Source organism: Centropristis striata, chromosome 1, assembly GCF_030273125.1.
Source record: "Centropristis striata isolate RG_2023a ecotype Rhode Island chromosome 1, C.striata_1.0, whole genome shotgun sequence".
Lineage (NCBI taxonomy): Eukaryota > Metazoa > Chordata > Actinopteri > Perciformes > Serranidae > Centropristis > Centropristis striata.
The window spans coordinates 29,884,971-30,013,044 of record NC_081517.1 but is presented as its reverse complement, the minus strand read 5'-3'; the positions used below and the strand labels follow the sequence as shown (position 1 = coordinate 30,013,044).

At 40.6% G+C, this 128,074-nt stretch overlaps 2 protein-coding genes across 3 annotated transcripts; one reads left to right on the top strand and one right to left on the bottom strand.

Annotated features, from left to right (window-relative positions):
* Nucleotides 1-9,667: 9,667 nt before the first annotated feature.
* Nucleotides 9,668-104,716, bottom strand: dlc1 (DLC1 Rho GTPase activating protein). 2 transcript variants are annotated; one of them, XM_059337575.1, is made up of 19 exons: nt 104,567-104,716; nt 103,921-104,100; nt 92,281-94,306; nt 87,944-88,078; nt 87,269-87,379; nt 72,377-72,410; nt 28,762-28,833; nt 26,806-26,887; nt 24,821-24,884; nt 20,798-22,476; nt 19,735-19,914; nt 17,841-18,000; nt 16,562-16,769; nt 15,801-16,017; nt 15,235-15,349; nt 13,299-13,514; nt 11,861-12,078; nt 11,551-11,724; nt 9,668-11,203 (listed from the first exon to the last, which is right to left on the bottom strand). In XM_059337575.1, exons 3-19 carry the CDS (start codon nt 94,237-94,239, stop codon nt 11,104-11,106), a joined length of 5,724 nt encoding a protein of 1,907 aa, XP_059193558.1. In that variant the 5' UTR covers nt 94,240-94,306; nt 103,921-104,100; nt 104,567-104,716; the 3' UTR covers nt 9,668-11,103. The 2 variants fall into 2 exon arrangements, with proteins under 2 accessions (XP_059193558.1, XP_059193564.1); XM_059337581.1 differs by lacking the exons at nt 72,377-72,410; nt 87,269-87,379; nt 87,944-88,078; ... (1 more) ...; nt 103,921-104,100; nt 104,567-104,716 and adding an exon at nt 36,170-36,453.
* A 1,880-nt stretch (nt 104,717-106,596) lies between these two features.
* Nucleotides 106,597-124,000, top strand: LOC131975058 (choline transporter-like protein 1). Its single transcript, XM_059337593.1, has 16 exons — nt 106,597-106,825; nt 107,120-107,206; nt 108,082-108,224; nt 109,294-109,430; nt 109,645-109,738; nt 110,482-110,651; nt 111,140-111,229; nt 111,382-111,524; nt 112,990-113,176; nt 114,818-114,986; nt 115,104-115,260; nt 121,892-121,975; nt 122,071-122,208; nt 122,298-122,534; nt 122,898-122,972; nt 123,446-124,000. The coding sequence occupies exons 1-16, from the start codon at nt 106,802-106,804 to the stop codon at nt 123,467-123,469; spliced, it is 1,959 nt and encodes a 652-aa protein (XP_059193576.1). The 5' UTR covers nt 106,597-106,801; the 3' UTR covers nt 123,470-124,000.
* Nucleotides 124,001-128,074: the final 4,074 nt, after the last annotated feature.

Below are 128,074 nucleotides of genomic sequence, written 5' to 3'. Positions count from 1 at the left end.
TTTACATAATTCATTTTCTTCCCTTGAGGTGTCAACAATGTTTTGCATTTCTTCCACTCTTTTTTTTCTCGTGTACTTGCAGTACTCCCATAAACTCACTGGACAACTTAGAATGAATGTGTCTAGAACAGGGATGGGCAACTTAAATGCTGGAGTGGGCCACAATTTTTCATCGACACTACCACAGGGCCACATATAGGATCGTGCACTTAACCAGATATGATGAAACTGCAATTTTAAATATGTTTACAGTGCAGTAACTTAACATATTTCATGCTCAAATGCATGTTTAACAGCATAAATAGGAATACAAAAGGTTTGAAGCAAATAAAAAATGTATTTTTGTGCATTTTACACTGTGCTTTTAAGATTTCATGCTCATATACATGTAGTTGTACTGAGGGCCACTTCAAGTGAGGGTGCGGCCATACGCAGCCCATCCCTGGTCTAAAATTATGCTTGAATGAGTTTATGCATTTTAATACATGTTTTGCATTAATTAATCTGATACTTGCTAAGGAAAATATTATTAAATGTATACAAATTCAGGAAAGCTAATTATTGTATAGGTTCAGATCAATAAGGAAGCTGGTTAATAATCAATTAGTAACTCATAGAGAAGGAGTGAGAATGAATAAGTTTGTACTTCTTCTCACTCCTTTTCAAACAGGTAAACCAGAGCACCTAGTTGTTGGCAATTTATTTTACCTTAAGCTTTTTATTTTCTGTAAATAATACTTGTTTGTATGATCATCTCCCTTTTTTCTCTGTATGTATATGTTCAAAATACATTTCAAAACAAAAGAGAGGTGAAATGAAAAACTCTTGCATGCTATTTCGTTTTTAATTCTTTCTTTTTTACCTGAACCCTGCATAGCACACAAACCCAAGCCATAAGCACTTAGAGTCATTTTCACTTTTTACCTTTGGATAAAAAAATAAAAAAAACTTGTAGTAGTAAAAGTAACAATACAGCAAGTGTAAAAATACGCAGCTACAAGTAAAAGCTCTGTATTCAAAATTTTATTGAGTAAAATTACATTTGCAGTTTGTAGCAAAATGGCAAATTTCAGAATAATATGTATGAATTTTAACTACTGATGCATTAATGCCTTCATTATATGTTGCAGCTGATAAAGGCAGAGCTTATTTTAATTACTTTGTATACCACTAGGAAGTTAATCTGTGGTAATGCATTATCATTTATTAGTTTATTTACATTTTATATTAATAAATAGAATCTGCAGAGAAATGAGAATTATCATGTAAATGAAGTGGAGTGAAGTACAACATTTGCCTATGAGATATAGTGGATTTTAAAGTATAAAGTAGTTTAAGTGGGTATTTTGTAAACTTTGTTGTTGTCTTTGCAGTATCTTGTTGCCAAATTTATTGCACATGTTTTATATGTTTTGTGTTTTCAGGCTGCTTTAATGTGAGCCAAAGATAACAAATATGTTCTCTTTTTTAGTCGTAGTTCCTTGAAATTTGTGAATATATTTGATGTAAATGTCTAAAATCACAGACTGGTCCTTCATCTTTAACATTATTTTAGTGCCTCTTTGCAGAAGATCGCCCAATGTGAAGACATGTTGCACTGTCTGTCACCTCCCATCATCACCTGTCAGCTCCTGCAGTCATGAGCTGCTGCTGGCCTGTCACCACTGTGTTGCTTTGTGCAGCGCGGACGCTAAAATTGGTAACTCATCAAACAGAAAAGGAAAATTGCAAAAACAGATGACCTTACAAGAATATGATGGTGTCTTGGTGCTGTTGCAGAGCTTTTAAAGGAGGCCCCACAGGTCAAGGATGTAAATAAATTCATGAAATTTCACCTGGGATAAATCTTATTTATTTAACTTTGACTTGAATTAAACAGTCCCTGACTTGAGGTCATAAAAACAACTCTCGGCTGAAGGAAACACATGACGTGATGTGTGTCACATTTTGTAATAATGATCAGAGAAAAAAGCATGGAATGTATTACTTTACCGCAACAACAATCTAAACAGTAATGATCAGTATTTATACCACTGCTAATGCTCATTCATCTTTTTATTATTACTTGTAGTGTTACAATGGTTGGAAAGACAATAATGTAGTAAGGATTGTATGCAGATACTAACTCCTTTATAAACTGTTGAGTAATTTAATCTATAGCCATGCACGGAATTCTTTAAGATAATCATACCATGTTTCTCTAAAAGTTCACTTTTTACAGTGTCAACAAAATCCCCACACACTCTTGTTTTTCAGCTTTGTGATAATGCATTTTCCAGCTCATGCAAGAGGTTTGCAAGAATGCAAGAATTTACAATTTGCAGAATCTATCTAATGATGTGGAAAAATCGCTCAGCCCACAAAGGAACACTTCATTCTTCAGTTCATCACAAACATTCAAAATCAAATTTGGAGATACATGGTTTTCACAGAATGTGAAGTGTTCAATTACTGTAGTACTGTCAGATAAATTAAGTGGATTAAAAAGTACAATATTTACCTCTGAACTGTTGTGGAGTAGAATTATTACGTAGGCTTGCATAATTACAAGTACCTTGAATTTGTACTTAAATTCAGTACTTGAGTAAATGTAATCAGTTAAATTCCACCACTGGTTATATGAGGCCAAACAGGGCGTGGACCTGCTGCAGCTCTGTACACTGTGGAGAGACCCTGTCCTCTAGTGGTCACATTGCTCCATTACTGTAATAACACAGGCAGGTAGTTTTTGAATAATATGTTTCTTGAGGAACAGTGTGACATAAAAAAAGTCTAAAAGAGTGGAAACGACTTGGAAAAATATAGGCAGTAAAATGCACAGGGAAAAAAAATCATGAAACGAATTGTAATAACTAAACAATCTTTAAGACAGACTTTACCTAACTGAAGAACTGAAGCCCCATAAAGATAAGATAAGATAAGATAAGATATTCCTTTACTGATCCCCCATGGGGGAAATTCAGGTGTTGCAGCAGCACAAGTACAGAGTAAAAACAGATTAAGGTAATAAAAATAGAATAATAAAAATGAAACAGATTTAAAAAAAAAAAAAACAATAATAATAATAATAATAATAATAATAATAATAAAACAGTATAAAATGAAAATACAAACAAACAAACAAGACCAAACTAAAAAATAAAAAAAACTAGGAGTGCAAATATGTTAAAGTGGCAGTGAATTGGAGAACATATGTGCAATGAGTTGTGCGTTTCAGTCCAGTGCCGGTTTAAATGTTATTGTGAAGTGGGGCAGGGGAAGACAAACTGTGGTCTCCACTGCTGTTATACAGTCTGATGGCAGTGGTCACAAAGGAGCGTCTGAAGCGACCTGCTCTTTGGTGGTGAACTATGTTGTTGTGAGGAGATTGTAGCCCATTGGTTCCCTGAACTTTGAGGATCTTCACTTTAACATAAATTAAAATAAAAATGCTTATTCACCAAAAATATATTTAAAAGCTTAGTTTCAAGAGGAATTTTTATTTTATTTTAATCATACAAAATTGCCAAGCCTTAGTGATTTTATGCCACCAATAAATTGCTAATTTAAATAAGATAAATAATTACAGAATTTAATATATATATCTTCAGACAGATTAATTTTTGGTGCATTAGTACATTATTGTAATGTTTTAGGTAGTGGTGAGCTAGTGTATGGGATGATAAATGTGATGTTGCTGAGCATGATAATCGTATTCCACTCAACCAGCAGAGGGCAGTGTTGGACTGTAAAACAAACATTAAATTGTGACTTGTAGGATATCAGTGACCTCTTGTGTTTGCCCTGAGAGATTTCAACGAGGCACCAGCTGGACATGTTCAATGCCACACAGGTTAAATAGGAACATATTTGAAGGATAGGAACTAAACATCCTGAATCCCAGGGAGAGAAGGATGTTTGTGCTGGTACATCCTCGTTTTGCTTCTTTAGTAGTCACTATCATGCCACTTTATTTCCCTCCCTCCGTCACACTCACACATATAAATGTGTCACACTGTGTCACCACATCAGTGGGATTTGGATTTGACCCTGTTATATTTTTGATTAGGTCATTAAAACAATTAGACTGTGTGTGTATAGGTGTATGTACACCAACATGTTTTTTTTTTTGCAGGACTGACAAACAGATCTGTTTTCCATTGCTCAAAAGCTTTACTTCCAGCCTTTGGAATTTCTGGAATATGGAGATATGATGAGGAATGATGTGAGGTCAGCTGTAGAAACACTGGGTGACTAAATTCTGTCGTTCTTTTCCATGTTGACTCTCAAAACACGGTGTTATCAATGATGACATACCGTTTCTGTTGCCACAACAATACCAAGTAATCCATCAGAGCATTCCAGTCCACATGAAGACGTGTGACCCAGAGTTCCTCTCACAAATCTGGCACGTCGGACATGCTACTCACTGCTGGTGTTGTTGTGTACGACAGAGGAAACTAACGGCATGACATGATGTGATAAATGAAACAATCTGTAATAAGCATGATAGCTGGGTGGTGACCACTGTTATGTAAGGAAATTTTGCAATGAAAACTAAGCATATGCAAGCAGATGCAGAAAAATGTGATTGTTTGCAAAATGTCATTAGTTTTTTTGAGAATGCTTGACATGTAGGTGCCAAGTCTACTTATAAATGTGATTTTGAAAGAAGAAAGTTTGTTACATTTTCCTTTATTTCTCTCCTTCCTGTTAAATACCATCACAAAGCATAATTTTGTTGTTTGTAGCACAATAACCTTTAATTTCATGTAATGCAGAAGTGTAATAATCAGTATCTGTATGTATTGTGTAATTTTCCGCAGCTGTAGCGTACCGTAAAAGCTTGAAAATGCACCTTGAAATGCTTAAAAAGTGCTTGAATTTGACTTTGGAAAAGGTGTCAGAACCTTGCTAATCTCTTGGTGCAAGAGGAAAATAGAATGGGACGTACAAGACTATAAAAATAAAACTTTAAATAAGAATGACACCTGGCATAGATCCAGCATAACCTTCACACTGTTCTGTTGCAAACCGAGTACAACATTTTTGATAAATGTAGATGCATGCACTTGCACGCTTGCATTCATTTATCAATGTGGGAAACGTTCTGCGGCTGATTCTCAAACAGCGGTGCAGGAATGCAGCCCTGCTGCTGACTCTTGGTCAGCCTTATCTGGCCCTGCATAATCTCCCAGAGGTGTTTGGGTTCCCAGCAGAAATACATACACATGTGCATGCAAAAACATACCGCCATTTGGTGTGAGTGTGCACAGACACAGACGAAAAGAGATAGAAAAAAAAGGAACAGACAAAAAGAAAAACAAACAGCAAAGACAAATCTGTCGAATGAATATGACAAATTCAAAATCAAGAACAAGCACACTTCTGCGGTTTCATGTGTCTCTTGGAGGCTCTGGTTAATCTCTAGTTCCTGAGTACATGAAGTGCTCATGGCCCAACAGAAAAAAGTGAGTGCGTATGCCAGCACAAAATGTAAATGCATTGTCTTGGCTCCAGCGAGCTGTGGGCTGACACAGTCAAGTTAACACTTGTGGAACATGTGTGGAAAGTACCTGTCCTTGAGTTATGTAAATACACAGTCCAGCTTTATAGATCATAATAGTTCCAGTGTACAGATAAGAGAAGAGTGTGAGCAAAACAACTGACACCTTCGTACAGTATGCAGTGGTGGAATGTAACTGAGTACATTTACTCGAAGACCATACTTAAAGGGAAATATTGTACTTTTTACTTCACTTCATTTGTCTAACAACTGAAGTTACTTTACAAATTACAGTTTTTCATTCTCTTCCTGTCGAGTAAAAACCGCACATCTTCACATGTGCTGATTTTTTTATCTGTTATTTTATGTGTTGAGAAAATTCTCCTACTCAGCTAAATACTATGCTATAGCTAAAACTATTTAAAAGTGTCTTGGATCAGCTGGAAAATTCATCATCACAAATGAGAAAACAGGGCTTTTTCTCATGAAAACATGACTTTTAAGAGAAATACTGTTGTCAGAGGACAAGCGTGATACAAATGTTTATATAATACATTTACATTTATTACATTTAAATTTATTAGGGCCCGAGGAGGCAACAACCTGCGAGGTCCCTATTGTATTTCGCAGGGACCAAACTGTTTTTGTGTCTTTTTGTTCTACACCTAGGGATTGTAAACCTACGCCCAGAGGGGAGGAGCTGAAACTCTGTGTGCAATGGATGGGAACTGTCATTTAAAATTGAACCAGTAATGCGCTGTAATTGTTTTGTGTACAAGGTCTCCACGTTGAGCTGTGGCTCACCAATCAGTCTGCTAGACCACTTTACTATTTGGTTGACTGAGTTTTTATTTTTCAATGAGAGGTTGCCGTCGGGGTGCGTGCGTTACAGGGGCCAGTCTATACCACCCCTATGAATTTCATTGCCTTAAGTGTTGTAGTGTGGCCACGGTACCAAACATGAAATTAGACTGCCACCACAGTGCCACCTAGGGGCAGATCAATAAAAACTTAAAGGGTTATCCTCAGGAGGGCATTGACAATAGTTGTACCAAGTTTTGTATAATAATGCACAAACTATCCCTTTAATCCTCATACAGTGTCTGAAGGAGGACTCTTAACTGATATGTATAAGTTAGAAGAGGCAGGTAGCAATGGTGGAAAGTAACTATGTACATTTACTCAAGTACTGGACTTTAAAATTTAAAATTTTGAGGTACTTTTATGTACATTTTATGTAACTTTATACTTCTACTCCACTACATTTTGAGACATATATTGTACTTTTTATTCCTCTATATTTAGCTGACAGCTTTAGTTACTTTTCAGGTCAAGATTTAAAATGAAAAACATGATACATTTAAAATGATTACCCATTTTTATAAATTAAACCACTTAAAAGTTTATTAGGTAGTTAAAATGAGCGGAGTGGAGTCATTTCACAGTGTGGTATTAGTACTTTTACTGAAGTAAAGGATCTGAACACTTCTTCCACCACTGTCTTTTTTACTTCTTTACTTTTTTTTTAACATTTATTTTTCTTTCTTTATTTTATTTTATTTTTTAATTATTTTTTTATATAATTATTATTATTATTATTATTATTATTATTTTTTTTAATTTAATTTAATTTAATTTTTTTAATTTAATTTAATTTTTTAATTGTATTATTATTTTTTAATTATTATTTTTTCTGCGTTTCTGCGCTTTTTTCTCCTTCTGCGCATGCGCGGCTTTTCTGCACTTCTGCGCATGCGCGGCTTTTTCCACTTCTGCGCAGAACCGCAAAAAGCCGCGAATGCGCAGAAGCAAAGAAAAGACGCGCATGCGCAGAAGCGAAGAAAGGCCGCGCATGCGCAAAAGCTCATGCGCAGAAACGCAGAAAAAATAATAATTAAAAAATAATAATTAAAAAATAAAAATTAAATTAAAAAAAATTAAATTAAATTAAAAAGAAAAAAAGAAAAAAAAGAAAAAAAAGAAAATTACAAAATTAAAATAAAATAAAGAAAGAAAAATAAATGTAAAAAAAAAAAGTAAAGAAGTAAAAAAGACAGTGGTGGAAGAAGTGTTCAGATCCTTTACTTCAGTAAAAGAATACCACACTGTGAAATGACTCCACTCCGCTCATTTTAACTACCTAATAAACTTTTAAGTGGTTTAATTTATAAAAATGGGTAATCATTTTAAATGCATCATGTTTTTCATTTTAAATCTTGACCTGAAAAGTAACTAAAGCTGTCAGCTAAATGTAGAGGAATAAAAAGTACAATATATGTCTCAAAATGTAGTGGAGTAGAAGTATAAAGTTACATAAAATGTACATAAAAGTACCTCAAAATTTTACTTTAAGTCCAGTACTTGAGTAAATGTACATAGTTACTTTCCATACAAAACTTGGTACAATTATTGTCAATGCCCTCCTGAGGATAACCCTTTAAGGTTTTATTGATCGGCCCCTAGGTTGCACTGTGGTGGTAGTCTAATTTCATATTTGGTACCGTGTCCACACTATAACACTTAAGGCAATGAAATTCATAGGGGTGGTATAGACTGGCCCCTGTAACGCACACACCCCGACGTCAGCATGCCCCGACACGCGTGTACTGCGAGGGCCCGTTCAGTACTGCTTGTTACTCTTTGGTTTTTATACTCATGTTGTAATTTTTAAGCAACCTCTGGCACAACAATTTCTGTTGGAATAAATTAAATTCTATCTCATCTTAAACATCTACATCAATAAAACAAATGTACATATTAATGTAGCAGTAAAACGAATCAAGAAACATAATATATAATAGTATAACACTGACAGGTAACATTTCACTCTACAGTAATAATTAAGTACATTTTGCTGACAATACTAATATTTTTGAATGTAGAGCAGAGTATTTTCACAGTGTGCTATGATTACTTTTAGTGAAGTAAAGTAAATGTTCTGAATACTTCTCCCACCGCTGACAGTACATGCATGGAAAAGATGTCTCTCCTCCTTCATGTGGCTACTCGTTTTGTCGAGTGATTCAAATCATAAAGGCTACATTAGCCCCCACTGTGACCCTGGGACCCCCCTTTCTTTGCTGCATGACTGACCCCCCTCCTTGCTGAGTCTGCCAGGTCCAGACCAGGCCAGCTGTGGTACAACAGAGTCCATTGTCTTCTGCTTTATGAAACTGTTATGTAAGAAACAAGACAAGGAGTGAGATCATCCTCTACCAAGCTCACGCCTCTCTGCCCCAATCACAGATTTATTGGTGTGGAATGAGGAGGTGGATGTGGCGGTGAGGACAATCCAGAGTTAGTCTGGATCTGAGAGGGTGTAAGCTCCCAGAACAAACCAAGAGTTCTTTTTTTTTTTTTGATATCTCACTTTTTAAGAGAAAATTCAAGCACTTATCAAGCACATTCATGGTGCCTAAATCAGAAATTTCCAGACCCTCAAAGCCTTTCTTATCACATTACAATTGTGAATATTAAAGTTTACATAATCCACTCATTCCGACAGTAATCAATGCTTACTGTCACTTTATTTTACCAGGTGTTCATACTGATTTTGATCGGATGTTTTGATCATCATTTTAATTTCTGGATTAAGGGATCAACATTAGTATTTTTAGTCTTCTTTATATTTGCACTTTGGTCTGTAGAGAAATGTTTTTTTCCAATTCCAATGTTTGTCTAGTAAATACAGTAGAATAGACAATAAAGTTTACCTTTGCCCTTGAACATACTATAATAACAGATGAACACAAGAACAGAAAGCCTTTAAAATCATTTAGTGATTCAAGGGATATATTCAAGTTCAAGAATATTCTTAACCTTGAAAACAGTCAAAAGAAGCATTTAAAAAAAATGTACAAACCCTGTTTTTATTTTTTCCATAAATCGTCTTTTTTATGGTGCAATTAGGGGGAAAAAAATTCAAAAATGTTGGTGTGACCATTTTAAGAATAACTTGTATCAGTTTTTGCAAATTAAATCTTCAAACATTGGTGCAAATAAAGACAAATTAAACATTTTTTTTTATTTTAATACATTTAATAGTGCACTTTGATTAACCTGTACAGAAATAATATTAATAAAAAAGATAAAACATTTGTTCATTTCTGTAACACAAAGCTTAACATTTACAATAAAATAAAATAAAATGGTATGATACAAAACAAACATATATCTGAGGTATAAATATATTTGTTTTAAATTAACTGTAATTGTCATGCGTTATTATTTGGCGGGGACACAGTTAAAAGGTACGATATGAACAATGGCTTAGCGAATTAATCATACAACTCAACAAGACAAATACGCGCCCTCAGATTGAAGCGTGAGTGTTACGAATCAAGAAGGTTACGAGGACCTAAATCTCTTACTTCTTTTTAAACACTGACGAGACAGCACAGAGAAAGAAGCTTACACTAAGATTGCTTTCCTTCCTTTGAAATCACACAAACATTCAATCTGCCCTCTTCTTTACAGTAAAACCTGTAAAATCTCCACCTTTATAAAAGGACCATTTTTTCTCTGTTTACTTCTCATCTCTCATGGCCAGAGGTTTCTGTTGCAAGTTAGAACATTGCGTTGTACATGAAAATTATTGTGAAAGGAATACTTTGTTTTTTTTTAAACGTATACAAGTGAATTGACTGTGCTCTATCTCTAACATTTTTTAAGGGGAGGAAAAGCTAAATATGGGAAATCTACTTGTTTTAGCTTTTTTCTTAATTTGGTCCATTATGTTGGATCTGTTGGTCTAGCTTTGTTGGTGTGATCCTGTGAAATATGCAACATTCTGTCATTCTGTCTCAGTTCCTTATACCTTGTTACTAGCTTATACCACCCATGTATCTTCTACAAAAAAAAGAGGAGACACCTATTTGTTTTATTAGTAAATGAGGCCATTTTTCTTTGATCGTTCCTTCTGTTTTTGGTGAGCCAGCCACCGACTGTTATCTGTTTGCCTTCCTCTACTGAAACACTTAAACTCTCTACGCATCGCACTAAATCCCGTCTATTGTCTCTTCTCACTCTGCATATAACCAGCACATTCACATCTTTCCTCACCCATGAATTCATCAATCAGCTGACCATAATATTGTCTATTATTCCTCCTGCTGTAACAGAAAAGGGACAGAGGTAACACAAGACACACAAACCATTACTGTGAACAGAATACTGTATGTACACGTTATGCTGCCACTGGAAACCAGTGTGAGGAATATGTAGTTATTAACCGTTTGCTGTTTTGAACACTCATGCACACACACTCACTCACTCAACCCCCTTTGCTTCTCAGAAGCAATAGCACCCTTTGGATAAAGTCTAACATCCTGTATCAGCGACATCATGTCCTTTGGCCCAGATAAATGTTTGTATGCCACGAGTCTTTTTGGCAGCACACTGAGAGCCCCGACAGAACAGCTTTATACAATAACATCAGTACGTTGTAACAAAATCAGAGCAAGAAAAGTCCTTCAATCCAGGATCCGTCTTTTAGATGTGAGTGTTAAGAGGCCTGGACCTCTCTGTTGGAATGGGTGGAATGAGTCATTCTGAGTCCTCTGTTGGATCCAAATTATGGTCTGTTGAGTCTGTTGTTGCCCAAATTGCAAACAGATTTCTCATTTGTCCATGGGCACGGTGAATGAGTCACGTATCCGCGCCACCTCAGCAGCGCACAAGTGTCCATACAGTTTATTGTACCACTCTGGGAAACGACCCCTGAAAAAAATTAAACACACATGTTGTCAGATCAATGCGCCAACAGCTAAAATACACTAAATGACCACAAAACTAGGATAAAATGAGTACTTCACCCCGAAAATGACCATTTGTATATAAACTGAGTCCAAGAGCATCCAAAAACGGATAGAAATTTCTTAATGAATTGAAGTAAAAGGGGGCTGCATATTTAGATTCTTCATTCAGCGTGGAGGCAAGTGAGAAAAACGTCTTTATTAAGAACTCAAGAAACATGAGGAGAGTCATTGATATTCAGATGGTCATTTTTCAAGTTTCCGTTGAACTGAACCCCCGTTTTTCTTTGCTCCTGTCAGTCATTTACTCACCTGCAGTCGTTCCTGGAAATATGTGTGAGTCTGGATTTGTTGGTTCCACAGGGCTCGATGAAGTAGCGTGAGGTGAGGACATTGGCCCGAACGCCTACAACAGGTGCGCCTTCATGCTCCACAGATGTGCACACAAGTGCACACGCTCCCTTTGGCAGGTCTGTTAGCCAAGTTCTGGTAGAGAGGGAGAGAGAGTTTGGATTAAATTACAACATTAAATCAGAGCAGAACATTGGAAAACAAACATTGAAGCCAGAGAGAAGTGAGACAGACAGGGAGGAAAAGAAAAGGAAAATGGGCTAATTTCTACCTGAGCACTACGTGGTCTCTGGTGGGATGTGGAGCCATGGTGTTCCTGACATACTGGTAGACCTCCGTCCTCTCATCCAGGGTCTCCACCACCCGGCTCTCGAGCAGGTCCTCGTCCCAGTAGCCCTGCTCCCGCAGCACTCGGGTCAGAACCTCCTCAGGACTTGCAGGCACCTCCACGGTCACCTTCCACAGTCGCAGAGGAAAGCCATCATGCACCTGAAAAACACATGAAAAAAACAAAAACTTAACATGCAGTTTTTTGTTTGAATGTTATATATTGGTATAATATTTTGCTTTTACATGACAGCAGAGAGAGGACAGGAAATTAAAGTGGAGAGAAATTTGGAATGATCTGCAAAAAATGTCTGCGCCTCACCGCCTCCTGCAAAGCCAAGTCTGCTCTGATTAGTCAATGTTTCAGAGACTTCTGCATCTGCACTCTTTGTCTCTGCACCATCATTGCAGCCGGGGAATGACTCACTGTAGTGGCACTTTCTACCTATATATGTGACAGCTTGCTTGTTTGAATACATACCTTTGAATAGAGGATCTGTGAATTTCTCTGTGTACTGAGCATTTTAATTCTTCCACACCTAGGCCTTTTTTAGAATCTAAAAATAAATCTTATTCTTTATGATATGGGACCTTTAATGTAATTACTGTAATTATTTATCTCCAAATAAGTGTATTGTGATCATCATTAACAGTCGTCATGGCTAAGTGAATAACAAGATAAATTTGATCTTAATCTGTCACAGTATTAGATGTTAAATACTTGGGATCACAATCATGATTTTTGTCTCTAATCTCATCAGTCATATTTACAGAAATTAGCAGTGCTATTCCAGCCATCATTTAATGCACAACAGCCAGGCTGTTTCAAACCCTCCCGATGCCTTTCAGCCAAGTCAGCTGCTCCGTTCTACCGTCAGATGATAAAGAACACTCTGCGCCTTGTGACTCTCAAACTGCAGAAAAGATAACCTCATACAGCGCCCTAGCACACGAGACACAGGAAATGTAGGCCTGGGATAATTGTGAGGTTGTGTATGTTTGTGTGTGTGTGTGTGTGTGTGTGTCTGTGTCAAGCTGATGTCATTCTGGGACGGAGTCCAGTACTGGGATGGGAATGAGAAGCCAAGGGCCAGGCCGGTTTCACACGGATGTGTTTCTATACAGGAAACCCTAACTGCTGGTTTTCCACTCGACATTTAGAGGTGCAGGAGAGAGGGAGAGGCAGACGCAGAGAGGAAAAGAGAAGACAGGAAGCACAGATAGTTGAAAAGACACTGCATGCTTTGTGAATGGTGGCTTGTTTACACACTAAAGATGGATTGGCAGATGATAATCCATCTTCCGTGAATCCGTCTGCCGCAAGCAAACAGCCATAAGGACTGAACATAATGTGTAAGAAATGTCATCACAAATGGGCTTACCTTCCTACAGGCCAGCTCGGCGTGCTCGGGTGTGGAGCAGCTGTCGTAACCTTTAAACTTGTCCTTGGCGTCTTTGAGGAGGGCGTCCAGGCTGTCCTGGAGACAGGCCCTGTAACCACCCTGCCCGGCCTCTTCCTCTGTGAGGTCCTCCAGCCGGCGTGGCAGCAGCGCCTGCTCCACATAGGAGTTCCTGCAGCGATTCATCTCCTCTGGGATCTGTGGGAAAAGAGGAGGAGGACAATGAGGGCCCAGTCTTATCTTTCAACAAATTCTAAATTAACATTAGAATAATGTTTAAAGATGGAAACACACCACTCTTTCCTTTTCTCTCTCTGTCTGTTTGTGCGTGTCATCTTTCAGGTTTAATTGAACACTAACAATATTACCGTCTAAGAAAAGGATTTTCATTAGATTTAGTAAATGCTTGTTTAAATGGAGGCGAATTACAGTCAGATATTTCATAGGTCATCCTTCTTTTATGAGCCTCCACAAGCAAATAAAGATCCAATTAAAAGAAAATAATTTGGGAGGTAATTGGGTTTACTCGCTGTGTGATGTGACCATGACAGGAAGCCAGGAAGCAATCTAATTAACTCAACACTAATGACCCACAGTGTGCAGCCTCTTAGCTTTGGCCGTGACATGTCAGAGAGGACCGCACTGGGCAGAGCGGCATTTTAGGCTGAGTGGGATTGAAATTGGATTAGTAATAGTGTAATTTGCTGATTATTTCCTGTTTATCCATTCAAGTGCTCTCCTTGTGGAGGCACAGAACCACACTGGATGGGGTGGATTTGTGGGTTTTGGGACTTGAGTTCATGCTTGAGTTTGGTTTATATGAGCAGAGACGGGAAGTTAAGTCCAGTTCTGCCCAACAGGGGCATTTGAAACAGAAGGGCGGTTGGCACATTTACTTTATGTAATCATAACATTGTTTGACCAAATGACAGCATGAATTGGATCACTGAGTTATGTAACTGGGACTATGTTTGTTTACGGGGCAAACACGGGGACACGAGGTATTTGGCAATGACACGGTACAGTTAGCTGGAGGTGACATTATTCTGTCAGCAAACACACCTTCATCCACTTAAGTGGCAGGTTGTCACTGATATCACAGTCAGTAAAGCAATCTGACTTTATCTTTGACTTTATCTTTGAATGTGACCTCTTAAAGGGACAGTCCACCCCATAATAAAAAATACTTTTTTTTCCTCTTTTTTTATCAATTTAGATTGTTTTTTGTTACGTAGATGTCTGCCTTCTCTCTTATATATAATGGAACTGGGTGGCACTATACTAGAAAGAAAATAGTTCCTATGTGAAACTGCTCTTAGAAAAGTCTGTGGATTATCTTGAATAAAAGGATCATGATTTATGGAAGGGCAGTGCAGTTTAAAAAAAAATCATTTTATGCCCATTTTAACACCACAACACTCGGCAACTCACACCAAAACAGTCTAGATTGACAAACTGAACTACAGGTAAAAGTATAAATATACATTGTTTAATTTTGTGAACTTTCCCCTTTAAGCTTTTAATTACTGTACGAACTTTAACTTTAAAAGTGAGCATTCATCCACTGGATAAGAGAGACGTCTAAAGCTAGAAAAAATGAGATACTCTCTCCAAGGGTCTGTTGGCTCTTGGCTTTTGTGGATTAAAAGGAAGCAGAAAATATAACCCTGTAATACATGTGAACCCCTTACTTGTATTGTCACATGTATTTTCTCTGTCTCTGCTATATTTGTTTACGTGACTCACTTTATCAACAAGTACATAAAATGACTATCTTTGATTTAGTGGTATAGGTCTGGTGGGTGGGAGGGTGGGGTGGTGACCAGGTAGTTATTGTCTGTATTATGTTTGTATTTTGTATATAGTAAAAATCTCAAACAAAAAGACCTTGTTCATGAGAGTGTTGTTAAGTACTGACCCGGAAGAGTTTGCTGCACTCCTGAATCATGTGTGCCAGGCCGTGAGTAGCAGCCAGGTTTTCATTCAGGTCTCTCTGGTCCGGCTTTCCCAGTGTCTGCTTTCTGTTCATCACCCTTAGACCAAGACAGAGGGCAAAAGAGGACGACAAGATTAGTAACAGAATCTATCATGGAGACAGTGGGTGTGGGAGATGGTGGAGGAAGCTCCGGGGGTTGAGGGAAGAAAAAAAAAAACTGTTTTACATTAGACACCTGATGAAACCTCTTCTGGCTAAACAAAATATGTTTTTTTATTAGATAAAGATGTTTATGTAACCTTGCTATTTCCTCTGTCTCTCTCGCTTCCTCTCCTCTCTCCCTTTTTCTTCTCTCTCCTCCATCTACAGTATCCTGTTCTTTTGTTTCTTTAGATTGACACTTTCCTGTTTTGAGAATGAACAGCATATTGCATGTTATATAAGCTGCTAATACAATAACTGTGTCAGTTGTGGCAATCAAAATAAAGGCAATGATATAATTACAATTAGCTGATTACGGCAGCCTAGAGGGACTTGAGGACACACACCTTGGGGAGGAGCTCTCCTTGCGGCGCAGGGTGTTGAGGTGGAAGAGGGAAGGGGCGAGACAAACAGCCAAGTTGGTGGGAGTCATCTGGTTCTCGGACACGCTGGCCGTCACGTCGCTGAGCAGACAGAGCAGCGTCCGCAGCGCCTCGCGGTTCTCGTCGGGCAGCAGCAGCACGGCAGCACGCGCTGCCTGCAGACGGAGCTCTTTAGGCATGTCTGGAGAGGAAGAGGGAGAATGTCATGGCTCGTCCTTTAATATTATATGAAAAGAAATGACTAATAACCACTGGCATGCGACATTATGTCATCTTTGAGTCCGCTGGTTAACTTAGGAAGGAGTTTGTGTTTGCCTGCCAAGATTGAGCTATGATGGGATCTGTGTGGACCTAAGTGTGTTATATAAGCCTGCATGTGTGTGTACACTGTATGCTTCATGCTTCATGTGCAGGACTGGTTCTGTTTCCCCTTATATAAACAGTTCCTAATGCAGCCATTGCAATCATAGAGGACTTGAGGGGATGTCCATATTAGCAATGAGCCACAGAAGGATGAACCAATCACATTTATCACCTCATCCCACAGGTATTTCCTGCACTCATCTTCTTTGTTTTCTTTTTACGGTTACACAATTTTCTTGCTTCATGGCAGGCAAACATCTACAGCTCTAAAACAATACACTGTGCGGCTGTGAATGTGAACTGAAGGAATGTATTGTCTCGACAGGATTTTGTTTATACTTTGAATGTGAGTGTATCCTTACACTGATAAATCTGCAGGAAGGTCTCAGACAGTTTGCTGGTGAGCAGAGGTTCTGGCAAGTCTCTAAAGTACTGCTTCAGCATGTCTGCGACGTCATATGCCGATTGGCCCTCATAGTTGACGCCTCCCCCGTCTGCGCCGCTCGCCTCGTTCATCTGACGAAGAGCTTGGATGCGAGACTTTACGCCTGATTTTCTGAACAGACCAACCTGGAGAAAAAGTGAGGGACACAGAGAGAAAGAGTTACATCATCAGACGTACACAGAAATCTGATAAAGTCAGCTTTGAACTATAATTCCTCTCTTAGTCTCAGAGTACAGTGTTTGATCCTATCATTAAGGCGTATCAAAATGATTCAGGTCCCAAAAGCGCATATGAAAAACATCCTTTAAAGCCACAGACTGTTATCGTTGAAAAATAATATTCTGACTGATCCCCAAATCCAGAGCTTACAGTCAATACGGTTACATCACAGTAGATCCTGTTGACTGTATTTACTAGAAGCTCCCATGACACGCTGTCGGCATTCTTGTACTGAATGTTGTGAAGGACCTCATCAGCGGCCTTTTAAGGCCGTATGAAATGGCAATGTTGGGGAGGAAAATAGAAAAAGGCCTTTGGCTTGTCCAGCCTGAATATTTTCCATGAGCTTTCACCACTTCCAAACAGAGGCGCCTTGTCCGGCTTTGAAAAGAACACCATCACTCTGTTTTCTGTTTTGCCCTCCGTTATTAGCTATTTTCCCCTTATGCCCCCCTTTCTTTCCTTTATGAATACACACACACACACACACACACACACACACACTAATGTAAATCTGTCATAATGTCTCTGGATTAAACAGAGAGACACAGGTGACTTAACAGCTGCATACTTTGACTCTCTCCAGACCTCCACGCTTCAGCGTATGTGTGACAGAGAAGGAGAAAAAGGGGGAGAGAGAGAAACTGTATATACACACACTGACTAAGTGGGTATCAGGCTTTTTTTCCGATTCACTTAATCTTTGCTGCATCTTATGTAACAACCAGTGAAAAAAAAATCATGGATGAATATTTCACTGATTGCAGATGTCTTAAATTGAAATATTATGTAACTCCAGCCCCTTAAAGAAGAAGCCTTTTCTGTGTGTAACTGTGTAAACTAAAGGCCGTACTTAAAGCTAAACGACAGTCTGGCAGGAACTTTGGCGTTATATGTACACTGCAATTACAGTATATGTACATGTTTATATATACCTCTGAGCATATATGTGTGTTTATTTGCGTATTTTATGTTACCTGGTCGAGACACTGGCTGCGTAAATAGCGCATGGCCTGCTGAATCCCCTGGGGGAGGGGCTGGCCTGTCCGCTGGACGATGACTTGTAGTGGCACACCGAACACATTCCTGTCTTTGTAGTCACGCACCTTGATCCGCTTCATAAACTTTGGCACAGCCCTGCAAAATACACACACAGGAAAAGAAAACTCTTAAATATCTGCTACATATTGACGTGAATTTTGATACAAATTCAGTGATAAAAAACAACAGGTCAACAAAGTTATGACATGCCTTTGCTTTAACTAGGTCTTATATAAAGAACCTACTTTGTAATCAACACATCTTACAATAATTCTGGTTTGACAGCTTTGCAATGGAAAAAACCCAATGATGGTTTCATCACACATGCTTTAAATAACTGTAGTTCAGATTTAATGTAAAACCATCCAAGACTAGATCACATCGCTAGAGCTAGCCTGGCTACCAAAATGTGTGTGTGTGTTTATGTGTTTTATGTGTATGCAAGGAGGAAACCACGCGGCTATAGATGCCTGTCTCCAGGTTTATGAGAGGGGTGTCAAAAGGGGAGGATCCCACTGCTTTATACATCCGCACAAAGTGTCTGTCTCACTGTGTGTCTGTGTGTGCAAGTGACAACCAAGTCTATAACCACAAACCCTAGAGTCCAAACGTGCGACTCTGACCGTTTCACAAGAATGCACAGATCCAGGCTGTGTGTTCATCTGCATGGGTGTGAGTATGTTTAGCACAGAGATGCAATGCGTGACTCGGTACAAGCTCGTCTTTGTTTTAGCGGCCGTTCACAAGACTCAATGTGCTTCTCAGAACCACAGTTTGGGAAAAATGGAAAAGGAGTATATTATGATCACGGCCCGGAATTCTGAACATGTACGGACCTCCAGCGGCCAACAAGTGGCCTCTGTCTTTCAGTGAGCCCCAGCCTGTCATAAGACTGTCGTAATGCCTTCTATTCCTGTCCAAGAAAGCCCTCGGGTAGAAGAAGCAGGGCAAGTGGCGATTTATCACTTTATTTTTGTCATGGAGCTTGTTTTTTGTTAAAAAAAACTGTAATTTTTAGGGTTACTGACAAACAGACAACTAAAGCAAAAATAAACTTTTGTGGAAGTAGTAAAGCAATCCCTTCAAGTAATCCATTTTAAAGACAGTAACTTTATACAGAATACTTCAAATTTAAACTGTAACTTTAGCGGAAGATATTTTCTCATATGCGTTTCAAATACGCAATTCTTTTGCTTGTACTCTGTTACTCCCAACCCTGCAAATAACCTCTCTAATGGAGGTGTCTTGAGTTTTTATCTTTTAGAAAAAAAAGAGCAAAATGCAAAGATATGGACAAAAAGAAAAGAAGTACAGTGTAAAAATCTTTAAGCAAATGCAGCTACAAGGAGGATATTAGATGCCACTTGCTAATCATGATCAGCATATGTGGGATATGATGTGGGTAGTGGTGGAGGGGCAATTGTTGACGACAGACCTTTCCAGCCTCCAGCTCTCGTAACACCATGCGTGTGAACTGCCATGATTGCCCCGTTGAGAAAAAGACAATGTACACCCCTTCCCAGCAATTACGGGCCTGGGAAAAGAATGTGAAACCCAACCTCTGTGGACAGCCGTCACCACACTATACAGCAACCTGCAGATGGAGGGGATTGGGAGACGGGTGGGATGGAGGGGTAGCAGTCGGATGGCTGGCTGGATGAATGTGAAGGCATCGCTTACGAGGAACAATTAGCCAGACGCAGAAGGGTTTTTGGGTGAAAAACAAGCTTTATAATATCAGTGTGTGTGTCGAACAATCGCCACAGGAAATGCCCTTCTGCTCAGTGCTCCATGTGTCTCTTACACAAGCATTTCCTCCAGTCCACTCACCAGCTGAAGCCGTGTTTGTTTGTCGGGGTGTGTCTCTCCAGCAGAGCAGTGAGCTGCAGCAGGGAGAGCTTCTGGAGCAGATTCATCTGGAGCACAGACTGGCAGCTAATCTGGAGCTGGGCGGAGGCCAGGCTGGGCCGATGGGAGTTCTGGAAGCTCGGCCAGCGAAGTTTCTGTGGTCTGGAGCACATACAGGGAAAGAGAAGGAGAGGATTGAGATGTGAGGAATGATTAAAAAAGAGCGGTTTAAGTAAATAAGTAATTCTGCTTCATGCTTTTGTGTACACATACACTTAGAAAATAACACAAAGCCACACACAGTATTAGTAGCCTTCTGTGCCAAGTGATCAGTTAAGGGATAAAGGGGATTTATGTACACATCAATCAGGAGAGACTGTCTTAAAGCGTAAAGACTCGTACGTCCCCCAAATGTAATTCTGCCTGTGAAATCCTAAAGGAACCACAACGGTCCCCATGGAGACCAAGCTGCATTCCTGAGTATCCAGCATCATTACGTAAGGAGAGAAGTCTCAGCGTGTCCCCTACTTTATCCTTTGCTGTCACTTTCTATGGAAAACTTTTCTTGTTGGTGCCCCAGTGTTTGTCTTTCAATTGTTTTGTTGTCCCTGAGCTTTCCATGCTCTTAGGTAATGTTTGGCAGGAGTTTTACACAAGATGACTAAAAGCATGAGCCTGTTTGTTTGAATTAGTTTCCTATGTTAAAGGATCGGCTCAAACAGCAAAATGTAACAAAAGTTATACAAAATAGGAACTTTTTTCTACAGAAAATACAGGGTTTTTAAAAATAATTTTATGTTGGTAAACCAAACGGCATCATGCATCAGGCATTACTACAGCAGCGTGAACTCAAAATAAGCAGATATTGCAGTGATTTAATTAATAAGCAGCTCAAAAGTATGCTGTATATCATATATTTGTACAGTGAGAAGTTCTATGTCTACTTAACTCTTTGCATTGACTTTATATGTAGCTATCCCGCATGAAAAATTTGCTTCGCATCCAGTGTGAACACACAATAAGAAGAGAATTTAGACTGACTGACCTGCTGGTTCTGGTTAGAGATGCCCCGACACCAGAATCTCTTCTCTCTCTCATCACTTCCTCTCCCTCTCCCAGCGGGTTTCCTGTGCTGTCTTGGTCACTTCCGTTCTCCGTCTCCTCCAGCCTGTTCTGCAGAGGAGAGGATGGGCACGGGGAGGCCGAGTCCAGTGCTGAATCTGAGTCTCCTTCTTCCTCTTCGTCCTCCTCTTCTTCATCTTCTTCTCCGGCCACAGCCTCTGACCAGGCGTTAACAAACCGCTGTAGGCCGCTGACATGCTGTAGCACTTGCTCCAGTTTGTTTTCATCCCCGTCTTCTTCCTCTCCGTCCTCCTCCCTCTCAGTGTGGGGCACGTTATCATAAAAACTGAGCCGGCTGTCAACGGAGCCTGAAGAGCAGCGGCGCTGGTGTCGACTCGGCCGCCCCCTGAGGATCACTGAGTTCCCGTTATCATTCCCATTGTTGTTGCGTGAACTCCCGTCTCGCAGGGCTTTGGGGAACGTTCCTGGCTTGTGACCTTCTGGTAAGTAGAAGAAAATCATGCCCTCATCTCCCTCCTCCTCCTCTTCTTCTTCTTCTGCTTGCCTGCTGTTGTCTCGAACGCTGCAGTTGTTCCTGCGGTTCTGCTCATCAACTGTCATCCCATTGCTGGCTTGGCAGGGGATGGGTGGAGCAGACTTGGGTGGGGGTGTTGGCTGTCGATCTGAAGCTTGTTGGGGAATGCTGAAGGGATCAAAACCCTCTAAATACATCCCTCCTCTCTTACTGGAGCCTGCTGCTGTGCTGTGGCTGCGAGCCCGTGTCACTGGGCTCGGCGTGCTCACTGCGCTTCCGCTGCTCGCCTCTGACTGGCTGCTCCCAGTACTTCCAGTGCTGCCATTGCTTGTCTGAGTGGAGTAGGATACAGAGCGATTCCGGTTAAGTGTCATAGTCTGAGTGGGATTGCGGTGGTGATTGAGGTTCTGGTTGAGGTTGATACTGGAGATGTCCACACAGTTGAGCCTCCGCAGCTTGTCATCATCCAGACCTTCTTTGATGACAGGACCGCTGATTTCTATCTTCCCCCCACTGGTGCTCCCCTTCTTCTTTCTCTTGGAGGAGGTGCCGCTGCGCAGCCGCAGACTCTCCATCCTCTTGAGGAAGCTCTTAGCTCTTGAGCGTGTGCTCTTGCCGCTGCCACCTCCTCTGTCCAGACTTCCTCCTAGACCTCCCATTCCTGTTTTCACATCAAAGGTGAACTGTCCGAGCGTCTCCAGTGGTGACGGGGGCATCCCATCAGACAGAGAGTCCTCATTAGCGCATCCTGACCCGCCTGTTCCCGAGGAGGAGCACATGCTAGCTACAGAGCTGGCGCGAGTGGCACCAGCAGGTACAGCCTCATTTGTCAAGGTGGCGGCATGGCTCTTCTCCTCTCCTCTTCCTCCACTCCCGCTGCTGTGGATGGAGCCCACTTCAGGCTGCTCGCTGAGGTCGGTCAGCACACTCTCTGAACTGTTAGCTTCACGCAGGGCGAGCTTGCCTTTCTGGCACACTTGGTCCTTAGGGAACTGGGTTGGAGCGGCATCTGTGGACAACGAGGAAAAAACCTCCAGCTCCTCCATTCGGGACCAGCGCTTGCTGTCCCTCTGGAAGGTCCAACGGCCACTGATGGCACAAGGCTCGTCCTCATCGGAGTCCTCGCTCTGGATAGGGGAGAAGGAGGGGATAAGGGACAGGGAGAAAGAAACAGAAAGAAGAGATGGAAAAAGAAGAGGGAGGGAGAGGAACAGTTAGAGGACATTAGACACCGCTACGTTTTCAATTTCTTTTCCAACATTCCTCACCTTGGTCCAGGAAACTTTTTGAAGTTATGGAATTTATTGTATAATTGTTGCACTTGCACTCTGCTTTGTGTGCATTCACATTCTGCTCCCATGTATCTATCTAATTGTAAAGTATACTAAATATACACTAGAGCCTTCGCTACACAAGAACCTTTACATTAAAACATCTCACAAGGAATTCTTCATGTAGGAGATATCCCATGCCTATAATATAATAAGACAATGATTCGATATAACATCATTTTGAACTGAGGGGCTGTTGTTACGACCTGCTAAAGCAATGATAACCATGGTTAGCCAGTATTCAGCCACTTCCTTATTTCCTGGACACAAGTGACCATGACTGGGTTACACGTATAATGCACATGCACCTTCCCAAAATGCACACACCTCCCCCAGTTTGGTTAATCTATCTCAGGCCCTGGAGGGAGTTCAGGAAATTCCATTATGACCCCCATAGCTCACAGAGCAGCCGGCTAGACTGGGGTCGCTCCCCCCTACAGTCTTTATCCCCTCTGTCTGTGCATATGCAGCGTCACTGAAACACTGCTACTGTCTTATTCCTTACCCATGACAGAGATATACACCCTCTTACACACAAGGCAAGCTGGGAGAATCCAAAAGAGACTTTCTTCCCAGTTCCCAATCACAGTGGAGGACCAGAGCTAATAAAACCTAAGCACACGCCACAATATAACCACCTCCTTCCTCTCACCTTTCTCGAGCCTTATCTATAATCTGAACTCAGCGAAACACAAAAAGGTTTAGAAAGCAATTCACTTGAGAGGTTTTTAAGCTCAGAAACCCTTTTCTTTAAAAAGGTGCCAGGAAATTAGCAGTTTAGAACAAAAAATTCCAGTAGAAAAATGATCAAATCCACAAAATCCATGTTCCACTAGTTGAGTGCCAGTGTTCTTTTTCACTGCTCACATGGGCTCCACATACAGGCATCATTATTGAATATGTTTTGCAGTGGAAACATGATGTCATTTAAAATTAAAACAAGACAAAGAATAAAGACTGATCTAGCCCTGCTTCGTACATTTTTAAAATCAAAGTCAATGATTTTAAAGGGGACAATACAGACTTTCGTGACATTTTCGGATTCCTTTGTGGCTTTTTTTTTCTAAAGTTATGTTGTTTGGAATGTGTGATAGCTGCATAGAGAGCGGTGATTGGCCAACAGAGCATCAACCATTTATCAACATTCTGGAGATATCTTATCCTCAAACCATCAAACCATCTCACTGCAAAGGTGAGAGCTTTGAACGTCACAAGGAGTCCGCAGAATGAAAACTATTTATTATAACAATTGGACAGACAGAAAGAACAAACCAACCAACAACTAGGAACAGGAGATGGAGATTTAAGAGAGGGGGAATGTTAAGACACGAGGAGATCAATGCATTCCTAAGCTGTCTGAGGGGGGGTTGTCATCCCACAAAGATGGCAAATAACCTCTTTGACTCCTCTACTCTTGTTGACTCCTGAAATGAAAGGTGACACAGAAAGGGTCATCCTAATGAATACCACCACACACAGAACAAGGATGTTACTATGTACCACTTAAGGCCGTTTGGGAATTTAGGTTGATTTGTATCAAAGGGAGCAATTCTTGTCACAAAGTCACAGTGTAAGTCTGACTAGACTAGTTTACGTGAAACACGCAAACTGTGATAAGCACAGAATAATCCTCCTTTCTTCCAGGAGGCCTTGTTTCCTTGAAAGTGAAATCTAAGAATGTGGTGTTTGAAGGAGTTAAATTTATCTTTAAAGCTACTTTAAAACATACCATAATGTACTCAATCACCAGCAAGATCACGCAAAGAATATGTGTGATGGTTCGTTCTACAAGAGTGCCACAAAAGAAGCATACTGATTCCTTTTAAGGTGAGCCTGAAGTATGAGGAAGTATTTGAGAAAGAAGGGGAGCATGCCTTGAGTAGGGGGAGGTCCTGGTCAATTCAACCCCTTCATTTAGACATTAAAGCTATCCTCCTTCCCCCTAGGGTCCCTCACAGCCTACTTGATATAGAAATAAACCCAACAGGTGCCTTCTCATTAAACAAGATGAGAGAAAACACAGCTTCGCCCTGTGGCCAAGACTGAACTGATGGTTGAGGTGAGGGAAAGCAATTGTGGTTGAGGAGACTTGCAAAGGGGCTTTTCAGAAAGGCGTGGAGTTAAAAATGTGTGCACTTACTCTTTTCCTTTGCGGGGATATCTCCAGTCTCATGAGAGCACACTTGTTGAGGGTGTTCAGTCTCCTGCAAAGAAAACATGCAACATTGGTTACATTTAAAGTGGGAGTTAAGGGGGACCTATCTCCAATTTTCAGATTAATACTTGTAATTTTAGGTTTCTGCAAGAACATGTTTCCATATTTTAATGTTCCAAAAACACATTCATTTGCTGAATATATCTGTATTCATCCTCTGTCAATAAAGTTTAAGCATTTTAGTGCCTGCTTCTTTAAACCCCCCTGCAGAAAAAGCCCAGTCTGCTCTGATTGGTCTTCCAGATCTGTGCTCTGAGTGTCTTTGCACCATCATTGCAGCCAGAGAATAACTGTAACAGCACTTTCTACCTACATATATTATAGTGGTGACACCACAATCTTACAGAAGTCCTGACACCTCATTTAAATGCAGTTTCTGAAAGAAGGCTGTCTACATTTCTTTTCATATTTTCACAGGATTTATATGCCACCTAAAACTGCTTTATTATCAAAACGGGATATGGAAAAATTCACTTTTTACCATATGGGACCTGTAAAAAATTCCAACTGCCTGATATTTTCCTAAAATACAAACCACTCATCACCAGGAGGGTGTATGATGGAAGAAAGGATGAAACAGGATGAAAAACAGCAGAGGGGAAAAGAAAGACAGAAGGGGGGACTTTGGTGTACTCCGGCTGGCTAATGAGCTGCTGAAGGATAATCTCCACATGAGCGGGAAGAGAATGAGAGGGAGGCAGAAAAGAGAGAGAGAGAGAGGGGAGAATGAAATCTGCTGGAGTGGTGACGAAAACTTGGGGAGGGGACAGAAAGCTTATCCTCCCAGCCACCTGGAGAAGGGGAGTGGGAGGGTGGTGGTGGTGGGGTCCACCCCTCTAGAGAGCTCTTAGAGCAGATCATGTAACAATGGAGAGATGAAGGGATGGGAACTGGGGGATAGTTGGGGTTGTGGGGAGGGAGGGGGGGAGTGAAAGGCTGCCAAGAGAGGAGACATTGAGATGATAGCTTCCAGATGTATGGAGGGACACCTGCTGTGGTTTATTACTGAGATTCGGAATTTGATGAAGGAGGCGACTTCATTAAAGAGCCATTAACCTCCTCCTCATATGCTAATCAATATTGCACGGTAGGATGCAAATCCACTCCTTTCCAGTGATACTCAATGCTATTTAGCCCTCTCACATATATGAAGATGTGTGAAACTTCATACAAACAAAGCTTTAAAAAACATTTATTCCCCAATTGCTGGTAGCAAATCATACAGTGTTATACAGTCATCGAAAAAATGATTAGACCACCCTTGTTTTCTTCAATGTATTGTTCATTTTAATGCCTGGTACAACTTAAGGTACATTTGTTTGGACAAATATAATGACAACAACAAAAATAGCTCATAAGAGCTTAATTTAGGAGCTGATATTTTCCATGGTTTTCTTTATAATGATTTTGGTTATTTAAAAAAAAACATGGAAAATAGCTAGATATCAGCTCTTAAATTAAACTCTTATTGTTGTTATCATTATAATTGTCCAAACAAATGTACCAAATAAACAAGAAATTGAAGAAAAGGGGTGGTCTAAAAATTACAAGATGAAAAGACAGATTGACTGTAGTGAACACTGCGTGACTGTAGCATCCAGCAGCAAAACGTAGGAGTAAGATATGTGCTTGCCAGAATGATTCAAAATCCAGTAAACACTATCTGAGAAACGAAAGAGTGAGATATGGTCATAGAAGCAAAACTTGAGAGAGGGAAAGGTACAGTGCATAGCTCCAATGTGGTTATCGTGTCATTCTTTCATCTCACGGGCAACTTTCCAAAGCCTCCTTTTCGAGTCATGCCCTCATGGTTTCGTTTGGGGGAGATTGGAGAAGGAGAAGAATGGCGCGTAACATCAAAAGAAAGAGAAAAAGATGTATGAAAGGTCCAGTATGACTTGTAATCTCACCTGCAGAGAGCCTCAATAGCATCCCGATCGAGGAAGTCATGGTCTCTGGTGACTGAAGAGATGTCGATGGGAAACTGGGCGTCTAAAGAGAGAGAGTCTGATTAGTGTGGCCATCTCACTGCCGCTGATTGGATCAATGTGTTCAGATAAGACTAAAGATATAACCCCTAGCCTCAAAAACACCCACCCACTCAAACACCCACCGGGGCCTTCCGTCCCACCTTCTCGCCCCCCCATACAGCCTTGATGAAAAGCTAAAAGAGGAAGTAGCGTCTTAGCCGACCAAACAAACACAGCTGCAGCTTTCAGACCCGGCAGGCAGGGGGGATGTGGAGCACAGAGGGAGAAAACAGGGGATTGATTGAAGAATGACAATAGGTACTCCACTGCTGCTCAGAGGTCCCACTTCCTTCTTTCTCCCTAGTCTACCTCATTAACAGGATCACTCATTCGCTGAGTTGGGGCAATGGTAATGGCACACAGTTAAGGTGTGCCTTAAATCATAAAGAATATTTAAGCAGTCTGGTAGAGGGGTGGATGGATGGGCTTTAAGATGTCCTCTGGAATGTGTTGGCCCAACCCAAAATGGGAATCTTTGCATCTAAACCCCCGGGGGTGGTGTTGATAAGAAAAAAGCTGTTCAAGGGAGGCTAGCACCTTTAGCCTACTGTACTGAATCTGGCCTATCAGTCTGCTTATCTTTAGTGGGGCAATAGTCTTGACAGCACAGACAATAGAAATTGTCCCACGGATACAAGGGAAGGAAAAATGTGTCATGCATCGGCCTAAATTCCTGCATGTTTGGAGACGGCTGCAAGACAGGGTGCAAAAATCTGCACGGCGATTGATTGTGGTTTGCACTTTTGTGTTTGTGCATATATAAAAACAGTCTCATCACCTGTGCAGAAACACAATGAGCTTTCCGTTTAAATAGGAAACCTTTCACGGTTAAGTAGCAACAAGCAATGACCCGTTGACAATGGCAGCTTGGTTCTGCTGTCATCGTCCTTTAGTTACATAAGGGCAACTGGTATGCCCATGGCATGCCATAATATCGTTGGAGTAGCTAAATGGAGTGTAGAGAATGTTTGATGTATTTCGGCGAGCGTGTATTTAAAACTCAAGGGTCGGGAAAAGCATTCTTTCTCAGCCACATGTCATTGTATGAGTAACTTTAGAGGGTACAGAAGACGTGTTTTGGGTTTATTTTAACAAGGTAAGAAAGACCTTTGGTCCTCAAAGAGATACTCGGTAGGGTAAATTATAGTTAATGTTTGGAAAATAGTGTTCTATGGTTTGTGTGGCTTTTCCTGCACAGGCACAGCAAAACACTGGTGCTAAGGAAAAACACACCCCTTACTCCTCAGGAATGTTCGGCTGTGCGTGGTATGTGTGCTGCACAGACGCAAGTGTGCATGTTGGTTTTTGTGCGCTTGACAAAGGACAACAGTTGCAAATTACCAAAGTTGTGTGTGTCACTATCACAATTTGGTTGTATGACTACTACTGTTATTCACAGGAAAAAGTGAAAAAGGTTCTACCTTCATGTGATCTCAATTTAATTTTATCAGATCTATATTTTTGCAGACATCGGTGTTGTAAAATAGCAGCCTTTAAAAAAACAAAACCCTCACTCCTCACAACAACATCCATAGAAAAATCTGTCTGATTATGCCACAATTCCCAGTATACGTAACTGTAGCTTTAGTATCAATTATGTGTGTCTTATTTTATCAATAGAAGTAAAATAGGTCAAATACTGCCTACATTTTATACTGATATTGATTACATTCTGTACTTCTTACAACTGAATATTTCGTGATCTCTTTGTAAATATGGGTGTAATCTTTATACAATTCATAAAGTAATATCCATTGTATTAAGACCATTTAGTTCTCGAATCTTGAATTATTGCCACATGAGGAGAGGGCGGGGATGTCTCACAGGGGTCCTTACCTTCATAAAGCTGGGCGTACTGTGGGAACCCTGCTGCTCGGAGCCAGGTACACGCCTCTTTGGCTTCGATCTCTGCAGAGGAGAAATAGTAGAAGAAAACAAAGGCATGTTAGGTTCTGTGGGAGACACTTCAACCCACCTGAAAAGAAAATATAATCAATGTTAATCATGAGATCCTCTCACAAAAATGCCTTTAATTGCCACTTATGCATCAACTGAAACATAATTTGGAAAAAGGCTATCCTGTCAACAATTCAAAGTGAGAAAAAAACAGTGGAACTGAGCACTCCAACATGCTAGCAGCTTATCAAATGTGAACCCCTTGACCTTATTAGCTATCTCACGCCCAGTCACTCTCCTCTCACATGCTTCTAAAGCTAAAGCTCAAAGCATCATTCGTGCAAATTGTGTTAACCCCCTGACACGCCAAGTGTGTGCCACTTAAGCTCCTTATCCAGGTGAGGCAGTGGTATTTGTGGTTCACACAGAGATCTATAACGTCTGTTAAGAGTCTTTTCCCAAAGGACACACTCGATCGATGGATATAAATGTGCCATTATATGATATTTTAGTGTTCTAAAATGCCTTTGCTTGTTTTTTGGGTCTGTTTTTTCAACATATGGCATCTTGTGAATGCAGCTACTATGGAATATTTTAATTATTTTGTTGATTAAGATGCATGAAGTAAAGGTTTTACATACACATCAGATGCACATTTCTCAAGTGTCCATCAATGCCATTACTTAAGTTGAACATGTTCACAACACTGCTCCAATACAGCCAGACAACCTCTTCCATAACTCTCTTTAAACACAAAGTGTGACATTTGAGCTTGTTGTGCTAAGTACCAACTGAACGTTGAGGTCCACTGTGTTAGAGGAGCCATGGTGATGTCTCCCAATTATCTGTGAAAGCCCTTTAGTCGACATATGCCAAATGGCTGCCCAAACCCCAGCCTCCTCAATTGCTGCATCACCCCCACAGCCAGCAGTTTGTAGAAGGAAGATAGACAGAAACATGTCTCCAGGCTTGAAGGAGCTGACTTTACAATGTCCCCTTTAGAGGACTGACAGCGAGGACAAATGTAGCACAACCTTGAGAAAAACTTGTAAACAAAACCAGTAGAACAAAGACAGGAAAAGACACTGGTACACCATGGATGAAAGTGACAACATGTAGAAAGACATCAGAACATGAAAGCTAAACATGTGATAATCCCGTTATAAATGTGAGAACTGTATGTCAGAAATTCAGGCGAGAGGGTTCAAAGTTTACATTTCTATTCATTCAGTTCTTGCATTTAGACATTATAGTGATGCCCTTTACACTTTTAGTAGGGGTGCTATGTTTGGCTGAGCGTGACTGAGCTAATAGTAACCACCGGTAAAGACATGTAGAGTAGTTTATTTTATCTTTGAAACGCCAGCAGTTCCACCTCATTTCGAGGCTAAATTACACCAAGGAATTGTTAGATTTTTTTTTAGCTCAAGCCCAAGAACAGGAGAGTAAAATGAAAACAGACTGTGCCTGAAGAGAGGCTGAAGACATTTCAGTATTTCTGTGGAGAGCTTCAGAGATAATGCAAAGATAAAATGTGCGATAGATAATGTCAACAAAGTGAGACGTTAACACGCAGGAATTGACCTGACTTGGACAAAAGAAAGGAGATCATAAAGTACTGTCAGACAGACAGATAGGTCAGAAGAAGACTACTGCTGCAAAGGGTCTGGGCTCAACTGTATACGAGCATTTGCATACCAACAACAAGCCTAGACGGCAGACAAACCCACTAACAACAAGGTGTGACACGACCAAGACAGGGTCTCCCCTCTGCCACTACAGGGGCCAGCACTCCTGGAGTAACCTCTGTGACACCAGCACAAGTGTCAAATAACACATTAGCAACTATGTTTTAACACTGACTTATTTGACAGACGAGCTCTATTTTTCCTTGTGGATGTGAACTGTCTCAGAAGCCGTGTGTCTGGTGGGTGTGTGGAGCCTAGTATTTTTGGAGCGTAGTGAACCCAGAGGAACGTACCAACAAACCAAGGGGTAATTATACCAACATTGTTGAAAGCAAGCACTGCATGGAGCTCGAGATTCTTGTGTTTGCTTGTGTATCTGTGTGTGATTGTGTGCACATGCGAGTCTGTGTGTGTTTGCAAAGAGCGACCTCATGTTTAAAGACAAACCACTCAAAAGACAGTAAAGCTATTGAAATGCAAATTAGACATACAAACACGTGGTTAGCTTTCCACCCCCAAACCCCGAAAAGAAGGCTATGGGATCCATTAAGTGCCTTTGGAGGGAAGCTATCCAGTGACACACCCCATTGGGCTAGAATGTGTGTCAAATCTACTTTACAGTGACATAATGTGGACTTGGAAACAAAATAATGACAACCGTATTCACCATGCAGATGGATAAAACAGAATAATATTCGCCACTGCGCCGCATTGTGTCTCTATTCATTCAGAGAGTGAAGCAAGAATATTTTTCTATCTTTTGTTTGGCTGCAGGAAGTGGACAGGGGCATGGGGCATCTGGCACAAACAACCTATAACAATAGAGCCGCACACACATACAGTCTTACGTATCTGGAATCTAAAAACGTTGGAGCCATAAAAGAGGTTTACAAGAATATCCAAGGCTCATAAAAATGTCACCCTACAACACCCCGCCCTCTCCTACACAGTTCTCTTTGCTTCAAGGGTGTATTTGGTTTTTTCACGTTCCTCCACTGTCCACCCCAATTCCTTAGCCCTCGCCAGGGAACTACCTCACTTCCTCTTCCTGCTTCCCTCACAGGAAGAGAGCCGAGCGGCGCTGCAGTGGCCGCCGACCACCCGGCTGTAAGGCCCTGCCTTCGTTTGTTCCTGGCCAGATAATAGGCGGGGAGTCAGCCAAGACAAACACTGGCTCCGGTGATTGTGTGCTTACCAAGCGCCCTCATGGCTAAAGACAGCTACAAAGCCACACTGGACAAATGTATGTCTAACTGCACGCACTTGACTCAAATATACTTGTGAGAAATGTTAAGTCACACTGAAATAGAAAACTGAAAAACACTTCACTTCAGTTTCAAGCCCTAAAGTACTCAAAATACTCCATGTCCTGGCAAACTATTCATGCATGCTGTTCTCACTCACTGTTTGTACTCATACGTACAAAGGTACTGTACTAGAATTTGTCTATAACCCACGTCATTTTGAGACAAGAGGTGCAGCTTATTACAATCTATAATGATGTTTACTGTTCGGCAGGGACCTCTAGTGGTCTCAATTATTGTGACGTACAATAAAGAGCAAGGAAGTCCACAAACCAAGGAGGATGGGACAAAAAACACTTTCACCAAAAAGACCAGTTTCCGTGTCTCCTGTGTGAAACCAAAAGCCAAATTTGTTATTTTAGGTTTAGAATGCAAGTTAAGAAGTAGTTAAACCCAACCATGATATTTTTTTCTATTCTTACTGCCAACAGTTACATCTTTAAAACAGGGACTGGGCAACCGTTACAGCATTAAATACAATGGTCATAAGATATCAAACAAACTCTTCATGAGGAGACATTGAATTATGTTACAAGTATAATTTCTGCAGCAGCACATTCAGGACACAGTCTTTGCTATGTCTGGATTTTGTTTTTTTATATGTAGTAACAACTGTTTGGGATGGAAGCAAGTTCAGATGAATGTAGTTCTTCCAAAAAAGACACTAGACCACAAGAACTTAAAGTCTTCTGTCATTTTGACCCCAGTGACTTCAGGCTGGAGCTACAGGAGCAACATAAGGGATCAGCAGCATGTCATTTCCTGACCTTCTGCTAAACCCAGTCTTTCTCCTGTTTGGTCACCTTATCACCATCTCTGGTTGCGGCCTGGTTGGCTTGGAGTCAGACAGCTGGACAAAGAAACAGCTGGACAGGTTAGTATGTGAAGCTGAGACCAGAAGTTGTGGTCCTGCTGAGGGAGGCCACACAGGATATCTGAAACATGTCCGTCAGGTGGGACAGAGAGGCAGATGGATATGTGGCTAAAACTGAACTAGTCCCAAAAGGATAAAAATTACATTTTGGATAATTTAGACAGTTTAAATCCAATGTATTACTTTGTGGACAGAAATCAGACAAATCCTCTCAGCTGGACATTACTTCTGGCTGATGTGAATGAGCAGAAACAACAAAGCGGGACACACTTCCTCTCAGTGGGAACGAAAGATGAGAGCGATTATCAGCAGATAACATGACTAATAAGAGCCAAACCGATGCTAATAGAGATTTCATATGGATGACAAGTGGATTTTCTCCTGGAATTTGTCCAAAGCTGAACTGGTGAGCTGCCAGTCAGGGTTAAGCTTCACTCGCTGCCCAGCGGTATCGACTTCTAAAATTATCCATCATAGTCTTTGCTTTCCTTTTCCCTGCTCTCACCCTCGTCTCCTCTGCTCTCTCTGCTTATTCCAATTCTGCTCGCCCCTTCTCTTCTCTCCTTTCCTGTGGCAGGAAATTCTCACAATTGCCGGCCAAAGTTCCCCTCCATCGCAGGAGGCAGCGGGATCTGGCTTGGCCGAGCCTGAATGCTCAGCTCCAGTGGGAGTTTGTCAGCAGCTCGCAAACAAAGGATGCTGCTCCCCACCTCAAAGGCTCTGCTGCATACATGGCAAACTGGAGGTCAAGAGTCTGAATACAGTTATCACGACTGGGGCAGGGGCTTTGAAGTTGGCAGATTAAGAAGAATGCTTGACTAACAACTGTTGTGAATTGAGGTGGCTTATCTGGACTTACCCGATCATCGCTGCGTCTCAAAGTGCCGACTGTAAAACGACCAAGAAGGCAGGCAGAGGGTTCTTATCAACTTCAGGTCTGAGTGGCTCATTTCTGAAGGAGCTGCAAAGTGGGTCTAGACAGGTGATGTGATAAACCAGGCCAGACTCAGCGGCTCAGCAGTAATCTACAACAAGCAAAGCCAGGAGCCTGGATGCTGCTAGTGTTTGTCCCCAACAGTGACAAGGACAAACTCCCGATGTCCATGAACTTGAAGTGTGTTTCATGTTTCTGACATGCTGTGAGACCATTTCATGACCAATTCGATGTACTTAACAGCTTGAATCGGTTTAATACATCAGGACAACTGGAGACAACAGCTTTTTTTTAATGTGACCAGTGTAAAATTCCTTTCAGTGCTCTACTGGAATGCAAAGATGGGTGATAACAGATTTTCCTCCTGATGGGTATCATGTTTTGTGATTCCACGGTTGAGACAGCTGGCGTTCGCTGAGAAGGTCTGGCTGTTAGCAAAGTGAGACCATGCCAGGAATATCGCCATCTGGCTGGCCTCAAGCTATGCCCCGTTGACACACACACACACACACACACACACACACACACACAAGAATAATGAGATTTACTAGCAATGGTCCATTCCAGTTACAGGGACGGGCACGGATGCACGGACACATACGCATGCAAACACACAGCTGGCCCAGATGGATCATCGCAGCGCTAACCCCGAAGGCCCCTGTGCTCCCTGATGACAGATTTATGCTCACATTGGAGGGCCCTAGCCATGGATCAGGTGACCAGGCACATTCAAAACCTCTGATAAGCTTTCCCCAGCCTACCTGCCCCCCCTCGATAGCCATCCATTCATAAACAGATCCCAGGAAAGCCTGATACCTTCAGCAGAGAGGGAAGGTAATGGCAGAAATGAACATGTGTCTCCTCGGAGACTTGAACAAACACTGTGCCAGCTGGATGTAAATCTTTCAGATAAGGCCCCAGCTCACTTCCTGTTTCACAAAGAATGCAATGAAGTGTGCTTCCTTCATTTGCTCTTCTCCCAACACAACCACCAACTAAACTGTGAATCCATCTAGTCCCATCTCTAATTAAAGAAATAAAGAGACACAGGGCTTGACAGTAATGACTGCCAAGTTGCCAAACATTTTGATAAATCTTGGCAACCAGTTCTTTAGCTTTTTATTGTCAGTGGCACCCACTTTTTAGCATTAAAATAGGGACAGCAAACCATTGACCCCAAAATAAATACATTTAAAAAAATGTTTGTATCATTGATCTTTAAATATTGTTGGCTTAACTCGTATTCTATGTACCAGGTGTTGAAGCTGGATACTTTCACTGATAATAATTAAGTTACAAATGCTGTTGAGTTCTGAGTTTGTTCAGTTATTGCTATAGATCTTTTATTACATATGTTCACAATTTAACATATGACTGCATACTATCTTAATTACTCAAAATGTAAGGTGATTAAAAATGGCCGCCATATTTTCAGTTTGAGCGAACAAAAGCTGATGCCTGACCACTTTCAAAACTTAACATTTAGACATGAAGTATGAGAAAGAGTGGGACTAAAAAAAAGTGGTTACTATTTTTTTTTTCTTTCTGTTACAGAGTCACTCATTAAGAGAGTGGTAGGAGTATGCTGTCAGTGTCATACAGTGTTCAGTGTTCATTCACCTCTCATGGTGATGACTGGGTGTCTGTGAGTGTCTCTGAGCACGTTCTTAATGGTTATATGGCTCAACTGAACCTGCTGTGCTCATATCTGTTCCAGACCTGAGGTAGCTGATAAGGAGCCATGTGTTGGAACCAACAGTTAAAACAGTTGAGACAAAGGGCCAAAAGCCCACAAATCAAGTTGAGCCTGCCAGCACAGGACTGAGAACGGGGGATTTTTATACAAGCACAACACATCCACCAACCCAAATTCCCCCAATCTTAGCAAAAGGTCAGCAGGCAAGCTGGCAAAAGGCACGGGCTGTTAAACAAACTGGGGAAATGACAGAAGTGTCGCGGGCTGGTACAATACATTTCTGATATTCCTTAAAGACGCAAAACAAGATTTATAAGCTCAACATTCCAGTTCGCGACCCCGTTTCCCCACATAAGTTTCATTTAATCCAATTCAAAGCGTCAAAGAGTGAGTGCTGGGAGCTCCCCTGGACTCAGGCTTTGTGCGTAAGAGGGGAAAGATTTTGGGCAAAGATGTTTCTTAAAGATAGGGAACCTCACAGGGTCGTGCGTGACTTGGGGAAAGTTACAGGTAAAAGAAAACCTGAGGGTGTTTAGTTAGTTGTGAACTGGAGTGGGGACACTGGAGACGCGGAGTTATGCGCAAAGCGGGGAGATTTCTTATCTGACAGCCCGCAGCGCCGCGCCGTAAAGACGACTTAGAGAGCGATTTTACGTGAACATTCAGTGATTTAAATCTTAAAAGTAACTAAAAAAATAAGCCCACAATGGACCACTCCTTATCCCTACAGTTGAGTTATAACGTTAAATATCTTGGATAGACAGGAAACAGCTTGGATGCATGGTCACATTTTGTTTTAAATAGAAAACTTTTAATAAAGTATTTAGTACAATGAATATGGAATTGACTTACGTGTTAATATCATGTTTTATTGTCTTGACCAGTCTCAGCATAAAAGTAAACTCCCGGCTGCGCCCCGGCAGTGTGACTGCCCTCGGTCAGGTCTACTCCACTGTTAGGACGAAGCCCGCATGATAGATCCAGCGTAAAGAAAAAACTCACTATACAGTCAGTTGCAAAAGTCCTATGACCGTTGCGCGAGACAGTAGATCCATGGTTATAATTTGATTTAGGCTGCGACACACAGAATTCCACAATTTCTTCAAATCCTTTTCAACACTGCGAGTCCCTGAATGAAGCGGTCCCCAGTAGGAATGTGAATGGAGAGAGTAGAGTGATTCAAGCTTTAGGAATGGGCAACTCTGCCGTGGCTCCGCCCCCCTCCTGCTCCGCTGCTCCCCACCTGATAAGGAGCTGGAGGACACACGGATCCACTCGGGACGACCTCAGCAGAACATCATGTGTGGAGAAGTTTATTGCTATTACGATATTATGGCAAAACAGTGCGTCAAAGCGCGCTGTTTATGACACCAAATCATCTATTTTGATGCCTGGGCTGTACTTAGTCTCTTCGCTTGTCTAAATCGTAATATTTTGTATTTTTTAGTAATTTAAATTTCTTCAATATATGCCTAAACAAACGCTACCCGTATAAAATCGAAAGTGATTAACTGTACTCCCCAGGACTCCCCTCTATTCATTTCAGCTCCTGCCTCGTCTGAGCCCCAGCCGCCTCCCCTAATAGGCAGCAATTGACTCGGAGGTTGGTGCCCAGTTTGCATATCATTAGAAAATACTGGAGACAACTGGGAGACGCTCTTTTGTGACGATGAGATTAGTCTGAAAAGCGCAAGTGGCGCAGTGAATAGAGAACTGTTGCAGGTATGGTAATGCATTTGGCCCTGCCCCTGTCCTGTCCTGTCCTGTCCATGGCGCACGGACACCACGCACAGGCTGACCCAACAATAACAGCACATTGAGTCATGGATGCAGTTTTTAGGAAGTCTTGCTGATGTTGACACTTTGATAGCACTACACTTTAATCACACTTTGTAAGCAGAGAAAGGCAACACAATTATTATAATTAGCAATTACTATAACAAGGATACGTGTGAAAATAACAGGGGTAGTTTACATACATTATATTTCTACATCTGAATTTCTTTATTTCCTGCGATAATAAACGTTGTGCCTTTAGGGAGCTGTATCATTTACAATCCATGCTTCATTTGGACAGAAAACGTGTTGACACCTTGCTGATATTTCTCAGGTTTAAATGTGTGTCTGTGTGTGTAGGGGGGATCACGCATTGCTCATTTATCACTGGTTCTATTTCAAAACAGCCCGTCCAGTTTCCCCCTCTTCTCCTCAGGAACTTTTTATCCACATTTTTCCAAGAACTCCTCAACGACGTCAGCGTTAGGCATCCGCCAGCTTTGTGTTATTGCCATGGTAACACCCAGGAGTTGAGGTGGTGCAAAAAGGGAAAGCCAGACGAGTCACCATGTGGCAGGGAAATACATGTAATCCAAAGCTTGGACTGCGAAAGGGGGGAAAGGATGATGCAGAAAATCCTGGCTAACTGTACAGTCTGTTGTTGGCTGCCACAGCCGCCCCAGCTGACTGACGAGTCACAAGTGATTCACCAAAAAGGGATCCTGCCAGCTATTAAAACCAACAGAATCATCAGTCTATAGGCTTTCATAAAAACGTCCCCCCGGTGGGATCATTTGGAATGTTTGCCCAGAGGCCCCAGCTGTAAGATCTGGTGAAATATAATGGATTTTGATATGCTTTGTGTCTGAAATTGGTGTTGACAGCCCTTTTTATGCAGCACCACATCTCCCAAATCCCAAGCAAGTTTATTTGGCTTTCTGTTACTGGAGTTTGTCCAACAGGGAGAGTGACCTCTGGTTAACTGATTCCAGATATAAGTAACCTCACGATGTAGGATGACAAACTGTACTATTTATTTGTCTGTGGGTGACTTTTGGCAAAAACTATCTACTTTGCTTTTCTTTACACACCCCAACTTGTCAGCAGGGGCGTGTCTAGAACAGGGGCTTGGGGTCAGTGATGCCAACTTAGCAATTTTTTTGGTAGATTTAAGAACTTTTCTGACTACCCAAGCACATTTTTTTGTAAAAGCACCTAGCAACACATTTAGCAACTTTTACAATTTATTTTAAAACTTTTAGCAGCTTTTGAAAAGTGCCTCAAATGCTAAAACCCATGCATTTTTCCCTCTAAATGATACAAAAATGATTTTTCCCACTTTGTCACCACATTGCAAAAGTCCATTGAGAGTGACGTCTCAGCTCAATAGGAGGCACAGGCAGTAGCAGGTAGCAATCATAGGCAACTACAATTGTTCATGTGTGGGCCGTAGGCTTTACTATGTAATGAGAAAAATATGAATAAAACAAAGCTATGATGTGTTGTGTTTCAAAATAAAAAATCTGATCATAAAAGTGTGTAAAAGTGTACTTCTGCAAAAAAAGTGTGATAATAACAAAAAAATCAACAAACAAAGTCATTGTGTAATTTACGTAATGTTCATGTCATCACGCAGTGACATCACAATGTAATTTAGCATCTTTTGGCAACAAATGGACATGCCTGTAGCCTCTTCCCCTTCGCCCCAGTGCATGGGGCGGCACTGGCCTCCACTGAAGTATGACTGGCCCTTCTTAGTAGCCCTCAATACACCTAGGTGAGAGGCAGGAGTTATTCCAGGTCATCTTGTGCAGTGTCCAGTAGATCAGTACGGAAGTAATTGTCTTTAACGCCACTCCTGTTCTGTTTTCCTAACCTTAACAAAGTAGTTTTGTTGCCTTAACTGAACCGTTTTGTGTGAACACAGACTTATTTTGAAAATCCACTATGCATGTATCAGGCTGAAATTGAAACTTTGTAATGAAATAATGAAATTCAAAAACTGATGTCAGAGGGGGAACCTACAACATCTGTATCTGACACTGAGGAGGGTCACTGAGTTAGGACTGGTATTTGATAAGTTGAAGAGATAAGAGAATGTTTTTGTTATTTGTGAAAGAAATTGGTTGATTTGGCAGTTATTATTATTTCTACACATACAACATTATGGTCTGTTGGAGCCAAGACAGAAGTAAAGCAAATGTCAATGAACATGCAACAGCTTTACAAAAACAAAGTGCAGTCTAAAAACATAGAAAAGTTCCCTGATTCTGATTCTGATTAGGAAATATTCCATCAAAGAATAAATAAACAGTACTGTGAATCTGGCAAAGCATTCAGTATCAACATTCGATACCTGACAGTTGATACAATAACACATTTTGGCCAGAACTCAAAATTTGAGGTTCGTTGCGCATACGTTTATCCAGCTTTAGCATAAGCAGTATATTATATATCAAATAATACGTCAACGGAAAATGTGATCTTATGAGCTCACACAACAGTGTGTTTTCATCCTAAATCTGTAACCTTAAGGGAGAAGAAAGATAATTATGGTCTGTTAGTGTGTGTGTGTGTGTGTGTGTGTGAGAAAGAGAGAGAGGGATAGGGGAAGGATAGAGAGAACGAGAAAGCAAAGAGAGGAAGGAGAGATGAAGACAGATTACCAAACAAGGCCAAATCCCAAAGCCAGAAAACCCGACCACCCAGAGGCTGCACCCAAAACCCCAACCCAAAGCTACCCTCGATTGCGATGGGTCAACAACCCCGCGTAGAGTTGAGGGGGTTTGCGCTCTCAAGTTATTTTGCGGTGATAAATACACAATAATGCCAACGATTGTTGTTGAATGTGTGTGGTAAAGTGTGAGAGATCAGACAAGCAGACTGCCGCTGCTGCCAGTTGCTCTGGGGCAAATGAGTGTATCTCTTTAGAGTGTCTACAATTTTCATTCATCAAAGCTTGTCAGAGTCAGGCGCTTGTTTGGCTTATGATTCAGATACAGATCAAATACACACGGGTATAATGAGGGCTTTGGACAAAAGAGAGGAAATGAGGAGATGCATCAGTGTTGCGGCAGGCAGACACGAGGGATTAAGCCTGCATTAAATGCAACTTTTCCCTGGAAAGGGGAAAACACTTTTACCTTAAAGGCATCATAAGGGACGTTTAAGTGGATTATCTTGTGATTGGCTGGAAATATTACTCATGTCTAGCTGTTCTCAAGTATCATTTCTATTATGAAACAAAAAAAACAAAGTGAGAAAACAAAACAAACCACAGGCATTTGATTTTTTTTTATAAAATTGGCCTTGTTGCTGCTGGGTTGTTGGGTGAAGCTACTGTTGTAGGTTGTAAACTTTACAGTGTCACCTCTGACCCCGAGACACAGAGGGAGGGGTCGGAAAGGGAAAATAAAGGAAGCAAGGATAATTAAAGACATCATAAAAAAAAGACTTTAATCAAACAGAGATATATGTAAACAAAAAACACAATGGCAAGATTAAACAAACAAAAAAGAAAGAAAAAGAGTGAGAGAAAGATGAAAGACGTCCCCTGCCATAGAGAGCCCTCCTCTGGGCTTGCCTTGGGGTTTACGCTCCTCTCTTCTACAAGCTTCAACCCCAAACAGTGGGGCCAGGTGAGGGTCAGTGGACGGATGTGTCAGTCCGACACACACATAAACACCCAAGGCCGTGTCAACAAAGACTCACAAAAGAGATAACCAAATTATGGGTCTGCAAAGGTCAGAGCGGCCGTCCCGAAATAGAGATGAACATGTAAGGTGTGTGTGTTTAAGTGTCTGGACGGCTGTAATCTGATTTAAGTTTTGTGGTTATAAATTTCAGATACAGTCATAAAGATATTTCAGAAACAGATGTGTAAGGCCATAAAGTAATAAAAAATGGGGCATTTATGTTTTTATTACATTGCTAATATGGTCAGCTTAGTGGAGGCAGTAACAGAACCAAATCAATGTCTTTGTGAAAGTGACAGGTGGCAACATTATGGCACTGGCAGCAAAGCATGGTGTAATGGTGGCTCCTTTTTTTACAGCAATATTGCAGAATCTCTGTGTGAAAGCTGCCTGAGTTCTATTCAGAGGCGAGATACTGCCACTGTCCTTGAAACCTGAATCTCAATGGCTGCAATGACAAGCGTGTGTCCTCTGCCTTTTACTGATGCAGTCTGAGATAATGAGTGTGACTGCTGTGTCTGTGTGTGTGTGTGTGTGTGTGTGTGTGTGTGTGTGTGTGTGTGTGTGTGTGTGTGTGATTGAGTGAGGGAGTGAGAGAGAAGGGTGAGGGAGACAGACAGAGGAGGGAGGAGAATAATCTTTTCATAACAGGAATCTCCAGAAATAGCTCATCCATGGTCTTGGGGATCAGCCCAATAAGACACTGATTAGAGAGAGAGAAAGAGAGAGAGAGCATATGCTTCCATACACACAATGGTGAGGAGGAAGTGCAGGGAGACAGAGGCTTGGACCAGCACACACACAAACACACACACAAACAAAGGAAGTGTGAAGCAGACAGCGGACCAAATGCTTCGCCGACACCCTCTCCGGGCTTTGATGGACTGACTACGATCACAATAGAGGCAGGAGGCTGACACACACACTTACACAAACAATGGATTGGTGTTGGACTGCTATGTCATTTTCATCAAGGTGGTTGGTTAAAAAAACCCAAACACTTTACGTAGGATCATCCAATTATCATTGAGTTTTTACTTGTGCAGCAGTAAAAGTTTATAAAGAAGGCTGCTGAAGAGGATAGAGGGCTTTTAAGTGATAGAGTCATGTGTGTGTGTGTGTGTGTGTGTGTGTGTACTTGCATGTACACTTGTATGCACGCACAGACACACACATGCATGCATTATTTCAGGGTGGACAGGATGTCACGTTTTAAACAAAACAGACTGTTATCATGTTTCAAATTCAGTGAAGCTAAGCTATGGAGGCCATTCCTCCTTCTCTTCAAAACAACAGTCATCATAAATAATCTTTATACCACAGACCCTTTCCTGATAAAACACCAAAGAACTCCAATAAAATGGAAATTAAAATTATGTGTGGTGTGAATGCATATGCACATTGATGAGTTAGTTTACAACAAAGTGAACATGTGCCTGACACCTGACAGCAAAATAATGTCCTGCAAGTGTGAAGTACGAAAGACTGTTCCATCCTCTTTATGAAAGGTTTCTATAGGAAGTTTATTTTTTATGTTTATTTGGGTCTCCACTAGCTGCTGCCTTGGCAACTAGTATTCTTCCTGTCCTAATAGATCATCCACATAGTATCTAAACTGCAGCCAGGACCTGAATCCAATTGGATCCAAATGATATTCAGTCTCATCGGTTTGAGTAGCAGCTGCACTGCATTGCATTGGGTCTTTGGCTTGTGTCTCAATATGTCTAATACAGAGTTATCAGCTCCGAACATGTGGTAGGTCACAATCGTTTTTTTAAGCGATGAAGAAAGTAAACCTTAAAGTTAAAATAACATGGATTACTAAATATTCTTGTTGGCTTTAAGACTCTGGTGTGGTTGAATACATTTTGGATTGGGTCCAATTATACTGGGGTCTATTCGGATCAGCTACACAGTTGTCTGTTGAGACAAACAGTTTGATATTCATCTCTGCTCAGCTCAGGTTTGAGATCAGATCCGGCAAAGGTTGGGTGTTTAGAATCTGGTCTGTGTCCAACACTATCAAACACATCAGAAAGCAGTCCTTTCAATGTAGGTGCAAACATTTTGAACTTCTTATCAACTCTAATAATTGGGAGAACCATTATTAGCCAGAATCTGCTAGATTTCTTGGTAAGTTGATGGTAAATCTTTGAGCATGACGGACCTGTTAAAGCAATTCAATCACTGTTTCCCTGTAAAGCACTAACACATGTGGCTTCTGCTCAACCTTGGCTTTCAGACAATGCCAGACAGAATCACTGGCCAACACTGATGTGTAAAGGCTAAAGCAAACAGTGTGCAAGTTAAAACACACAAACACAAAGAAACACACACAATGTTCAATACACATGTGCAAGGATAGTTACTTTTAGATGCTTAGTTTGGGCTATTCTCTAATATGTATATCAGTCTGCTGTGTTTCCACTGCGTGGTACAGCTCTGCTCCACTCGATTTGACTCACTTTGGATACCAGATTTTTTTTTTCAGCACTAGTGGTCGTTCTCTCTGACTAACCAAACAGTGGTTTGGTACTGAGGTGATACCAAAAAAAAGTACCAGGTTAGCCATGTTTTTTGCTAGTTGAAAACCAAAAAAGGACGAGTTGAGCAGTACAGCTATGCTAATTAATGCAGTGATAATGCAGAATATGCCATAATTTGCATACATAAAATATCTGGTGGTGGACATACCATTCTTTATTATATTAATACTGTATATTACATGTGTTAATAAAAACATTTCTTTTCTCATATATTTAAAGTTTAGCAAAAGAAAAAAAATGAAACAAAGCCACTTGTATTTTGAAGACATTGTCCATAAAGGAAGCTCTGGATCTCCAAGAAATCCACCGGTCAGCTGCCCTCTTTTATGTCGTGATCAAGATAAAGAAGCACACATACACATTCACACAAGCACACTCGTATTTTTCTTATTAGTCATGCATGGGGAAAGCAGATTAGGGATGGTCTGCTTCAGGGTGAGAGAGGGATGTCAGAGGAAGAGCAGAACCAGAGGGCAAAAGAAAGCGAGGTATAAAGGAGAGAAAAGGTGACATTAAAAGTTAAATTTTGGATAAAAAAGAAAAGAATAAAAGAGGATGGGAGTGAACATCATACACGTCGAATAAAGTTGATGAGGAAGAGATTGTTCAAACAGTAGAAGCTTGTATTTATCATTCAGTGTGTTACATGTCACATGCCAGGTAGATGGAAACATATATTCCAACTAAAATGTTGTAAAAACCGCTGTGGTTTTTCCGCAACTCTGTTGATTAATCTCATTAATCTCCCCGCTAAGACTCAAAAACAACATTTTATGGTAAAGTGTAGTTGTTACTGGCCGAGAGTGAATGAATCAAGCTGGTTTGATTTATTTCAACAGGCTTTAACACTGGAGCAATCACATTTCAACAGTGAAAGACTTAGTGTGAGTGTGACCACATTTTCTTAGAATTACAAGAGGTGGAGGTCTGCTTGGGAAACCAACTAAATACTTGGGGAGTGGTTAATGATGCCAACCATATGGCTGTGAAATGAGCACACAGCAACATTTTGAGCGGTGCTGGAAATTTCCAGAATTCCTATTCCAAACCAAGTGAGGTAGAATAATCACTGTTTGGAATAACTTTGTGTTCCACAGTGCCCGATTTCCCAAATAGAACGTGTTGGTTCATCAACTCCATCGAAATAAATCAAACAAGATCATGCAATAATATGACTTTAATGATCACAGAACTAACACAAAGTACTGCTCCTTGTAAATGAGGGTTTAAGTTGTTCTGCCTGCCAAACTTTCACTGCCTAAGCCATTGCTTTCCATGTCAGCTCTCCCTCTCTTGCCTCTTAGAGATTCAATATGAAATATTTTGCAAATGCAAGTGCTGAAAAACATGGAAATGGATACCACATATGAATCCCAATGGGCTCTACATGAGCCCAAAGTCCAGATTTTACCTTACTAAAGCGACAACAGGCTTAAAACAATCATTATCTGACAAAAAAGCTAATGACAGCAGCCTCTAAGAATGTAATGTCTCTTCTGACATCATGATTAATTGCTCTGAATTAAGACAGACTTGGCGAACAGTTGGAGGAATTGGCACGAGTGTCGAATGTATGTCAGCTACCTTTCAGCAGCAATGAATCATGGAGCCTTGGGTGCAAGTTGCAATGAGATGACAAGCCCTGCAGCAATACTGTGGAGGGTTAAGTGTGTATGAATGAGGTACAAGGTGGGAGTGTTGGGACGTCGGATATGCCAAGTAGATTTTTGACATCAGGATGAAATAATTGGTGCACAATTGTTGTGTTTTCGTGGATGCATCTTTCTGTTTGGGTGAGTGGTATGTTATTATCTTTTAAATACATGCTTGTGTGTCCTGCATGTGCACGTCCACACTGAGGTTTCCAATAGCAGCTCTGACAATAGATTGTGTAGAGCTCTCTTCCCTTTTCTAGTTTCTTTCCTGTTTTTAACTTTTCTTAGACACATGGAGGGAAGACCAAATTCCAAAGTACCATATGTGTGTTCTTTCTCTGTGCAGAATCAGCCGGTGGGTAACGCAGGAAGTTGATGCTTTAGTCTTCCCTGCCCTGACCCGTGACCTCCTTTGAACCCCGACCTCTGGCGAGCCACGTGACAAACCGTGCAGACATCCAGGCTGTCATGACAAACACAAACCAGGTTCAGCTGGGAGATTACCGCTGATCCGGAGGCTCCTTTGCAAAAGTGCACTGAGCAGGTTTGAATTTCAGAGTGATTTCTTCCAGCTCCGAACTTCATACAGCTCCTGTGTCTTGTGTCGTTTTTCAGAAGATAAGATGAGAGATAATGCTACTGCTGATCAAAGAGAGGTGGGATAAAGGACAGACACACACCCTGTGACAAATCCCATACCAAAACCAAAAAACATGACAAGTGCCTTCAATCAGTTTCTCTCGATATTATGATCTTGATAAAACTCATGTTTTGCCACTCCATGAAGATGAAAATTATTGTCATTTAAAATCTACTTACGATCATTTAAAACTTATTTTATTAATTAAATTTCTGATTGGTCACTGACTGCTGGTATACCTTATTAAACATTTCCCAATATAGAAAGGATTGCTGAACAAAACAGGATACATTTCGTAGCTGTGGCTCCTGTTGACTAAACATCAATTTTATTAATGACTATTTCATTTATTTAACAGTGATGCTGTAGCTGTAAATCATAGAGCCAGCTTTTACTGCATCCGTGTGTTGGCCTAATTTTATATACCTCACAAAATAAGAGAAATTCTAGGTTTACAGAAATATGCATGTTGTACCTCGGGTGACTGCTTGTCTTCTCTTTCTCCAGGTAAAACACTTAAGATAAAAGTACTTTTTTCGTCTTTCATTTGGCTTTGGTTGCAAGTAATTTTCCGCCCTCCAGCTCTGGGCTGACAAATATCAGCAGGAAGACGGACATTTACTCATTCTTCATGTGACAACCTTGACCTACTAAACTAAAAGATGAGCGTGAGACTGACAAGACAAATGCCTCTCACATGGAGGAATTAAGGAGATTTGGACAGAGATAGCTTTCACTGTGCGCCTGAGCCAAGCTACGTATGTACATACGTTTATTTACATGCTTGACATTTTTTTAAGGTAGCCTTCTGTAAGCACTGACCAACAAGGGAGGTTTTTGATATGATTATGAAGGGGCTTACTTCAGTTGGAAAATCTAAATGTTTGTCTTTATGCATAGCTGACCTAAATCCACTGCACAGGAATCTAAGGAATCTGGTGTATTAAGCCAAATAAAAATAAACAGAAGGAAGTTAGTGTTTATATTTAGCTGTGTGTGGAAAAGGCAGCATCCCTGTGGGTTTGCAGTGGACAGAAACTTGAAAAGAATAGACTGTGACCCGTTAATGATAACTCGAACATAGGGTCAAACACGTTAATGGCCAAATAAAATTACTGACTCTATTTGAGGCATTTATTTGTATTGTGAATTAATCCTATTTTGGATGTAAATTCTTCAGATTTTGGTTTCCTTCTTAATCAATGACAAAAGCAAATAACCTTAAATTTCTGCATCTCGTTTTCTCTATTCATTCAAACAAACTTTAACACTTTATGGGATTAGCCCTGATGCCCTGAACCCTCATTTACCCACTCTTTCACTCTCTGTCCTACACATAGACACAGTTGGTTTATTTACTTAAGGAGCTAATGGACAGCACTGATGTGTTTGAGGGTGGGGACTCTGGGTGATGAACAGGAGCCGCAGTCAGACCTGTGACTCCCCCCTCGTCCCTCCGCTCCTCATCGGCCCCTGGGGGATGATAGCTCAACTCCTGAGTAACAAGGGGGACTAATACTGTCCAGCTGGAGGTTGGCAGCAGTGACAGAACCTCCATATGCCCAACAGATTGGGCTTTGGCTCTCATGCTGACCCTTATCTGTTTACCCAGTCCTCCCATCTTTCCAAGCAAGAAGGAATAGGACTGGACAAGAAACTTAAAGCAGGGATACTGGAGAGACACGACTGGAAATGCAGGAAGATACTATGAGTAAGGTTTAACGGTCTACATCAACATGGTCGAGGCATGAGAATAAAATATTGTGTTAGTAGAAGGTGTGAAGATAAGCAATGGAATGGAATGGACTACAATAATGTTAAAGTGTCCTGGTAGCAGCTGTGATAGTCTGAGGTAGTAAAGCAAAATACAGAAAACAAGGAGCATTTTTGCAGGAAAACATTTAAATGGGAGAAAAAATAACGAAGAGTCTTCAGCTTTTCTATCAGCTCTGTGAGGATGTAATTCAGCATGATGGTGCTTTGAGCTAAAAACTAACACCCAACAAGTTTTTCAAACCATACAATCACATACGTTGTTTCTTTCCAAAATGAAATAATAAAATAATGAAAGCGTTAAAGTTTTAACATCATTATTGCTGTGACACTGTTGCAGTTTAGTTAGGTTCAGGTAACAAAACTACTTGCTTAAGGTTAGGGGAAAAAAGTACAATATAGCAAAAGATGGTTAGAAAAGTAAATATGGGTTGTTTTAAGCTACTGTACAGACAATTTTTACGGTGTCCTTACAGTCTCTAACATCAGCATGCTACAGGTATGCTCACACTGACACTGAACACCATGAACTTGTCTAATAAATTTCTAATAAATTGTATATAGATATTTTCAGTCTGGTGGACAATCAAGCAACTAACTGACCAACCAACTTTGCCATCCCAGCTGCGAGCATGACTACAAATGTATTTATAAAACATAAACTTTGGAGTCAAGTAACAGTTCTTATAATTTTTACAGTTATTGTATAATATTCTGTCATTCCTTTGTTTGAATTGCAAAAATGTATGTATTTAATTCATATTAAAAGCACATGATGCTATGGAGAGTCACAAACAACTTCTTTTTTTTTTTTTAACAAACAATGATCCCTGTTTTCTCAGAGAACAACAGAGTCCTTATATATGTGTTGCTGTGATATGGCCATGGAGAGATCAAACCACGTCTTTGTCTGTAGAATAAATGTTTCAGGCCTTAAGAAGCATAAAAACAACACATAACTCCCCTATCCTACCGCGCTTTTAGCGCTAATAGCTTTAAGGCAATGAGGCAAGCACAGGACAAGCAAATAAAGAGAAGAGGCTGCTTGGTTACTGTGGTCTGGCTTTATTCACCCGCAGGTTTTGAACTCAATCCTCAAAAACTCATGAGGCCTCAGACAGCCAGGCTCTTCTAGATCACGTTTCAGTGCATGCACATTGGTAAGAGCCACTCAAGTGGTTCACATGACAGCTATATTGACCCTGCAGAAAGACAGGCGAAGAGGGAAAAATCCCCCAACATGTTTACCATTCATTATGTTTCAAATGAAAGCTGTTTGAGAACGGGACGGATGCACGCACAGGAATCTCTCTTACATAAAAACTGGAGGTCCGACCTCACCTCAGGCAAAAATAAATAAAAACCTTATTTTCACAACATTCCCAAAATTGTTCAGAACATTACATATTACAACCAATGAATGAAAAATATTGTCTTCCAGGGAGCAAACGGCAACTTTGTGGCCTGTCAGGGTAATTAGTGCGAGAAATGCTGGACACACATTATGTTCACTGACCCTCACCTCAACCGCGTGCGTGCACGCACGCACGCACGCGCGCGCACGCACACACACGCACGCACGCACGCACGCACACACACACACACACACACACACACACACACACACACACACACACACACACACACACACACACACACAAAGACATTAAGTTGTCAAAGTGTCACTTACCCAACATGCTAATGCTAAGCGCTCCAGTGCTTGTATTATTACCAGCTGTAAGGAGTTAAAGTGGAGGTTGGCCTGGACTCAAAGAGTGACAACACTCAGCCAGTGGCCTTGTGTTCACCCATTCATGGTGGCAAAAGGGGTTACGATCCCTGAGTGACTACAAGGTGAAAGGTCACTGGCAACACCTCTCGATCAGAGGGAAAAGGGACATTAAGTGGGTATTCAGTCTAAAGAGAGATTATGCTGAAGGCTCCTTGGAGGTCTCCATTGGGAAGAGCAGGGAACAAGACACAAAAATTTGGCCACGTCAGCATTCAGGACCCTTGAAATAGAAAATAAACAAGTACCTCAAACGCTGCTACAGAAACAGTCTGTGTAAAGCTTATACAGCTCTGGATGAACTTGATGCCATTTGATGGTAGTCCAGAACACGTCTTATGATGGATCACAATGTTGCCCAGACACAAACATTTCCTTTGAGATTCTTAGAAAAGATTTTTAAAGGCTCAGCAGGAGCCCGAAGCCATCCATAACTCCTTCCTCAGAAGTTGTCCGGAGCAGCTGCAACATTTTTCTTGGTGCTGTTCAGTTTCAGATTCTTAAACCAAATTTCTACTGACAGACTGTTCCAGGAATTGCTCATATTTTGGTATCTATCTCATCTAATTAGTGTTGTATATGTAATGATTTTGTCCAAATATCATAAAAACAACTGAAAGCCACAATCATAATGTTTATAACATTCTGTATCAGATCTAACAGAAGCCTGGAAGACTGGACAGGTTAAAGGGGTCACTTTGGAAATGGAGCACTTAGCTGTGCCGCTTTTGTCTCTCTAATATGGTCTCAACTGTCAGGGATCTTCAAGTCCGCCCTGACACAATGACAAATGCAGAAAGGAAAATATGAGGAGATGGAAAAAGGAAAATGGCTTTGCCCAAGGACCCAGAGTGTCTGTCAACCTCTTCATAAATAAAAAATACCAGTCACTTTCCAGTATGGGGAAAAGAAGGAGTCAAGAACCCGGTCAGACATCAGGTGGAGGTGGTATGTCCGCTAAATGCCATTTTGGATTGTGGAAATCCATCTGTAATCACTTTCCTTCCCAATTTATTTGGGACATCTGCTCACTCTTCATATCTCACATACACTCCCATTTCCATTTGGATACAGACATTGTTTATCATCCCAGACTAGCAGCACGGCTCTATGGATGGCAGTGTCCTATGGTCGGTTGGATAGTTGGTTGGTTGATGCGCTGCTTTGATCTAGACTGAAACACTTCAGTAACTACTGGATGGATGAATGGATGAAAATCTGTATGGACAGTCATGATCACCAGATGAAGAATCCAGATGACTGCTACTAAACTAAGATAGCGACCATGGCTATTTTAGCATGTTCTTATCATTTATTTCAAAGCACCACTGTGTTAAGTACTGACTCACAGAGTTCCTGGCATGACTTCAGACCATTAGTCTTGTACCGGTACAGTGCAGGGAACAAAATGTGAGGCATGCAACTTCATCCTTGACCAATCAAATCCAAAGAAGCATTTCAGTCATGTGGCAACTTGTGTATTTTGAGTCGAAGGATAAGTGGTGGATAAGTGGCATTTCCAGAAATATTGCTTGGTGTAGCACAGTTGCGTAGAACAAAATCTCTCCTTCTATTCCTCTCCATTATCCAAACTGTCTTCAGTCATTAGGGTTTTTGTTAAGAGTTTTAAAATCCTGCATTGATTCGTTAATTTTCCTTTATTGGAAAACATGATCTTTTTTATTAATATAAGTTTTATTCTCCAGTGACTCATGCAGTCTTGTGACTGGCATCGAAAAGAAAAACATCTATTCTGAGTACAAGATAAAAATCTCCATAAATATTTGGAATTAGCTCTGCAGACGAATGACCCTCCTCAATTAAAGAATGTTGCCTGGCGTTTCACTTTTCTGTGCTTGGGGAAATGTGTGTCCCATTAAATGATACAATCTTGCTGAAAGGATAGGATGATGATAATCACAGGGTGTCTTGTGCTGGTGACTGGGGTGACACGTGAGAATATGGGTCAGTGTTTTTGTATTTTTCAAAACACTGGGACAACATCTGATCTGTTAGTATAACACTGCTCTCTCAGTTTAGGTAGCCATCCTTCCTTGGTTCCTGGGATTCTCAAATTTTGACAATTGAGCCTGTTGTCCCCTGACTGATAAACATACCCACAGTGAGGGACATTATGAATCACATGGCACTATTTTAAATTGACAGGGATTGTGGTTAACATTTGTTTTCATCACTGTTATTACCGGATCTGTGCTAAGACTAAGTGTCTTTACTGGAAAATGCATTAAAATACTTTTTGCCTATTTTCTTATCGGGCAAAATGGAAATATCATTTTGAGATCAGAGTCATATCCATTAACTCTTGGTCTTGTTAAATTAAAAAGCCAGAAGACTCCATCATGACTCATTACTTCCAAACTGTAAGATAATCTCCTCCAATCAATGGAATCTGAAGGGACATAAATATTAACAAGAGCAACAGGATTAGCTCAAAATCCCCTACTGATCAACTGAGTAAATTAAAGGTGGCTAACCCATGGAGACCCGCAAAAAGCAGCAGACACACAGGAAATGAAGGCCCACTGGAGAGTAAACAAACAACATACCATGAGATCAGGCACCCCAAGAGGCAGTTAAGTTACCAGAGATGAGACCATTTTAATGGGGCACTAAAACTTGTAAGTACCCATCTGGAAAAGATTCTTCTGGAATGTGGCTGCTTTACAACTAATGACCAGTGACGAGTCGTCACACCATCATCTTTCTCTTGTCTCACATCACAAGTCATCAAGTGCTCAACCTCTCGTCTTCCATCATAGCTCACAGGTGAGTCTGGATGGATGTGCATGGAGGATGGTCACACACTCTGAGAGTTTTATGTGTTATTCTGAATGTATATTCATCATGTCCTGGTATTTGTTCTAGACATTCTCACTTATGGTCCTCAGACACATGAATTCATACTCATTATGTGTACACATCATTTTGATCTGAGCTTCAAGTCCTTTGCTGCCTTTTATAATTTCCATGTGTCTGTTTTGGTTGTGGCCTTCCTCACCATTTCTCATATTTCTGAAGCCACGACTTAATTTAGTCTCAAGGAATCATCATACCACAAACACTTAAAACACCATCAAGCTATCATCTGTCCACACTGACACCAATCACAATGTGCTGATGAGGAAATCCCCATGCCTTATGGATTAAAGACACAATTGTGCTTTTATATCCTTTTATTGTGCAAAAGCCCTCATTGTTTCTAAATCATGTAGCGGCAACCGAACCTCTTGAGACATTTTCTCTTTAATTCTCTTTCTACTCCATTCTCTGCTTTCTCCATGGCTGGTTCTTTCATTAACAGTACATGCCCATCTCCTTACACAGCACCACCAATCAGTACTATTGATTAAAGCTGCGAAGCCGCACCCCACACAGTGATTCAAGGTAATAAAGACAGCTCAGTCTCTGCCAACAAAGCAGCTCTGCTCACAACAGCACTCACACCATTTCTGCTGACGGAGGGAGGAAAGGTGTAGGAGTGGACAGCCCTAAAAAGTCTGCGGTGTGAAATCAGACATTCTCCAGCGCCGAGGCAGGAGCAAATTCCACAATGTGTGCAAATATTTGTGCACACCACTTTGGGAATCCCAAGCTTTGCCAATTCAGAAGTTCTGTGAGTGTTCGGCTTGGCGAGGACCTGCTTCTCATCTCCGTACAATGTCAATGGACACTTGAAATAGCTGGTTCGTTGTTCCATCTCAGTTATATCTGGATGTTTGAGTATGGGAGGGAGACGAGTGTTTGCCTAAGTCCTGTGCTGAACAATTGCATCACCTTCCAGCTGCAGAGTAAAAACATGGGCAGCGAATGGGACATTGAGAAGTCAAGAGCGTGCATCAAGTGGGCTACTTATGGTCTTGCTGAAAAGGACTAGACGTCCCACTTGAGCGATGATGAGGGCAAAGAGACGCAGAAATCAAAGAATTGGCTGATTAGGATTCTGCTCACGAATCGGCTGCAGCTCATAATGCTGAGGCTTCAGATCTGGCTTTTCCTCTGCCTTCTATGGTTCTAAAGGCCACACTCTCTATACATAATTAACTAAAGACATCAAAATAATTATAAAGAAAAATAAAGGATCGGTATTTGATGTTGTGCTATAATCTCATGCTAAATGATGGTTAAAATGACTTTTATGTTGCAAGCTCCAGAGCTGCTCCCTGGATCAAACATCTCTTCAGGTTTCAATCCTCTTTTAAGACAGAACTAATCAGAGATTGCCCGATTGATAAAACAGAGAGGAGTCTTGTGATTAGAAAGTCAAAAGACGCTTTCAGTGAGTTCATGTGTTAAAAAGAGAAAGTGAGAAAATACTGAAGGAGAGGGAGCATGGTAGAACAAGCAAAGTAAACAAGTTTGGCGTGAGCTTGCTGGAGTCACCGGGTTTAGCAAAACATTCCAAAGTCTTCGAAACAAGCGGCCTTGTGAGTGCACAGGGGCAGAAACAAGGGGGCTTTAAATCACTGAACAGGAACAGTGTTGGAGGACTCTAATTCAATCATAAATATCTCAAGAGTGTTCGCCCTCACACACCGACATGTCAAGTTAAGTGACTGCCAGTCACCTATATAACAGCAGGACAATCAGTCAGAATAACCTTGCCAAAGCTAATAAACTGGTAGAGGACAATATGGTTCATTAGCACAAGCAGAAATTATATATCATCTATAGATTTACTATGGTTTCTACATTACAATATACAGATACAAAAATAATATTGTTATAATTCAATGCACTGAAGAATTACAGAGATATGTATATCATTTATCAAAAGGTCATATAGCCTTATTTCTTATGCTGATATAGGCTATAGTTAATGTAGAAATCATTCTAATTACATTTCTGCCAGGATGAAGCAAAGTTAAGCGATCACATTACTCATACATTGGCTGAGCCAAACTGTGTAGGTAATAGGGAGTTGAGACTTTAAATCTTGGTGTTACACAGTTAAGCAAAACATAGAATTTTTGGAAAAATATTTGCTGAAAAACCCCCAACAAAATTTAGTTCAACAACGGTCACACAGTGCAAGTGTTGCAACAGTTAAAAACATGACACACTGTAATTGCAGGTGTTGTGTCGATATTGGCTCCCCTGTCAAATCGTGTTTCCCTCCCATAGTTCATTCCTTTTGAAATTGATAAGTGATGTTACAGTTTAATGAGTGACTGTATTAACTGGTGATTCAGCTGAAAGCGTCATGGTTGCTCGTAGTGACAGCAGCTGATAAAAACAAACAGAACATGTAGTTGTCCTCTTAACCCTCAAATTTAACTTTAATACATTTTAAATACAGTTACACATCTAGTTTTATAATCTGTGACAATGTTTGATGTAAGCGACTACGAGCAACCACAGACGCATTCAGCTGAAAATCACCAGGGTCATTCGTTAAACTTGCACACCGGCACTGCTGAAGCCAGGTCATTTGAATACTTGAAGGAGGTTTATGAACATATCTGTACAGATCCCAATGGAAAAAATCTCACATTTTTATGCAAATTATGCCTGCCAGGTCTGAACTTCAGCCACATTTAAAAAATCACATTGAGCTGAAATATTAACAAAATGAATGATTTTCAACAAATTAATGTTTCTGTGAACCTAGATCACAATTTAAATTGTGAACAATAGGTGTGAACTAGTTCATTTTAATCTGTGTGAACTGAACTCTGAGTGAGCTCTTGCAGAATGGGAACTTGCATAGTGACTTAAAAAAACATTTTCTTCCTTCTTATTAGGAAACCACAAGACAAACCTTTGACTGACATGTTTTTGAAGTCAAGTGCTGAGTTAAAAAAGGCAAAACAAATAGAAAAAAACTATAGGAGATAGGAAAAGACAGATGACGAGGTAGAAGATACAGAATGTCCCTGGCACTTGTCCCATAGTCATGTCTAGTCGAGCTTGGCTGTAATGTTATAGGGCACACGTACACATGCTTACACAGTAAAAGAGTCTGTGCATGCTTTTAGGTATGCTCTGAATCATCCACATTCACACTCACACACCCGCACACACACCAACACTGTTTTTATGACTCTTTAAGTAGTTCAAGTGTGGCACGCTTCACTCATGAGACACACATGGTATTAAATTAAAATCTCAGGCACAAACAGAGATGACAGAGAACAGTGTTCTTGGCCTACTTTTCCATACCCTCATGACTGGGATGGGATGCTGCCTGGCACAAAAGTAGACAGTGGAGCAGTTCATCTGCCTTGATGAAATAATAAGGAGGTGCTATTTATAGACACAAATCGAGCAGCTTGACCCAAATGTGAAGGCATACTAAAACGTGAGATGGCACGAGAGAGTAGGTGGAACATCACAAGCTGTTCTACTGAACGAGTGATTTAGGTGCTCAAATAACACAGCTGGAACACCACATGATAAAAAAAATGAAAGATGCCTCGAAAAGATAAAATGCTAACTGGATAGTTAGATCTCACTTGCTCACTTCGACATCAAAACGTAGATGTGAAATGTGTTTTTTTAGGAACAGCAATGTACTGTGAGAACTTCCAAAGACCTACCCAGTACTGAAACACATGCTTGGAGCAAAAACCCACAAACACTTTAATTGTTGCTAAGACCACAAATGTATATGCCGCAACCCAACAAACAGTTGGTTATAATGAGTAAAAGCTCAACAGCAAAGCAAGATAGCCATGGGCGTCTAAAGCAAAGTCTTATGTAATTTGATCTCAGTGGTTCAAATGCTTGAAAACATGAAGAACTAAACCAACCCAAGATGTACACATTCAGTATTTGTGTTGCTCTGCAGCTAAATCTCATGTTTTCAAGCTAAATCCCTGATTAAACTTTAATAGCTCTGTCCATTCTTGGGGTGAAAGTATCTTGTTGAAGCTAATTTGTTACATGGTTGCCTGCTGCGTTTTTTCATTCAAAGAGATCTCTGCTGATGTCACAGCGGTGCGCCCTTTCTGACTTCCTCTTTGGGCGTCCTCGAGGCGTGAAATGGCCCCGCTGGGTCCCTGTAGGGTCCTGTGAAGCCACAATAGGCCCAGGACATCTGTGTGGTTGAACAGTAGGCAGGGCTTGAGTAGACCGGAACATGTCCATCGACCTCCCACTGGCCCACCCTTAAGCTCCATACAAAAGCTTGGTTGCCACTTAACAATAACACATTCATGCACAAGTAGGGGCACAAAGACACAAATACGCACTCAAACACTGGTGCTTAGGTATAGCAAATACATTTACGTAAATCAACAAAGAGACCTGTTCATTTTTTATTCTCAGCTGTGGTAAAGTTTTCATAGTGATGTCTTAGGCACGCGCTGAAAAACCTCAACCAAACCAGAACATGAAATTAAGTTTTCACCTTATTCTGACAACACATGGCTCTATGGATGGCAATGTCAGGTTGTTCTTCAGTAGGTAATTTTCGTCCAAACCACTTTGGTCCAATTTCATCAGGTACAAGGCAGGTTTGTGTCCGCCTGTGTGTTATTTTGTGGTGTGCTCGCCAGGCTGAATGGACTACTGTAGCTGGTAATGCAGGTTTGGTAGTGCAGTGCAATTTTGGTATTCATTTTGGCACTAAATTGTGGCTGCTCAAACACAGGTAGTCTGTGCCCTTTTTTCTGGCTTTAGTTGCACACACAGGCCTCTATGAAGTTACACAAACCCCTTTAAGAAAAGCTGACTTTGACTTCTTGGAATTTTCTTAGAAATTGCTCAAAAAGCATGTTTGTGTACAAACAATTACCAGGATAGCTTTGAACCAGTGACACTGTAATCATGGCATACATGTTATACCACTGGACCAGTATGAAGTTTCTACACACACCAAACCTCATTTATACAATGGCAGTAATTGGGAATAGGGCGGGGATGTCAACTTTCTAAAGGCATTAGTGGAGAATATACTACACCATTAAAACTATTTAAACTTCCATGTCTTGTGCACCCTGGGTCAGATATTATTACGCTATGAATTTTAATTTGCACTTGTACTCTGAATGTAATTAGTATCTGATTTACTATGGCAGCAGCAAATGCTGAAAAAAACAAGCAGGACTGTATGCTAAGTGCATTCTGAGAGTGAAATAAAACTTCAAAAGTGCAAGTGAGACACAAACCAGAAACGAATGTTGCTGACAGTGAATTTCACAAACAAGCAAGGAAGACAATGCAAAATCACACTTCAAAGTCTCCACCTTCCACACAACAACATCAGTTTCCTCTCAGGAGAAGCCAACTGAATTTACCGCCCACTATAGAACTGTTAGGATGTCTGCAGGAACAAAAAGTGAACTGCTTTCAAAGGGTATGAAAGGAACTGCTTTATGTTTGCTGCATGTACCCAGTTTCACAAAAAAATATAGCCCAAAGTCTTGTTTTTCCAAGTATTACAAGATAAAAGTCTGGATAAACACGTGACTGTGTGGTATCAAGTGAAAATCAACATATCATTGTTAGGAAGGAAAACTCTTTTCAAACTCAGTAACTTGATACATGCCAATATTAGTGTAACATTACAGAAATGCAGCAGCTGTATGCATGTTCACACTCATTTGACATTCCTCACAGTTGAGCCAGAGTGAAACAGCAAGACAGAGTAAAGTGCAAATCCCTGAGCCAAATCCTTACCTCTGAAACTATGGCTTCTGTCACTGGATAATAGAAACTAAAGTAATATATGATTTGTGTCTTCGTGAAGCAAAAAGCTTACACAATATCTCACCATTTGCTGAAACATTCTCAGCCAACATGAAATTAACCAACCTAATAGGCCTATTACCTCCATTCACATGACTTTGGATTTGATTGACAAATCTCTGGTTATTATGCAATAGCATTAGCCCGGTGGCATTATGATAGGCACAATAAACTAATTAGGCTTCTCGGGTAACCAACCAAAAGAAGTGGAAACGGAGAGCAGAAATAACCTTCACCTTGATGCAATCCATGGTTGCATCACATCACAATCCTACAGAAGTGGCACTACATTATAAATGAGATCTTCTACGCAAAAACATGACATTTAGAGAGACTGTTACACAATATTCTGGTCAAGTGAACCTTTAAGTGCAGGGACAGGATGGTGTGCACAAGTGTCAGCTGTGAAAAAGAGAACATGTCAGCATAATGACATGGAAGAGAAAAATAATTCATGTGGTGGTGACATAATTCAGTTAGCAGTTACTGCTGAGCGTCTAACAGTTCAGAGCTGCTCATTGGTCTTTCCCATACTGGTTTCCTACTCTGTTTATCATTGTTCACACTTCAGTATTCATTAAAAGACCTATTCATCTTGTATCATGGAAATAAGTAACTTTGTAACTCAGTAAGCTGAGTATTTTGTTGCTGAGTGATAGTTATGAAACAGTCCAGATTATTTCATATTGTGTGAATATTTTGTCCATTGAATGTTAAAAATAAAAGCTTGCAAACTTTGTACAAGCCTAATAATTTTGGATTACCCTGATCTTCTGCATAACCAAAAGGAACCGCTCAACCCTAATCTGAAGTCTGTATGACAGGGAACTTTACGATGTGAACCGAGTCTTTAATGAACAGACAGGGGAAAATATTTTGTAGGCAGGTATGATGACAGATTCTTTTGTTGCACTCTTTCTGTCTTGCTATCTGCCCTGATTCTAGATGCCCTTTGACCTGTCTAGACCTCACCAAAACCAGTTAAAAACTGAACAGAAGGCATGCCGCTCATTCCAGACTCTCTTCTCTTCTCCTTTCAGAGTCTTTGCTGAGTCAAAAATGTTCATATTACACCTCCTACAAATCAATTGATTCATTTTTGTCACAGTCATGAATCTCGGAGCATTAGATGAATCATGGAACAAGATGAATCTAAAGGCTTTACAGTTTGCAACAAGAGAAAAACCTTTGCTATGGTAAACTGAAATTCTCAAAACCATTAATCATGAGCTGATGAAAAGGTTGGAAGTCCACACTTGTGTGCGGAATCAATGGTGCAGTATCTGTTACTGTCTTGTTGGAATTTCATACCTTTGGCCTAAAGGAAGGGATCAGAAAAAGATGTCTGCTCGAAGCTTTGGCCCCATTCATACAGCCTCACTGCCTAAAGAAGATACTTCTTGAAAAAAGGGGGTTAATATAAGGGGGCTACCGAGGACAATAGCCGGTCAATGCAATGATCTGTTTTATGACCTCTCTAATAGACTGTAAGTGACAGCTGGGCTTTGTCAGTGGATAAACTCAGTGTTTTCCCCTTCAGCTGTAAACATGCTTAAATATGTGATGTGATCATAGGGTTAACAAGGGTGGAAAATGTCAACAAGGCTATTGGGTTTCAGGATGCGTGATGCTACACAGAGCTGACATGCAGTCCTTGATGCATGCCCTGAGTGTTATTAGCTAATGTACATGCGTCATCAAGGATCACATGCTGCAGAAATGTCATCTTCATGTGTTATAGTAAAGAAATATCAAGTTCTAGTTGATTTTTCCAAAGCATTTCAAGACTATTTCACTACCAAAAAGTCAGCTATGCCTGGAATATTATTATTATTATCATTATTAATATCATATTTAATTGGTGTTTTCTCAAATAGCATAACATTTATTTCTATCCCCACACCCCCTCCCTACCAAAGACCCATTTTTGTCCTTTTAAGCGGGAACAATGGGTCAAGGGTTGATAACAGGCAAAAATAATTGTTGTACATCATCTGAACAGTTCACTTTATACAGTGAGGACAAGTCTCAAAAAATGGTCTCACTATAATGCAAGGCTATGGAGACTAACATCATCACACACAAACAGAATTGGGCTCATTAAATTCACAAGATTATCAGATTTCCAGTTATATCCATTTCATGCAATTGCAAAACGGTTTAGTGTTTTGCTTAGTGTTTTGCTTTTAAAATATTAAAATATAATAGGTGGAAATAACACATATGTACTGCATGAGAAAGTGGGTACCCATATAACCCATTTTCTTTCAGATATCAGGAATCAAGGGACCCCTTTGAAAATGGCATTGCTGGTACCAATTTATTCTCCCTACTGTTAGAACTGATCCTGCTACAGCCTCTGAAATACAGAAACCTGACCGAAGAAGCTGGAGAGCTAAAGAGGTTAAAATGTAATGGAGTCAGGACAATTTGATTGAGATCCATAATTTAAGGCAACTCCACACTAGAAGCCTTTTATGATTTTGTTTCATTAACAGTTAATGGCATGTGGACACAAACACGCTGACTAAGAACACCAACAGCTCTCTTAGTATGGTACACTGTGTTCCTGCACTTTATGACCAGTGACACACATGCATGAATTCACCCACACTCATGATGTTTTAGTTACATGTGCATTTCCTGTTGAAGCCACAACACTACATCTTGAAGGAAGACAGCAAATGAAAAGAAGAGAAATTAGTGACAGGAGAGCTGTAATTAGATCCTGTCATAATTCTTTGACCCACTTTTCAACTCTTTCCTCTTTCATGTGCGACTCGGAGCTATGTGGCAACAGCCTGAAACATCCTGCTGGATATTTATCACCTGGTGCTCTCTACTTCAATAGAGAGGTTAGGCCACAGGGCACTGACCTCTGGATTCATAGGGAAAATTGTGTTACCTCCTTTGAAAAGTGGCACAGCAGCACCTGTACTGACTTGGAAGGTGCCGAGGTTTCAAACGGGATGTGGCTGAACGTTTTGTCAATCATGACCCTTGAAGATGATCACATCGCTCTTAAAAGCACTTTGAAGCAGCCTGAACCTGCAAATGATATCGGCCATCTGCGGCCAACATTCCTTAAGAGCAGCTCTGTTAATCCATTTTCTTTGCTCTTATGTGATAGAGGAACATCTGTATTATTTAAAAGCAAGCTAGCCAGGGAGTTGGAAGTCTATTCTGATGCACTCAGTCCTGCGTGCGTACAAGCAGCTCATCAGTTATACATGGGCAAAACCCACTTTTCAAGCAACTGTAGTGGGAGCAGGTGAGAGGGAAAATGTCAACACTGCTATCTCAAAGTCCAACACAGAGAAATATATCCATGCACATCCACTGACACTTATAGTCCTGCTGTCACATAAAATACAAGAAAAAATCTAAACCAGACAATAGTCCTCTTCAAATTGCCTGAGAAATATCTAAACTAGTCTGTGCCAGTTTCTCTGAGCTGCATCTCTATTAGTCGCATTAGTGATTTAAATATTACTGTTACAGTCAGAATCTAAAATAGATATGGATGCATTGTTGTGTTTCACACAGACATCTGTTTGAGAGACAAGGACGAAACAAACTGTTGTTGACTGTGGGTTAAAAGTTTGATAAATGAATTAATATAACAAATTAATATGCACATTAATTCAACTGACAAAGAACCAGATGATCCTGAACTTGAAATCTTTTGGAGGCAAAATATTCTTTGACATGGAAGGAAAATGATACTGCAAAACATGTAGTACACTATTTCAAGGTAGCACATCCTCTAAGCTGGTGCTCAAAGCAATGAGAGCAGGCAGCTCGAGGCTGCAACACCTGGCACACCCACTGACGGATTGACAATAAACAGGGTTAATGCCACCAAAAAATGGCAACCATACTTTCAGTTTTGGCAACCAAAATCTGGTTGCCAGCCCTGCAACCACTTTTAAAAATGATTGTTGAGCCCTGATCATCTGAGAAATGCTGTCTATTGATATTTGTCAGAAACACTATTAACTTTAAAGAAGCCTTGCAGCATATCCCGTCTTCTCTCTGACACAATGACAATGCAGTTTCCCCATCCTGTTGCGTATCTTGTTTAATCTGAAACTCCACATGCTTTGATTAAATTACAACTGCATCCTGGAACAAAATCTAGGCATACAGTATGCGCATACATAACAGAGGAAAACAAACATGTAAATGTGCTGTACAAATACCGACATGCATACACCTGCAGTGTCAGTCACTGCCTTCATCACTCACCTGCTAGTCGACTCTCTCGGGCGGGCTTGCTGAGCCTATCTAGGGCTTTGGTTGTAGAGGACCTGATGTGGTCACTGAAGGACCTCTGCAGCAGCAGCAGCCTCATAGAGCGAGACATGCCGTTTAGCATCCACCGGAATGTATCTACGTCAGACCTTGTCCCTACACCTGTTCCTGATCAGGATGATTATCAAGCTCTTGTGCCTTCTCAATACCAGCCTTTTCCACTGCTCCTTTTCTGTTTTTTTTAGCTTGGATGATATCTATGTTAAGCATTCAATCATGATCTGACTAATATCTTCATTAACAGGCTCTGTTCTGTCCCCTGTACCGCTCTTGATTCTGCCTCCTTCTCTTTCTCACTCTGTTCTGTTCCAGTCCGGACTGTACACTCCCGTCTGCTGCAGTGAGCATCAGTGCAGTAACTGCTGGGACACATCCAGCCAGTGCTGCAATGCTCTCATATTCTATTCTGCCAGTGTGTGTGTGTATGTGTGTGTGCGCGCGTATATGTGTGTAAGTGTGAGTAAGTGCTTTTTGACACAAGCTCCAGCGCTCTCTCTGAATATCTGAGTGCTTAAGAGTCACGACTACCATCTCTCCCTCCCTATCTTTTTTTTTATTAATCTGACATCTTTTTTAGCCTCTCTTCTCTGTCACCTTCCTCCTCTCATCCACCTGCCTGACACTGTCTAGACACAGAGGGCATCAATGCCAGTTATGTAACCCGTTGCCCAGGCAGCGCGCTTGATATGAAGATCCACCTGTCCTTGTTTACGGATAGCTAAAGGCATCACAGAACTGAAACCAAAAGACAGGAAGCGGGGTTATGAAGGGGTTCAGACAAAGCTGCAGGACAACTGAATGGTTCCGAGACATGGTTGACAGTGGAAACATTTTCAGAGATTCCCCAAAAGGACACTGAGGTGTCAAGAGTGAAAAAAGGCTGGGGTTTAAAAGTATGCTCCCACTGCACCACAGAAATTATAATTTCCCTCAGCCATTTAGCCAGAGAAACATGGTCCAACCCATGACATGACACATACAAACACAAACAATTGTAAATGCCATTGGTTATTGAGAAATACTGTAGGTATGTACTGTAATATACCTTATGTAACAAAACCTAAGCTACTGAGATGTACAAAAACAACACAATGGAATCCACTACTTAGACTGCTGCTCAGTTGATCGGATAATGCTGATTTAGCTTCTATTAAGCAAGCCTGAGCCCAATTCTCTGGGGTCGGTCAAGGAGCTTAGTCATTGGCTACTGGCTGGGTGAACAACAGCAATTTAAGTATCTATAGCTGGTAGGATTTTTCTTTAGCTTTTTATAGGAGAAAATGAACTACCTATTGAAAAAGGTTATTTGTTTTAATTATTTGTTTTCATACAACTTAATCATCTTTTCATACATTTTATGCAGGTTTAGCAATATAAAATCAAAGACAAAGTATTGCATGAAGGTCTAATGTATTAATATTTTAATCAATCTATTAATCCACAGCATTGCAACAGCTTCTAGATTATTATTCATAACCAAAAGCCTTCTTAAATCGTGTCCTGCTGATACATTTACCAAATTTTACACAATTTAGTTTCAACTTTTTTTAAAAATAAAATTGAATACATAGACTAGACAATAGAAAATAAATAAATACATAAACAAAAATCACAAAACAATAAAAATCATAATCATTGTAATAGTCATAATTATGAAGGTGAAAATGAATACTAAACAAATAAAGAGTTCGGTAATATGACAAGATCTTTCTAGCCCGTCGGGTGGTGGGTCTTGAAAGAGGGTGAAAACGAAAAAATGATCAGCCAACACTGCAGTTCCTCAAAGCTCAACAGAGCTTGTTTGGCTTTTTTTTGGCATCTTGTTTTTTTGGTTTTACAGCCTGCAAATGTATACCTGCTCAGCACCAAAAAGCAGACTGACAAAGTTGGCAACTAGCTAGTGAACATGTTGGAGCATTTAGCAGCTAAAGAAGCAAATATTTTTCTCAGGAGTTGGTTACAAAAGCTAAAGAGTTAAAAGCAAAGTGATTATTGGACTTAGACTGCTTGGGCGGACAGAAACATGACTCCAAATGAATGCTAATGTTGTTCCACCACTGCTGGATGAGTATTGTTTGCTAATACTTCAACTTTATCAGGTGATAATGTGTAAATTTGTGTTTACAGCTTGTTTCGCCTCCAAGTAGCCAGAAAACTCAGTTAACACGGCAAACTCTGCATCGGCATGTCTTTATGACTGATAGTGTACATACATGTGTGTACATGTTACTCATTACCTGAGTGTATAAGTTCAAATGTGTGTGTAGCTGTAAAGAGCACAAGTTGTTCAGATTGCCATCCATTACATTCCACACACAGCTCACACTTGAGAAAGTTGGCCAATCGTACTGATTGCTCCAGTAAGTGAAGGTAATGTACCCAGCATTGGCTTATTGCAGACTGCTGATAGCATTGTGCTCATCGCGGCCAATTGACTTTATGGCCTCCCGAGGTTTGCAGAGACTGATAAGGCTTGGATTCCCGCGTCTTTGCTTTTACACGCCCCTTTAGTCTGCGCTTCTGCAATTGTGGAATGACCTCTTTAACGACGTTGTAAAAGAGAATTAGGACGGGATGCGGAGAAACAAACATCCTATAAAAGTATCACGTTTTTAGCATCCTCCCGCGCACACCTGTTAGACACATCTGAATCACATTATGGTTTTCATGCAAGCGTGTGAGGGTTTGGGTAATGCAGACCATCTGGGTCAGTATTCGTATCACAATAACATATCAGTGTATTTTCCCTCTTAGTCTCTCTTTCTCTCTCTCTTGGGTGTACCTGTGAAAAGGGGGCAATACACAGACTGTAACCTGGATATGAGGGAAAATGTCCTGAAGGGCTGAGGGGAGGGGATGGGGAGGGGAAAACAATGGAGTTCTCATACCTCAGGAAGGAAAGTCTTGCCAACTGCCCCCTCTATCAAACATGTGTGCAGCGTGCCAGGAGTGTGTACCTACATCTAACTCCACAGAACAGAGGCAGGAGAGGGTTACCTGCCAACATACCGGCCTAGAAACCAAGACAAGGAAGGTGAAAAACGAGGGCAGGGGGGTGTTTCTGGGAGGACTTCAAACACTGTATATAAACAGTATGTGAGAGTCCATTATCAAGATGCCTGTGAAAAACAATGCACTATACTCGACTCTTTACAGCACGGCCAAAAATGTGTCGGTACGCTGAGGCATGTATGTGTGGGTGTGCCCAAGTGCGACCGTAATTGTGTGTGAGTCCCTTTGATGTGACCATCTGCTGTAGGTCTTACTCTGCTATCAAACAAGCACTCCCTCACCCTTACTGTCTGACCTACTTTCATATGGCTCCTTATGTGTGCACGTGAGCCAGTTAATTCAAGACCTAATGCTTAAGATATCCAACAACCACACGCCTCAAGATATCAAAACACAAAATATCCCATATATAGTTAAGCCAAACAACCCACATCTCCTGCAAGTTCTAGACAATCTCTCCTCCGGACCGGCCAGACGAGGGGAATAAAGCAGCCAGGGAGTGACAGAGCCTGCTGAGCCAGGACTGATTCATGAGCCTGGGGACAGTGTGGGCATCTCACACCATCAGCACTGGGAGATTTACAATCCCCCGGATACGGATGAAAGTTCTTGTTGGGTCATTTCAAATGAAGCATTGGTTCAGGTCAGTAAAAATCGCAGCCAAAGTGATAATCACAAGAAAAAGGAGGGAGCTGTGCAGAAAAATAATCCTTGTTTGCTTGGTTAGTTCCCGAAAGTTATTCTATCTTGTTTGGAGAAGAAAATGTTTTTATGTTATGTATACAGGCCACATTAGTTTTTTTCATAATTTACAGATCTGCATGTAGCCCCAAGCAGCCCAGCAAGTAGAAACAAAACATCCTATTACCCTACTGTAGTTGCCAACCACAGATATTGCAGATTTTTTTAATGTTGGCAATGAAAGAAAAAAATAATAATATGAGGCTATAAAGAATCATCTAATATTGTAATTCTTATCCTGCAGAATGCATTGAAAAGTAGTTAAAGAGAAAATAGATTCTTAAAAAATAAGTCTCCATTCCATGTGCTATCACCTTACTTTCCACCAAATATAAATGAAATCCACATTGAATGGAAAAACAAAAGACATATGGGACTGACTACATGTCTCGAGCATGTTAAAAATTTAAATTCAATTCATTAAATAGTCCATTACCTTTTCAAGCTCTGTATATAAATGTTTATATATAAATGTTAAAAGTTTACTGCCGCCATAAAATAACTGTAGACACGTTTTTCTCCATCCACACAGTTACTTATAGACCAAATACAGGATGGCCTGTCTATATAAAGTAAAACTGGGCTTTCATGCACAGTGGGTGATAAACACATACAAACATAATGAAGAAAAAAAGCTAAAATAAAGATAATGAACCAACCCTCTTTCTTTGGTATAAGGGAGACTTTTGTTGTTGTAACCGGGAGTTCAGCAAACTGACTTCCTGTTGTAAATTCCCCTTCATGCAGTGGTTTCCTGTTCAGAGTACCAAAGCTAGGAAGATGGATTCATAAAGAAAGAAGTCTCAGAACTCACAAAGGAGCAAAGAGGTTTTTGAGCGTTGACTCAAGTAAATCAGTGATAAGATGGAGGTAAGAAACACGTTTTTTTTTTCTTCTAAATTCCACTTCCAGTTTTAGGATGTGTATTTTTGGAAAAAGTGGGACATGTATTGTCAACATGAATTTTAAATAAAAACAGAAGCAAACATTGTGTACAAAAAATCTTATTTTGCCAAAACTGTTTTCAAAAAAAAATATCAAGTGGATCCATGTATGACATCAAGCAAAAAAGAGGAATTATTTGCTTCCAAGGGGACCAGTTTCAATTGCAGCTGTAAAATGTTTTCACAGCTGAGTTGGAAGTGTGAAATAAAAGGAATGAACTGAACATATTACAGTAGAGTACCAGTCTCCACACAGGAAGTCAGGGAGAGAGTGTGTCAGATGGGAGGGGAGGGGATGTTCAGGGCGGAGGTGTGGAGGGTGGCCTAGACTGACGGGGGAGGCCAGGAATGTGACCTTGCACAAGCCCAGTGACTCCTGTACTGTGTACGGAGGGGTGGCAACAAAACAAAAAAACGTGGGGTAAGGCAGACTCAATCAAAGAGCAGGAACAAGCAACAGAAAACAAACATCAGTCATGAGCCATTATTGACTTGGCTCCAGGCTGAGGGAGCTTCATTACATCTGTCAAAGCACCTTCTCAGATGAGAGTAATATCCTCAAAGGCCGTGCTGCTGCAGGGTATAAACAAGGAGAAAGTAGCACGGGTCACGACTGAGAAGAGCAAGTCACTCAGTATGAATGCTGAAACTGATTTCACTGTGACATTCCCTGAATTAGCTGGAAATTGGTGTGGAAATGTACCAATTTTGAGGGCTGGAGATCTTGTGATTGCGCTTTTTGGCTCCATCACAAGATCTTCAGTGCTCAAAACTGGCAGATTTCCCTCTTTGGAAGAACAGGGATTATCAGAGACCATCTGTGCTGAAAGAACTTTGTTAGTTGTTTACTTTTAAACTGAAGTCTGTCAGATATATAGATAATCCTCACAGCACAATCACATCTCTGTGTCAGTTTGTATTAAATGAAGAGTTTTACATTTTAGGAAAATACTCTCATTTGCTATTTTTGGTCGGAGTTAGATGAAAAGATTAATAGCACTCTTGTGTCTAAAAGCTAAACATTAGGGTAGAGCTAGCATATCATTAACTTAGCTTAGCATAAAGGCTGGAATCAAGGAGAGAAGTTAGCCTGAACGGCGTCATTTATACATTTCTGTTTGTGTATGGAGTTAACAAACAGACATGTTAATTATTTAAATTTAGAGGTGCTGGTAGGCATTTTTTCTTTGCTTTGACAGAAGCAGCTTAGCTGTTAACTCTTGCTTCCAGTCTTTATGCTAAACTAAGCTAAAAACCTACTGGCTCTACCTCCATATTTAGTGTACACACATGAGAATGGTATTTAACTTCTCATCTCGCTCTCGACAAAGAAAAAAACAGAAAAAACTGAAGTGACTTCAAAAGAAACAATTTCCTTTACTGACACAGGACAAGCTGATGCACCAGTTGTGGGGACTTTTCAAATTGTGTAAAAATATGATGATTAATACTGGGATCCCCAGAGGTCAACACTCAGGCCAGGTGTCATTTAGTGTAAAACACAGCTACATTTAGAATCAGCTCTAAATACCAGTAACATGAATTTGTCACTGGACTTCCAAGAAGGGAAGGATGGTGACTAGAAGGGAAACGAGGAATAAAAGAGAAAAGGAAACAAGAAGGAGAGCCAGACAGACAGAAATGATGAGACAAGTTATTCACAGGAACCACCAACTCCCTAGTGTCACAGCCACCTCCCCTACAAGACTCCACTGAGGGTGCTAAACCACTTCCTCTTTCCTAAGTTTTCCTTTCCTCCACCCACAGCCGAGGCAAGCGCTGTACACTACGAGGTTATGAGTCCAGGTAAAAGGTCAGGCTTTAACCCTGCTGCTGGAAGCCATCATTGTGTTCTGTTTATATATTCCCACTGGTTTATATTTAGATCAGGAAGGTGCAGCATGGTGCCTCATACCTCAGCTACAATCAAGGAAAAAAAAAAGGTTAGACCATTTTTAGAACCAGGAATCTTTAAAATGTGCTGTTGACGAGCTCTGACAGTGGTGGGGGAGAGAGAGAGAACTAGAAAGAGACACAATATGCATTCACATTTGTTTTCCACATTCTTCTGTTGCAAACTGAAAAGTTAATGTGTTGATGCCAATCGCTTCCTGTAGCTTGCACAAAGAACATGTGCAGTCAAGATCTGTTTAACAATTTGTCATCACTAAGGATTGTCAGTCACTGAGCTGACAGAACAAAACTATATTTCTTGCATGCAGAGTTAAAGGTATTTAGGTATTAAAGTGTTTTTGGATGGTTTGTAAACAGTTCCATGATTGCAGAGTTTTTCATGTGAAGAATAAGAAATACTGTGCACCATATTTGTTAAATTTTCCCTTAATTACTTTAGATAAAAGCTTTTGCTTTTTTCAGGCACATTTTATAGCTTCATATACATATAAGATATAAGATATATATACGACTTGGAACGATATTTACAAGTCAGAAACCTAACACGTGACATGAATGTAGTTATATCTAGAGAAAATGATTTACTGTATAGGGGTGACATACTTACAACGTACTTCACAGTGACTGTTGTCATGCTGTTCATCCAGTATTTAAGCTCTAATGACCGAATACTGAACCATGTACCAGAAATCAACAAATTGCAAGAGTACAGATGAACCAATGGGTCAACGGTTGGTGCTAAATGACTGAAAATAACAAATAAAGTGCTGCCAAAGAAACTCAACCAATACTAAACAGATGTCAATGCAATTTATAGTGTCAAACCCTTTCTTGCCTCTTAATCTGTCACAAGGTGAACCTGTCAGCTTCCTGGATCAGAGGATGTTAGCTCACAGAGCTAAACAAGCTGCCTCTGAAGATAAGCACTGACTGATTAGGAGTCTTGTCTTTTTTGTACAACACAAATTACCTCCATACAATCTACCCTACATGCTAATAATGTATCTATTATTAATGTATTGTTGTGTCAGTTGATCAAAGGACAGTAGCACCACAAATTGTGTTTGTAACTGTCCTATTCAAACCTTTCTTTTGCTTGAAACAATAGAAGATTGTGAGACATTTGTAGTTTCAGCTTTTGCCTAAAGGACTTTTCCATTGTGCATCTAGTCCCTTAATCTGAACAGCCAGATTTTGTCACAATAGACAGATAGAAGAGTTTTTTTTTTTTCTTGAGATGCCTAAATAAGAACCAAATCAGTTTTGCATTTTCAACAATCCTTGTTTACAGCTAGTTCCATTCATCATTTAATATATATATATATATATATATATATATATATATATATATATATTTTAGAATAGGTACTTTCTTGGTCCATGCTTGATCCTCTAACCAAGTTTCATCAAAATTGGGCCAGTAGTTTTTTATGTAATCCTGCTGACAAACAAAAAACAAACAAACTGAATCGAAAAAAAATCCATTAAGTCCAATGATGAAACTTCAGACAAACTTAATCAAAGCTTATAATCCATTGTTGTGATGCCTAATGCTTGAAAATAGCAGTAAGCAAAGTGCAGACAGCTTGAAGTAGATTTCTTTTGAACTTTCTTTTTATCACATTTAATGCTTCTTCAGTTTGATTCCAATAGCATAACAACACAGGCATCATATCTCTCATCACATCGCATGCATGAACTCCTAGACTATACCCAACCAGTGATAAGGGCCATCATGCAAACTTGATGAATGAAGGTCTAAATCGACTCCAGATGGTAGAAGCATGAAATGAGTTATGTCATTGCCATTCCAGTGTACCAGCACTCTGCAGGCCACATGGAGCTCAGGCTATGCAGCGTCACAGGAGCCCCATAAAAAACACTCCTAAACAACAGATTGTCAGTTGTAACTCTGCTGCATGTGGACACATCCTCTTTGTGCGCAGGAAAGCCGTGACACTGACCGCTCTCCAAGGTACAACCAACGCTGCAGGGAGGTAATCAACTGAGCCATTACAGAGCATGGGCTGTGGAAACTTCTTGTTAATCGCTGGTGTGCTTCCGTTGTCACACAGATAGTAAAATTAACCATGAATGAGCTGTCTTTCATGGCGGTGCAGCAGGAGCCTTTAGGGCATGTTGTGTGATGTAACACTGTCACAAATGTGTCATTCCCAGGGGCTTAAATGGTGGAGATACAGAGGGGGCTTTGAAGTGTCACAATGAACACTGGGCTTTGTGCTCCATCAAGTCCCCCAAAAACTCCGCCAACTCCCAATCATACCCAACCCCCCTTCAGAGTCCTGGGTTCCATCACACAGACCCAGAGATGGAGGTTACATAACTTGCTTACAGGAAGTCAGACTGATTTAAATGAAGAAAAATGACCGAGGACGCTCGACCCCTTTGAAGTTGGCACTGTGCGTTTTTGCAAGCTTTAGCCTCCTTGTAAAAAAAGTTTAGAGTGGGCCTTCCGCCAAAAGGTAGTGCTCACATATCCACACATATCCACACACACACACACACACACACACACACACACACACACACACACGCACACACACATAGACCAAACATTCTGACAGCTTCTGCACATTTCCCATGAAAGGTTTTCAGCAAGGAGCTGTAATTAGAAGGAGAGACAGAGCAAGAGTGAGTGAGGACTCCCAGCGGGCTTCGAGACAGCAGGGGGGAATATGAAAGCCTCGTCCCCATGTCCAACCACCTCTCTGGTATTGTTTACCAGCGGACTGACGACACAGGGGGGTGTTTAATGAACACTGCTCCCCTGCTGGCTGTCTGAAAGTAGGTCTGTCCATCCATAGTTTCCTGATGACCCTGTGCATTACCGGCAGACTGCTGACAGAGAGGTCGGAGCCAGAACGGAGGGGCCAGTCACTACAGATTGAGTTTGTTCTACAGATCGATTCATAATAAAGAGTGCAAAGAGGATGACGGCAGGCACTGCAAAGTAATGACAGAGCGTGTCAATATGGAGAAAGCTTTTAATCAGGAGGAAGTCAGCTGAGGACACAAAAAAAGTAAAAAGCACATGTATGCAAGGTTTGTACTTGGATAGATTTATATATTTTAGGAATTTAGACGTTTATTTATAGTTGTTTTTCCATACCGGAATATCTTTTTGATCACTTGACGAAGGTAAGTAAGGAATGAGGAAAATGTAAATAAATACAGGGCAAAAGTTTTGGGTATCCGACATCCAGTCTGGCTCTTATCTTGGAAAGGCGACTGACTTGATGGTTTTGTAGATGAGTCTAGGATCTTATCTACACTCGCATCCAGTGTCTCACAGAAACAGAGCCTGTCCTCCTACACTCGACCCCTCCCACCCTCCCTCCCTCCCTCCATCCTCTCTTGCTGCACGTTGTGAACACCGGACAAGGCTATCAATCAGAAATCTGTACCGCAGAATCTCTTCACATTACAACAGATCAGATTCATTGCAGACAAACACTTTTTTCCAAAAATGTGACGGAAAATGTAAAAAGAAACACATGAGATTAAAAAAAACAAAAACAGCAATGACTCACCAGCTTTTTCTGTTTCAGGAATGGTAGAGGTGCTCTGAGAAAGAGAGGAGAAAAAAACATTTTAGTTGATTAGTAGATGCATCATTATTCAAACTTTTACAGGAAAATCCCTTGATCAAGTGCCCTTTATACATTCTTATGGTACAATCTTAAAGATCTGTTTTGCTTTCTTTGGCGCCACCTATGGTGACAAGCGGTAATTGCAGGCATGTTTTTGAATTTCACTTTCACAGAGACAAAAAAACAGTAGGCCTATGCCACTTCACACACAAGTGAGTTGAGGAGTAAGTCTGTTATGTTAGATCCGCCTACCCTCTCTGATGGAACAGCCACTGCTGGGGGATGGAAAACCGTCACGCACTGTTTGTGATTGTTTTCCCTGGGAATACCACCACAGCCACCCAGCTCATAATATGGCAACTACAAGGGCTTTAATCAGTGGGCCATATTCTTCATCACCATTGTGTTAGCTCATTCCTTGACAGATGGTGATTTACCAAACATATATTCAAAATAAAATCTTTGAGATCATCACTTTGAACAAGAAGTGAACGTGATTTTGCCATGAAACAGAGTAGAAATAGCAGAATGTTGTGATGTTAGCTTTTATCCCTTTGCATGTTCTCCCTCCCAATCAATGGAAACCTTCTGATGCATCAGAATCTACACACGATTCAAGAATAACTGAGTATTTTTTCTGTGTGTGCTTTGACTGTAATTATGTCCAGTGCTCTGTCATTTTATGGATGTTGTTTTAAATCAAAGGGAGTTTGCAGCTACAGAAATTAGTTTCTAAACACCAATAAGACATCAGTAGAAGCACAAATTGGTCATACAAATACAACATGGTTTCTAAAACTCTGTATGCATAGTTTTCTGATGTGCAAACACCGTGATAAGTGGTCACAGCAGATAGCAAACCCACCAGAGACTTCTGAACAAATATAACATCATTTAAAAGTCAGGGCACACAACACAGACTCCTCTCATTCCGTGTTGATACAACCCTCACGTAGGTAGCCTGGAGAGAAGTTTCTGATAAAATCGCAAAGCACTTTGTAGCCATAGTAGATTCACATCATTCTGGTCATGTATTATTCCCTTCTTTGGCTTTGTTGTGGGTTTTAGAAAATGCTATTACTTTAAAACAGGATTTGTGGTAAAAATAGAGCAGTCATGTGTTATTTCACTGGCAAAGTATGTGGGTGTATATATGTTTGTGTGTGGAGGGCAGCAGTCAAATGGAATGCAGAGGTCTTTCTTGCCTCTGACTTTTGACCCTCAGGTTCCTTGGCTGACCTCCACACCCTGACCTGTTAAATCCACACTCCCCTGGAACAGATCAGACAGGACAAGGAGGACAAGGTACATTCTTAATACAATTTATCCACTCTGCAATACCTGTAAATATCTACTTTTCCTCCTGATAGTTCTATTCAGACAAATCCCTCCGCCTCCATGTTTATTTTTCCTTTCAATCCTAATTAAAGTGATTTAGTGGTGTCCTGCTGTGACTACTTTAAAGCCTGTTTATCCTTTGGCACCTACTTACACAACCGATTCAGGACAGCCAAAGCCAAACTGATTATCATCTTAAAAGATTTCAACATACAAAATGTCTAAAAAATAACTACATCGATTTTGTTGTTTTTTTCGAGTTATGTCGCTACATTATCTAAAATCTTGTCTGACAATCGTGTCAATCAAACCATGCCTGTCAAAACATGTTTTGTGCCACACTGTCAAGTTTTCATAAATTGCCACCACTTTGCAACACAGTAATCTAATAGAATCCTATCCAGATTACTATAATGGGCTACTATGACAAGTTGCTCATGCCAGTCACCAAGTTACTGTGTACAGTAACATTATAACATTTCAACAAGATTTCACCACATTAATAGCAGTGCTGGGCTACTACTTGAATTCGTCAAATATAAGCTATAGTAGCTGTATGTACTGTAGTCGATTCTTCCAATGGTAAGTTAACATTGTATTTGCCTCAAATTTTTATTTGCAATGGTGGTTGTTTAACACTGAAGACAACAATTCCTCTGTTTCCATTCTACTTCACTCAACATCATCAACGTCCATCTTTTGTTACTGTCAAGCAGCAACCACCAGGCCAAACTGCTGAACCCAAGGCTGATGTTTGAGAGGCCCATAGCAGCAGATACTACATACTGGCATAGGAATAATTTGACATTTTGGGAAATACGCCAAAGGTAACCTCTGTCAACAGTTAACAAAATATGCCTGCCACTACCTGCTAAAGCTCAAGGATTAAAAAGGTTATATCCTGCAGGACGTTAATTCTACCCAAATCTTTATTTGCTCCAAAATATTCCACTATGACCACACACTATACTTTACAAATCTGAAAAATGTGAACTTATGTAGCTCTTGGGAATTCTTCCATTGATGCACTTTGTGATAAAGCAGACCCCATATTAAGATAAGAGCATTAGTTTCATTATTTAGTTTCATTCTGACTTGTATACAGACTGTAGAGCCTGTTTTAGTATATGAAAGAAACTAAATGAATCATTAAAAAACAAAAATGTGACTCCGGGCTGTTCGTCTCTCAAGTATCAAGGGAGCTCTTCTATTTTATGATGAACCACCACAGGCGTGACACAGTCTGGTGAGGTTGAATACAATGCCTGCTCTCATACGTGAGTTTGTTTTTGCGAATGTGTTGGCTGATTATCGCTGGATAAAGTGTTGTCTTGGTCCCAATCTGTCTCACCCAGATTTTTTTCTGAGAAGCCAGTGAGTGAGCTTTTGCACATACAAACTTGATCTAAAATCCAAATCTATCAGCCCATCACTTGTGGTATGTCTGCTGAGTTGTGTCTGCATGTGTGTATGTGCATATATAAGCGTGTGAACGTATATTTGTGCATAATATGTGTGAGCAAAAACAGCATTGAATCACCTTATGTGTCACGTTTCAGACACAAAATGGGTAAAGTCCCCCCCCCCCCTTTGGACAAACAGCTTTACAATTTATTGCTGATTAATGACCTAAAAAAGACACGAGGGAGAAGCCACGGCCAAAGACTCCTACTCACTCCTCTGTCTCTAAATCAGCAGCATAACAGAGATAGATTTATATTCGGTGCTGTTTCAGCTATTGGACTCAAGTAATATCAGCTCGGCTTTTTCAGACACAACAGTGTCCACGCTGCATTTCAACAACCGGTTTTTGCCTGTTTATCAGTTGTATTATGAACTGTCTCTGCTGGCCAACAGTTTAGATACAATGTATTTTGCTCCACTTTATCTTTAAATGTTCACCCTGGCATGCAGTTTAATTTGAAACACATTACTATATTTCAATTTTTGCCCTTTTTATTTAAAATGAGCATGCAACATAGTTTTAAGGACATTGTTGACACCATTATGTATTTGCAATTGTTAACAAATCAATCAAAAAGGCCAAAACCAACAACAAATTCAACCTACTAACAACTTCTTCCTGTATAGCTAAAGCCTGATAGTCTATTTATTAGCGTCACAAACCTATCCATTGACTCATTGATGTATTTAAAGAACATCGATGCGCCACACTGTTGCAGATGGGGTGTCAATTGCCATAAATACTTTTCATCCATTGCTAAAAAAAGTCCCCCAAAATGCTCTACTTACTCCTACTTGCATAACATTTTCTTATTACTACAATGTCCAGCTGATTTAGGAAAGTATAAGGCTTTTTCTAAAGTTGAAACTATATACGTTTGAAGGTTAAATTTTAAGTAGGAATGAATGGGCTTTGGTCCAGGCAGGGTTGGGAAGTTAGAAAGTATCAAGACATATGGACTAAGATATTGTCATATTTAGTCTTTCTGTAGGATGTGTATTCAGAAGAATATAGAATAGCACCAGCCTTATCCTTCAAATCTGCTGTGATACACTGAAATATATCATCACATAGTATGCTATATTTATACAGCGCTGCATTAAGTCATGTGTGGATTTGTGCCAAACGATTATCAACTTTAATTGTGGCATAGTGGTGTTATAAAAATAAAATATAAATAACTCTTTGTATTTTTTTTACCATCAGCTCTAACTCCACAGCTCCCAGAAAAAAAAGCCTTGAATAACTGAAGCAATATGGGAGGTCTGTGTGGCTTCTCTGCTTAGTACTAACAAGACATTTCAGTTCACCAGTGTGCGCCCTTCCTATTGTGTAAACACCACACCACGGGTTCCTGTCAATGACCCATGAAGTCACTTACACACAGTGTAAATCTCACCTTCACACAATGCTGTGTTTTCCCTCATAATAGCAATTACAGTTAAATAAATGTGAGTGAGAGACCACAGAGCCGAAGAAGAATGTGAATGAATGGGTACCAGTAAGTACCAGTGTTTTCATAGCACCACGGTCGCATATTTTCCCGATGTTTGCCTGCGTTCCCCCTGGCGTGCCACAGTGCAGGTTGTCCCAGTGTGGGGCTGTCCGGGCCGTGTCAGGTGTCCGCTGGGGAGCTGTAGGCTGCGGAGCACACAAGCGTCAGCTGCCTCATTTACTGCCACTAATTTACTGGAAGTGAGTTGTGTGGGGGGCACAGGGGGTATGGTATGTGTTTGCTTTACACATGTCTGTGTGTGCGTAGCGGCCTGAGAGCATGTGTGCCTGCATGATTAACCACCGTAAGGTCATTACTGTCATTAATGTAGCAGGAAGCTGAGGAAAGTGGGTTTTAAAACAAATCCTTTACATTTTAATTATGATTATTCACTTACCAACAGAAATTACAACAATTAGTTGTTCAGAAGTCATGGAAGAAAAAATTGACTGTGTGAAAAAACATCCAGTTCTCATTTTTTTCTTCATTTGTGGTTGTTAAAGCCATTTTTCTCTGACAGTTTTAAAATATATTGTATATCAGCTACATCATGTTAACAATAACTGACTTATTCAAAGTCAAAAAAAATGTATTGCTCATCATTTTACACACATTTTGCCCTAATTCAGTGAGACAAAGTTGTCATCATCTTTAAAATTATATCCTGAGGGTTTGAATGCACAGCATGAGGTTGTTCTGACTCATTCACAGGTGTTTTAAACCAGGAATTGTCGAATCAAGGAATAAATAAAGTATGGTTATGTTTTCAGTAATGGACTCTACATTGTGTACAGCTGTGAGCATAATATTTTCTGTGTGACTGAGTTAGTCAGAGATGTTAAGCAAACCAATGGCATGTGGCTCTTGCACAACAAACAAATCTGAGCAGTCCACTATGCCTCTCTCAACCCCACCGCCACCCTCTCATCCCCAGCCCCCCTCCTGCACTGCAGCTGCAGTGTGTGTGTGTGTGTGTGTGTGTGTGTGTGTGTGTGTGTGTGTGTGTGTGACCACCCATGGTCTGTGCTGGCCAAGGATTAGGGGGCTCAGGCTAACCCAAACCTTTTCCCCCACCACTTAACGCAAATGGCTAAATTGGTGCAGATGGCTTATGGTCAGGTAAGCTGGCGGCTCCAGCACTAGACGTATAAGGTAACTGTGTGTGATAGAGGGAAGAGAGATATTGTGTGCGAGTGTGTTTGTGTGTGTCTGTGTGTGAGTACATGCACACGCCTGTCTAAGGCCTTTGGAGATGCTATCTGGTGCTCATTTCTGTTTTCTGACTGGCATGAATGTGCTCTTTCTGCCCTGCACTTAAAGAAGAATTCATTCTCCATGCTCTGTCGACCCCTGAGTGCACGTGTGCAGGGAAACGTGGGAAACAATTTCATTTCAGCCTTCTCCTTGAGGAAAAGTCCAACACCCCCCCCCCCCCCCCCCCCCCCCCCCCCATACTTTCTCCCCCACACCCCTTTCCACATTTTAATAGTTTCCATATGTCACACTTGAAGTGTGTCAACAGGAAGTGATTTGATGACTTGGTGTAATGATGCGTTGGAACATTTCCTACAGAAGATGTATATTTGCGTCCAGATGTTGGATTTCACAGCTATTTCAAAAGAAAACAACTCCTCATGAAATTTGGTGACATTTGGAAATGTCTCTGTAACATGTACTGACATCTTGTATAACACTAAAAGCCCAGGTGAAGTCTGAAGCATGAGTGGGTGCTCTTTAGTTTTGTTAGGTTAATGATTTTTACACACACACACACACACACACACAGCTTTGGCCTTGTTCTCTCACTCAACCTTGAGTTGTGAGATATGATCTGTGTGGGGTGATGTTGGCTGAAAGAGAGTGAGAAAAGTGGACATACTCACACACAGTCAGACAGACACATACACATTTTTTGCCTTTGTTTACAAGAGTAAGCCAAAGCAACAGGCTTCTGGTTTCAGACCGTGTCTGCTTGGATTTAGTACTGGGCCCCTGGAGCATAAACTGCAAACTGCTGACTGGCCCTTGGAATCCATCACCGGATGAGAGAAAAACACTTAACTCGTTTGACCATAAGACTCTTTCTCCCAGAAGGCAAACCAACTGGTCGTCACCAAACTTTATCTTCGTAGGTCATTCTTTCAGGTGGACCACCCTGCTACTTTGTGCAGAAATGTTAGCTGTGCATCTTTATTACTTCAGGTGGAACTTCACTAAACATGAACTTCTCTGGATGTGTACATGCATACATAATTCTTTTTCCCAGACAAAGTCCTCAATGATACAAATCACTTAAGGATTTCATTAGAAAAAAATAGTCAAAGTTTAAATAATATTCCTCTATTATGCTATGTTAATATCATGCAGAGTAATGATGAACGATAAATCATTTTAGCAGTGATATTGTTCACAGTTGGTCGTCAAATCACAACAGATGCAATGTAACATGTAATATTAATAATGTAATATTACACTACGGTTTATAAGCTGTCTGATGAAAAATAAATCAAAGCATAATTTACTTGGTAAACAGGAAGGCAATTCAGGCACTCTAACATATTTTTTATTGTATCGGCTAATATAATTTGTTTCTTTGTTGATAATTTTACTTATATTCCTTCCTTCCATTGTTTCCAAGAGTTCCCAACAGATTTTTTGATCTACGGTTTCATATAAAGAGCAACCAGTCTGTCCTTTTCCGCAATCATAGTTTGATCATATGTTTTATGATCTTGGAGACAACCAAAGTTCCATCAGATACATTTTGTTGATTATGTTGAGTGCTTCACCTGCAAAGTAATTGACCATGAATGTACAGCAGACTAATTCCCTCAGTAGATATCACTGAAATGTGTTGATATTTTTAATTTAGATTTTAAAATGAATTGTTATTGGAAAAAATGAACCAAATAGATCTATAAAGAGCAAAAATTAAGCTTAAAACTGCACACATTCACAAGGGGATAATACAGTACTGATACTGAGTACCCCTACACAGAATAGTTGAATCCAGATAGATCACCCACAAAAAACAGACTTTTCTTATTCATGTTATAAAGTGGCTCCCAAAGAGGATTTAGGAAAATGGGATAAAAAGTTTAGAAATGAATGACAAAAACACATGGGACTGTTTATTCCCGATATTCCACTCTCATCTTATTACACTGATGTGAATGTGTCACCTGTTCCCCCTCGCCACGATGAATTTGTGGCTTATGGACCAGAGTTAACAGGGATAAGTTTTATGATCCCAACTGCACCAACAATGCTAGCCTGTGGATTAGCTGCTGACATTTTTGGGAGAAAGCAGGGAGTGGGTTAACAACACAGAGGGATTAGACTGTCCTCTGTAGAAGACGGTGGTGGCCCCATAGCAGTCCTGTGGCAGACACCCAGCTTATTGACTTACGAGAAGGACCAGTGGGCGAGGCCTTGCTGGGTCACAGTTTTGTAACATTTACTAAAGAATGCACAATCATGATTGCCTACTTCAGACTGATCTGCATTTCGCTGATCAGTGGAGATTTCACTGTTGGGTAACAGCATTGTAAACACACTTTGTGCACATGTGCAGTGTCAAATTCCTCAAAAAGATATTTAGCTCTAAATAAATAAAACATCCCCCTAAGCAAACCACAGTCCCTCCTTAAGAGGGTAAAGATGATTAATTAATTGGGCAAGTCACTCAGGTGCATATTGGCTGAGCTCATGTAACTTCGAGGCAAACATGAATGAAAACACAAAAACAAAACAAAAATGTGAACACATGCTCAAGCCAAACGTTACAATTAAAACCCTAAATCACAAGCCTGAATAAGTGTTGCACAAATTGCACCTGGTTTTACAATGAATTCCTGTGTACATGTTTCAGCATCTATGAATGTGTGTGTGTGTGTGTGTGTGCGCGCGTGCGCGCGTGCCTCTGAAAGTGCATTCAGTTTGTTTATTCCTCCTGTGATTTATGACGGTTCATTTTCAGCAAGCTGCAGGGGTGTTTCCAGATGCCTGCATTATCCAGTCATCCCTAAGATTTACTGTCAACAAGTACCATCATCCTGCAACTATTCCATGCCCTTTTTACTGTCTCCTTTACGTAATAGATGTGCGATACGCTTCACTGACTTAGTACGGGCCTTTGACACGACCAACGATTCCTCGTTAGCAACAAACACAGCAGAGTGATGTTTCCATGTTGAATGAAAAACTGTGATTAATTTATGTTTGAAAAAAAAGGACCAAAAATCATGTGGAGTCAATAAATCACATCTGTGATTACGCTGATATGATTTAAGGGGATGTTGTCATGAAAACAAACAGAGAGAAAGTTGCCATTGAGCACAGGGGTGTAAACACAGATTTATGTGATGTTTGACTTCCACAAAGATGCTTAAACAGAAACGCATTCTGTGAAACAATTAAGGACATCATAGCGCAAATGTTCAGTAGGCACACTGAGTCAGGCTGATACATGTGAACAATTTCAATAAATTTATTGATGGCATGTTTTGGCCTCCTGCTCTGATTTGCTTTGAATTGTGTTTTCTATTGTGCCAAACACAAAATCTATGTGATATATTTCTTCAGTATATCGTTGCCTCTACTGTTCTTGGAGTGCTTTATGCAACAGCTATAGCCTTGAATCGACAGGAAAAACAAGATTTCCTTGTGGGGGTTGAGGAGAAGTTCATTTTCCACATCCTGTTCCAAACACAAGCCTTTTCTTTTTTCTTACCCCCCTTTTTTAAAAAACCACAGCAGGTCTGTGTTTGTCTGCTTGTTACAGCTGTGCTCAGCAGAGGAGCGACCTTGGGGACAATCAAACCCCACAAAGCGGCTAGCGTGGCCATGACCAGAGCCACTACTGGCACTCTTCGTCAGACTGAATGGCGGTTGGCTTCATAGCTCACTGACTCATTAAGGCCTACTACAGTCTTTAGGTCAAATATGTAGGTGGAATGTAGGCAAACATAATTATGCCTGCTGTACATGGTTTGGACTGTTGACCTAGGATGGAAATGAGAGTGAGAGTAAAGATAAAGAAAAATAAAAGTCAATGAAAGTAGCAAAAATATTGAGTCTTTTATCTTCGTAGGACATTGAGAAGGTGTGGTTTGGACAAAGGATGTTTGGGGACTGTGAGGCTGCCAAACCGGAACACGGAGGAAGGACAGAGCAGAGATCTGCTAGTGACCTTAGCACGCAAACCACAGCACTTCTATTGTCCGCCAAACTACAGACAGATAAAGAGCTATGTACATACATAATCGACTGACAGCACATGAAGTATTTCTGTCATTCTGACATAAAAATATCTCTCAATCAATCATCTCCCCAAAGAAACGCTTCAATCCAGACATGCAAACTGTGAAAACTTGGAAATACGGTGGCGAACCACCTAAGGAGATGACAGAAGTTGTGTTTGGAGCGCTGTTGCTGTGGAGACAGAATACAGATCCAAACAATAGGTCAAAGGTCGCCCTGTTAGGGAATGTTTACCAAAGACGATGAGTGCTGGGTTAGGGCAGTGCCTTGCCTCTCACCATGCAGTGTGTGCGTGACACGTAAAACACCCCTGTGCTAAATTTAACAGACAGCCATGGTCTGTGCCTTGTTCGCTAGCTGAGGTCTGTAGGGGATTCTGAGTATTCTTGCTGGTGGGAACGGTCCGCGCTGAGGGTGACTGATATGTTGTTTCCGACTGTAACATTCAGAGGAAGGTGGTCAGGGGTCAGCAGCCTCCACCCGCCTCTGTGGCTTGGCACATCCTCTGCAGTAACAGAGGTCTAAAAATAGAGTCACATAACAAATGGCTCTCACACCACACATAACTTCAGTCTGTCACCACAGATTACACTTATAAAATCAAATGAATGACAGGTAATGCTGCCATGACAGGCAATTATACAAAAATAATACCAAAGCTAATACTACCCAAGTTTAGAAGTAATTACACCAATTACAACACCCTTTGGATTCAGATTCTCAAGTGTGAATATTCTTTACTTTTCTTTATGTTTTATGGCTGTAAACTGACTGTTTGGGTTTCAGACTATAGGGTGGGTTGAGATAAGTGACTGTTAGTTGAGGAAATAATCAGCAGATTAACTGATAGTGGAAATAATCATTTGTTGCTGCCCTAAATATCGTATAAAGCCCAATTAATAGATACAGTCTATAAATGAAATGAAAGCCACCTGTTGCAACACAACAATGTAAGTCAAATAACATTGCAAGACACCTGCTTCACTAAGCAAGTAATAGTAACTTGCCAAGAATAACACTCTGGGGCAAAGAATAGCATTTCCACCATGTGAAAAAAACACCTGCTGTGGCACAACATCCGCTAGATGTTAGCCCCACATTCGATGCAAGAATAACAGCCACCTGCTGAAGGCTAACAATAGCCACCAGCTTAGCTAGCAAGGAGCCAAGAATCTACTCACTTGAACCCAATGCCTTATCCACAACACACAGAGAATGATAATGTTCATGCCAAGTGAATGACCACTCGTCACCAACGTACACAGCCACATACCACCACTTCACATTTATCATTGTTACATAAAAGACAGAACAGTATGAGCATGTGCTCGGTACAATCGCACCAAAGTGTTAAACTGAGTACTCGGAGGTGTCAGAGGGACGGTAAGAACACAAATACCAGTTACCTCTTGCATAATCCAGCACAGGATGGAAGGAATGCAAATGCACAATGATAAACACTTCACAATTCGCACTGTCTCTACAAACATATGCCATATCAAAATACACACACAGACACCGATGCGCACACATGCACACACACCAGCTGCTCCTCTGCAATCATCATGAGGTGAGACAGTCACATTTATTTCACCCTGACTTTCTACACCAACACTTTTCTGAAGTTTTAATGATGAGATCATGCAGCAACCTCTGGGCCCAAAAATTAAGCAAACCCAGAAGTGCTAAAACCTGCAGTTCCTCGAATGACCACTACAGGTTGGCTCCAAAAGTGAGTCAATCCCCATAGACCCACATGTTAAAGTGTCCAACATAACAGCAGAAATAACCAGAAAAAAAAAAAACAGTTTTGGTCTCCATGGTCTTACCATTCATGACAACCATATAACTAATGCTGGGCTTACACCAAGCGATTTTCTCAGTCCCAGACTAAAAACTGAAAGTCTTTAGCAAATCTAGGAATTTTACTGGAGTCACGGCAGGCTCCCGTCATATCTATTGTTAAGTGTAAGGTAGATATCTGCGCTGTTTCATATCAGTCTTTTCCTAGTCTTGGATTTGCGATCATATCAAACATGTTTGATATTATTGCAAGTCGCAGTGATGTAACACAATCAACAACCAATAGATGAGCGGGGGAAAGGTCTCCGGTTCCAGACCAGCCAGTAAAACCACTTCGACAGGAAAAAGTAAATAAATCCTAAATAAAAAATATAGTGATGCAATATATTTACGTCCACAAGTGAGATTTTTGGGAGCGCTGTTTCTTAGTAAAGAGAACAATAAGGAGACCCAGTTAAAATGTAGAAATAAATATATAGCCTACATGAATAAGTAATAAATAATCAATGATTAATGTATGGTTAACTAAATGAAGTTAATAGAGCTGATACATATAAATATTCAATTAAATAAATTATAATTAAATAGGACATAAATGTATATCATGAATTCATTTCTAAAATTTCCTTTCCTTTATTCTTCCTTATATCTATTTTTACTGTAAAATAGTCAACTTTTCATGTCAAAAACAGAAACCCTTTTCAGCTTTGTGAGGGGGCATTTTGTGGCGTCTTCTCTTCTTCTTTTTTTTTTTCAACACAAACCACTGCACACACCAGAACAGCTGTAGCCAAAAGCTGCTTCTCCTCCATTTGTAAGTTTTTTCGAAGAGCATAACGGGAAAAAATTGCATGGTAGAAAAAAATGCTAAAAGAATCTAGTTGTAGTCTTGTAAATAGTTACCCTGCAAGATTCACAGTCTGTATAAAATCTGAGACTGAGACTAGGCTCGGACTAAAAACTCCAAACACTTGTCTTAAGATGTGAGCAGGTGTGAGCTGATAGTTTTCCGGGAGTCTTTTCCAAATATTTTCAAAGTCTTCTGGTGTATAGGTAGCATTACTTGTTTAAATGGTATTAAGACTTTAGGTCATGCATAATTAATGATGTGCAGTGACAGGTGTGTGCCATCACAGGTTCAGTCACATCACCATACTGCCCCACACTGCCCGTGCCATACACGTGTATACTGCATCTTGAAGGGGATTAGAGTTCATTTCTAAAGGGACATAAACAACCAGTGATCCAAATGGATGCTGGATACGCAAAGCAGCCTTCATATACAAATTAATTCATCGTGAAAATCAAGTATATCTCTGGCTTTAAGTTACTCAGAGTAGAATACAAGCAAAGACACACACTTAAACTGTAATGTCAGTTTTTTTTTACTTCTTGGATGCCCGCTAATAAATTACACGTGTGTGTACAGTAGCAATTTCTGTGTTGATGTTACCTATAAAACAAGTTGCGCTCACCATTGGCCTGCCAAAAAGATATATGTTGTTTGCTGTCCTGTGTAAACTTGCAAATACCTTTTTTGTTGGGACTGATGTCAAGACACGTTCAAAGCAACACAACAATTCAAAAGCCCTACAAATAAATCCTATAAATCTGAAGCTTGTAATGTTTAGCCTTCGTCATCACTGTGTCAGAAAGGTATAAAAATTCTGGGGCTGCAGTTTGCGGTGGTGCATTTGTAGTAATGTGCGCAGTTCTGGCCATTCAGTCAACCCATCTATAATCTACGAAAGCTGTAAGTGGTTATAACATTATATTATACTAATATAAAAGGGAAACAATGTTAGACACTCGCTCTGGTTAAATAAAAAAATGACTGTAGATACTGCCTTCTCTGTTATTTAGAACCGAGTGGTATTTCTAAATAATGATAGCAATTATTGTGTGATTGAATAATATATAACATTATGCATGTTGTCATCTTGTAAAACACAACTGTGATGTCTGGTTGAATTAAAACTTCAGCCTTGTTTCTTCCTCACATCTGCCTTGTGTTTACATCATTTAAAGGATTTGTATTGTCTATCTAAAAAGATTAAGTGGGCGTCCTGACACTTTAAGTCTGAAAGGACTCAACAGTCCGTACAACTATTAACCACTGAGAATCCCCTTCATGAAGTCATCATCTCTTTGGCCTCAATCAATCACCCCGCAGGGCCTCCACTGTAAAAAGCCTCCTATTAGGCGCAGTGAAAGCACTGTTTACCCAAGCTTAGTGAGTTACCTTGGGTTACTGCAGGAATGGAGGTTGTGGAAACAGTTGGCCACAGACATTATACATCACACTCTGTAGAGCACGTTGCTCTGTGTCCCTTGAAGTAACCGTCACACATGAGTGATACATGGCTTTGGCAATATGGCATCATAAGAGTTATGACGTGCAACAAGACAAAGCAATGTCAACAAGGAGTTGCGAAAGATAATTCAAGAATGAGAGACGTTCTTTTCATCAAGGAATCCAAAAGTTACAATGTTTTGTTCAGCTAGATAAAAGAACTGTTTTGCAACAGAAACATCATGTTCGGTATTCCGTGTTATCCTATTATGCATCACTACTTCATAAGATAAAAACTGTTTTTGCCTTTCCATTCAAACAATTGTAAACGCTTGCTTGAGTGCCCAGTCTGCTAACAGCCTTCTATACTTCGTTCTGAAGGCAATAGCAAAGCAAGCCTGACAAAGTCATTAAGTGAGCAAGCAAGAGGTTTGAAGACCAACGTCTCACTTGAAGCGTGTCCCCCCTTACTCCCCCTGGCCCTGGCTTTTCACCCTGAGTCCCCCCTTCTGACCCCTTTGTTGGGGCGAAGGGGTCTAGATCTTTGGAACCAGCTAATTATAGAGTTTTAACGTCTGCTTGGCTAATCCCTAAGTGCTGGGGGACATTCCTACAACTAGGGGATTCACTACAAGCGTGTGTGTGTGTGTGTGTATTTTTTATTTAAACGTTTGTACTGTTATGTGCCAAGAGAAAAAGTTTGTTAAAAAGTAAAAGTAAAAAAACAATGCAAATGACAGAAACCAGAATGTCAAACATCTGAAATTGTACAAATTAATTTGGAGGTCTGGTTTTATTGAAATCTATTATTTTTATAATTCCTCCTGATTTGGGAGGGTTTGAAAAACTGTAAGAATAACAAGAGTAACCTGACTACATCAGCTTAGATTAAATACAAAAATGAAAATCAAAGGAAGCCAAAAAGGAAGTAAAGAACAATGGTGGGTCATGATAGTGGTAGATGGTGTGTGTGTGTGTGTGTGTGTGTGTGTGTGTGTGTGTGTGTGTGTGTGTGTGTGTGTGCGTGCAGGGGGGAGGGGGTCTTAAATGGTCTCTAAGCAATTATGCTGTTGATATATGTGGTGTGAGAAATGCAATCTTTACAGATGTGTCATCTCACGACTAGCTGATTATGGTTTGGATGTATATTGGTATGATATAGAGCTCTGGACTTACCCCACTCTTAGGTTTTGCTCCGAGGCCTGTTGTAGGTCCTGAGGTGGAGGCAGGAATGTTTGGTGGTGGAGGGTTTTGTGATGCTGCTGGCACAGATCCTAAATCAAACTCCTGCACAAGACAAAGACGGCAATGGATGTATCACATTTTTGTGCAAATAGTTAATCAGCAGAAGAATGATACCTAAGCGGCAACCTCCAGGGCTGAAAAATGAGACCAATGCATAAGTGCCTAAAATGCAGTTCCTGGTATGGCCACTTCGGGCTGGTTTCAAAAGCTAGTCAGTTCCTATAGACCCCAATGAGAAAATGTCCAACCTTACAGCAGAAACGGAGATAAACGTTAAGTTTAAATTCTGCAACAAAAAATGGCTTTGGTCTCTATAGCTAATTCCTCCCTTCATGACAGCTGTTTATGTGGCTGCTTTGCATGACAAGCATGTGTCATCACAGGAGCCAGCTTCAAAATGGCTCTTCAGAAACCTATGGGTGACATCACAGAGACCACATCCTAATTTTATATATAGTCTGTGATGTTAGTATTCACAGACACCGCTATGCTGTATAATAGCCATTATAAGGATCAGATAAGATTAGTGTAGGTGAGGGAGCAGGTAACAGAACAAATGAAGGTAATTTCCAGCCAAATCCAGCAAGGTAACATGTAGCTGTGTACCAGGACTTGTCGTCGATGGAGGGTTGGGGTGCTGTCCATAGAGGAGGTGGCACTGAGGGCATTTTCTATTTCCTGGTCCAACTGGTCCAGCTTCATTAGCAGCAAAACCATGGAGTCCAGACGAGCATGATCACGCTGAAGAAAGAGAAATCAGAGAAAAAAAAATATTACCATTGTGGTGGGCGGAGTATTATCAATATGCAGTAGTTTGGTTCAATATAAAACAGAGGATGCAGAGTAGTAGAATTTGCCTTTATCTACATCACAACCTTACAAGTGAACTAAAACTATAACGTTATAGTGCAATATATGATGATCATCATTATCATATTAAAAATACCAATCGAATCAAATTAGTCCTTGTTAGCTTTAAGCTACCAAACAAAATAACCTAGCCAAGTTGAATAAAAATTTCTCCACTCGATTGGCATTGGTATCATCATTTCATAAACCACAGCCGGCAACAAATCTTTGGCTGTTGGCCTTTCATGTCAAAAGAGAGAAGCTCTATTTTTCAAACTATGCTAATCCGTCTCTTTCCTTTTTCTCTTTAACTGCTGCTGATAACTCTTCTGTGTCCTTCCCTGGTCTGGATTTAAAATAGTTTCCTCTGCTTTTTCCTCTGCATATGTAATGTTGAGCTTTTTTTTAATCATCTCTGCTACATTTTAAATCATGTGACTTCAAGACTTTAAACATTTTCCCCGAGTCCTCTAATCTGCACTGTTCAATCATTGGTTCTAATGCTGTGATAACAAGTCTGACACTGACCTCAGGTGGTGTGTCTCCAGTAGGACAAGCTAAATGACATACAATTCAGTCCACCTTCACACTCCACCTACCACTCTGTCCTTATTGCTATCCCTCAATCCTGTGTTGTTTGATGCAATATAAACCCTTGTATCAAGTTCAAAACATTGTAAAATCCCTTTCTGGAGTTCTTAACACAATATATGTTTTCATTTCCTTCTGCCTGTCCTTTATCCTGGCTCCGGGTGTGGCTCTCTGTCTGAGCTTTTCTTCCGAGAAGAACCCTAAGAAATTACATCATACGCTTGCTCATTAGTCCCAAACAAACCTTGTTACAATCTCCACGAACAGACCCTGTTAAAGGCTTTATGAGGGTGAGCTCATAGGACACACAGCCACTGCAGTAGCATGTTGGTAATATGTTGGTGCAAAGGTATAGAGGCATTTTTAAGATGTGAGTGTGAGAGTGTTTTTCATGTGCTGTGTATGTTTATAGGTGTGATACATAATGTAGTATAAAGTAAGTACTAAACATTTCCTGTGAGGCAGCTGATGTGGCTCAGTCTTGTGTTAGTTAAGTTTACAGTGGGTGTGTGCACATGACAACATTCATAAGAGTTATGACTAATGCTAATGTGTGCAAGGCTGTCAGGTTTATGGATCCTAGATAGAATCTGGATCACAATAAACAACTCCAGCCCTGCGCCTGGCATCCTGCTCCATCCCTAATAAAGTCTTATAACATGCGCTTACATTTATTTTCCAGTTAGTGCCCAATTAGCCTGTCAAATGCAGTTCCTATTGGGTTTGCTGAGAGAGCAAATAGAAATCGAGGGCCATGTGTGTCATGGAAATGTGTCTCACATTGATGCATTCATTGGCATTCCGAGCGAGTGGCAGCGAACATCTCTACGTTCTGTCTTCTTGGCAAAGTATCACAATGAAGCATTGTATCGTGGTATAACAATGACATCTTTACGAGGCCTCACTGAATGAACAAAAGCATCTGGCTCGAGATGGCAATAACAACCACAAAACAGCAGAGTAAAAAACAAGTGCAGTGCAATGTCAGGCGCCTCAGAGAGGCAAAGTTTTTTAAGGGGCATTCTGGTGGTTTGGGTGTTCTCAGAAGGTTTCTTTTCTTTCTCTCCCATCTTTTGAGGTTTCTGTTACATTCCTCTCGACTTCCTGTTTTTTTGAGATGGGAGACAGTTCCCACACTGTTTGAACTCTTAGACCCCTCCTTCCCCTTTTCCTTGCTCTTTTTTTCAAGCCCCCTCTTACACCCAGTGGCCTGCATCCCATTTTTCAAACCTGTCTAAACGTTTCTTTCTCTGCTGAGCTAAACATGCAGACTATGATGCACCAAATACTGTGCACACTGTTTAATGTAGGTAGTACCTCATTTATAAACAGTGACCAAAAGCATGAGCATTTGATTAATAAATAAGGGCAGAAAGGCAGAAGGAGAGAGAGATAGAGCACTGAGATGATGATGTTGCCAATTGGTCTGCTGTCAGATAAACGACAGTTGAGCCAGTTTGGCCCTGAGGTCGGGATAAAGCCTTGTTGCTAAAACAAATAAACACAGCAACAAAGCCCAATATCAGGTTAATCTGAAGCCATTATGCAAACCAGATGGGTTCATTTTACAGACTGAATCTGCAACAACAACATGGCTCACTGGGGACATAATCATTTGTTAGTTCAATATCTTGTCAGAGATAATTCCAGCTTGCTGTTGCCATTGTCCACTAACAGATAATAACATCAGTTCTGTAATTTCCTCTCCTTTTTCTTTATGCTAAACACCGTATATTACCTCCCTCTGGGATGATAATGTTAATTTTTACTGCCTAATTTCTTTCCTGTCCTCACGACCTTCCCCAAAGCACATTTTCTTAGTAAACCGTATGTAAATACACCCCATGGTGAAAACCCTGTGGTGTTGGCAAAGAGCAGGCAAGCCATCACCATATGGTGGATGAATTGCCTTGGCGCCTTCCAGTTTAATGGCTGAACTCCTCTACTTAAGTTCCAGCCACTTTTTTCGGATATTTAATCCAAAAGGTTGAAAGTCATCCTAAGAATGAAAATGGAGCCAGCGGTAATAAATGCGGCACTGGTTTTCCGTGTCCCTGCAATGGACTGTGATCTCGTTTTTGGCAGCTGATGGAGTGGTGATGTCAACTTTGGTCATGACTGAGAAGGCTTCCAGAGTTGCAATGCGCATATGGAATTTATGTTGAAATAATGCAGTGATAATACGTGAAAATATCTGGGATTACTCAGCTCATTGGGTTTCAGGAACATAGATACAATCAGAGTGTCAGAGTATGATGCATTACACCAACAGTGACTGGTCCCATGTGTTAGTCACTCAGAGCTCATGCCACGCTTTCCATTTGACATTGAAAAAAATTTACCTTTTTCTACTTTGGAAAGAAGGCTGAAGTAGTGTGTACACCACATTATTTTTATCCATACATACATAACTACATTGAAAATACATTAGAACAAGTTAAAAACATGACCTATAACTCAACACGACCAACCAGCACCACTCCGAGTGCAGCATATTGTCAAATTATATAAACCATGAGCATCAAAACATCCCACAGACTGACCAACAAGCCTTTTTAACCGCCACGTTGCACTCTTCAGTGTGTTCATGATATCTGTTCACAGGAACACAGAACCTCAGGAAATGACTCATTACCTTGTTTATTGTATACTGATAAACAATGGGGAAAAATACTTAAATTTAATTATATTCTGCTTACAACTATATTACAGTGCATTACAAACAAATTAATACGTTTATGTAATGCTTCTTAATGCAACATTGAAACAACTCAAGCAGAAATATATTCATAATAAACTAGCCACTGTGCAAAAGCGGGTGATCAGCTAGAACACATCACAGGAATCTAACTTTCCACAATATGGTACTTGTCTAAACAACATGCCTTCTTAATGCGCCCTGCGTTGTAAATAATGGATTTCTTGTTGTCATTGCAAAAAGGCCAACACTGCAACAATTAATGGGGAATAAATACTGTGTCCATTCTCGGACCATAGCTTTGTTCCAATGAGTCCAAACCCATGAACTGCTTATTACGTTTTGGCAATTTACTGTCCCCAACAAGCACGCTAGCTAGCAGTGTGCAAATAGCACAACATGCTGTATTTTCTGGAGAAAGCAGTTTGAGCCTTACACCCCAGAGATTGCATGAGCTTCCAGCCCCCTCTGTGTTCTTGGTCTGCATGCCCTTATAGGACCTTGTTTTGCAATGAGCAGTTGAGAAAGAGTAAAACATTTCACAGATCCCCCCACACACAGATCTGTAAGCATGTGAGAGTGAAGTCATTGTTTTCCAAGACGTCTGCCAGAGAGTGGGACAAAAATCATTTGCAGGCTGCATATGCCCAGTACGTGTCAGTTACATTTTTGTGTCAGGAATTTAATTTTGACTTGTTGACGTGCTAAAATCGTGATGACTACACAGAAACAACTACAAACTTGATTTGAAGATCAATTATGATCCGCTGCATTCTTTCTACATCTATATTAAATGTTGTCTTACCTTTCTCATGCGTACTTTGACCACGTTGTCGTCTTTCTGATCTCCAGGCTCATTCGTTCCATTTAAGACTGGACTGGCAAGTTGTGTGTCACTGTAAATAGCTGTGTGTGCAGCCTCATCTGGCTCCTCCATTCTCGAGACTGTGGCTCCTGCCCTGTGGTGTTCCCTCTGACCATCTGCCACCTCAGGGGCAGGTGACTCACTGAGGTAACAACCAGAGGCTTTGTTGCCATGGAGTTCTTCTGGTGGGAGCTCATCACTGACCTGTGCAGAGCATGGTGGCAGGTTTGAGTTGCGCTGCTCAGTAGCTGCCTGTTTATCATCCATATGGGAGCGAGGAACATGTGGATTTTGGGTGAAATCTGAGGCAGTGTTCTTTTGAGGATCCAGCGCAGGGGTGTCATCTGGCTCAACGTGGCTAACTTCTGGGATAGTATCCAGTTTTGAAGAGCTATTTTCCAACTGCTGAGCTACGGTTTGATCCTCGCAACAAGCCAACTCTTTGGACGCTAAACTTTCATCAGTGTTTGCTGTTGGTTGACTTTCGGGGCTCGTCGTTTCCACACACTGGTCTGCACACTGAGTAGTGTTTGTCTGTATGGGGTTTCTATCTGAATATCCAGTATTCAGTTTTTCAGATGACACATTGCTGTTAACAGTCATAGAGCAACACTGACCTTTGAAACAAATATCAGATGATGTGATTGGCTCATACCGGACTTCTGCCACTTTCTCGCTGTCTTCTGCTTGTGCACTTTCCTCTCCCTGAGGCCCATTCATCGCCGTCATTTCAACATTATGCTGTTCCAACAGTGTCTGGTGGGTTATTTCACAACCATGATCCAGTACCTCAGTGCACTCGAGATGATCCTGCTCTCCTCCTTGAATGTCTCTTGAGTGACGTTTAGGTCCTGCGTTTTCATTTAGAGCTTCTAGGTCATTTAATCCGTGCAGCTTGTCAGCAGAATCAGCGCTCCGGCTTTCAGTTACTTCTTTGTCACATACTTTCTTTACCACTAAAGTCACAACTGGTTCCACAGTTTTGTTAGCCTGTGACATCACACCAACACTCTCCATCATATTAACTGAACTGTGCAGCATACCAACAGGTAAGATTTCACTTGCATCAGCGTGGCCAGTGGTGGAAATCGCCTCTTCCTCTACATCTGGAAGGTCAGTTTGAGGTTCCAGTTCAGCAGCAGAGGACTGGTTTAGAGCGGCCTCAGAGATTTCAGGAGGTCCACTGTAACCCTCTGTATGACTCTCCTTTGTTTCCTGGTGGTTTGGAAGTGTGCCAGGCTGCTCACCAGCAGATCCAGAGAGTGAAGGCCCATTGTTTGAAGAGATAGAGATGCATTGTTGCTCTTCACGTGAGATATGTTGAATTTTAAAGACATTATCGTCATTGCAGATGTCGTGACTTTGACTACTTTCGATGCCAACTTCGCATGCACCATTGATAGGTTTCTCACTGTGACTGCTGCTATCAGTTACACAATAAATATTTTCCCTGGACATCCCACTGTTTGAGTTACAGTGAAATTGTTCAAACATCCTATTGTCTGCGATTTGGAGATGCTTTAATTCAGAGGCCCTTTGGGGAATATTAACATCCACCATCTCACTTGGAAGATGAACTGTCTCCTCCTTCAAATCCAGTGGGACTTTAACATCGCTGTCCACTTGCTTCAAAGGTTCTGATCCAGTATCGTCATTTACAACAGAAGCGGTCACCTCAAGTGTTTGAGCCAGGTCCTCTGTAGGCAGTTGGTGGCAGCCCTCTGGCATGGAGGCACACCTTGTCCGTCGACCTTGTTTGGAAGTCCCTGCCCCCATCCAAGGCCCCTCGCTGTCCACCCCATGACAGCAGACCAGGTCCAGATCATCATAACTGTACTGTAATCCTGAAGCATGAGTCACGTGCTCCTCCCAACTTCTTTTCCGTATGGCTACTGGCATGGTGGACAGCCAGTGCTATCCCATAGAGCTGCTTTGGACGCCAGGCGGGAACAAAGAACCAGATCTGCTACAACGAAAAGAGAAACTGGGATGAGAAACAGCCAGTGTTTGCAAGTTATGAGTTTACAGTAACTGAATGTGCAGATGACAAAATGGTAAATAACATTTCACTTTTAAAGTAAACTGCTAGGGAGTAGTGAGTTGAAATTCTAGAGGGACGTAATTATACTGCATTCACAATTCCCTGGAGAGTATAAACTCTGCTGGATCTGTATAAAATGATTCCAAGATAGACTAACCTAACATGGGATTATCTTTTCAAGCAGAGCTGTTACAAATTTCACATTACATCATGCCAACTACATTGGATGTAGTTGATCTGAAACAGTTGTTTTGCCTGAAGCTTCCAGGAATAAAGCCAACAAAGCTGCCTGGAATCTAAAACATTGCGTTAATCAAGATAAATGTGGACGTCCTTTGTTTACTTTTCAACATCTTTACACAGTGAACTGTAACCAAACCAGTTTGTCAAAGTAACACCGCAAACTTTCAATACACATCATCTCTAACTGTGCAACAGTGGTCTGCAAAATTCAGCTTGCTGGTAAACTGTCATTCTGCATCTACACATGCAGCCACTAATATAAGAATGGTGTAACTAAAGGGAGCTAAAACTGCAAAGGACAGTCAGTATCCCTGAACAGCTGGGTCTCCACAAATCAACATCATCACAATGCATACTGTGGGTCTGATTACATGAATCAAACCAAGCTCTATACCGGGCTCATTTTTTTTCTCTGTTGTTCTAGGTCAGAATGTACAGACGTAAAGGAACACAGGGATTCAATAAGCAGGATGTACTAAATCCAAGTTGAACAGCTGCTATATTAAAAAAACATCATAACAGAAGAATAAAGAGTACTGTAAGGCAAGTGACAACTAGACACTTCTAATGTCCATACACATTTTCTACACATTTAACAGTTAATTAAGCAGTTAAAGTAATGTCAAAACTTGTGTCAGGCATTTTTTCGCTCTCTACTTTTTCACCTTCTGTTTCCTCAGGAGAAGAGCCGGATGGTACCAACTTCCATCTGCACCCTCCTGCATGAACCTGCTGAACCTCCTAAGTAAGGAAGGTAATAAAAAAAATGTCCCAAAGCAGTTGCTCCTACAACTTGCCCTCTAACCGACAGCAAAACTGACACCTCAATACATTTGAGATATTTTATGCTAGAGTAACAATATGTACTTCTTCTTTCAATTTTTAAGTGATGACACAGTGTGTTACAATATAATCCAGTAGCTGTATATTCAGAAAATAAACACCAGGTGATAATCCAACAAAAGGTTATAGATCCAGTAGGGTAGTTATCCAGAGATGTTCCGCAAGTTGTATTTCCCTATTCATCCACTGAAAGCAATGCGTCCTTGTTTCGGAAATGTGAATCCATCTCTTTTCAAGTGACTTGACATCTGTTTTATTTTGTAAGCAGCTCTTAGTCTAGGTTTCTGCAAGTTGTTTTCTGAACTCCAGTGAGAAGTTTCGCTGTAAAACTGTCGGAAAGGCAGTGAAGCCCCCAAAGGCAGGCAGAAAGCCGGGGAGCAGTGAAAAGTCCAAAGACAACTTCCATCTTGATCACATTAGGGTTTTTGCTGACGCTGAATGCCGAAGAGTCGGGGTGGTGTAAGAGGGGCCGGGTTTTCTTTCCCCCACTCCACCCCTGCTCTCCTCCGTTCTATTCCTTTTCTCATCAGGTCCCCTCCCCGCTGGTTTTGACAGGAGTCTGAGTCACATCCTAGGAGCCCCATCCCCCGTCTCACAACTCACCCAGCACACTATACGCATTTATTCACTCCACCCTCCTCTCTAATGTACTTTCTCTCCTTACTATTCAGAAACTTCCTCTCCGCTTCTTCTCTCACAACTTGTCTCTTTCCTCTTCTCAGTGGACTTTTCTTGTTCTGCCTTAGCTTGCCGTTTCACTAAGCTGGGCAAGGCTCCCACCAGTTGGTTTAGATTAGTAACAGACAGGCCGCCTCGTAAGACCACTGGCTGTGGGCCAAGAGAGATTGCTCTAATGTTTTGGCAGTTATTTCTGAAGGCATGCTTTCTTTAAAAAAATGTCATCTAGTCACCCTACAAGCATTCTTAAGCAAACACACTGGCAATAGAGAAAAAGCAAAGCAAGATATCCTTAGAGATATGCTTTGACAATGCATTTTTTCCAAATATTTTGTAAGAATATATAATATAAATCACTTTTTAAAGGGTTGTATGATGATGGCAACAATGTAAAAGGTGCTGACAACCTGATGTCTTTGTTTTATAGCAGACCTAAGGGGAAAAAAACACTTAAGGACCCAAATGCCAGTAATTCATGTCCTAATATAGTCATTTATCAAAGGCACGACACAGACAGAAAGGCAAAGGGTATATACAGCTGAAATCACAAAGGCAATTTAAGACAAATTGAGATAGGGGTCTTAAAAAGATGTATAAATAACAAAAATAAATAAATAAATATTCCACAGACTTTATAAGCAGAGCCCATCTCCAGTGAAAAACCTCAAGGACCTCAAAACCTCCCAATTCCCATAAAAAGTGCATAATATGAATTCATAACATTCTAATAGCAGAACCTCCTTCCAAGTGTTCCATGAAGTTATGTCAGCTGATTTTACAAACTCAAGCTATGATTGAATTGATCAAGACTATTTTTTTCGGTAGGGTCAGCTGCACAAGAAGAGTAATGCATCAAAGCATCAGGGACACTGCAAGCTCAAGAGAACTGGAATGAAGCCCCCGCCAACTATCCCTACAACCCCGGCCTCTGACCTCTGGGTCATCCAGATGTGAGGTGAGGCTCTGGATGAGTCTTTTCTTAGGGGCCTCGCTGGGAAACTGTACACTGCCGCCAATGTTGGCTCTCCAGGGACACAGATGGTCGTACTCAAGGGGAAGGATCCAAGTTCAACAAGACTCCTCTGTAGCATGTCACATGATGCGTTCTGTGGTTTACGCCGAGTGCAGTGTAACGAAATGCAGATTTTTTCGGTCACAGTAGCTTCCATGTGGATATGGCTGGTGATTGAAGTGCAGAGGCCGACGCAGAGCATGACTCAGGCTATCCACTCATTACCTTCTGTGGACATCCAACACAGGCCTATAATTTAAGAGGCTCGGCCTCCCCCCTGACAATCCTGCCATCCTGCGTAGCCACAGGGCAACTGGTCTGCGTCACAATCTGATGCGTTAGTGACACTGTGCAAACACATGTGCAATCAACAACATGTGTGAGCCTAGATGGCCATCAGCAATGTCTCTGCAAGAGTACTCAAGCATTTAAATTGGAAAATTAAGACAAAATGTAGCTTGAACAAATCTTAGTCTGTAGTCGAAAGCCAAGCAGGCAGCTGCAGAGCACAGTGCAAGCTCTGAGAAACAGCACCGGGCTTTGAAGCCAATTTGACATTTTGGCCAAACAATGTAACTACATCTTCTGGGTCCGTCACTTGATGCCATTGGGCCTAAAAAGAACACGTAAACTTACACTGGTAAAGAGACCTCTTTAGATCACTTGATCATTTTTGGGAGGTACACGGACTACAGCACCTAAATAGCCTTTATTCTAATCATTATCCTAATAGGTGAAAATTTCACTAATAGTCAAAGTAGATTTATTTTCCTCCCTCCATTCTACTCCATGTGAATGAGTCTGAGTGAGTGGCCGGGATTTGAGGCAAAAAGAAACGCCATGCTCACAGTGACAATGCTAACATGCTGATGTTGTTGGATAAAATATTTACCATATTCACTATCTATATTAGGTTTTATAACATGCTAACATTTGATTATGAAGTCATTAAAAGGTTTGAGATGATATGAACTGAAATATCAGGTTTTCTTTGTGATAATTTGCATGTGCAGTCTATTTGGCATCTGTGTAAATGACTGTGAGTTATTTCAGAATGTTGATTTGCCCTTTATTAGTCATTTCTACAGGCTAGACTGTCTTAGGCCCACATCACAGAGGACGAGCATGAACATTCACACAGGCATGCAGCATCACTGGTCACATGTTCAGAGCATTCACATACATGGTTAAGAAAGACCTATTCATGATTCACCCCATAATCCCCCACTGTTCGACCCCTCGGCTTCTGAGGGGTCGCTGAAGTGGAGCAGTGAGGGTCCAAAGGAAACAGCCTCACATTCCTCACTGATATAGTTTATTATTGGAAAAATAAGCCAGTCTAAATCATGGGCATTGAAGAACACAGAGTGTTTGCCCATGTCGGAAAATGAAGGTGACGCTTGTAGAGAAAAAAAATCCTGTCCCTCCCATAACTGAGTCATTTTGAGTCCTTGCATATACAAAGACTGCTTTGAGAAGATTTTGTTGCACCCATTTTAAGGCTTCTTTAAATAACCATTTTCTACTGTACTGGCCTAGTAGTTATGCAAAGTTGTAAAAACGGAGCTTGGGTTCATTTACACTAAAAAGAAAACTAAACAAAATGCCAGAATCTCATCTGAACATCTAAAAATAACATAGACGAACCACACCAAGATCCTTGCAGTGCTTTCCTGTCACTTGCTATGCCCTGTGGTTAACAACTCTTTTTCAAAAGCCTCGAGTCATGTCGGTTTAAATAACAGCGTTTGAGGCCTGGGTGGGAACTTGGGAAATTGCAATATTCTTGAATGAAACTTCCAAATGTAGATGATGCAACTTAAGAGCATTTAGAAAGACCATTGAGGGCTCTATTGCTATCTTAATTAAAAATGGTTTTTAATCATCTGAGTCGAAATGCAAAAAGTCGCCGTGAGAGAAACTGAGGGGGCCTTGGCCAGTGGCCGTGGGTTATAGTGTGACTGTAACCGTGGGAACAGGAAGTACAAGTTATTGAGGATACAGACCATAACAATCTCCAGGCTAAAATAATCTATCTAATCTTCTCGAGAGTAAGAGAGAGAGAGAGAGAGAGAGAGAGAGGATCTGTGTGTGTGTTGGTGTGTGTGTGTGTGTGTGTGTGTGTGTGTGTGTGTGTGTGTGTACGTAAGAGACAAGAAAGAACGTTATGTTCTGTATGTGTGTGTGAGAGAGAGACACTGCTGTAGAGTACTTTAATACGTTGTTTGGTTTGCCAAATCAAATGATACAGACTTTTCATCTGGACCTTGTAATTTAATGAGAACAGTGGAAAACATTGTCTCACACACTGAGAAAGTCCCATTAGTGTCCCATGACTGTATACTTCACATTAGCAAACATAATTATGAAAATACCAAAACCACCAGTACCATTTACTGGAGAGAACCATCACTGTCTGTTAAGGCTCCAGCTATTTTGCCCATACCTTGTACACAGCTAATACCAGGCCATTCTTATTCCTAGGTCATCAAATATCAGCACTTTATCTCAGCCATGAGTGTGAGATACCAATGTACACACGGCACCCTTTAGTGTCTATATGGGACACATCGCACTGTCAACTAACTCCAGCGAAACGTATCCTTGCAATATTAGAGACTCAGAGCAAGAAATCCCAAAGTCTGACGACATAGTATAAAGAGCAAGAAAGTCCGTTTATGGAGGAGGACAGGGTGGATCGATTCACCCAGGAGACCGACGTTTCTATCACTTGTGAAACCAAAAGTCAGCGTTGGCATATACATAATAACTTAATTTGCATTAAAAATTAATTTTTCCACCCAAACCATGGTTATTTCCTAAACACAACCAAGTAGTCTTGTTTGAATTCACAACGTTAATCATATATTAAAAACTTCAAAAGGTAGCAAGCATTAAAAAGGCTGTATGTGTATGGGACGAGTCTGGAATGAGAACAGGTTTTTGGAACAGGCACAAATCCTAAAAAGGGCTTTAGTCTGTTGAGATATCCCTATCATGATTTAACAAAACATAATGTTTGTTTATGGTAAATGGACCTGCACTTAGCATATATCAATTTTCTAGTCGAGTAGTAGTTTCTTTACACTATCATTCACCCTTTCACACACACATTTATACAGGTGGCAGAGGCTACCCTAAACAGGGCCACTTGTCACCATTGGGAATTCATTCACACACCGATGAACGCAGCATCGGGGTTCAGTATCTTGCTCAAGGATACTTCGAGTTTGTGGCATGTAGGCTGCGACGGGGATCGAACCACCAACTCTTCAGTTGGGGGGCAACCCACTCTACCAACTGAGCCACAGCCGCTGTTTCTCCTTCATGAAATAGATGGCCATAACAAAAATATTTTAAACAGCAAAAACCTGGAGATTGAGCAGCTGCTGTTTTATGCAGTTTTGTGCTTTTTTTTCCTCATGAAATGTTACCTGGCCCAAGATGAGCAGAAGAAAATGGATGGATAGTTATTACGTTAAAAAAAAAAAGGGAGGCACCCAATACTGCTTTTAAAACACACAATACCATGCACAACAATTTCCTGTTAATACTATCCCAGAAAATTCCCCTTCTGAAAAACAGAGAGTCTTTGAATGTGACCTCATTCTCGACAAGCAGGCATAAACAAAAACTCAGACTAAGACCGCTGTCACAGAGTTTTAAGGAGTCTCCTCTCCCTTTTGCTCCCTTTGGCCCTTGGGGGCCTTATTGCACACATCCTGGATGTCCGTCTCCTACGGGACGAATCTTTCTAGTATCCTGTCTCTCTTCTTCTATTATAATCCTTGAGTTTTGTGTCTTGTATATGATTTGTAGTCTGTCCTCTTGCCAGGTCTTCATTGTAGAGAGGAGTTGTGTGGCCCCCATCCTGGATCCATATGCATCATATACTGTATGTCTTTTATGCATTCACCTAAAACATATGTTTCCCCATACTGTAGTTTTAATATTTTTTATTTCTGCCTACTTTGTACACACATCTACTGCATGAGGGACACCTCCTGTTTTGCTCCTAACATTTCTTCCATTTTGTTTCCACATTAAAGACTTTTGGGGGGTGTTTTTTCTTTATCTAAATCAAAGGTCTGAGGATAGAGGGTGCCATATGCTGTACAGCTTGCAAAGCCCTTTGAGGCAAATTTGGGACTTGTAATTTTGGCCTATATAAAGAAAGATTGACTTGAGTCTCCTTCCAAATCAAACAGCATTACTGGGGATACAGTATCACTGTATCCCCAGTCAGTCAGTTTTTGGCTAACATTCTATCAAAATTTCACATTAACTACTCATTTAAATGATCATGTTATGTTTCCAATTAATTGAGTCTAACTTCTTATCATTCATACTGTATATTGTTTTAACAGTGTACATTAGTCTTGCACTGCAAAAAAGTGGTGTCTAAAAACAAGATAAAGGGAAATTATCTTGCTGCATGGACAGGTAATTTCACTTGACAAATTTCTTAAATTAAGATCGTTAAATCTAGGAATAAGCATGTTGAACGCTTAAAATAAGAAATTAACTCTTAAAACAAGATCAATTATCTAACACTTCTAAATCTAAGATTTTTTTACCTTGGTAAGAAACAAATAATTTGCAGTGTGGGTTTACCAGTGTCTGCAAAAGGACGCTAATGCTGTTGAATTAGCTGTGCGCTATCTTTGTCATGGATCGGTCACTTGCATCTCCTCACTGTAAAACAATGGCTGCTGCTGTTTTTTGGGGGGAAATTGGATATTTCTGGGCAAGCCAAATAAATGTCCAAACATTCTTTCTGCTTTCTCTCATCAGAGCTACTTTCGTATTGTAATTACAGATGCAAATCTCCATGTACATAAATTCAATTTCATATGTAGATTGTTAAATATGTATAGATCAATTCTTCCTACACTGGTGGTGACAAGCTCATTCAAAATGCCCGCGAAACACTGGAAAGTGCAGCATTGCAGGTGTGAACGCAATGTTGCATATTCGATTGACTTGAAGTTTGCAATATCACATTCTATTTCAGCCGAAAGTTGAACAAAGACAAAAAAAATTGTCTATGCCTTTTGGCCTTTCATCTACACACAAACAGATTTATGTATGCTGTTGAGGCATCACAAAGAGTTCTTTTAATACAGTGGTTGAGTGGACTGGTTCTGACAAAGGAGGAAAAAAAACAGCTTTAAAGTGTAGAACAGGTCTGACTATGAAAAACATTGTACAAGTATATATGGTCTGCATCTCAAACAGACAGTTCCACATGGATCAAGGCAGGGCCGGTTGGCAACAACAGCTGGATTTCATCTGCATATTCTGACTCAAACAACTGCCCCATAAACTTAAAACCACCCACACCTGAGCACATTCTCACACAACTATAGCCTTAAAATGTGTACAGGAACACCAATGTGTACATTAGCATTAAATGTGGTAGGTGTTTTGCAGGCTGTTATTAAAAACATGTGACCATCTAGTATATTTAAATTGGTTTACCAAGCAGATGTTCAACTTTGCTTTTGTTTTTGACATTTTTTTCTTGAACTTTAAAACTCAAACTCAGAATTAGGGCCTATTTAAACAACATGTGAGATGTTTCACATGAATGAAAAAAGAACGGTCTTGAGTTTGTATTAACAAAAGTCAAGTAATTCACAAAGAATCTATTGTGAAACAGAAAAGAGGGTAATTTATCTCCACCCTGTCTTTCCATTTAAAAAAAAAAAAAGCAAATGCAATGAAGACAACAAATTTGCCTTTTGGAATTCATCACATCCTTCTAAGCTTGACATTTTCTAACAGCTTGAATCTTGAAAGCATCTGAGGACAGAGACACATAGTATTTATCCTCTTGTCTTGTTGTTTATGAGGAATGATTCTTGAGTTTGGACCAGACCTTGTGAAGGCCAGGATAGTGACGTACTACACCCCCCACCCCCCCATACACACACACACACACCCAGGATTCTGCTGAACATATGCTGTGCTGGCATTGATTCTTCCAGGAAAGGTCCAGGAAAACGTGTTGTCCTTGGACACCGTTGCTACAGCAGCATCAGCAGGAAATACTTGAGATCAAGAGTCAGAAGATGAGGGGCCAGGAGCTGTTTCATCATATGATGAGAGAAACCTCTAAACACTTATGTTTCCGCTACATGTAAGTTTTCATTTTGGTTCAAATGTCACCGCCCAACATCTGCACTTATTCTCTCATATAAATTCATATAATGTAATGTTCATCATATGTTCTAGCCCTGCAGGATTTCTCTAGTCTTAGTTTTGCTTTAATCCATGTGGACACAATAACATCTTTTATTTTAAAAATGGACTATTTGTAAGATCTAAGGCTCCATAGATGTTGCACTTGCCATGGGCACAACGGTAGCTTCACAAGTGGATAAGAGTGCCACAGTTAAATATTTACCTTCCCTTCCGGTCTTCTATGGAGAAACGTTTACAGTGCAATAAGTGCAAAAGGACAATAATATGCAAGGCACTTCTTCTTCAGGAAACTGTTTGACATTCCAGCCCACTCAGGAAGTGTGCAGGTCAAGAAACCTTCACTATTACAAGAAACATCTTGGAAAAACAGCAGGCAGGGAGCGGTGCTACTACAAATATCAGACTCTTGTTGCAACATTTTTAAAATAGTATGTCAAACCAACTTCAAGCACTGTGCAAAAAACAGAAATAAATTGTAACAGGGCAAATAATCATAATATTAATAAATATGCTTAAAGACAAAGACGGGATTCAAATGCAATTCCAGGTCACTAACCTTTGCCTTTGCTTGGACTTGTGAATATGCATGCCTCTCCAAAGCTCTTACACGTGCAGTGATGTTTCACAGTGGGTAAGGAGACCATCCTTTAGCTGGAGTGCCTGCGGCTGTGTCTTTGTAAGCAGAGTATCTCTGAGTGAAGTAAAGTCCCACAGCAGCAGGACTACGTCAAAGTGTCTGTAATTAATCAATAAAATAGCATTTGATGGAAGAAGCTCGCTGCAATAACATGACATAGGCAGCTGGGGGCGACAAAACATTACATATATCTGTGTAGGGAGCTGTTGTATTTAGATAAGCAACAATCTGGTACAATAAGTTAAAAGTTTAGATCTGAATATGTATATAGCTTACTTACTCATATTGTCAGCTTATTTAACACACAACGTATTACCCCCTCCTCTGCCCTTTCAAAGTAAAACTAATTTAACGGCTAGCATAAATGCGGCATGTCGCAGGAGTGAGACCGTGAACGCCTCAAAGTGAAGGTTTTCCAAAAGGATGGAGCAGACTGTTCCGCACATGAAGAAATGTATAAACACATATAATTATTATAATATATGATTTACAGCAACCAACTGTTGCAAAAAATTCCAAAAATTGACCAAGACAGTCTATGAAGCTAAAGTGCATCATTACTTACCTCTGTGGGTGAAATGGCAGGCGCCAGGTGGCGCAGCTAAGTTTGCAAACTGACAATTCCCTGTTAAGGTAAATCTTAGTCAATTAACCTTCAGTCGTCTTTAAATATACTTTTATACAACTAAAGACCCTGGCCACACTATGACACATGTTTATCCACAATTCACAGTTAGCCTTCATTACTTCAATACTCCAGCAAACGGCGCCAAATTCAACACGTGTGTCCTTCATACATGCCTGAAGTGTAAACAGCTATGCTGCCTTCACTGCGACTTGTAACTTTCTAAATCCTGCATAGACTTCACATTTCAAATCAAATCAAATCAAATCAAAATTACTTTATTTAGCCCCGAGGGGAAATTCAGTTAGTCTGGTAGAATTTCTGTTAGAATGAGACAGCCTGATGGCTGTAGGAGCGAAGGATCTTTTATATCTCTTCGTCCTGCAACACAGAGAGAGGAGCCGTCCACTGCTGTTTTTTGGTCCATACAGGTTTTGTGTAGCGGATGATCCGGGTATTTCAGGATGGCCTGGAACATCTTGACAGTGCATCTCTCCACCACCAGCTCTTTAGACCAGTCTGTCCAACCGCCTTGCATCTCTGTGTCTGATGCTGCCTCCCCAGCAGACTGCAGCATAAAACAACACACTACCACCACAGAGTGATAAAACATCTGCAGCATCTTACTAGAGATGTCCAGAGATCTGAGCTTCCTGAAGAAAAAGAGGCGGCTTTGCCCTTTTTGTAGAGAGCATCTGTGTTTAGGGACCAGTACAACTTATTATCCAAGTACACACCTAGATACTTATAACTTGGCACCACCTCGATGTCGATTTGACGGGGAAACAACAACTACAACAGCAAAAGTGCAGTTTACATAGACTCTATAGGTAGAATATTACACGTATTGCATGAAATCACAAAACATATTAAATAAGTTGCCCGTAAGCCTTCGTATTGCGTAATAATGAGAAGGCGTCACAATAGGTTTTGATAATAATCCCTATAAATATCCAAATGTCCTATTTCGTTTCTTACTACACAAAGGCTAATATGTTACACATAACCATAAACAATATTACATATCCTCATGAATATACAGTAAGTCATTATTTGAGAGGTTTATGGACCTAATTATTTATAAGCTCTTTCAGCAAAGCCCATTAGCAGAAACGCTAATTAAATAACAAATTCTTAAATCGTCCCACTGTTAAAATAATCGCCTAAGTCATTTTTTGTCAAAATTGTTGTTGTTTTTTGCCTAAATCATCTCATGACGCCGGCCACCTATGGTAAAATCGCCTACATCAGTTGATCAGATCATGTGATTTTACCCCTTTAAGATCATCACTTCTTTGACAATTTGCCACATTCATAGGCATCAGATAAGAACCCAGCAAAGAAGAGCTAGAGGGAGATTGTTTAGTTGTCAGTTTAGTTTATCAGTGTTTTATTGTTGACACTAATATTGGTAACACTTTACTCTCAAGTGTCTACATAAGAGTGACATGAGCGTGTCATAAACATGACATGGGATGTGTCATAAACATTAATGACACTTTGAAGTAACATTAATGCTCATGATACTTGTCATGTCATGTTTCTGACAGGCTTGTGTGACTCTTATGTAGACACCTTCAAAATAAAGTGTTACCACATTTTACTTAAGCCACAAAGGCATGTTCAAAAACTTTCCTAAGTCATTTATTTCTCTTAAGTTACATAATTTACACACAGTGTTATTACTATGGCAATAGCCATCCTTTGTTACATCCTTTTTGAGTGAAATGATCAATAAATGTCATATGTTACACTTCTAGTGAAGTTTTTTGTGTTTCCTGCAAAACTTGAAAAAAAATGAGTTAGGCGATTATTTTAACAAGGTGACGAAATGAGAACAAAAACAGCTACTAATTGACGAATCTCGGCTATTATTGCGGCATTTTTAAAAAAAAATCATAACTCGGATATTTTTGAGAGCCCATGAAGGCAGCATAAGTAATTTGACTTCTTCCGCGTTTACCTGGATCTCTAAGGGAGTTCCTCAAATGGGCGTTTGTTTCTGAATTAGTCACAAACAAAACGGTGTATTTGTGTGCTTGTTAGCGCTGGTTATAGGTAGAAAGAAAAGCGAAAAGAAAAGAAAAAGCGAAAGGGAAATGAGCTGAAAAAGTTTAACCGAATAAAAGGCACTTAAAGTTTTGTTTTCGTTCAAGTTAGCTGAAGTTGTTCACAATGGGATGTTGTAGCAGCACCGAGGTAAGTTAGCCACAATATGATGACAGTTATGGCTGCTTTAAAACTAAAAAAAAACATGTTTTTCTTAACGCTAATTCGCAGAGGACTTTGAGACAGTGACAGTATAGCGTCACTTCTTCAGCAGCGGCAGCAGCTTGTTTTACAGCAGCTGCAGCAACAACAACAACAACACAGTGATTTGTCTGCTGGTTTAGGAGCAGGAGGGAAGCTACTTGCACCGCTGCAGCCACAACTAAACAGAATTAAGGATACCTGTGTGTCACCTTTAATTGTCTGTTATTTATGCCTTGGCAGAGCAAACGTGACTGGAAACCGCTGGAGGACCGCAGCTGCACGGACATACCATGGCTCATCATATTCGCATTGTTTTGTATTGGGATGGTAAGTTTTCGGATCAATGTGCCTTTACAGTGAGTTGCCATTTTATTATGCTCACCCAGCTAAAGCTAATGCAGCGATGGTATCACACCACGAAGTATTTGTTTTGAAACTTTTTAGATGGATGTTTATTCAACCATATGGTCATTCGTGAGAGTTTGTGAAGCTGTTGTATTGCGTTGTCTATTTTTTTTTACTTTTAAAATCACAAAAGTCAACCACTCTTTCAATAAAAACTGATCATTCAGTGGAGAAATGATTTATTGCAGCACTAATGCATTAAACTGCATTACTTTTAGCTGAAATACCTAATAACCTCACAGTTTTGTGTATTCATGCATGTCTATTACATGTTTACATGCAATACTCACCAATCATTGAATGCTTAGAAATTGCCCTTTAAGGTTAACAGTAGCAAACCTTTGCATAACAGCCCTGCAATAAATTCAAGTTTGGCTGAAAGTGATTTGTAGAAATATTGATTCAACTTTTGAATCAGTACTACCACTGTAGTTTTTGGTGTTGTTGAATTATGTTAGGTAATATAGAGAGACATTAAAAATGTTTAGTCCACGCTGATATATATTGGGTTTATAGATACTTTAAAATATCTGTCTGTATTTATTGCAGTAGTGTTGCATTAGTTATAATTACTGTAGATTCCCCTTCAAAACTGCAACAGAAGCTTGCAAATATCTAAATTTTGGGATTTTTTACAAATTAAATTTTTATTTTTTTATTTTTACAAATTTAAAAAATCACATTATTTTTGTCAAAATGCTTGGCGCTATTTGATGATGAACACACTTAATCTTTATTTTTCATGTTATCCTGTTCAGATAGTTAACATTTTCTACTCTAACCTGTGTTGCCTGCAGCTGTGTATTTGTGGCTTTGCCATCGCCACAGGAGCTGCCTCCAGGCTGATCTCAGGATATGACAGTTATGGCAACACCTGTGGCAAGAATAACTCCAAGATCGAGGGAGTACCCCTCAGTGGCAGGGACATGACAGAAAACAAGTTAGTCTTTGTTTTTTCCAAATGACTTAACATGAAACTTAGGTTATGTACATTTACATCCCTGCTGTCCCCTATGTATTTCCATGTGCTCTGTTTTCCCCATTAGATCCCCAGTGACATAACATTTAGTTATAGATTCAGAACATTAAAGTAGAGATGCTAAGAACTCTTTTGTTTGCCCCCTGTAGTTCAGTGTCTGTGACACAGAATACGGTGTTCAGCATTACTTGTTTGCATGCAAGGATTGCATCATGTAATCCTAATCTATCCTATCCTGTTTGCAACAAACAGTTACTGCATTTGTAAACACTACCTCCTGTTCTGGCATAGTTAATAAGATAACGTTGAACCGTCCAGATCCTGACCTACTTTCATTCACCTAAAGAATACATATTCCAAATAGCAGCATAATAAATCACTCATAAATAAAGTCGTAGAAACTGCTAGTTAAAGACAGTGATAAAACGCTCAGTGTTTCTCTCACCAGGACAGACAGACATAAATTGAAGAGACCAAGATGTCATCAGTCAGAAGGTTATTGTAGATTAGACTCATGGTTGCGCTGTGCTCGGCTACTTTTAATCCTCACATATCTGAATGAATAGCATAGTTTAAGGGCATATCTCCTTTTTTATAATTTCTCACTCAGAAAGCCTAGCTTAATGTGTATCTTTATCACCCGGACAGAAGTGTCACAAATTCTCCTCTGGTCCTAATTTATGCGAGAAGTCTTTGATTTTATTCCTCCTTTTGGGCAGTAGCTTTCCATCAGCATGCAGCCTGTAGGCCCAGTTTTACTGGAACAATGGGTCATGCTTTATTGATGGGCTGATTGCCCATGGAGGCTTTGAATAAAAGGCGTTTGGGCTACAAAGACGGATCTGTGCGACAGGGTAGCAAATGTCACCATCTTTCATTTTCTGCCCAGACAGAACGGTCCCAACTGGCATAGTAGTAACTGACTATACTGATATTTTGTTCAAGGAAAAACTGTTTCTTTTTTTGGAGGGATGGGTGTGGCAGCACTTCATATTTGACCATAATTAATCAGATTTTTTCTTTCTATCAGGTATGTTTTCTTCCTGGACCCTTGCAACCTTGACTTCATTAACAGGAAGATCAAGTCTGTTGCCCTGTGTGTCTCCAAATGTCCTGGTGCTGAACTGACGACATACAGTGATTTAAAGCAGTTTGCTCTGAGTAATGGTGAGAAAAACTGTTTAAGTGAAAATGTTTAAGAGAGAAGGTGATCTTGAGTATTAAATTAGACTTTCAGTTTACTGATATTTACATTTATTTATGCGAAATGTAAGGCATAAATGGGATATACATGGAATATGATTACAATTATTTGCAGACAGGTTTTAAATACTGTAATGAAACTGAATATAATCTTAATTTGTTGTTTTTCCATCGATAGGATCTCATCTCTGCTCATATGATATTTCTCCTACAAGATACACAAGCAGTTCAGAAAGATACACAAAATGTCCCAAACTCCCTGTTCCACCAAGGTAATTATACACATCCTTTGAGTTTTTGATTAAATATCAAATCATAAACAACAATATTACCCATCATTGGACAATACTACATTCTTATATGCACAATTTTACAATTTTTTAATGCTGTTTTTGCTGTTTTTGTTGTTTTGGAAGAGGCCACTTCCACCAAGGGCTGGTCAAGAGTTTAGTGAAGCTCATGTGGGTATTATTAGTTCAAACTAAGTGACAGAGATCTGTTTGTCTTTGGTGTTTCTAAAGGGAACTATTGGGAGTGGGAGCAAGTTTTAACCCACATTATTAGGCTAATTTTTTCTTGGGTTTCTAACTGGAATGTGTTAAATATAGGTTACCAAAATGTCAAATGTATGTTTAGGAGATTTCAGTAGGTTATGGTAGGCACTGCGACATGTTTTAAGTTGAAGCTCAATAAATACGTGACGTTTTTCAATGTCAATGAGTAATTGTGTAAAATGATCTCAATATTGACCCAAATAATCAAGTTAGATTTTTGCGATAATCGAGCAGTCCTAACAGAGAGTCTACCTTGCAAGTCATTTTTTATTTCAGTGTTTCATTCCAAAACAAAATTTCAAAAACATGCACTTGAGCCCAACCTGCTAATGCACATTAAAGCATCAAAAAGGACCAAATAAATAATGTAGATATAGTTGGTCTACCATTGTTCGAGGTCCTCTGCTTCAAGGACTGTCCATTAAAGATAAATCAACTTGTGCTGTCTGTCATGTCTGTAGTAAGTCTGTCCCGCTGTTACACCGATGTGTCCCTGTGGACATCGGCTGCTACGCTGAATTCGCCCAGGGTTTTATCACATTCGTCAGTGACAACAGTGTGCTGCGTCGGGTCATCACTGGGGTGATGGCCAGCAAGGAGATCATCATGGGCCTCTGTGTGCTGGCTTTAGGTATAACATATATTTCCATCTTGCATTATTTTAGGCATATAATGAACTGTTTTTATCCAATAACAAATTGCTGGTAGTTTTTTTCCTTCTGCTCCCACTGCACCACTGTAATTGCTCATGAGGATTCAGCAGGAAGGCAACTTTCAGAAGTGAAGCTATTTTTGTCATAAAAATAACAGGAAATGTCTGAGTGCTTACAGCCATTGTATCCGCTGAAGTTTAGCCCACAGGCATTAATTTAAAGTCCCACTCCTCCCATTGGTGCAGCACAAAGACAGAAATGATCCCATGTCTTTATTATCTCTTTCATCTCAATGATTCGATCTGTCTGGTTTGGTTGCATTGATTGTCATAAAAACTCAGAGCTTAATTACATTGCATAGTTCATTGTATTTCTTAATGTATAAGATAAAGCAATGTTTTATCAAACCTTAAACATAAAACAGATGCTGTAAAAACAGACGCTCATACTGTTTTTTTTCTTTCAGTCCTATCCTTGATCATGATGGTTGTCATTCGTTACATCTCCAAGGTGCTGGTGTGGATTCTGACAGTTCTAGTAATCATCGGCTCAATAGGTAACTTTCAAGAGCAATAGCATGTTGTCGACAATTTTAAATATGTTGATGTAAAAGTTTGGCACTCTCACTGACATTGTGTTGATACAAGACAACAGCACAGGATGTTTTTGCATTCAAGCTATCTCTTTTTCTGCTCTGATGTGTTGCAGGTGGGACCGCCGTCCTCTGGTGGCTCTACGTGGACCACAGGAAAGCGCTTAATAATAGCACTCTATCAGTATTTGGGAAAGAAGTGGCCTCAGACAACGTCAAAGCCCTGCTTGTGTATTCAATTGGTGCTACAATTTTCACGGTACGTCAATGCACTCCTCTCCTATATGACTAGAGAGTTATACACAAACTACCCTAATTTACAGAGGTGGGGGAAAAATCGATAAGAAAATCATGCCTACACGTGTTGACTCAGCAGAGATAACACTAAATTAGAACATTTTATCTACAGCAGAATAAATATTTGAAAGCAATATAGACTGCCCGAGGGCCTTACTGCATTATATTCCATTTTATTTTCATATTTTGAATTGTCACTTTGCCCTGAATTATATGTCTTCCTTTAAATAATGAAGACATTTCCACCATTGGTGCTTACATATTTACACATTTGGAACCCAGCTAATTTAGTTCATAAACAACAGTGGTGACAAGGTAGTCAGTCATATATTTGTGTATGTGCTTGTGTATGCAATTGGTGCTACAATTTTCACGGTACGTCAATGCACTCATCTCCTATATGACTAGAGAGTTATACACAAACTACCCTAATTTACAGAAGTGGGGGGAAAAAAAGATACAGCATGGTATCGCAATATTTTGCGTGGCAATATTACATTGATTCATGGCCACCAAGTATCGATATTTGGCATTCTGGTGGCCTGGACGTAGCGGGCTCACTATTAGGAATATACTGGGGATATTGGTATCCTATAACTAGAAGATCTAAGGAATCAATAGGCACCATATGCGTCAGGGTATCGTGTCGGGAAGTTGTCGAAATAACGCTGCAAAGTTAGGCTTTTGTTATGTTTCATTCAAAAAACTTCAGAGCAGTGAAGCTTAAAGTTGAGGAAAGTTTGAGAAAATGCTGCAGTTGTTGTCGTCTATACATGTTTCCTATCAGTTAAGTTCAGTTTGACTGAATACTTTGTTGGTCAGTCTGTGGGTTTGTCTCTCATTGTGGAGAAATAAAAAGACTGAAGTGAGATGAATACACTGAGAATTTCTCTTATTTGTCAAAACAATTCTTGATTGAATTAAACTTTGTGGACACAAAATGCAGTTAAACAGTTAAATCGCAATATATTGTATCCCAATACTCACCATATCGTAAAATGCTTAAAATCACGATAACGTTGTATCGGGACTCAGTATTGGGCTTAAATGGTACCGTGGGGCCTCTGCTGATTCACACCTCTACTAATTTAGTACTATATAAAAAACACTGACTAGTGGATTTAGACACAGTTAGATAGGAAGGTTAACTGTTTTTCTGTACAATTAATTGATTCCTTAATTCCTCAACTCAGCTCATTTCGATGATTCTTTTTTAAGATATTTTGGCCATTTTTTTAAGGCTCTATTGATAGTGTGAGAGGGAGTGAAAGGGGTAGACAAAGGGGAAGACATGCAGGAAAGGGCTCCGAGTCGGATTTGAAATCGGGCCGCCCGCTCGCGAGGACAAGGCCTCTATGGTACGCGCTCTACCAGGTGTGCCACTGGGAATCCCCCATTTAATCATTATTTATTGTTTAACCCTTCAGGTAATTCTCCTGCTGGTGATGTTCTTCATGAGGAAGCGTGTGGCTCTCACTATCTCCCTGTTCCACGTGGCTGGTAAAGTGTTCGTTCACCTTCCCCTCCTGGCCCTGCAGCCTTTCTGGACCTTCCTCTGCCTCATGCTCTTCTGGGTCTACTGGATCGCTGTGCTTCTCGCTCTTGGGACTTCAGGTGAGGACAAAGGCTCCAGTACTGGTAGTTTATGTATGTGAATGTTTATAAAAACTGCATTCACAATTCAGAATGCTATACATACTTCAGAATAGTTTTTATATTCAGTGCAGCACACAGACTGGTTTCTAGCATCAGATGTGTCAGTGGTACCATTCCCAAACAAGTCGAATATTAAGTGTGTTCCTTGTGACATTTTGTCTTGGTTTCGTGGCATGACTAAACTCCCACATTTGGAATCTTGTGCCAGTCTCGTGATGTGGGAGGACCGACTCAAATAACAACTTCTCTCTTCGTCTCCCACTTCTGTTTTCTAAAGTTGATTTTTAATTCCTGCAGAGTAGTATTTAAAACAAAGCGCCAGCACAAATAAAGTCAAAACATCACATTCTCTTGCTTTATGTTTACAGTTTTCAGGGTTTATTGTCGTAGCTATGACGATGTAGATAATCATTTCAGTGATTCATGAGTGTTGCAGTGAAACTTAAATTTAGGAGCTCACAGTGAAGTCTCATCACAATGCATTGGTTTTGAAATAAACCATATACTGAGGCTCTTCTAAGGCATTACTTTTGGTTTGATTATTTGACTTCATTCACCTTCTCAGAAGGGAGAAAACATTAATAGTTGTGCACAGAGAAGATATTGTACTGTGTAATTGGGATAAAATACTGTAGTAGATTTATAAAATATGGTTTATGCTCAGGGGTTAAATTGGGTCAGGGTCTTTCCGGGTAAAGGAAAACTCCCTGGATGAGAAACAGTTGTGGGTGTTTTTTCTTGCCTCCTGTGCATGCAGCGATATGATTGCTGGAGTGCATTCTGCATGAATCAGAAGCAGCCCAGTGTGCTTAGTCAGAGGAGAGAGCCCCGAGGCGAGAGCACAAGATAATCCAGGCTGTCATGTCGCAGGTGCTTTGCCCTGCAATTGTGAGGACAACAAGCCACGCACTGCCTGATCAGAGGTGTTTTCCCTCTCAGATAAAGGGCAGCGTACATAGTACGTAGAGTCATAAACAGGTTACCGTGTCTGAAAAACATAGTGCACAACAGACTTTAGGACAGATAGATTTTTTTTTTCAGGAAATAATCTGACTTTATTCCCTTAATATTTTGACTTTTCTTCCTCAAAATTATACAACTTTATTGTCAAAATCTCAGAGAACAACAACATGTAGGATTTATTTATCATTGATGTAAACAGATGCCACATGCACCTAAAAGAAAATCATGCCTACATGTGTTGACTCAGCAGAGATAACACTAAATTAGAACATTTTATCTACAGCAGAATAAATATTTGAAAGCAATATAGACTGCAATATAGAGGGCCCTACTGCATTATATTCCATTTTATTTTCATATTTTGAATTGTCACCTGGCCCTGAATTATATGTTTTCGTTTAAATAATGAAGACATTTCCACCATTGGTGCTTACACATTTACACATTTGGAACCCAGCTAAATTAGTTCATAAACAACAGTGGTGACAAGGTAGTCAGTCATATATCAATTACAAATAAAAGTGCAGTTGTTTCCAGTTAGGATGCTCAACATTATTATAGGGGAATATAGAGAGATGAACACTTGATGCAAACATTTTAGCTCCTACCCAAACTTTGGCTCATATTCCTTCACAGGGACGGCGGTGAAGAACAACACTACAGGCGTGGTTGAATATAAAATGCAGGGGCCTCTCCAGTACATGGTGTGGTATCACGTTGTGGGTCTCATCTGGATCAGTGAATTCATTCTGGCCTTCCAGCAGATGACCATCGCTGGAGCTGTGGTCACGTACTACTTCACAAGGTACGAAACAGTTCCACATGGAAAGCTTAATGCCGTCTTTGCTGTCGTGTTTATTTGATTATTTGTTTTAAAGCTGTATAATTTCAATTATGTCATCTTGTAACTGATTAACTTAAGGAATAAGTCCCAGTTGCCAGCAACTCCTATCATCTCCTCCATGATACGAAGCATCCGCTACCATCTGGGTACTGTGGCTAAAGGCTCCTTCATCATCACGATTGTTAAGATCCCTCGTCTCATCCTGATGTATATCCACAGCCAGCTCAAAGGAAAGGTAAGCTGTGAAATGATGCAGCACGTATTGACAAATGCTTGTTATGATCCGGCTCACAGACCACACAAAACTAAGGAAGCATGTAGGGATTAAATGGAAAAGTATAATTTATTTTAACAAAATGAATCCAACATGAAACAACATAACCAAATCTTTACTAAACTAAACCAAAGGAGCTGACAGAAAACATACTACTCAGTCAACTTAATATAATAGAAAACTAAACACAGAGAACTCAAACAAAGGTGATCAGCTCCTCCATGATGCCAAGGGAAAAATAAGAGACCAAACCCCTCAGGAGGGCGGGTTTTAAAGGCGTGGAGACAGTGGCCAGCTGCCTCCAATCGGATCCAATCCAGCACCCTGAAACAACAGACAAACAAACAAACACACACACACACACACACACCCCCGGGTGGGGCCTGGGGCCGTCACACCCCCCCCCATAAAGACAGGGTCCCAACCCTGGCCTGCTACAACATGTAAACAACAATTTGCACAACTACATCATTTTTTACTAATAATCTTTACCCATACCAATGCATATATTTGAAATAACAATCACAGAAATTACATTCTTCCAAAATACAGATTCACCTTAACAGTTTTTCACTTGTCCACTATCATGTAGTTTCTATCCCATCTCAGCTACTGGTACCTTGAAGCAAATTTAAGAGAAAGACAGAAACATTCATAATGAAGACATGAAACTACTGGCATGGGGCTCTCGACAGGGCATCTGCCACTATGTTATCCTTTCCTTTAATGTGTTTTATCTCTAACGAATGCGACTGCAGAAACAGAGACCATCTTATCAGCCTTTGATTTGGACAGCGAAGTGAATTCAAGAATGTTAACGGATTGTGATCTGTATAAACCACCACCGGCCCTGAACCCACATAGACTTCAAATTGCTGTAATGACCAAATCAAAGCTAACGCTTCTTTTTCGACAACGGAATAGTTTAATTGATGTTTATTAAACTTCCTGGAGAAAAAGCTTACGGGTCTATCAACACCAAAATCATCCACCTGCAGCAATACCCCACCTGCGCCCACATTACTAGCATCAACCTGGATCTTAAAGGCTTTCTGCATGCAAGGGGCAGCCAGGACCGGAGCATCACAGAGGATCGTCTTAACATTTTCAAAAGCCTTTTGACATGAAGGAGACCAGATGTATTTTACATTTATTTTCAGCAAATCTGTCAAGGGTGCAACTACAGTGGAAAAATTTCTACAGAAGCCCCGGTAGAATCCAACCAAACCCAGAAATCTCATCAGTTCTTTTTTTGTAGCGGGTGGCGGATACTGTTCGATTGCCTGCACTTTCGCCTGCAGGGGACGCACTTCTCCATGCCCAACCTGCCGACCCAGGTACGTCACTGTCGCCCGAGCGAACTCACACTTCGCCAAGTTAACAGTTAAACATGCCTCAGCCAGACGGTCGAACAACAGTTTCACACGCTTCAGGTGGTCAGACCAAGTATCGGAATAAACAACGACGTCATCTAAATATACTGCACAGCCATCCAAATTACCAACAACTCGGTTCATCAAACGTTGGAAAGTTGCCGGCGCATTGCGCAAACCAAAAGGCATGACAGAATACGAGTACAGTCCACTTGGCGTAATAAACGCTGCTATCTCTCGTGCTCTTTGAGACAAAGGAACCTGCCAATAACCTTTCAATAGGTCAAATTTACTGATGAACTTGGCAGCACCAACCTGGTCAATACAATCATCCATGCGCGGCAACGGATAGGAATCGGGCTTCGTAACGCTGTTTACTTTTCTGAAATCAGAACAAAACCGAGGAGTGTTGTCGGATTTTGGCACAAGCAAGCATGGTGATGCCCAGCTAGATGATGATGGTTCAGCGATGCCATTTTTCAACATGTACTCTACCTCAGTGTCCAAGAACTTACGCCTCTCTGGGCTGACACGGTAAAAACGCTGTTTTATTGGCTTCGCGTCATCCACATCAATGTCATGTTCCAGCAAGTGAGTTCGAGACGGCACATCCCCAAACAAACTCGGATACCTACGAATCAGATCTACTAAGTCAGTGCGCCGTGACTCGGATAAATGACCAACACCACCATCCAAATTAGCCAGGACCTCAGAATTTTTCAGCCTACCTGTTAACAACGCCGAATCATGATTTGGCAAACCATCCTCACACAATGCTTCACTGCACGTTGGGAGTGTGTTACTAACACACACTGGATGCACAACATCCAACGGCACACTTTGCTGCTGAGACGCACGGGAATGATATGGCTTTAACAAATTTATGTGACAGAGTTGGTGATGCTTTCGACGGTCAGGAGTGGCAATGAGGTAATTTTGTTCTGAGAGTTGTTTCACTACAGTGTATGGACCCATGAACTTAGCCTGGAATGGTGAAGTAACAATAGGCAACAAAGCCAACACCTGGTCACCAGGGATGAAAACACGCCGCTCAGCCCGTCGATCATACAGACGTTTCATTTTGGCTTGTGCTGAAGTCAGTTTTTCTCTTGCCAACTCCATGGCAGAGTACAAACGTTGTCTAAATCCATTTACAAAGTCAATAACATTTTTTGGTGGCTCAGACTCCCTCCAGTCATTTTGCAGCGCAGCCAATGGCCCTCGCACAGTATGACCAAAAACTAATTCATTCGGACTAAATCCAGTACTTTCCTGTGTTACCTCTCGCGCAGACAGCAGTAACCACGGCAAACCCTCCTCCCAATCAGCGTCCATTTGAACGCAGTAAGCACGCAACAAGGATTTTAACGTCTGATGGAACCGCTCTAGCGCACCTTGGCTCTGAGCATGATACGCAGAGGACTGGTTATGTTTCACCTGTAGCTGTGCAAGAACTTGCGCAAACAAACGAGAGGAAAAATTGGAGCCTTGGTCACTCTGAATTGTTTTTGGGATACCAAAGATGGAAACAAATTGACTGAGAGCACGCACCACAGCTTTTGCTGTCAGCGTCCGCAGAGGATACGCAGCAGGATACCTAGTACTCTGACACATTACTGTTAACAGATACACGGCACCTGACTTTGAACGAGGAAGAGGACCTACACAGTCAATGATAAGATGTTCAAACGGCTGGCTAACAGCTGGAATGGGACGTAGAGGAGCCACCTTTATTGTTTGATTTGGTTTGCCTGTTAACTGGCATGTATGGCAGGTTTTAATGTAGGCAGCGACACTTTTCTTAAGGCGAGGCCAAAAGAAATGTCTGAGCACACGATTATACGTTTTTCCCACACCCATATGTCCCGAGTCATCATGAGAGAGACGCAACACCAACTCATGAAATTTAACAGGCACCACAATCTGATAAATCGGATCACCAATACAACCCTCGCCATGTGGCACCCACTTCCTTACCAGCAGCTCATTTTGAATGAGATAGCCATGTGCCTGATTTTTTACCTCATCGGCTGGAAGAACAGACTGGAACAGTTCTTTTAGCGTGGGATCGGCTCTTTGCTCATTCACCAATTCACTGTGAGAGACAGACAGGGGAATGTTAGACAGGGACAATGCACACAACTCTGGATCCCCATTTTCATTTTTTACATGCTCTGAAGAAGCTTCACGCCTGGCCACGGCACGCGTCACAGCGCACGCCGTGAACACCTCAGGAAACTGTTTTTCATTTTCATCTGGACCATGACTGCCTCGCGGCACCGGCACAATCAGTGGACGCGCTGGCTGATCAGCCCAGACACGGTCTCCAGCCACATCATTCCCCAGAATCACAGTAATACCTTCAACAGGCAACTCAGGACGGACCCCCATTGTGACTTCCCCGTCAAACAACTTACAACGTAACATAAGTTTATGTACAGGCACCGGAAAAATGGACATGCCCATGCCTAACACAGGTATGAAGCTTCCTGTGTCGGACGCTTCCGAAAAGGGCAGAGTGGAACCAAGCACAAATGAATCAAACGCCCCTGTGTCCCGCAATATCACCACCGGCACCTTCTCCTCGCTCCCAATCAGAGACACATGTCCCTCTGAAATGAATGGCCGATATGAACTCAAATCCGGCTTCGTCAAAACAACCGACGGCAACTCGTCACCCGGCTGGTCAGCCACCACTGTGCTGGAAACGGGTGCAGCTAACGCAGCTGGTTTAACGTGTTCCCCGTAACGCGAGTGCCGTGATTTACGCGCAGCGCAGTCCCTTTTCCAGTGACCCCTTTTATTACAGAAATGACAAACATCCTCAGCCTCACGGACACTACGATCACCCCTCTGCCTCGGACCAAAACTTCCACCAGGACGCCCAGAGAACTGCAGCCCACCAACAAGGTCATTCCCCCTGCCAGCGCCAAACGCAGTACGCGGATTTCCACCGACGTTGTGGGTCAACAAATAATCATCCGCTAACGCAGCAGCCTCTGCAGCCGTTTTCACTTTCTGTTCACTTAAGTACATTGCAACTCGTTCCGGAACCGAATTTTTAAACTGTTCAAGCACCATCAAGTTACACAAACCATCAAAGTCTTTTACCTCAGCTGCTGAACACCAGCGGTTGAAGTGAGTTAACAAATCACGGGCAAACTCTAAGCATGATTTGTCCCCCCTTTTCCAGCTCCTAAATCGCTGTCGATAAGCCTCGGGGACCATTTCATAAGTTTTCAAAACTGCCGTTTTAACCTTCACATAATTACCGCTATCCTCTGTTGTCAACGAGGAAAAAGCCTCCTGCGCGCGTCCCGTTAATACGCACTGCAGCAAGACCGTGCGGTCCGCATCATCCCAGCCTCGTGCATCTGCAACTCGCTCAAACAACGTGAAAAAAATTTCAACCTCCCTCTCATTAAATCTCGGTACCAACCGTAAACTACTCACAATGTCCCGCGAGTGATCACCAATCCGAGTCGACTCATTCATTGACACATCAGACAATTTTCCCTCCTTAAGCAGATTCAACTTCATAGCTTCCAAATCAAGTTTAGCTTTTTCTGTTTGCTGCCGTATTTGTTCCACAGCCACCGCTTTATCAAACTCTGCTCTCTGTCGCAATTTTTCCAATTCCAACTCTTTTCCCGTCTCTAGTTGCATCCGCAATCTCAGCAATTCCTTCTGCTGCTCAAAACTCAAGGCCAGCTCAGGGCCAGGCTCCGCGAGTGCGTCCTGCAACCCATCCGCCCCAGCCAGATTATTTACAACCGGTGATTCCTGCAATGGTTTAAGAACATTTAACTCATACAAATTTGCCTTAATAATAGCCCGAACATTATCTTTTAATCTTTTGTCACCTACCGATATTACAAAATGCTCTGCTATTTTCAACAGCTGATCTCTGTTACATTGATCCAATAACGCCTCCGACGGAGCGCGCACAAAATCTTCCACTGATGCCATGATTTAACCACACCAGACAGTCTCCGGTAACAACAAAAAAGCACAACACTGACCCCACTCATGCGCAACCGAGGGCTACAAACCTCATAAAGTCGAGCGTCCCCTCTAACTGCCTAACCCGATCTACCTAACTCAACCCTAGTCTTCAGGGGGTACTCACGGCGGGTATTTACGCACTAAAAACCAGTAGCGTGGACAAAGGCGACCAGCACGCTGGCAACCCCGCCAACACTACGGACGTGCTCCCGAGACAACCGCTCCAACCACTTTCACCCCACATTACATGTACTGCACACGAATCCCAAAGAGGAACCGCGCTATGCCTACAGGGGAGTCATCTCAACAGGTGCATTATGCGCATAAAAACGGTCAGTGCTCACTTCTCCCTGTCCCGCGACTGTCTCACAAAATCGACAAAGGCAAAATCTGCACTACATCCTTTAATTCCCTGGACTACATAACCAAGAAAAATACTTAACCACATTCCAAATCCCAACATAAGCTTCCTAAACTGGACGCTAGAAAGGGAATCCCAAGGATGACGTCACTCCCTGGGGAAACCCATCAGTCCCGCCACTTCCCTGCCGGCACAAAGGAAACACGTGAACTCCCAACAAAGCGCCACTACAAACAAACAACAACCACAAAAAACATATATCACCATAACCAAACAATTAACACCACTTACAACCTATTCTCTTTTTAGACGAGCCCCCAATTTGTTATGATCCGGCTCACAGACCACACAAAACTAAGGAAGCATGTAGGGATTAAATGGAAAAGTATAATTTATTTTAACAAAATGAATCCAACATGAAACAACATAACCAAATCTTTACTAAACTAAACCAAAGGAGCTGACAGAAAACATACTACTCAGTCAACTTAATATAATAGAAAACTAAACACAGAGAACTCAAACAAAGGTGATCAGCTCCTCCATGATGCCAAGGGAAAAATAAGAGACCAAACCCCTCAGGAGGGCGGGTTTTAAAGGCGTGGAGACAGTGGCCAGCTGCCTCCAATCGGATCCAATCCAGCACCCTGAAACAACAGACAAACAAACAAACACACACACACACACACACACCCCCGGGTGGGGCCTGGGGCCGTCACATGCTCGAAAACTTCTGTATGGCCTCATGTTAAACCTTTTAAGTGGCAATTATTAGTTTAATTATTAGTACACTTATTGCATACATTTTAATGAATACGTTTGTAAACCTGTGAATTTTCGTCATTCTTTGTAGGAAAACGCCTGCGCTCGTTGCATGTTGAAAGCTTGTGTCTGCTGTCTGTGGTGTCTTGAGAAGTGCCTTACATACTTAAATCAAGTAAGTAGTTCCAGGTTAGTAAAGGAAGAATATCTAGCGCACTGTTCAGCGGAAAGATTTCAGGTATTTACAGTGTCCGTATCGCATTATTTCAGAACGCTTACACTGCGACAGCCATCAACAGCACCAGTTTCTGCACCTCTGCCCGTGAAGCTTTCCTAATCCTGGTGGAGAATGCCCTCCGTGTGGCCGCCATCAACACTGTGGGAGACTTTGTCCTCTTCTTGGGAAAGGTACCGCACAGAGACGTTCAGCTGTATTTTCCACTGAAACAATGGTTTATGGGACCAAGCTGACCTTAATGTTTTATCTCCTCTCTCAGGTGCTTATAGTCTCCTGTACAGCTTTCGCCGGCATCCTGGCTCTGAACTACCAGAAGGACTACACTGTGTGGGTCCTGCCTCTGCTCATCGTCTGTCTGTTTGCCTACCTGGTGGCTCACTGCTTCCTTTCTGTCTTCGAGAATGTGGTGGACGTTCTCTTCCTCTGCTTTGCTGTGGACTCAAAGTACAATGATGGCACCCCTGGGCGTGAGTTCTACATGGACAAGGCCTTAATGGTGAGAGGATAGTGTGTATAAAGGGAGGCTATCCACTAATAAAGTAACAAATAATTTCTTTAAAGGGCATTTTCCTGCCCCATTGAGACTTAATAATAATAAGATTTATTATATATATATATTATATATATTATATTATACTATATTTGTGGCATTTTTCTGCACAGCTATTTTTACATTTCTGTAATTGTTTGAAAAATTATATTGGGTCAAATCCAAAATAGTGATTGTAAACATTTATGAGCTTTCAGGAATATTTTTCCCCTCTTTTTTTTCGCCATACCACTTTTATTCATAACAATGTACAAAAACCATCTTCTTCTAAATAAAATGAGAGCAAATTACCTTTCTTTCTCTTCCCAGGAATATATTGAAAACAGTAAGAAAGCGGGTTTGTACAAGGCTGGTGATGGAGATGGAAAGGAGATGAAGCCCATGGTGAGTTAAAAAATCTTCTGTTATTATTGTGTTTAAGCTAAGCTCTAAAACCAAAAACATGCCAGCAGGTTTAAAAGGCATGCTTTTGCTTTTGTTAAAAATGACATAATTTATGATTTTTTTTAAAAAGTAAAAAATGGAATAATCATCCGATTTTCACATTTCCAACAGTCCAGGATTACCAGATTGAAGCCTAAATGGGCAATATTTAATCAAAATCAGTTTGTTTTTTATGTCCTTTTAAAGTTGGATCAAAATACTGTACACAGAGCAGAGGGAAGAGGACAAGAAAGGTTGTAAAATTGTAACTAGTTCACTAGTATAGTGAATATAGTATAATGTTAATGCCCTTAAAAAAACGTCCTGAAACTTTGGGTTTAGATGGTTAAAACCCATATCCATGTCTCATTTAGAGCAGGTAAATAAGCAGATAAATGAGTAAATATTTCTTTTTTTTTCATTATTTCTTGCAGACACGTGGAGGGACTTCTGCTTGACCAAGCATCAAAAATCTGCCCTGAACCACTAAAAAACACCAAAGCTTAACTCAGACTTTACCAGCGTTTCACTCCAGGGACATCACTAAAATAATAATGCACTTTATACAGAAACTACACAGAGTTTCAGCTAAAGATGCATTGAGTTTCATTTTTAAGTAAGAGGGATTACAAACTAAAAGTTTGACACTAATAGCTGATACATGGTCAATGCTAATTTGGGTTTGTTTAGTTTTTATTAAGATAAGTTTGCTTTTTGTACGTCTTTTTCCCATTTAACTGAGTTTCCTCCTTTTTTATACCATTTTAAATAATATGAACGTTTTGACATGGTTTAACATGTTTGTTTTTCTTTGTTACAGTGTTAGCTATAGTTAAAATGGATTGGTGTACATTTTGTAATGGATAGCTAACTGTGTTTTGTCAAAGGCTGTTCAAGTTGTTTTATTACTTCTTAAATTTTATACTTGAATAAATTTAAACACAAAGTTTTATTGTTTTGTCCACATCTATATAACCCTGCACATGTCACGTTGGGCCTCTCCTTTCTAGCCACAGGTCTGTTTCATTATGATCAATGTGCTATTCAATCCTGATCCTCATTATATTGTACAACAACCAGTTTTAGTCTGCAGGGGGCAGGTAATGAATGGAAACATACGAATGTTCAGCTTTAGATTTGAATAATACACCAGCCATAACAGAAAGTGCAAATACAATGTAAACTAGTTAAGAGAAAATGGAAAACTGATTTGACATTGTACTAAATGTCATGTTTTTCTGACATAAATTGTAAAAGGTAATGTGTAGGAGACAATGGTTTAATTCAATGTAAAGCAACACATGGAAAGCAGCACTGCCTCAGAGTAGTCCATATGCTGAGAAAAAAATGTAATGGTAAGGATTTCCAGTTTATGTGGAAAAAGATACAACTAACAGCTGCAAACTGTAGACCTAGCTCCTGAAGAGATTCCAGGTTGTGTAGACAAAATTAACAATGGTATTTTTCATCATTCTCGTTTTAAATGCAAGTTTAACCTGATCACAAAATGTTTTTTCATCTGCCGACTATCTTCCCTAAATGCAGCAGAAAACTAAAAGTCATTGAGACAGACTAAGACAATGAAACTGTGTGGTCCAACTCCAACCACCTGGGGGCAGCAAATCCTGTAAAACAAATGTGATTTTCATTGTGAATCCACTTTAGCTGTCATGCCCTTCAAAAATAATGAGAACAAAATGACATTTTCACCTGGTACCAGGGCTAACAAGTTTAGAGTTCTCTAAATCCACTTAAAGAAAATAAATGATTTTGCCATTTCGTTCTTCTCATCACTTTTTGGGCATCATTTCACATTTCATGACCTAATTTAGATTTGATTTAGACAAGATGAAACCAAAACGAGGAAGCACTGCATATTTATACGTTACCTCCATGTACAAAGACAGTAAGACATTTTTCATATATGTTTTAAAATTTAAAGTAAATACAAAATATACAGTACTGTGCCAAAGTCTAGGGCAGGTGTGAAAAATGCCTCGAAGAATTGATACTGGTTTGAAGGCTTGAAAGGGATGTCTCACCAAATATTGATTGCATTTAGATTTTTCTCCCGATTGCCCATCTGCATTTTTTAATTGATCAAAATAAACTATTGACATTTCTATTTTTGAAAGCATTATTTTACAGCATTTTTCCACAACTGCCTAAGCCTTTTGCACAGTACTTTTTTTTTCTAATTCAAACTTTACAAGTAAATTATTGACATTACAATATCCTGTGCATTGTAAATGTTTATGATCACACAGAGGTCGACTGACCTGCTATAAATCTGATTCCCCATGAGTGTATCCACAATCTACTGATGTATAGATTACTGCCTCATCCCCTCCAGTTTCTTTCCAACCCAGCATTGACCAAGCAAGAATCGAGCCACTAAGCAGTTAGAGGTTATTGATGGGAAAGCTCTCTCTGCGCACTGCTGTCCGCCTCCATAAAACGCAGGAATCCAGAGGAAAACAGCTCGATGGCTGGTAGTGAGTCACACCTAAGTGATTTCTGTGGTACTTACAGAACACTAACCATTCCCGGAAGCCCTTTGTCATTGGATAGAAAGACGGGAAAACACGTTCAGCTGGAGGCCGCCTCAGCAGGAAGCAGCAAGTTCTGAAAGCCTCAATGGGAACATTTTTTTATCAGTAATACTTCTCTAACTTATGTGATTACAATTATGATAATGTCAGTTATTATCGCAGACAAAGCAGGCAAACCATGTGGACATTGGACATATGTGCGAGTTAGTCCTATATATTGAACAATATCACTTCCTATGAAACCCACATCCTCAAGATATCTTTAACATATATTTTAAAATACACTAAAGTAGATTTCTTTAAAATATTCTGTATTTTAGACACTGGAACGTTTTCTTTTTTCTTTTTTTGCAAAAGTATTTGCTGCCATATATATTGTAGCCTCTCAGAATACATTTTAAATGCAATAAATGTATTTTTCAAGCCCCTTTTGATATTTTAAGCCCGTTTTCTCAACTTCTTCTGATGTGCAAGCATGACAGGTGCTGTATATCATCCTGTAGTGTTCTCGGCACAGGCAGCGTATGAAATAATCATTTGCACCTTGACAGCAGCTCTAAAGCTCCAATTCAACTGGTAAATAGTTTACAACCATTAAACCTGTTCTGTGCCATCTTATATGGATGTCGATTGTTTGCGCTGACTCAGACGCAGTAACATGAGCCTGCTAAGTGTATGTGCGTGTGTGTCAGAGAGTGTATTGACCAAACAGTGACTTCACCATTAAGGTGAGCCATACTGCATCATCAGCAGCTTACAGTAGCCCTGCAGCTCAGGCCTTTTCAATGGTGCTTACATTTAGTACACAAACAAAGACTTCACTGATGGAAGGAGCTCACAATGCTGCTGTTGACATGAAAACAGAGAGTAAACCTTTTAAAAAAACAGCAGGAAGTAATGACTCATAGATATTATAATAAGAAGTAAGGAACACTTCTATACCCTCCTGACCTTTAATATTATTGTTACTTGTTTCTCAAAAAATGCATTTCTCTTGCATTGATATCAGGTCAGTCTTTTCCTATCCGAGCTGACATTGGGCACAGACAACCATTCACGCTCTCATTCACTCCTACGGGCAATTTAGAGTCCTCAATTTACCCTAAGCTGCATGGCTTTTGACTGTGGGAGGAACACACACTGACACAGGGACAGCATGCAAACTCCACACAGAACGACTGCAGCACCATAGTACATTTAAATTACTAGTGCAGTGCCCATAGGGCAGTATGTATTCGTCTGCCATGCGCAAGCCACATACAAAATCTTAGGTCAGTTTGACTAACGGTCAGCGAGATATGCCCTAGACACACACACACACACACACACACACACACACACACACACACACACAAACACAAACACAAACACACACACACACACAGACGCTTCTTGCTTTATAGATAGATCTATAATTCAATTCACTTCCAAGAAACTTAACATGAAATGTATTGTCCATGTTTTTTAACTGGTTATACATAGTGTGTTTGCATGTGTGCATGTGGGTGTGTTTGTATAGAAGATATAACCTGTCTTGACTCTTCCACAATATTTTAAACAAAATCTTTTTCTGCATTTGCATTGTGAGATTTTAGTCTTGAGTGAGACTTGGTAAAACACAATAACAAACAGACTGGATCAAGTTAAAGGTAAATAAAAACGCTTTTTATTTCTTTCCATAATGCCAGGCGCTTTTAATAACAATTTAAGCCTGTCAGTGGCAAAAACAAGCACTTTAAGTGAACTAAATTGGCAGTGCGCAATTGCACCAAAGGATTACATTGCAGCCCGTTTCGCAGCTGTCAGCTGCAGCATTCTCACTCAATGGTGGACCAATTTCAGAAGTTGTTGTCCCCATTAGTCACTTAGACTTAGACACAAAATGTGCGAAAATAGGATACAGGTTGAAGAAAGTTAGGATTTAAAGTGGTAATAAAAGGAAATTTTGACATCTACATTTCAGAGAACTGTGAACAAACATTTGTTGTGACCAAAAGCTCAAAACTAGCCTCTAAATGTACCTTGTCGTTAGCTTGGCACTGAACTGAGACGATTCTGCTGCTGCACGTCAGTATCAATATATTATGTCTAATAACACAAAAATAGTAGGCCGAGGTGATCACACCTCGAACAGCAACAATACCTCACCGTGCATCAGAGTGTGCAAGTGATAAAAGAACCTGCGTCACAGACTATTGCTTATCCAAGAAACCTGATTTCCGAACATCATAAGTGCTTCCTGCAATTTGAGGCATTTCCCATCAGCTCTCAGTCATACTGTCTCCCCGTACACTGGCAGATCTCTTTTTATTGTTGGACGCCCTCCATCAACAGCCTCCCTTGTGTGGAAATTAGCCACAGAGATGGTATCTCTCCACATTTCTCCTGTCAGCACATACAAGCAGAGGAAAACTGTGTGAAAATGAACATTTGATATTTACCCAGTGACTTCCCTATCTGGAGCAGCAAACGGGTCCTGTTGCCAACACACACACACACACACACACACAG

Bases quoted from the DNA above. Each gene is read 5' to 3' on its own strand.
- dlc1 (XM_059337575.1), bottom strand. From the start codon at position 94,239: ATGCCAGTAGCCATACGGAAAAGAAGTTGGGAGGAGCACGTGACTCAT. The intron at 22,477-24,820 runs GTAAGTGCACAC...TCCCCTATCCAG, and splicing joins TATCCCCGCAAAGGAAAAGA to AGCGAGGACTCCGATGAGGA. The intron at 18,001-19,734 runs GTGAGTGGACTG...TGTATTTTGCAG, and splicing joins AACAAACACGGCTTCAGCTG to GGCTGTGCCAAAGTTTATGA.
- LOC131975058 (XM_059337593.1), top strand. From the start codon at position 106,802: ATGGGATGTTGTAGCAGCACCGAG. The intron at 109,739-110,481 runs GTAATTATACAC...TCATGTCTGTAG, and splicing joins AAACTCCCTGTTCCACCAAG to TAAGTCTGTCCCGCTGTTAC. The intron at 111,525-112,989 runs GTACGTCAATGC...TTAACCCTTCAG, and splicing joins TTGGTGCTACAATTTTCACG to GTAATTCTCCTGCTGGTGAT.